Genomic DNA, 136,841 nt, shown 5'->3' with positions numbered 1-136,841 from the left:
CCCTTCAGCTCTGCCTCTCCCGGGCCAGGGCCCCAGGGAGGGGAGGCCCAGGGCTGCTCCCAGAGAGTGGCTACCTCTCCCCAGGAAGCCTGCCCAGAAACAAAGTAAGGCAGGGGAGAGGATGAAAGAGAGGCTGCAGGGGGCGCTGGGCAAAGTCCCAGAAGGAGGGATTTCCCTGGAGAGGGGAAGCCCCCAGCTGACCCTCGGCCCCCGTGATTCGGCTCCTGGCCGACGGAGGCTGCCCACCTGCGGGCCTGCTGAGTGCGGTGCCGGAGGGCTTTGCTGTTCTCCTCCACCTTCACCCCTCGTGCACCACACACGCAAACTCTCCCCGGTTTTTGTTTTAACTCGTGAGCTCGGCAGACAACCAGCGTGGGCAGCCTGACCCCCAGCAACAGCCGCCCCACAGCCAGGCCCGTGGGAGCGTCCACTCAGCCTGGCCTGAGTCCTCTGTCCCTCCTGGATCGGCTCATTCCAGCCCCTGTCCGCCCCCAGGTGCCGCGGGCAGAGGTGCTGCCGGTGGTCTGGGGAAGCTTCCTGGAAGAGGGGCTTGAGGTCCCAAACTCAGTATGTGCTGGCCTCCAGCTGCCAGGAGGAGGTGTCCCCGAGGGGCCCGGGGTCCCCTCCACCAGAGCCACGAGCGGGCCTCAGGGAGACGCGTCTGTACTGAGAGAGAGCTTCTAGTGGAAACACAGGCCGCTCCCCTGAATTCCACAGACAGCTGGGAGGGGTCGCTGAGCTCCCACAGACACTAAGGGGACCAGCAGGATGTGGGTGAAGCTGGCTCAGACCCCTCGGTCTCTACCACCCTAGGGCTCTGTGTGCACGTGTGGCTCGGGGGTAACTGGAGGTCCCCGAGGGCAGAATAGCCCACCCTCCATGGCGGGGATGTCCGTCAGCAAGAAGACGGCCCTAGCATGTAAGATGGGCCTACGGGACAGAAGCAAAGAAACAGGAGGAACCTTCTGGAAGGTGAAGGCTTCCGCAGCTAAGCAGGAAGAGGAAGGCAGGTCTCTGTGTAATCTCACCTCCCACCGCCCACTCCCCAGCCCAGGCAGAGTGGGCAGGCCGGAGGGGTGTGGACCACATGGGCCCTGGGGCACACCCCCCAGGCAAAGTCCCGGCCACTGACCTTGCAGCTCAAACAGGGCCGGAGGGGCCGGGCCCACCCCGGGTGGGCGGCGGGTCAGGGTCGGACGCACGAAGTCGGGGAAAGGGCAGTGTGTTGCACTGGGGGCGGGCAGGCAGCCCAAGGGTCACCTTGGATGGGGTTGGGGTCTCCTGCTGCCCGCACCCCCAGTGCCGGCCAGCTTCACAGTTTCATGGTGGTGCAGGTGTCTGGGGGGGACGGGGTTAGCCACCCCACCGGGTGCCCAGCCGGGAAGACCCTTTCTCTGAGGCCGCCCCAGCCCTGGGGGCGTCTCTGGGACCTACCGTTCTGCTCACACATGCCTCCCAGGGGCCCCCGGTTCCTTTTGGGCAGGGGCAGCCTTGCACCCATATTTCCAGCTCCCTGCACCCCAGGTGCCCCTGCTGAGCCTGGAGGGCAGGCGCAGACGGGGTGTCTCCACGTAGCACCAGGGGCCACAGAGACCCTGGCACCCCGGCTACCCCAGGCACCTTCCCCAGGGCATGCCGAGCACAGGAGCAGGCCTGGGGCGGGCACGTACCCCCAAAGCAGCTCCCGTTTCCTCCCGCCAGCCTGGCCATGGGGGGAGAAGCAGCTGTGTGGGGTGGGCAAGGCGAATGCAGCCCTGCTTCGAGACACTGCTGGGACCACGGCAGAGCTCCAAGCCCTCGGGCCGGCTGGGGCCTGGACGCACCCACAGGCTCACAGCCCAGGCCTTGCTCACGGCTGCCTGGGGGCCCACGGGTGCACCCGCCCTGTGGGCAGTGGTCAGCGTGCGGGAGGGAAAGAGCTTCCCTCAGACCCCCGTGTCGCCCCCAGAGGTCACGGGCGGGCCTAGGCTCAAATGACCTCTGGAAGGTTTGGGGCTGGCTTTTGTTCCGAGAGGAGAGAGTGCCAGTTGCCTTAGAGGGGCCGCGCTTAGCGGGGACTGTGGCATGGCGGGAAGCCCCCCAGGAAGCCCAGACGCTTCAGGTTCCGGGGCTTAGCGAGGGAGGGTCCCCTACCCCCTCCACTGCAAAGCTAAGAGCAGGCGTGGAAGTGGGTAGGGGCCTCGGCCCCCCAGAGCCCTGGGTGTGTAGGAGAAAGGCCGAGGGATCAGGCCGGGAATCCCCCCAGCCACCCCCAGCCTCCCCAGGCAGCCCCTGGGCCGTGAGACCAGCTGGGCCTGGCCCTGCCCTGGGAACAGGAAGGCCACCTCTTCCCCAGCGATTTCCCCAGCTCTGGGTGCCAACGGGGGTGCCCAGCCTCCAGAGACGTCTGGTCGGGGAAGACCCCACCCTAGTGGGTCTTCTCAGTGGCAAGGCCTGCTCCGGGAGGAGAGAGGCCGATCCGGCCGGAAGACCCCCGGCCACCTGGACCCGCAGACGCTGCCTGCCTGCAGCTCCCTGGGGACCCGGGGCAATCAGAGAAGCGTCAGCAGCGCTGTTTATTTTCAAATGACACTTTTTAAGAAAAACAGCCTCACCCAGATGCTTGGCCCCGAGTCTGGAATGTGGAGAGACAAACAGCTATGCCCCCTCCCCAGAGCCTGCACGGCCCTCTGGGGGGTGGGGCAGGAGCTGGGGGCCGTCCTAGGCGTGGAGCCCGGCTCTGGGCTCTGTCCTCGTTCTCTTGTGCCCTAACGGCCCTGACACCCCTGCAGACCCAGCAGGGCCGGCTTGTCTTGGCCAGCCTGCCGGCTCCATCACCCCAGGCCTGGAGTTCTCCGACATTCGCTACTGCTCCTGTGTGCTCACGCCACACCCTGGGGTAGTCCTGTGCTTCCAGGCCCACCGCGCTCCCGGCCTGTGTCCACCTCGGCCTGCAGCTTGCCCCAACCCTCTCTGCCCTCTGAGCCCCCACCTCCAGGAAGCCCTCCGGAAGAGCTCAGGAGGGCCTGCTCCTGGCAGGCAACTGGCAAGCCCCCCTCCCCACCACGCCTGCATCGAGGGTCTGGAATGGAGCCCTTGTGCCCACAGGCCCTCAGGCAGAGGGGGGTCAGCGGAACGCACCGGGGGGACGGCTGGCTCGGTGGCCCCTGCCCTAGAGGAGCTCCCAGACCCCAACCCCAGCCGCGCTGCTGGCCCTCGTGCCCCTGTGTGACACCCCACCCACAGCACAGAGGCTGGTCAGGAGGCCGACGGGGTGGCAGGGAGCCAGTGGGGTGGCCTGGGGCTGCTCCTGACCCGGGTGCGGACCCAGCCCTGGAGCCTGCTTTCGTCGGGGCACCACAGACCCTCCCGCCCTGGGTTGCCCAGCTCTTCCGGGAGGATGCCCGTGCTCGCCCATGGTCCGGCGAGGTGCCCGCGGTGCGGGAGGGATGCTTTCCCTCCCCCAGGAGGGGACTGGCCCCTGGATCCCTGACAACCCACTGCAGAGGGGAAGAGGCGCCCGGCTCTGCCCCCAAGCCCGTGGCTTCCTGTCTCGCCGCCCACAAAGCACTAAAGGCCGGCGGGTCCTGGGACATCAAAGGCCCCGGGAAGCTCATTGTATTGAATTAAGTGCAAATGAGCCCGAGGCAGGTGGCTTGCCTTTCCCACAATTCCCCCTGCCCTGGGGGGGCTCCTGGGCCAGGACAGGCGGGACAGGAGGGGCCCAGACAGACGGTGGCACCTCAGGCCCGCATCACCCCGCCAGGCCCCTTGCCCCTGAGGGAAGCCTAGGGCGGGGCATTAAGAAGCCCCGTGAGGTGGACCCCGCTTTGACCCACCCCCTGGGCCCCCTCGGCCTGCCAGGTGGGCAGCATGAAAGCTTCCCCACGCCCAGTGCCCTCGGGGCCCAGGCCGGCCTTTGGGATCCTCTTACACAGAGTTTCCCACCCCTGTCTGAGCGCAGCGGTCAGCACCCGTGCCCAGCGCTCAGGGGGTCACGGGGGCCAGCGCAGGAACCCCCGCTGCTCCCCTCACTGGCGGGCGGGCGCCACTTCCCAGGCTCCTCTGGAGGCCCCAGGAGGTGGTGAGGCCACAGCGTGGAGGGAGGGGCCGGGGGCCTGGGGTGGGCAGAGTGATGGAGCAGGTGAGGCCACAGGAGGGGCCCCAGAAGTCAGTGACCCAGGGGATTATCGCGCCGGGTCGCTGCGAAGTCGGCTGAGCAAACGCCAGCGCCAGGGGTCAGGGAGACGCGACTGGCAGGGCCCCCGAGGCCCCCTTTCCCTTTTCTGTTGTTTTCCAGGTCAAAATCCAACTCATGATCCGCCCCCTTAGGGACTATGTTCCAGAAGGCCCAGTGGTCCCAGCACCCCTGCCCAGGCCCCACTCCTTCTCCCCGCCCTGGGGACGGCCACCCCTGCGTGTCTCCGTGTCCTGGGGGCACCTCTGTCCCCTTGGAGCTGAGCCCTCCCCTGCGTGGGCAGCATGATTTTCTGCTTCTCTGGGGCTGCAGATCGACTTGGACCTGGTCGGGGGCAGCTGTAATCTCATCATGCCCAGTGATGCCTCCACTGGGCCAGGGATGACCTGGTTTATGTCAGGTCACCAAAGCCCTGGCCGCCATGCTTGGTCCGCCTCGGGGGGAGGAGGGGCGCCTCCCTCGAGACCCCAGAGAGAGCGAGGAGCTGGTCCGGCCAAGCCGGTGAAGCCAGCGCAGGCAGCAGGGTGGGAGAGAGGCGGTGTGGGGGGTGGAGGAGGCGCCCCCGAGCTCCCCTCGGCCCCTCCGAGCAGCTGTTGGGCTTAGCCGGGCTCACTCCCCCTGGTGTGAATATCCACCATCATCAGTCATGGACGGCTTAGCCCAGGGGGCTGGGCAAAGCTGTCAGCCGGCTCCAGGCAGCAGGGACAGCTGCTGTTCCGGAGGGTTCCCAGGGGCCAGACCCACCAGACAGCGGCCTCGGCCCCCCTTCCCCGAGGGGCGCCCACTGAGGGCCCAAACTGGAGGGCAAGAGGGAGGAGGAAGCCGGTGGCAGAGGCGGCCAGCGGGGCCCAGCCCTGGCTTCTGAGGCCCCCACGCCCTGAACCCCCATCGTCTGGCTCGGGCCAGACGGTGCAGGCTGTGGGTACAGCTAGGGCTGCGATCCCGTGCCCCACCAGCGTGGGGTCGCAGGTCTTCGATGAGATGCTGGAAGGAGGGGGCAGGCTGACGGATGGGAACAGCTGCTGCCCCCGGCTCTCCCGCACGGGCAGGGTTCCCTTCTCCTGACGGAGCCCCCGGCTGCCCCGTCCGTCGTGGCCACCCAGGACTGTGTGTCCACCCTCCCCTCCTGCTAATTCCCGCCGGCATCTTCCCAGTGCTCCGAGCAGTTGGATGCATTTTCCAAATTCTCGGGCCACTGCTGTTTCCTCCTCAAATTCCTCGCCCCCCTCACCCCATCCCCGCCATGGGAAAAGGCTGTGATGCCCGGACACTTGCTCTGTCTTGGGCCGGGCGGGGGGTGGGGGGGGGAGCAGCTGGCTGGGCCCGGCAGCTGTGAGGTGCAGGGGTGCCAAGGAGAAGAGCCCAGATTACAGGGGCGTCATGGGAAAGCTGTGAGCAAATGCTACCCAGACCCCTCCTGCCGGCAGCCCCGTTCCGCTCCCTCTCAGGATTTCTGGCCTCCGAGTGGCCCTGGAGGAAGGCAGATGGAGCTCCAACAGGGACCACTGTGTCCTGCTGGCCACAGGCTCTGCCAGGAATGTCCATCTGCCTGGGCCGAGTCACCTGGCTCAGAGTGCAGGGACCAGCCCTGACGCCCGCTCATGGGACATAGGACGGGCCAACTAACCCCCCAACACAGCCTGCAGGTGGGCTCCACGGACGGGACCCCGGATGACCATGGAGGAGGGCCTCCCACGGGGCAAGGCTCCCTCCTGGAAGGGGATAGAGTGTGGGCTGGGCCAGGAGAGAGGTGGGGGCAGCGCCGGCCAGGTGTGCACAGGGCAGGCGCTGCTGGGGGCTCTGACCCCCAAGCCCACCTCAAGGGGTCCAGGAGCCCCGAGGACAGAACCTCGTAGGCACAGCTGGAAGCCTGGCAGTGGTAGCTGGCACGGCCGCGGGGTGCCCGGCCCTGCAGCCAGAGGCAGGTTCTCTGCTGACGACGGGGGGCTTTTTCTCTGCCACTGGGGAGCGAGGTGGACCCGAACGTAGACCCCGGGCCTCGTCTTGCACGTTTCCCAGGCCACTCTGGTCTCAGTCAGTCCAAAGTTGCACAACGGTCTCGATCGGTCCAAAGTTGCAAGACCAGCACTTTTTCTCTGGATGGCGGCCCGGGGTGGGCTGCACCAGCGCTCAGGTCTCGGTCCGCAGCCAGCGGGCCCTCTGTGGGCCTTGACCCTGGGCCTCCCCCAGGCTGGCCGGCCTGCCCTCGCTCAGCTCCAGGCCCCTCCTCCTCGCAGCTCCGACTGGACCCCCTTCAGCAGCCGTTTTCCCCTCCTTCCCGTAATAAAAATTAGAATTCTGTCTCCTGCCCACTGGACGGGACCCCAAGACAGCGTGGCCTGGTGCCCACCGTGCCTGACTGCTGCCTGGGCCCGGCCACCTGAGAACACACATCCCGTCTGACCCCTCTCCCTGGGGCCCTGTGCGTGGGGGGCCCTCTCCTGCTGCCTTTCTGACCTTTTTTGCTCCCCCCGCCCCGCCTCCTTCTGCATACAGCCTGCAGGCCCGGCCGCTTTCCTGGAGGATGAATTCCCAGGGGAAGTGCTGACGGCGCCCGGAGCCCGTGTGCCTTCCCACACTCACGTCCCCACATCTCACTCACTAGCGGCCACGGGTGGCCTGGCCCGAGGCGAGGGTACCCTGCACAGGTCAGGGGGAGAGGAAACATTCTCCTGGTGGGGACGGGAGATGGGGGTGGGCAGCAGGTGTGTGGGCCCCAGGCCAGGCCAGCAGGACGCCATCTTGCTGCCCTGGGACGCTGCCCACGGGGAGAGGGCCTCCGACTTCAGACAGTCCTCAGCTCATCGGTTTTACAGCCCCTCGAGCGGTCTTTGCTTTATTGGGTAAATACATGTGACATAGAAACCGCCGTCGGGCCCATGTGTCGGGGAACAGAGCAGCAGCGTCAAGCACCTTCCCGTTGCTGTGCGGCATCACCACCTCTCTGGGCTCTTCATCTGCCCAAGCGGAAGCCCCTTGGCCCACCCAGCCTCCTTGGGCCTAACCCCTGGAGGCAGACGGACAGGGAGGCCGCTCTGTGTCACCTCCTCAGGGGCTGCCTGAGACACAGAAATGTCGACTGGTATCCCCAAGTCCCAGGGCTGGGTCGTGGCAGCAGGGCCCCGGGTGGACAGACGGGGACATGGCGGAGGGCCCTGCGTCGTCCCAGGGCAGCAGCCGCGCGACCCATCGCTGGACGAGTCTGGGGCCCTGCCGCCCACCTGCCTGCTGGAGGGTCAACCGCACAGCCCTGACAGCCAAGGGGGTGTCTCACCTTCCAGCCTCTGGCTGTCATTAGCTGCTCCCGGGCGGGAGGTGTGGGCCCTGCAGCCAACGAGGATCCAGGCTCGCGTGCGGCCACCTGGACCTCATTACTCTTAAGTGGTCGGGTCGGGGGGGGGGGGGGCGGGGGGCGGGGGGAGGACGGCCTGCGCCCGCCCCCCACCCCTCCAAGCCAGCACTCTGGGGGCTTCACCACAGAGTGGAACTGAACGAGGCCCACCCCAGAGCCTGGAAGGGACGTCTGTGGGAGGCCGGGCCCAGCAGGGAAGAGACCAGGATGGGGGTGGAGGGAGGGGATTTGGGAGGGGTGGGGGTCAGATTGTGGTCCATCCCCTGGGGTCCCTCCACCCTCCCCGAAAGGGACCTGGAGTATTTGCAGTTAAGACCACCATCCGTGCCCCATTTCTGACAGGTGGTAGGGGTCACGGTGCCTTTCCCACCAGGCTCACCCTGAGAAGGACCCTCCTTACTCTCACCCACCTCCCCACACCCCAGGAAGCCTCTAGCAGGTGACGGAGCCAGGAGTATGCCGAGGGGACCCTGGGGCAGCCAACCGGGCAGCCTGAGATCCCAGCTCTGCAGCCACAGGAGCTCCGGCGGCCCAGACCCCACCTCGAGGTGCATTTCAGCTGACAGGAGGCACCTGGGTCCTGGGTGGGAAGGGGTCGGGGTCTGGGGAGGGGCCCCCAGCACGGGCCCAGGGCGAGGCTTGCAGCTCCTGCCCCACGTGGAGCAGAGACTCCAGGGAGGACGCTCAGGGCTGGGGGCGGGGAACGGCGGCTGATCGGGGCCCTAGGGGCTGGCTCCGGCGCCCCCGCTGAGGGTCCCCCACGCATCCCCATCCCTTCATCCCGGAGCCCTCCTGGCTGACCGCAGGAGTGTGCAAGATGGCGCCGGGGAGGCCAGCAGGCGGGGCGGGGCGGGGCGGGGCGGGGGCGGGGGCGGGGCGGCCTCCGCACAGGCTGACCGAGAGATGGGAGCGCGTCCGGGTTCTTGGCATCCTCGCGTATGTGTTTTTACCCACTGAGCAATATACACTAAATGAGGCTCAAACGAGCACAGCCAAAGGAACGGCCGATTCTGTCCTTTCTTCTTAATCCCTTTGGCTTAGGGTTTCCCGGCCTGGACAGCCTGTCCGAGGGGAAAGCCGCCCGAGGGCACATGGGCATCCGTCCGGGGACATTCAGGCAGTGACCAATCCCTGGCCACCCTGGCGTGCGCCCTGCATCATGGGTCATTCCCCAGCCTGCCAGTGGGGGAGCAGCCGCTGTGGGTCCCCGAGTCTTGGTGAGATGGTCAAGGATGGACCCGTGATGGAGACCAGCATGCAGCCATGTCCGGGAGTGAAGGAGGCGCACAGGCCAGCACAGAGGACATCTTTGCCGTCCCCTGGGCCAAACCATGAAAAGCAGCCCTCTGCCCCCAGCCCCCAGCACCAACCTGGAGACCACCTGGGCCGGAGCCCAGCATGGCCACTGCCGCATCTCGGCCATCCAGCTTGGGACAGGTCAGTTCCCAGACATCCAGGCTGGAGCTAGTCCTTGAAGAGCCTTGGCGTCCAGCCCGGCACAGGAGGGCCAGGTGAGGGCCCTCTGTGGGCTCTAAGGATGCGACCAGGGGCTGGCTGGGGTGCCTGCCCTGGAGGGAGTGATGCCTCCCCTGGGCGACCCTTCACCGAAGGAGATTCCCTTTGGTGAATCTCCCTCTCTGAGGGCTGCAGGTTACCCAGAGTCCCACCTGGAGATGGCTGCCCCTTCCGCCAGCCCCCCAGCCGGGACCCTGGCACCCAAGTGTCCAGCCGCGGCCCCAGGGAGGAGCTCACCCCCACCCCGAATCAAGAAGTATCCCCAATCCCATATAATCTCAGCCTATTTCCTCCCGTCCTGGCTTCCCAGGAGGTAGGGAGCAGGTCCCTCCAGCGGCGCCCTAATCCCAGAGGGGTGCCCTCTGTTAGGCACGCTCACACCCGGCTCCCGCAAAGGCACCAGGAGTCTCGTCCTCACCCTCCACCTTCATCCTGCCCTCCCCAACTTGGGCCCTTAACTCCACAATGCCTTGCATTTGGGGGGGCTTTCTCCCGACTCCCTCCAGTCCCAGCGCCATGGAGATGGGGTGATGGGGCTGTTATCCCACCTGGCAAGAGAACAGAAGCCCAGAGAGGAGAAGGGACCCGTGGCCCATCGCACTGGGGTCCACAGTGAGCTGCAGGGGGACGGGCCCAGCTGGCCCTGAGGGGAGCGCTGGGCGCCATCCCGGTCCAGTGGAGGGTCCTAAGAAAGGAGCAGGGATGAGGAAACAGCTCTGGGTCTCTAGAAGTTTCCTCCAATCTCTTCTGATTGAGTTACTCAACTCCACTTGGCCCCGTGGGATGAGGGCCCCTTCGTCCGGGTGGGGTGGGGGGGCACCCACCTCTGGACCCCAGTCCCCAGCACCCTGCCCTCAACCTGGTGAGGGGCTGCTCTGGTGGCTCCGGAGACCACCGTCTCTCCAGAGCCCCTCCGCCCTCCCTGCTCCCCACGTCACCCAAAGGTGCCCCAGGCTCCTGTGGGGCTGCCGTGAGGGCAGAATGTGGCCCAGGACCCCCAGCCCCTCCGTACCCCCTCCCCACCGACAACCTCCGAGGTCAGACACATCTCTTCTAGTTTGTGCTTGCCGCTGGAGGGGACTCCTGCTGCCCACGGGGTGGACGAGGGCATCCAAGGGCAAAGCATGGCCACACAAAATGGCGCCCGTCTTCCTTCCTCAGCAAGAAGGGAAGCCGCCGCTCTTCGTGTGGGTGGACACTGCGCACTCCCTGTCCACCCGCTGCCCGCTTCCTCGGCTCTCTCCTCTGCCGCAAGAGTGGCCACCAGGACGCTCTTCCCTCCAGCCCCGGGCGCTCCATCCCCCACCCCGCCCCACCACCCTTTCCATCTTCCAAGCTCGTGTTTCGGCCCCGTCCCCAAGGCCCCAACCTGTCCATCCTCCTTGCCTTCTCCAAACCCTCTCTTTTTCTAAATGTCCACTTGTCCCCACTGAAGACCCTCCATCCTTCCCAAGTTCTCTGTCACATGCCGTGCAAGCTCTGACCCATCCTCCCAGCAAACCTCCTGGAAACTTCTACCTCTTTCCTGGTCCATCTCTGCCAGCAGCGAGAGTGTGACCCGGTGAGACCGGGTGCGGAGGGCCTTTGGGCCGTGGAGATGGTGGCCTGGGGATGGGTGTTGCTGACTGACTCCCAGGGAAGACGTGCAGGTGGGTGGGTGGGCCCGGGACGGGGGCCGGGGTGTCTCTGTGGGAATGGCTGGAGCCTCGCCTGGGCCTGAGGGAGGCCCCGCCTGGCAGGGCCGTGTCTGGCCTGGGCAGCAAGTGGTCACCTGTCGGGACCTGAGCGTCTTGGTCTGAGGTGGAGTGGCCAAGCGCTGGCGGCTGCGGGGACCGTGCGAGCTTGGCCTGGAGGCCACCACGTTACAGCGCGGGATGAATGCTCACTGCCGCTCGCCTTACCGTGTGACACTGGGGTCCCCACTGTGGCCCTCGGGCCACCCTGGAGCCTCACCAAGCCTCAGAGAACGCTGGTGGGGCTGGACGTGGGGCCCACGGAAATGCAGGGGGACAAGGGACCCAGAAACAACCCCGTCCCCAGGCCGAGCTGGCCGAGGCCTTACGCAAATGGGGCTTCCCATCCCGAGAGACGCACCGGCCGGTCGTCCGGATCCAGCTCCCTGGGGCCACGGTCGCCCGCCATGCTCCAGGCGGGTCTGGGATGCCCTCCGCCGGGGCCTCGCCCCCTTCTCTCTGCAGCAGGAAAAGGGAGCACGGCCAGCTGCGGGGCAGGGGGCGGCAGGGAAGAGGGTGCCCTGGCCACTTTGCTCCCCCGTGGGCACTGGAGAGGGTCTCGGGGTGGCCAGGAAAGGTGAGGAGAGACGAGAAAGCCCGAGAAGGAGGGAGACGTCATGGCGGGTAGTGTGGCGGGGAAGATGGCCGAACCCCTGGCTGGCAGCGGGGCCTGGCCGGCCGGCCCTCCAGAGGCGTGCCACTGACTGCCTGGCCAGGCTCTGTTTGCTGTGTGTGGGGTTTGCAGAAAGTGCTGATCTGCTGAGCCCACGGGCCAGGCTCAGAGGGGACAGGAAGGAGGTGGCTGCCCAGCCTCGGGCACTGCTGCCCCATCTCCCGTTTCCAGGGCACCGGAGCCACCAGATCTGCCGGCTCTGTGCCCAGGGACGGGCTTTGCCTGGTCACTCCAGGCCGGGCTATCGGCGTCACCAGGGAGAGGGTTAAACGCCCACCCTGCGTCCGATGCGCCCAGGCGGGTCCCTCACTCCTGCCCCCACCCCCGCCGTGCCTCCTCTGAGACCCTGGACGTGCACCTTTCCCCTGGGAGTAGAGGGGGGGGAGGAAGCGGATGGAGCCGCGGCCCTGCCGGCCCCCGAGGGCACCTTCCCACGATGTACCCCCGCCCCGTCTGCCTGTCTCCTGTCCCCAGTTCCCACGGGGCCCCTCCTGATGGAGGAGGCTTGACCTCAGGGCTGACTAGCTGCCGCCTGCTCCCGGAAGACAGGGGCTGCAGGGCAGTCCTTGGCCTGAGGCTGCAGGGAGGGGTCTCGGAGAGCAGCCCAGAGGCAAACCCCAAGGGTCTTCCGGAAGGAAGAGGCCTGGTGGGCACGTGGAGGACCCGGGTGTGCCCCGGTGGTTGCTCTCCGCAGGTCACAGAGGGTGTGAGTGGGCAGCGCTGGGGCCTGGGCTGAAGGAGAAGGACCCAGAGCCACAGGGCCGGGCCGCCAGGTGGGCACGGGGATCGGCTGGGGACCCCGAGGGAGAAAGAGGGGAACACCCTGGGGCCAGAGGCAGGCTGGAAGATTTCGAAATTTGGTGTGGGACTGAGAACTGGACCTCAGGGTGATTTCTTTTGTGTGCTGGCCTCATTCGGGGCCCCCGGGAGGTCTCAAGACGGAAGGGGGTCTCGCATTAAGCCTTGTAATTCCATTCCCCGAGGAAGATGAGATGGGAAGCAGGAAGGAGGGCCCAAGAGGGACCCCGGCTGCGGAGGAGGAGGACGGAGGACACAGGGCAGCTGGGCCAGGGCTGGGTGGGGTCAGGAGCCGCTCCATCGTGCCAGGTGGGGGGGCACGTGGGGCTCGGCGGGGCTGGAAGGTGGAGGGCGCCGGGGGGGAGGGTGGGACCTGGGGCCGCCCCTCACCGCCCCGGGCAGTGGGCAGTAAGGCGGGGAGAGGCCACACTGTGGGGGGGGGGACAGGAGCAACGGCCGTATCGGGCGTGGAACCAGGCCCGTGCGGGTGAGGGCGTGTGGGCCTGGCCGCAGTTTAGGAGCAGAGGCAGCTGCACGGGGAGCCCGGCGGGACTCAGGGTGTAGGGGCCCGGCTGGCCGGCCGGGGAGGCTGGGAAGGGGGTGGGGGGCAGTGCCGCCCAGGGTACGGGTGGGACCGGGTGAGCGGAGCCCCCCGCCCCCACCGCCGGCCCGCCGCCCTCCCGGGGCCTTCTGGACTCCATCAGGTGTCACAGCGATCTGGCTGTGAAATAATGAGGCAGCCGGGGTCAGTGGGGTGACCTCCTGTAGCCCCAACGTTTGGAAATCCCCAAATCAAAATGACCCAAAAGACGGGCTTGAGAGTAGACTCTGCAAGCGGGCCCTTCGATCACCCGAAAACACAAGTGGACAGGCCCTGTCGATGACCGCTTCCCGCAGACGATAACGCAGCTGGGACCCCAGGACCACCGCGGCTCGGTCGGCCCACCTCTCCCGGGGGCAGGGTCCAGGCCAGCTGGCCGCCCGTGCCCCCGCGGACGTGAGCAGGGCTGCCTGGGGCAGGCACAGAAAGAGAACAATGTGTGACGGACCGCTAAAAGCAGCGTGACCCCACGCCACCCTCGGCACCCGCCACGGGGCCAGGGCCCGGGCAGCTGGAAGCACCTGGGCGGCTGGAGGGGGTCTGGCTGGAGCCGAGCCGCAGCGGGGAGGCTTGCGTGACTGGGATGCATAACTCACGTCCGGGGAGGGGGTGGCGTTGGCCGCGGCGTGGGAGGGGGCTTGATGGATGGCGACTCCCTCCCACCCCCGGTTCAAAGTCTTGTGTAAGCAGCCCCAGCAACCTTCTTGTCCTCCCTTCCAGGTGTTGTTCGGGGAAAACTCCTTCTCAAGCTACATGCTGAAAACGTCAGCATGAGAATTTAATGTCAGAAACGCCATAATCTCTTTCCCAGAGATAAGACGCAGCCCTGTGCGGAGGGCTGAACCCGATCCTTAACCCAGAGAACAGGCGCCGGGCCGGAAGACGGGGGCATGCCGGGCCGGAAGACGGGGGCTGGGGCCCTGCCTGGGCTGGGGAGGGGGCTGAGAGCAGGCCCTCACAGGCCGGGTGTGCACGCGGTGGGCTCGCTTGAGTTTTCCCGGAAATGTTTGCTGCCGGCCGCCCTTCTGGGTGGATGGGCCTCTCCGGGGTTGGAACGGGACGTTTCTGCTGCAACGGTGGCTTGGACGTCCCCGTGATGCCACGGCCTATCCCGCAGACCCTAATTTAGGCCCCGAGCCTCCTGGCCAGCGTGGAGGGTTCAGGTTGCCGACAGCTGAGCCAGGAAGGACAGCTTGGCCGGCCGTCACCGCACACGACCTTTCCGAGCAGGGTCCCGCTCCCTCCTGGCTGACGGCGCCACCCTTGGGGGACACGACGCATGCACATTTGTGCTTCCAGGTCAGGTCCGTGGGGGACACTGTCTCCCACCCAAGGCCCTGGCGCTGGGTCCACCCCATCTCTCAGCTGCCAGGGGTGAGCCTGGGTGTGTGTGCTGGGAGCTCTGGACCGCCCTGGTCGGCCCAGGTGTCAGCCCGGTCGGGGAGGGCTGGAAGATGCACGAAGGCCCCCAGACCGTTAGCGCTTGCCCCGGTTTGCAGACAAAACTTCTTTAGGGGGTCCCCAGCGGACCCCACCTGGAACAAAGTTCCCCCTCAGCCTTTGGCTAATGCCTGTGCCGAGGCCTCTACTCCTGGGTCACTGCTCGGGCCGGGCAGGCACCCCAGAAAAATGGGTGGGTGCCCCTCGGGTGCACGGGTGCCAGACCCCGGTTCTGGGGTTGCATTCCTGGGGAAGGGGTTGTGGGAAGGTGCCTCTCTTGGGGGCAGGGTCCCCCGGGGCTGCAGGGTGCCACTGACCGCCCTCTCACCATGAGACACTACTGCCCCCGTCAGGCGGCCACCCTGGGGCTCTGTCCTGGTGACCCCCCCCCCGCCCCACCCCACCCTGCCCCACCCACCCTGCTCTGGATGGTCGGGGAGCCTGACAGCCTGAGGGGCAGGGGTAGCTGCGGTGGGGTCACTGTCCCCGTTTAACGGAGGGAGAGGCAGATGAGCTGGGAGGGGGTTTGTCTGTGAGCCAGCGCCCCGAGAGCCCCCCGAACGTGTATTTCAAGCAGTCCAAGTCCTTCTCTTGACAAACCCCAATGTTCTGGGGTACCCTGAACCCAGGGGCCTGGCCATCTCGCCCCAGCTCCCCACCCCCGCTGCACAGGCCCCCGCGTGGTGTCCTGGCTCCAGGCCGGGTGGGACAGGGATGGGACAGGGGCGCACACGTCCCAGGGAAGGGCTGGAGCGAGGCCAGCCTGCAAGCTTCTTCTCCCAAACTTGGCAGTGTCTCTCCGAGTGTCCCACCCCCTCGAGGGGACGACCAGGAGTCAGGGGGCCACTCTGTTTGGGGCTGTTTGTGGGCCCCTCCCAGCGTTGCCATGGCAATGACACGGGGCGAGGCCGGGGAGCCATGCCTCGGAGGTGACTAAGTGCGCCGTGTGCCGCCCGTTATAGCGCCCGGCGCCCCCCACCCTTGGGACGCACACACATCGGGCCCTGGCTCCGGCCCCCTGCAAGAATGTTCCATGAGCCCCTTGGGCAAGCATGTGGCCCAGCATGCCAGGCCAAGCGCGCCCGGCCGGCGCCTGCTCACCCTCCCACCCCGGGGTCACCGCCCGGCCCGGAGCCTTCCGGCCGCGTCCACCCTGCCCGTCTGGAGCCTCTTCCTCGTGGCTCTCAGGTCCCAGCTTCCTGCTGCAGGGAGCTTCCTGGTTCCCTGCCTTTCTGTCCCTGCAAACAGACCCTTGGTGACTCTTCCCGTCCCGCGTCCCGCACCGCACCCTCGCACTCCGAGGTTGCTCTGCGGGTCCCCCGTCGCCTCGGTCCCCCAGCCGCTCCCTCAGTCCGTCTCCCTGCTCTGCCCAGGACACGCACCCAGCACCCCAGGCGGCATAGGGTTCCTGGGTGGGGAGGAGAGTCCAGGAGGAGCTAGGCCGACGTTAGGAACCAAGGCCAAGGCCACAGCAAGGGCTTTGGAATGGCCAGTGTGGCCACTTTCCGTTCCTCTCCTAGGGGCCTCTCGGTGGGGGGGGGGGGGGGGGGGGGGCGGCTTGCAGTGCCCTGGCCCTGGGGTCCGGGGACCACAGGCCAGCAGCCCCTGGAAAAGCCTGAGCTCGTGCAAGCTCGGACCCGCCTTTCTGGCCGGGGTCATCTTGACTGATGTGGACAGCTGCGTCCACCTCCCGAAGCTATTTCAGTTGTAGCAGGAGTCGGGAGGGCTGGCACGCAGGGCCCCCGGCATCCAGGCGGGCAACACGATATTTTCAGATAAAGGGCCTCGCTCATCACTCTCCCCGGGCAGCTGCCGGCTCCCCTTACCCCCTAAGCCCCAAAGGAGGCTCAGAACACAGTTTTCCTGTTTTGTACCAGCCAAGGGGCCAAGGCGGATTTAGCCAGGGTGAGGCCAGGGGACAGGGAAGCAGGGGATGCTCTGGGAGGTGAGGACAGGCCAGGGGCGGGTGCAGCAGCTGGCCCTAATCTCACTGGCCTCCTTCGGGACCGGCCCCACAGGGCCTCGCGCCTGAGTTTTATTTTTAGGAGGCAGCTTCTGCAACTTGGGCTGCCTTTTCTCGAGGACACAGGACAAGCCCAGTGTGGTCACACGCCAGGTGGTCCCAGGATCCAGGAGGGGTTTCCCTGGTCGTGGGCTCTGGGCTCTGGGGACAGGAGACCAGAATCTCAGGGCTGGAGCTCTGGGTGCGTCACCCCCAACACACTCGGCCACTCCCGCCCCCCGGGAGGTGAGCGTCGGGGGCCTTTCCTGAAGCCCCTCATGGCCGCATGGGCCACCCGACAGAGCAGTGGGAGGCTGAAGTTCACGAGCCCAGATCTGAGGAACACACTCGGGGTCGAGGGACGCAGCAGGAAGGGACCCGGGGACGGAGGGCCTTCCTGTCTTAAATGGACAGAGAACCAGCAAGAGCACAAAGCCCGCACCTGGTCGAGCCCCTGAGACCAGGCAGGGGCCCCGGCGGCACCCCCAAGCCACAGAGGAAGCAGGCAAGGGGCCCGCGAGAGACAGCGCGTGGGGCTGGGGGCGCTCCCGGGGACAATCTTTAAGAGGGTGAGATGGCCCGGTGTCCGGAGGAGTAGAGGGACCCCGGACTTGCTCCGGAGGGGCAGGCGGCTGGGGGGCCGCGTGGGCTGGGGGTTTCCGTCCTAGACCAGCAGGCCTGATGGCAGTTCCAAGGACGTAGGGCTTGGGGCCGCCACGCTGGGCAGTGGTGAGGCGCCCGCTTCTAGCCCCCCCCGCCGCCTCTAGCCTGGACGCCGCACGAACCCTTCCACAGCACGGCCGCTTGGCTGGAGCTTCTGCCGAGCCTGCCCTGCCACATCGTGGCCTCGTGCGGGAGCTCACCCCCAACCTGGCCGCCACACCTGACAGGACACGGGACGTGGCAGGATGCACGGGTGGCCAGGTGTGGTGACGGGCAGCCACGGAGACAGAGACCTGGGCTGGGCAGGGGGCTCCAGGCTCTGCACGAAGCCAGCACACACACTTGGGTGGAGAAGGGGACCGGGCATCAGGGGCACAGGGTCCTGGGAGCAGCCCTTGGGCACCTTCCTCCAGCCTGGCCCTGTCTCCCCACTGGCCGACACGATCACGTCCACATTTTAGACAAGAAGGTCGAGGCTGCAGCCGAGGGCCTCCTGGAGGCAAGGCCAGCAGCTGGGAGGGAAGGGCGGGACGCCTGGCCCTCACGGCCCCGCCCAGGCCCCTGTCCTTGTGGCAGCCCTCGTCTGCTGGCCACTAGGATCCAGGAGGGGAATGCCTGTGTCCCCTGAAGTCCTCAGACGGGCCCCTCACATCTGAGGTCCCCACAGCCTCCTGTTCCTTGTGCTCTGGCCTCAGACACTGCAGAAGGGCCTTGGAGGGCCAGAGTGGCTGGGCTGAGTGTGTGCGGGTGGCCAGATGCGTCTCTCTCCAGGCAGCTGGCCTCCTGCTCTGCAGTCATGCCGGTTGGTCAGCACCGCCCGGTGCCCCAGCCTCCAGGTCCCTCCCCAAGGTGGTCCAGCAGGGAGCGGCTGCCACCTCTGCCAACCCCTCTGTCCTGTCCGGCCGAGGACGTCACCGTGGTGGCTCAGTGGAGCCCCGGAGCTGCAGGAGCCCAGGCCCCCCAGGGCCCCCCTCACTCGCTCACACACGTGTGCACACGCACCAGCGGGACCCAGGGCCTCTGCACCACCAGGCTCACCCCGCACCCCCCCGGCAGCAGGCATGGGCTTTTGTTAGGGCTACAAATCAGATATCACACAGTTTGGGGCTGACATGGGTTTTGTAAAAATTATTTAGGGCCCTGGCCCCCGGTGAAGTCCCAGGGAGAACCTGTCAGGAGCATCAGCTGTTCAGGGCCGTCGGAGTTCCAGCACGGCCTGAAGGGAAGGCCTGATGAGGTCAGCGCCCTGTGCCGTCCGCAGGGACGTGGCACCCCTACCTGGGGCCTGCACGAAGGCTTCTGGGGACACCTCCCTGAGCCGAGGGACACGAGGCCCCGCCCCCGCAGTGGTCTTCTGAGGTCCCTCCGGAGTGTTTCAGTCTTCCCCTCTGGGCAGTCAGCGGGCACGCTCCCGCAGGCAGGTGCCGTTCTGCTGCCCTGTGCCCACTGCCCAGATGCTTGTCGCCCGGCGTCTGTGGCTGGTGGATCCAACGGCCATACGGAATGTCACGGGGCTGGAGGAGGGACGGCAAGGTGGACGGCGGGAGGCGCAAAGCCCAGACGCCGCAGGTGCTGATGAGAGGACACTCGGGCACCGTCACATTCACCCAAACAGCAGCATCCCCGAACGGCAGAGCGTGTGCGGTCCTGCCTCCATCACCCGGGAGGGCCCGGTCTGGACCTGGCATCAGGACGGAGGGCCAGGGGAAGGGGAGCGGCCACCTGGGACTCTGGCTGGGAGGATTAAAGGGGCAGGTCACCCAGGGGAGCGGGTCAGAAGAAAGAGGGGCTGACCTCTGCCTGCATACTGGGCTGCTGGGTGCCCCAAACCAGGACTCTCCTCGGAGACACTCTCAGGGGTGCCCAGAGGGCTCCCGCATGGAGACGGGTGCGCCCACACGGGAAGGAGAGGACCGCCGGCAAGGTGAATTGCACGCCGTGTGTCTGCCGGGACCCCTACAGAGGCCACGGGAGCTGCAGGGAGAGGAGCATCCAGCCACGGGGGAGCCCCGGGACCCCAACTCTGCTAAGGCAGAACCAAGGATGCGCCCGGCGGAGCCAGGCCCAGGCCGGAGTGCAGCCGTGCAGGGACAGAACCGGGGTCCTCCAGGCCCGGCCGACCTCGCGCAGGGAGGAAAGCGGGCTGGGCTGCCTTCCCTCCGTCACAGCGTCAGGGGTCCGGGTCCACCCGAGGAGGTGGGGGCCAATCAAAGCCAGATGTGGGAGCAGCACAAAACATGGTGATTATTTTGACTAGGAAAAGCCCTATTTACAAAGAAATAACGAAGTGATCTGGGGGAATTGGTGCTGGGGATGATCTCAGTCAGGAAGGAGCGACACAGATGCTGAACAGGTCGGCCTGGCGGGCCGCGTGGGGAGCCGTCCTGGCCGCTGCTTCCCAGGCCGGTGGCCCGGGTGTCCCTGCGTCCATCTTGCGGCGTCTGGGCCAAGCCGTGTGGGGTGCAGCTCTCTCCGGGCAGGGCGGATGGGAACCTGGGAAGGAGACCCAGGTCTCCGGGGCACCTTTCCCTTTCTCCCAAGAAGCCAAGCGCCCGGGGGCCAGGCCGGGGAGGCAGGTGTGGGGCGCTGGCAGAAATAGAGGGGTTTCCCTGGGGTGGGGTGCCCCTGCGCACGGTGGGACATGCAGAGAGAGCCAGCTCAGCTCTGAGAGGAGGTGGAAACCTTTGTCCTGACGGGACTCAGTGTCAGTTACGAGGATGGGACAGGCACCCACACGCAGGGCGACTTGGGGACCAGTGCACGAGTGTGCCAGCCCCCGTGCCCGGGGAAAGGAGGGTCTCCGAGGGCCGGAGCCGAGTACCTTTTGGACCCGAGGTGCGGCATTTAGGGAAGGAGAGAGGCACAGGGATGGGGGTCCTGGGGCTGTCTGGAAACCCCCTCCCCGTGCCAGCCCCTGACCCCAACCCTGACCCCAGTGGAGCTCCCAGGGCCCCAAGGGGGCAGGCTGCTTGACATCCCCGTCCAGGCCCTATCCAGCAGCCGGAGAGTTTGCGGACGTGGCCCATCTCTCCACAGCCTTCGGGGACCTTCAGGGACTGATAAACACCCTTGTCGGTGGTGAGGCAGCCCCGGCCTCCCGTGAAACATTCCAGGCTAAGCACCCGACATCCCCGAGCCATGATAACACACGTGCCAAGCGCCATCCGCAGACAAACAGACACACAGACCGCGGCCCACACACGCCACGGAAGGAAACCCTGATGCGGGCTGCAGCGCGGGCCCGAGGGCGTGATGCCGAGCGACAGAAGACAGCACAGGCTCCACGTCCATGAAGTGTGCAGAACAGGCAGATCCGCAGAGACGCACGGAAGCAGAGGCTTGTGTCGGCGGGGCTGGGGTGGGGGGCGCGGGGCTGCCCTGTGGGTAGCACGAGAACGTGTTCAAACTGATCACAGCGATAGGTGCACACCTGCCTGAACGCTAAGACATCCCATGTCACACTTTCCATGGCGGATGTGAGCCATATCCCAATAAAGCTGTTTGAGAACAGAAGGAACAGCCCTTGAGCAGCTATAGCTCTTCTGCCCTTTGTGCTGTGAGCGGGCGGCAGGGGCGTCTTTACAGCCAGGAAGCAGGGCGGCAGCCGCAGCCTCCAGCTTCAGTGAGAATAGTGGCTGGGGGCCCACCTGGACCCCGCCCCAGGCCCTGCCCGACTCTCAAACCCGCGGACAAGGCGGGGCTCTCCCGAGTGGCCGAGCTGACGTGCTGAACGGGGGTGGGGGGGGGGTCCACCACACTCATGCATTTGTTCATTCACGAATGGAGTTCAGAATTACGTGGAAGTCGGGAGGTGGGAGGGGACCCCCTCCAGAGTCACCCTCAAGGGGACTGATTTCTTTAGTTTCCTTTGTGTTTTAATGCCTGGGCGGGGGGTGGGGAGGGGCAGCACAGATGACCGGCTGTGTCCCTGGGCCCGGGTCCCCTGCTGAGGCCGCCCAGAGGCCAGAGGATGGAGCCCCCGACTCAACTGGGGGTCCCAGCTGCAGAAGTGAGCGGGCCCCCCTACCCCCGGCCGAGGGGCCCAGCCAGGCGGTGGGTCACCTGCAGTCGGTTACTTAAACGATGCACGTGGAGCTGGGATGACAGCGTGATGCGGCCCCGGGGAGACTCTGGCCCTCGAAGAGGAAAACCAGACGCTGGCGGAGGGGCTGCGGCCAGATGGGCTTCCGCTCCATCCTGGCAGCCCTGGCGGCCGGGCCTCACCTGGAGCTGCTGGGGGGTCTGGGATGCGTCCCGTGGGCCACAGGCCGGGACTGCTGCGACTATAACTCACCAGCACAGGCCTGCTGGCTCCAAGCAGGGCCCGTGGCAGCCACAGGGGCCTGAGAAGGCGGCTGGCCCAGCCCCCAGCGCCTCCCCTCGCGGGCTCTGCCTGCTGTAACCGGGGTCTCACAGCCCCCGCAAGGCGAGGAATGGCCGTAAAGAAGTGGGGGGGGGGGCACAGGGGGCGGTGTTGTGGGCTCTAGTCCTCTTCCTTTGTCCCTTTACTTTCCCCCAGGCGCTGGCCCGGGGTGCTCCTGGCAGGGCTGTCCCCACGGGAAAGGAGCCCCCAAGTCCACTGGGTCGGGCCCTCCCTGTTTCCAGTCCCACGTGAGGCTGTCCAGCAAAGGCATGAGTGGGGAGGATGACACACAGCCTAGGGGGCCCCCAGCAGACCCTCCTCTGGTCCCCACGTGTGGAGGAGCAGAGGGGAAGAGGATGCTGGGACCGGAAGTCTTGACCACCATCTCCCAGCCGGCAAGGAAGGGGGAGACCGAGGCTGGGAGAAGACGATCTCGGGGCCCACCAACCTGCGGCAGAGAGACCTCCCGAGGAGGCACCGGCTGTCTCCCCGCCAAGCCTCCAGCCTCCAGCCAGGGAGGGGCAGGGGTGTCAAACAGCACCTTCTCAAGGCTCCGTGCCTGGGGGGGGGGCGATCAGCCCCCCAGCTGAAGGCCCGTTTCCTGTTGCTCAGCGCCCTGCAAGGCAACTCCACCCCTGCCCCACACACTCGGCTCTGTGCCGGACGCCGTGTCCCACCCCCACTCGGCGCTGCTGTGGCCACTCCATCCACCGGCCCCGGGGGTGCCGAGGACACAGGACGTCACGGCCCGCCTCCGTGGCCGTGACCGGCAGATGCCAGGCCCTGGGGGATGCGGAGGGCACAGCGAGGACAGCACAGGGCCGCCGTGTGGGAAGGGCCTGGGGGCTGCGTCCGGGGGCGTGCGGGCGGCCAGCTCTGGAAGTGCAGCGGATGAAGGATGGGATTCCTCCCCTGGCCTTGAGTCGGGGTCCTCAGGGCCCCATGAATTATTTCTCTCAGGAAAATACCATTGACTCCGTTCTCCAGCCTCCTTCCTGACCTTCCCCATCACTTTAAATCAACGCTGAAGGGTGGAGTTTGCCCGGACCTTCACCCTCCAGCCGGAGGGGAGCTTCAAAGGCCCACGTGACGCCCCCCGTGTCCCTCGGGGTGGAGGGGGCCGGCCAAGCCGGCTCCCCACTGTCCCCCCCGCCCCCCGCGGAGGGGAGAGCCAAGCTCCAGAGCGGGGAGCTGAGAGGCCGCGGAGGAGGGTGGTCCCTGAGCCCTCGTGGCATCTGGCATGTGTCCCACCCCCGGGGCAACGCGGCCCGACTCCCCGAGGCACCCACGGTGCTTTCTTGCTCGCTCCCCAGACCTCCAGGCCCGCGGACACACAGAGACGGGCCCAGCCAGCCCGGGGCGGCCTCACCGCCCCCCTGCCCAGGGGCGGCCGCGGGGCGCTGGCTCCCGGGGGCGCTCAGGGTTAGGCTTTTAGCTGCAGAGCGTGATTCAGAGAGAAATCAAGCTGTAGGTGCATCTCAGGAACCGGAGATGCAGGGAACCGGGCTCCCAGACCCCCCGGGACCAGCGCCACCTCTACCCCACCCCACGGGTCCCCGGGTGCTGGTCGTCCCTGACGGCGCTCCGTTTCCCACACGCAAGCCTTTGGCTGGCAATCTTTCCAGACGCGGCCTTGCTCTGGACTAGTCCCCTAAACCCCACCCTCTCTGGATCCCCCACCCTCCCTGCTCAAGACCACACTGGACTGGGCCACCCTGGACCCCCAGCCCGGACGGGCTCTCGCCCAGCGGCCACCCCGACTCCTGCCCTCAGCACTCACTCTGATCTCCCCCACACACCGCCCAAAGCAAGCTCTTAGCCAGAGCAGCTCAGGATGACTACCTGGGTGCTCTGGAAGTGGGTCTCCCCCCAACTGGACAGGGTTCCAGGCCTGCCTGGCTCGCCTTGGGCCCATGGGACCAGGACGAGACACGCAGGCACACCCGAGGCCGGGCCCCTGCTCTCAGCCTAGGGGCACGGCCCAGAGCACAGAGCACAGGGTGGGGGGCCTGGGCCGGTCTCCACAAGCAGCACTTTTATTTGAGCTGAGCTGTCAGCCGCCCGTCACAGGCCGAACCAGCCAGGGACGCCCCCGAGCCGGGGGTCGCAGCTCTGCCTCCGCCGCTGGTCTTCCAGGACCTGGTCCTGCAGGTCCTCAGTCACAGAACTGCCTTCAGCCCTCTTTTTCTCAGGAAACAGATCTGGGAACGTGAAGGTCTGTCCGTGCGCCTGGGGAGAAGAGACACGGGCTCAGCCTGCAGCGCGGGCGGGACAGGCCAGGAGCCCCGTGGGAAGGTCCGTGGCCAGATGGAACCCGCCCGCCCGTCGCCTGCAGGACAGACGCAGGCTGGGCCCCAGCCCTCCACGGTGGAAACCATTGCTGCGACAAGGCCCCTCATCGAGGCCAGCTCTTCAGGCAGCGTGTCCCCATCCGGGGGAGCCCAGCAGAGCACCCACTCCCGGCAGGAGTCGCCCGGCCATACTGTGGGCAGGGGCGAGGAAACAAGGCACAGATAGTGTCTGCTGCCTCCCTGGAACGTCTTCCACCCAAAATACCTACAGGCCTTTACCCACATTAAAGACGAACCCTCCTCCCGGCTCAGAGCTTGGCAAATAAAACGCATGTAACGTACAAAGAAACGTACATGCGAGCACGCTATGAATCAAGGCCGGCTTCGCAAATTAACTGGTCTTACGTCTTTCACTAGAAGTTCAGAACGCGTGAGCGCCGGCCAAGTCCCAGCCCGGACCCCCAGCACGTGGCCGGGGTACCAGCCTGGCCCGTCAGTGGGCTGGAGGGAGGAGGGGACCCCAAGCAACGTGAGGTGCGGGGCCACCTCCACGCGTTACACATCGCAAAGCAGCTCCAAGGATGGGGGGCGGGGGGGCGGCCCGGGCCAACACTCCCAGGGCTGCGCCGTCCACCTCCAGACGGGCAGAGAAGGACCGGATCTGGAAAATTTTAATAAGTAAAATCAGTGAAGTGCGCTTGGTTCTTGGAGACCCTTGTTTTGTAAAGAAATCTGGATTCGGGCAGGCGGCCAAGCGTGATCTGAAACAGCCCACATCCTCGGCCCTGAGAACGGGAGGTTCACATGGCGCGGAGCGCAGCCCGAGTGATGAAAGGCAGCAACCGAGTGCTCGGTAGCCAGCCTGCAGGAGGATTCGCTTACACACTGCAAAACTTTCTTTCTTCTTCTTTAAAATACCAAAGGGCAATAGTTTACATGCAGGGCTGATTGCCCAGAATGGGGGATTTATGTTTAATATACCGAGGTGATTCTGCTAGTTTTCTGAGGTGGGGGAAACCCAAAATGACATTTTAAGATATAAATACAAAGATGGCAATCCGCAATAGCTTGGGAAAAAACAGAGGGCGCCGCCGGGAGAAATTCCTCGTTTCTCACCGAGACAAGCGCCGGGTGTGGGGGCCGACTGCGGCTCCCGGGGGTTCCCTTCCTGGAGAAATTCACCTTGTACTTTCAGAAATAAAACCCTCCATCCTTCCAAAGCTGATCAGCGGAAAAGAGCAGGAGGGGAGGAAAGTGTCGCAGTGAAAAGCGAAGACGCCGGCCTGGGATGGTGAGGGGCAGGCGGGGTCGGGGGAGCAGGCGCTCCGTCACCAGCCGGCGTCAGCGTCAGCCTGGGGGCCGAGGCTCCTCGCTGTGGGGTGACCCAGGTTCGCTAGCTCCCCGACTCTGGGCCAAAGAGACGGTTATCAGCTCGTGGGAGGAAACCCGGGACCCCCACTACGGGGGACCGGCTTTGCCGAAGCAGCCAACTCTGAACAAATCCGGAAATTTCACTTGTCTTTCTGATGGACCTCTGTGCGCTCTGCGATCAGCTCGGTGATGAGAAGCCCAGAAACGAGGCCCCAAGGGACACACGGGGAGGACGTCTCCGTAGACGGAGGACAGAGAGGGGACCCCTTCAGGGGGCGAGTGTCCAACCCCCCGGCCTGTTTCCAGGCACAGATCTGCCGGAGCCGGGCGGGGTGGAGGTGGGGGGGATCCGTTACAAATTTAATTTTGCAACGGAGGGAAGCGTGCCCGGCGGGGACGCCCTGTGCTCCCACTTGTGCTGCCCTGATTTCACAGGGGAAGAAAGGAGGCCGGGTGGCAGCTGCAGATACCAGATCCCAGGCCGCGCAGCTCAGCTTCCAGAGCGAGGTGGGGCCCGGGAAACGCAAGGGCTCGGATGACTCAAAAGCCACTTGTAACTATAGCTCTCGCTGAAGGGCCTCGTGGCGAATGCCGACATATGGGGTGTCGACCGGCGTGCCGTGACAAAGACAGATGGCCCGACTGAACACAGAGGACACAGGCGCCTTTATGAGGCCAACGGCCACTCTCCCTGCCTGGACTGGCTGATTTTATGCACAGCAAATATTAGGCCAAATAATTATGGGGGCCCCTGTTTAGAGCAACTGTGACCGTTTTTCAGCAAAGCTGCCATGCTAACGTGGTCTTTCAACAAACTACCTCCTAAGGCCCGAAACAGGCCCTGGGGCCAGAGGGTGTTTTCATAATAGCGCTGCTGCCATCTAGCGGCCCCGGGGCCCGCGGGCTCCCCGCTCCGAGCCAGGCTGTTTACGAGGAAACTAAAGAAACTGGAAGACCCCCGCCCCCTCCCCCGCCGCCCAGGGTTTCAAACGCAGGGCAGTTAACAGACTCTGTGGGCAGGTCCAAGGTCACCTGCCCCGGCAGAGGAATCCTGCCTGCAGCCCACGGGGCCTTGGTGCTGGGTGGCCAAGGCTGTCCATTCTGAGTCAAGAGCATATCTGGGAAAGTACGTCTTGGGGCAGCTCAGGCTGGAAAGGAAGAGCCCGGAAAGGGGCTTGGAAAACGCGTCTTCCTCCAGCCAGCTCTGGGTTTCGGTCAGCAAAGGCTCAGATGGGGTGCTGAACCCTCTTTCCGGAGCCCCTCGCTAGGCAGGGGACACAGCGAAGAGAACCTGGGGGAGTGTGCCACACCCCGCAGTCCAGTCCAGAGGAGAGGGGGTCAGCCAGGACCCCAGCACACCCCAAGTGGTCTGGCTTGACACTGAGGCCCCAGCAGGAACCTCCACCCCCATGGCATTAGCTACTTCCTTGCTTTGATGCTTGCCAGCCCTGGTTTCTGTCTGAACCCACCCTCAAGCCCAGCGGGCCCACAGCCGCCCACTGCACGCCCAGGGCTGGCCCCCGAGAAGTTCCCCGACACCCATCCCCTCCCACCTCTGAGCTGTGCTTTGAACCCCAGCTCCTCCCGGGGCTCCATGTGGATTAGAACTGGGTGCCAGCCTGGGGCCCCACGATCACGCCCACCCCCCGCTCCAGGCCGCGGTCGGGGCGAGCGCTCACCAGCTGCACGTGCGCCACCTTGTAATCTGGTTTCTTTATCCTGACGTTCCTGTAATCCCTCCTCCTGTTGGAACCTGTCGGAAGCGGGGGAAGACAAAAACCTTCACTCCCAGCATGAAGCTTTCAGTCCCACTAATCCAGGAACCCACTCTAGAAACAGGCAAACACGCAGGCACCTTGGGCTACAGGCCGCGGGCGGCGCGCCCTGGGCCACTAGGCCGGGCCCGCACAGGCAGGCGCCACCACCGCCAACCTCCGCTCGGCGAGAACCCAAACGTGCCTGAAATAACTCAAGCAACGCTTTCTGCCCTGTCAGCACAGAGGCTCTCGCTGTCTGGCCTCCCCTCGACGGAGGGCCGCCATATTTACAACTGGGCAACCGGGGGCTGGGGGGCAGGGGTCAACAGGAAGGAACGAGAAAGCCCAGGGGAGTAAAACAGTGCTTTGCTGACCGACCCAGGGGCAGGCGGGGGAGCGGGTGGGTGGGTTGAGTGTGGGGCCCTGCTCTGAGCAGCCGGCAGGGCCGGGCCACCCAAGTTCTAGCGCTGGGAGGCCACCTCCCCGCTGCGGTCCCCCCTCAGTTTCCTCATGTGCAAAGGACCACGTGGCAGAGTGGCCGCGAGGGGGGACCAGGCCAGCGACGCGGGCAGGAGCCCACACCAGAGGGGGCAGCCCCCGCCCTGGGCACCCACCGTGCTGCACCCTTGTCCGCACAGCAGCCACGGGCACATGGTAAATGCGCTCGAGGTAATTCCTGAGGTCCACTCTGGTCATCCTGGGGCAAAGGAGAAAGAAGGGAAGTCTGAACAGGGCCGAGGTACAAGGCAGCCCGCCCGACGGGCTGAGCTGCCGACCGCAGGCCCCGGGTGGGAGCGGGCTCGGGGGAGGCCAGGGCTGAGGCCGGGCCCCGCTGACTCCGGAGACGCAGCCCCTGGTCCCCACCCAGCACACTTGCATCCGGACGCAGCAGTGAGGGGGTGACGGGGGACCAGCCCCCAGGACCCAGTTCTCTTCTCCCTCCCACTGGCCACACTCCCTGGGGGCCCAGCTTCAAGGGGAGGGACGGGACGGTCTGCGAGTGCCCCCTGGCTGCCAGGAGCTGCCCGCAGCGCCCGGCCGCCCGCTCTGCAGCTGCTGCCCCGCCCGCAGCACCCTCCCAGCAGGCGCTTCCCAGAAATGACGGTCAAGGGGATGGTGGGCTAGGTCCCATTGCCTCTTCACCCTGCATGGGCCTCACACGGAAGCTCAAGCCAACCCCGGAACCGCTCAGACTTCAGCATGGGACACGGGGAGGCTGTGTCCCTTCGGCAACTGGGGCCTCCGTGAAGGCCCCATTTGAGGACGAAGGCTTTGGAAGCCATGGTGAGCGGGTGCAGGAGTCACAGCCCAGCCTCCTGGAAAGCGCAGCTAGGACCAAGGCAAGAAGAGAAGTCAGGTCTCAGGCCAGGCTTCCCAGGGGGCGGCGGGGAGCACAACACCCCCGGGCCCTGCACACACCAGACCTCGGGCAGTGTGGAGCCGCCTGCATGATTTTCACGGCAGGAAGAACCTTGCTTGTGAGTGGGGTTCGGCGGCACCTCTAGGGCTGTGGGCCCCTCGGGGCGCTCCCCAGCCTGAATTCCTCTGGGGTCGGGGGGGGGGGCTTACTCCATGGGGATCCGGAACTGCACGGTGTCCTCGGGCTGGGCCATGCCGGGCCGCACCAACTGGATGAAGAAGTTGGTGCGGAAGACCCGGAGCTGGGGGTTGCCCAGCTGGTACAGAGGGTACCTGCAAGGGGGAGAGGGGTCGTGTCAAACGCTCAGAACACGAGGCTCCCGGGACACCCCAGCAGGGTCCACAGGTCATCACGCCCATGGGGCCGGGGAGCCAAGGGGGCAGTCACCCACAGGCCACCCCCTTTGCTCACCCGGCGTGGGCAGCCAGTCCCCAGGCCCCGGGGCGGTGTGGCCTGTTGACCCCCAAGGTCAGCCTTTGGAAAGGACCGGTGAATGATTCATGAACAGAGGCCAGAGGACATGCCCACCCCACCCCGTAAACAGGCTCAGAGTCATGTGTTTGTTCAAAGTGCCGGTCCCAAAGGCACGCGGCCCCCGCATGGCTGTCACCCTCCAGGAGTGGGCCCCACACAGGGCACGCCCTCTAGCTCCCTTCAGCTCAGGTGAGGTGGGATCGGTCAGAACCAGCTTATTCTGCACTGGCCCCACCCCCGCGGCGGGGAAAGGGATGGGGCCACCTCCACACCCCCTGTGCTGGGAACGCCAGCTCATCCTTGACAAGCGTGAAGATCAGAAGATAAGTGGCTGGGAGAGATGGTGTGTGCAGATCACCAGCTACAAGCTGACCGCCTGCCTGCCCCACCCCCAAAACCCCCCAACTGAGCAGAGGCATCTAGAAGGTGCAGGAAGCTACCACCTGCGGCTCCCACCCAACTGCCCCTGCCAGCTGGACCCAGGCCCCCGGTGGGGTCTGGTGGGCCAGAAGGGCCACACTGCCAACTGGGCCTCGGGGCTGGGGTGAGGAGGGGGCCCAAGGTACACAGGGGCTGCAAGGCGGGGCCAGGGGTCTACTGGGAGCCCAGGGGACGGGTCTTGGTGGAGGGTGGGAGCAGGGGCTGAGGATGCCATCTAGGGTCCCTGGTGACCACTCTGCAGCACAGCACGTGGCCCCTGATCTTGGGGAGCACCCAGCACCAGGGAAGGGGGCTCAGTGAAGCCAAATCTCAGGCTGCCTCTGGGCCTCACAAATCCGGGGAGCGCGAGGGGGTCAGGAGCCGAGGTCCAGGGTGTGGCACTCTGAGGGGGCAGGGCTCGGGCACCCTGGCACGGGCCGGGGCACCCGCATTAGAACGACTGCTGGGCTGAGCGCTAGGTAACGTCTCCCGGGGTCTCCTGGCGACCCAGTCCCACGTGGCAGCTGCCCCATTAGAACCCTGTGGCACAGCCTCCTCCGCTGTGCCGGCGAGGCGGGAGGGGCAGGTTCTGGAAGCGCAGGAGCGAGCCTCGCTCTGCCCTCGTGGGGGTCCAGGCCGGCGGGCGGCTACCCAGGCTCACACCTTCCCCCTGGTGACCAGCGGCGAGCACTGCAAGGGGCGCAGTCTGGGTCCCCTGGGGAGCTGCGGGGGGTGGGGGAGCAGTCGGCCGGGGGGGCGGGGGGGACCGAAGCCCGAGGTCGGCGGAGCCCAGACCAGCCAACCTTCTCTCCCACCCGCCCGCGCCAAGCGTCAGGCCCGACCCCCAAGGGGCGGCCCGGGCCCCTCCGGCTCCGGAACGACCACCCCCGCCCCAAGCCCGCCCCGCCCCGCCCCGCCCCGCCCCCACGAGCGCCTCGACGCCGCGCGTTCCGCGCGGGTCTCTGAGTCACGTCCCCGCGGCCCGGCCCGGCCCCCGCAGCAAAGTCCCGGGCGCGGCCACGCCCCCGACCCCGCACCCCGGGACCCCCACTCACAGCACATTCCGCGCCATCGCCGGCTTCCGGGGCCGCGGGCGGAAGGAGGGGCGCGCCCGGCCCGGACCCACGCCGCCGCAGCGCCTCCTGGCGCCCGGGAGGACGCGCGCAGCCCACGCACCTGGGGCGCACCTGGCGGCCCCCCCACCAGCCCCACCGACCCGCTCACCTGAGCCTCACCTGACTCCCGAAGCTCCGCACACCCAGTATCCACTCCCCACCCCTCACGCCCCGCTCATGCCCGGCAGCACACCCCAGTCCCACATATCCCCCCTCCACCCTGGGCCCAGCACACCAGTGGACCACCACGCATGGCCCCCACGCACCCGCCCGTGCCCAGGATAACTGCAGGTCATGCCGCCCAGAGCCTTCCACCCTTCCAGCTGCTGGCCAAGGTGGGAGGCTGGGGGAGTTGGGGAGGGGTGGGTGTGTCGGAGGGCCCTCTCTCCACCTGGCGGAGGTGGTCTCCTCCCTCCCTCCCTGGCCCCCATCCCAGTCCTTCTGGCCGGCCCAGCTGGGCCCTGCCCTGGGCCCCTCTCCCCGTCCCCTGAGACCCCCCCAACCAGGTGCCCCAGCCACGCCTCCTCCGTGAGGCTGCTGGCTGCTTCAGGCCTCTGCTGGGCACCCCACTTCCAGCCTCCCCACAGCACAGCCCTCACGGGGGACCCCTCCATAGGGCCAAACCCGGGGCCCACTGCCCCCCCCACCCCCGCAGACACACACACAGCAGGCAGACCTGTGGGGAGGCGAGGGCCGCAGCCCCCCTCCTGCCGGTGCCGGTCCCCAGGCCCTGCTCTTCCCCGGTCCCCTCTGCTCCCTGCTTCTAGCCTCCCCCAACCAGACTGTCTGGTTCCCCTGTGCACCCCACAGCACCCCACCCTAAGTGCTCTTCAGGGCAGGGAGGGCATTCCACAGCCTGCAGGGAGAGAAGGAACCCCAGGAAGCAGGGGAAGGTCTAGGCCTCCAGGGTGGGGATGGAGCGGCAAGGAGGCATGAGCAGAAAGACCCTGAGGAGGGCCAGGCATCACGCTCCTGTGAGGCGCTGGGTGCTGGGCAGGGGGCTGGAGCGCCCTCCTTACTGGAGTGTTTGGTGGTGGAGACCTTAAGTGGATTCGTCTAGGATGAAGAAACTGACATTGGGGAGCGGGAGCTGGGGCGGGGTCAGCTGTGACTGGGGGGGGACGACGGCCTGCTGGGGAGGACCAGGGGAGGGCAGAGAAATGTCCGGCCCTTGTGGGATGGAGGGGGTCCAGGCTCGTTTGCAGGGGGACACACCATGCTGGAGGGGGCCTGAGCTGCAGGGCCTGCTGTGCCAGGGCCCCGTGAGGCTGACAGGTGACCTTGGCAGGGCCCAAGGAGGTGGGGAGATGGCTGGAGCTGGCAAATGGGGGTCCCCGGACTTGGAGGCCAGGAGGCTTTCTTCTTCTTTCTGTAAAGCTTTAATGCAGCAGCCATATTCCAGCCCAAAGGTCATGGTGCTGCTCAGAGGTGTGGCCGGGACCGGAGCTCAGAGCCGTGCGGGCCTGATGGGAGGGGCCCGCGTGAGGCGCAGCGCTGGATTTCAGTGGGCGTTGCTCTGATCAGTGGGACTGAGAGAGCTGAGGTCCTCGAGGAGGATGGGGCAGGGATGGGGTCTCAATGGTGCCGGCCCCCAGCACTCAGCCCGTGCTTTTCTGATTACCTGCCAACTGGGTTCCTCCCCTCAAGGCCTGGGACCTGTGAGTGTAAGGTGGGTCTCACCCCCCCAGCCTGGGGAGCCACGTGTGGCCCTTCTCTCCTCCTCTTCCCCTGTGTCATCACCTCTCTCCCCTCACTGCTTTTCATGGCTTCACGTGGCTAAGTTTGTCAAGTAAAGGAGAGGAGGCCCAGTTAAATCTGAAGCTCAGATAGACAACATTTTTTGTTATTTGTTTTTTAATAGACTCTTTTAAGAATGATTTTCGGCGTACAGAAAAATTGCTGAGAAGGTACGAAGGATTCCCTATGCTCTGTCTCTCCTGCCCCCCATTCTCCCGTATCATTAACCCTTGCACTCATGTGATACAGTTGTTACAACTGATGGACCGATGCCTATACATTAATATTAGCTGAAGGCCTTAGCTCACATTAAGGTTCGCTCTTGGTGTTGCACGTTCTGCAGGTTGTGACGGATGTGTAATGACCTGTGCCCACCATGACAGTATGTCCTGCAGGGTGGCTGCACTGCCTGAAACCCGCCTGTGCTCCTTCTCGCCCCTCCTCCCAGCCCCTGGCAACCATAGGCCATTTGACTGTCTCCACGGTTTTGCCTTTTCCAGAATGTCCTGTGGTTAGGATCATGCAGTATGTGGCCTTTCAGACTGGCTTCTTTCTCTTGGTCATCTGCACTTATGTTTTCCTCTGTGTCTTTTCATGGCATGATAGCTCCTTTCTCTTTAGCACTGAATAATATTCCACTGTCTGAGGTACCGCAGAAACGTATCCGCTCACCCACCGACGGGCATCTTGGTTGCTTCCACATTTTGGCAATTATGAATCAGCTGCTGTAAACCTCCAGGTGCAGGTTTTTACGTGGACGTAAGGTTCCAGCTCCTTTGGGTAAGTACCAAGGAGCGTGATGCCTGGATCTTACGGTCAGAGTGTGTGTAGTTTTGTAAGAATCCACCAAGCTTGTCTTGCAGAGTGGCTGAGCCGTTTTGCGTCCCCACCAGCAGCAGTGTGGATTCTGTTGCTCCACATTCTCGCCAGCATTTGTTGGTGTCAGTGTTTTGGATGTGGGCCTAACAGGCATGTAGGGATATAATTCGTTTATTTTATTTTTTTTTAATTTTTATTATTTTTTATTTTTGCGGTACGCGGGCCTCTCACTGCCGTGGTCTCTCCCGTTGCGGAGCACAGGCTCCGGAAGCGCAGGCCCAGCGGCCATGGCTCACGGGCCCAGCCGCTCCGCGGCATGTGGGATCTTCCCGGACCAGGGCACGAACCCGTGTCCCCTGCATCGGCAGGCGGACTCTCAACCACTGAGCCACCAGGGAAGCCCCTAATTCTTTTATTTTTTTAACATACATTTTCATTTGCTAGATCTGACATCCCTACCTGGGGCCCCACCACGCGTTGGTGCTGGAGAGGCCCAGAAGTGGCCCAGGGGAGGAGGACCCCCCATGGGCAGGTGAGGGGGGCGGTGGTGGTGAGCAGGAACCTTCCTGGGAGGACAGCTTCCCCGCTGCGCTTTGCAAGTGAGACTGGGGAGCTGGGGCTTCTTTCAGAGAGCAGTCGGCATCCCTGTAGTGCTCCAAGGGAGGGACAAGATGAGCTTGGAAGGGCCTTGGGGCTGCAGCTGAGGATGGGGGCACCTGAATAAAATAAAAGCGTGAGATGCACTGGACTCCCTTGTAAACGTGGGGTGGGGAAGGGTAACAGAGGTTGGAGGGGGCTTAAACGAGGCTGTCAGAGAGGCCCCACAGAGGAGACAGCATTTCCAGGGCACGCAGACAGCTTGTGCAAAGGCCCCCAGCCAGATGGGAGGGATGCAGAGGGCGAGGTGTGGGGAGGGGGCTGGGATCTCCCCCAGATCTCCCCGGGTTCACAGGCCCAGGAGCGGCCCAAACCCCATCTTCCTGGGTCTGCGGAGGCTTCACTATAGAAAACAATTGATTAAATCATTGGCCGCTGATTGTGGATTCCACCTCCAGCCCGTCTCTACTCCCCTGCTCAGGGTTGGCTCTCCTGACATCAGCCCCCTTCCTCGGGTCTTTTCCCAAAACTTCCTCATGAACAGAAACCCAGTAGCGCTGCAAAGGGACTTGCTGTGAGTATGAATAACGAGACACCCATTTCACCTTCATGGCTCTCAGCGGTTTAAGGAACCGAGGACAAAACTCCAAATATTATAATAAATGATGCTCAGGAAATTCCAAGGGTCTTGGGAGGAAGCTGGCAGCCAGGGAGCGGGGGCAAAGACCAGACATATATTACTTATAAATCTCGGCATTACAGCCTGTTTTTGTAACCGGGGAGACTCCAAGCGTTTCAGAAAGCTCCGAGGACAATTCCAAAGAGGGAAGGGGGCAGACCAGCAAATACGTGATCCTGATAACGGGGTACGTGCAGTCGAGCACACGTCTTGTGGAAGATGTTTTTAACGGTTTTAGTGCTTTTCTAAGAATGGGAAGATGCAGGAAACTGGGTTCATAACATTTTCTCCTGAAAAACGATCTGAGGGCCACAGTTGTGCCAGTTTTCCCAGAGTGCCTCATCCTGCCCTTTGTCCTGGACTTCTTTTAGGGTGTGTTGTAGGTCAGCGACTGTGGTGGCTGATGACTTCATTCTTGTAGAACTGGATGGTGGGCAACATTCTTTACTTTACAATCCCTCCCTTTCCGTCTTCATTTCAACCAAGCTTCGGGAGGCATTGCGTGACCAGTTTGTTCCATGGCGCTAGGAGTGCTCATTCCCGAGTCAGACGAGGATTTCCGTGACGGGTCACGCAAGGTGCTGTTACTGGACTAGGCCCTATTAGCAGTCACCCAAAGCCTCTGGACCCCTGTCCTACTAGTCTGTTATGGTCCCAGGAAACGGGTCCCTGTCTGTACTTCTTCCTACATCTAGAGTTACACTATTACAATCACTGATCTTATAGAACTGTATATTAGATCAATCATTTCACGTCTCCTAATCATCATTAATGTTATCTGAGGGTCGATCACACATGTGGGAGTGCAAGAAACAATCGTCTTGTAAAATAGGCGGGATGCACGTCATATAGCTAAGGACGTTAGTAAGGTCACGAGCAAGCATTTAAGCTAAGAACTTCTGTTAGGTGTGGCCCGGTATCTCCCCCGGTCATCTGGCCAGTCTGTTCTGTACCAGTTGCTATCTTTAAGGGAAATGATATATTGCTGTGTCTCATAAAGTCCACCAAAGATGTCTGCACGCACGAGGCCAGTGGTGGGTCATCGTGACCTCTTGCAGGGCTGAGAAAGGAATGTTATCTTCTAAAGAGTTACATGGCTGACGTCAAAAGAAGAAAAATAGGTTTTTACCGTTGAGCAGGTATTTCTTTCCTTGGGGAGGTCTGGTTAATGCCTAATGCAGATGCATCATGCCCACCAGAGGGGAGGGGAGAGGCCAAAGGGCAGAGAGAAAACTTCATGTTGACATTTCTCTTGTCCTGCCTTAGAACTTGAATTCCTTTCCGTCAGGTGTTTGCCGTCCATGTTCAGAACGAGCTCTGTGGGGTGCCCCCCACCACCGTGGCCTGTCTGGAGGACGTCCCCTGAGCCCTGCGGGTCTTTCCCCAGGGGTTCTCGGCATCTTCATGAGACCCACCTCTAGCTGGGGTCTGGCACACAATAACCAAGGGTCCTCAGCACTGGGGGGGACCTTTGCAAACTGGAGCAGGGAGAAGTGGGGAGGGGGGAGACGGCGTCTCATTTGTTTTCATTGATACTTTAGTTTCACGCCGTTTTGATGTATTTGTCAGTCATTTGCATTTCTGATTCTGTAACTTTTCTATGCCTTTTGCTCATTTTTTTTCTGTAAGGCTGTGTTATGGGCTGCCTTGTGTCCCTCCGAACGTTCATATGTGGAAGTCTTAACCCCCAACACCTCAGAATGTGGCTGTGTCTGGAGCTGAGCCTTTAAAGAGGTGATTAAGGTAAAATGAGGTCACTAGGGTGGGTCCTAATCCCACAGGACTGGTGTCCTTATGAGAAGAGGAGATCAGGACACAGACACACATGGGGGGACGACCCCGTGAGGACACAAGGAGAAGACGGCCATCTACGCGCCGAGGAGAGAGGCCTCAGGAGGACGCAGCCCTCCCCACACCTGGATCTGGGATTCCAGCCTCCAGGACAGGGGACAGTGAATGTCTGCTGCTTAAGCTGCCCCGGCTGTGGGCCTTTGTTATGGTCGCCTAGCAAACTAATTGGGGTGTTCATGTTTTCCTTATGCATTAAGTATGTTACCCCCTTGTCTGTCATATTTGACTCAAAATATTTTCCCACTTTTGTCATTTGCCTTTTAATTTTTTAAAAACAGCTCTATTGATGGATTCTTGACACACAAGACACTAAGCACACAATATGACAAGTTCTGACCTGTGGAGACACCCATGAAACTATCACCACCATCAAGATGGCGAGCACATCCATCATCCCTAAAAGCGTCCTCTGGCCCCTGCGATCCCTCCTCCCATCCTTCATGCCATACCCACCCCCCACCCCCCACCCCCCCAGTTCTCAAGCAACCAATGAATTGGTTAGTTTGCATTTTCTACAGTTTTCTATGAATGGAAGCATATAACATGTACTCTTTTTTGTCTGACTCTTTCTCTCAACATAACTATTTTGAGATTCATCCATGCCTTTCTGTGTATCAGTGGAACATTCCTTCTGATTGCCGTAGTATGGATACACAAAAATTTGTTTATCCATTCATCTGTGGATGGACATTTGGGTTGTTTCCAGTTTTTGTCAATTAAAAATAAAGCTGCTTTTTACATTCATGTGAAAGTCTTTGTGAGGACAAACATTTCCTTTTCTCGTGGGGAAATGCCTAGAAGTAGGATTATGAGGTCACATCTATGCTTAAATTTTAAAGAAAAAAGATACTGCCAAACTGTATCACTTTACATTTCCAACAGAGATGTGGGGCTTCTCCACATTATGGCCATTTGGGATGGTTAGTCTTTTTCATTTGAGCTATTCTTATAGAGTGCTGTCCTGCAATTTTATTTTGCGTTTCCCCAATAGCTAATGGTGTCGTGCATCTTTTCACGTGCTGATTTGCCATCCATTTATCTTGTTTAGTGAAGTGTCTGTTTAGCAAAGTGAAGAATCTTTTACCCATTTTCAAAAACTGGGTTTATTGTTGAGTTTTAGAGTTCTTTATATATTCTGGATCAGCCCTTTATGAAATATATGCTTTGCTAAACTTTTCTCCCTCTCAGTGGCTTATCTTTTCCTTCTCTGTACACTGTCTTTGGAAGAGCAATTTTTTAAATATTCTGATGAATTTCAACTCACCAGTTTGTTTTTTTAAGGACCATGCTTTCCATGTTGAATGTAGGAAATCTTTGCTTTGTCTGAATTCACAGAGATTTTCCCTTATGTTTTTAATAGTGCTAGTTTTACATTTAGTTCTATGATCCACTTTGAGTTAATTTTTGGATGTAGTAGGAGATATAAATCCAAGTTCCTCCTCTCCTTCTCTCTCTCTCTCTTTTCTGCTTGTGGATATCCGATTTGTTCCAGCGTGATTTATTGGAAATGCTATCACCTATGCACTGAATTGCCCCTGCACCTCTGGATGACCAGGTTGTCTATGAACAAAGGAGTTTTCCTTCCTTCTCTTCAATCTGTATGACATTTTCCTGCCAGATTGCAAGAACCTCCAGTGCAATGTTGGATGGAAGTGGTCAGAGCAGACATTCTTGTCTTGTTCCTGATTTAAGTGAGAAAACATTCAGTCTTAGATGCCCCTTGTTGGCTGGCGAAGTTTCCCTCTACTGCTAAGTTTGCTGAGAGTTTGGGCTTTGTTTTTTAATCAGGAATGAGTGTTGAATTTTGTCAAATGCTTTTTCTGCACCATGGAGGTGATTATATAGCTCTTCCTTTTGGGTTTGTTGATGTGGTGAATTACTCTGATTAATTTTTAAATGTGGTACCAACCCTACCTTCCCAGGATAAAACACACTTGGTCGTGATGTGTTATCCATATTACACATTGTTGAGTTCTATCTGCAAAATTTTGTGTAGGATTTTTGTGCCTATGTTTATGAGGAATAGTGGTCTGTGGTTTTCTTTTCTTATATTATCTTTGGTTTGGGTATCAAGGTAATGCTGACCTCATAGAACAAGTCAATTTTTTAATAGAATTTGTGTATAATCGTTATTATTTTTTCTTTAACTGTTTGGTGAAATCCACCAGTGAAGCCGTCTGGGCCTGGAGTTTTCTTTGTGAGAAGGTTTTCAACTACACTTTCAGTTCTTTAATAGATAAAGGGTTATCTATTTTTCTTTGAGTGGGCTTTGGTATTTTGCGTTTTTAAAGACACCTTCGTCTAACCTGTCAAATTTATTGTCATAGAGTTGTTCATAATATTCCTTTATTACTCCTTTAATAGCTGTACAATCTGTAGTGATGTCACCTCCCTCATTCCTGACATTGGTCATTTCAGTTCTATCTCTTTATCTGTCTCCTTTCCTGGTCAGATTTGTTCATGGGTTATCCGTTTTTATCGACATTCTCAAAGAACAAAGTTTTGGTTTGATTTTCCTGTTTTTTTCTATTGTTCTTCTGTTTTCTATTTCATCAACTTCTACTTGATCTTTATTGTTTCCTCTCTCATGCTTACTTCAGGTTTAATTTGCATTTCTTTTTCTGTTTTTCTTAGGATGGGAGCTGAGGTCATTGATTTGAGAGCTTTCTTGTTGTCCAATACAGGCATTTCATGGTAGAAATTTCGCCCTGAGTCCTGCTGTAGCAGTTTTGCATAAGTTCCCATGTGTTGTGTTTTTATTTTCATTCTGTTGAGAATGCTTCCTAATTTCCTTTTTGATTTTTCCTTGACTCAAGGGTTATTTGGAAGTGTGTTATTTAAATTCCAAATATTTGAGAATTTCCCAAGGACTTTTGTGTTATTGATTTAAAAGTTAATTCCATTATGGTCAAAGAATATAATTTATGTAACTTGAATCCTTCTCAACTTATTAAGTCTTGTTTTATGGCCCAGAACATGGTCTGTATTGGTAAATGTTCCATGTGCACTTGGAAAGAACGTGTATTTGAGTGGCTTGTTCTACAAATGTCAGTCAAGTTGGTTGGCAGTAATGCCCAAGTTGCCCACCTTCTTGCTGATTTTCTGCCTACTTGTCTGATGGTTGAGAGAGGGATACTGAAATCTCTGACTGTAATTGTGGGTTTGTCTATTTCTCCTTTCAGTTATATCATGTTTGGCTTTATGTATATTTCAAAGGTCTGTAATTCCTTTTAACCTGTGTGTGTCTTTATACTTAAAGTGTGTTTCTTGTAGGCAGTACCTGGGAGGGCTCTGCCCTTTTAACCCAGTCTGACCATATCTGCCTCTTATCGGGGTGTTTAGACCACTTACACTTAACGTGCTCACCCACAGGTGTGAGTGCATCATCTCTCACGCACGTTCTATCTGTCCCGTCTTTTCTTTCTCCATCTTTCCTCTTCTCCTGTCTTCTTCTGCACAGTCAAGAGTTTCATGTTTTCCACTTTATCTTCTTTGTGGCTCTTTAGCTATAACTCTGGGCTGTTACTTTGTGGTGGGTTCCTTAGGGGTTTTAGTTTACAGTGTTAACTTTGCAGGGTTGGCTTTGATTGATTGATTTTTCTCCTCCTTATGGCTCACTGTTTCCTGCTTCTTTGCCTGTTTGATAATTTTTGATCAGACGCCAGACATTGTGAGGAGCTTTTCCCTTCGTTGGTACAGAGGCTATTTTTGTATTTCTACAAATATTCTGGAGCTTTGTTCTGGGGTGCAGTGAAGTTACCTGGTCATGGTTTGATCCTTTCTGGTCTTGTTTTTCTGATTTGTAACAGGGCGTCTGGCACCGTGCCCCATTCAGGGTGAACTGTTCCCAGGACTGAGGCAGGACCTTTCTGAGTACCCGAGACCCTGGGACGTGTCCATTTTCCTAGTCTGCTTGGTGGGAACAGACCCTATTCCTAGCCCTGCATGAGCAGTGCGCATTGGTCCCTCCAGTCCTCCCAGGGCTTCTTTTCTGAGCCTTGAATAATTTCCTCCCAGGCATGTGCTTATCTTTACTTGACTGAATACGTGAGTGGTCCCCTCTGCAGGGCTCCAGGGCTCCCTCCCTGTGCATGCTTTGCTTTCTGATAATCTGTCCTATGAACTTTTGTTGCCTTGCTCTCCCTAGACCCTCAGCTCTTTCTCATCAGCTCAGGGATTCTGTCTGGCTCCCCCTCAATTCCTCCTTCCTCTCTCGAGAAAGCAAGCTGAGCAATTATAAGCCTCAAGCTGATGTTTCTCGTCTCCTAGGGACCGCTGCTGTTCACGGCCTGATGTCTACTGTCTCGAAAAATATGTTGTTTCATGTACTTTTATGGTGGTGGTTGTTGTTTTGTTTTGGGGGTTGTTTCAGGCAGGAGGATAAATCTGGTCCCTGTTTCTGCATCTTGGCCAGAGCAAATGTCTGCCTTTTAATTTTGATGAACATTTTCTGGTACATAGAAACTTAAACATTTTAAGTAATGAAGTTTACTGAGCCTTTCCTTTTCTTCCATGACACTTTAATTGTTTGTAAGCTTAGAAAACTGTTCCCTAGCATGAAGGCAGGTAAATGCACACGTACATTTCTCTCTAGTTTTATTGTAAACATTTTTTTTTTTTTTTTTTTTTTTTGCATACTGACCTCTCTAACTCTCCTGGCATGTAGTTTGGTATTTGCTTTGAGTGAAAATCTCATTGCCTTTTTCTCCTCCCCTATACATGTCTGATTTTCTCAACCTCCTGATTAAATACCCCGCCACCTTTGACGGAGTTAATCCCAGATCCTTACGTTTTCATGGTATCAGGATGATAAACATTGTAGAATTGAAATAATTTGTACAACCTATAAAAGTGGACGATGTGGGGTTATGATTTATTGTCTATATGTGGGTCCACTTCTTAGTAGCTGTGTGACCTTGGGACTCTGCTTAACCCTCTCTGAACTTCAGTTTGCTCTTCTGGAAAATGCAAGGGATGAGAGTGTTTACCTCCTGGGGCCACTGTGAAGATTTCAGGAGACAAAGGCAAAGCAGCTCTGCCTGACTGCTAGTCTGCAGGGAGCTCTCCACATGCGTCAGATATGTTGCCTTCACTTTTGAAATCTGCTCTTAATTTTCAAAATTTTCTTGGCTATTCCTGCCTATTTTTTCTTGTATATGAATTTTAGATTCATCTTGCCAACTACCTCCCCACCCCTGACTCACCCCTCACCCCCAAATAAATCCTATCAGAATTTTGGTTGAAAACCTGGTGAACCCTTACATGAATTTGGGAAGACCTGATGTGTGTAAACTTCCTACCCAAGAACATGATGTGTTTTTTCTTTCTTTCTTTTTCAAATTTCATGTTTATATTTCTCATTAAAGTTTGTCATTTTCTTCCTACAGACCCTGAACATTTCTGAAGAGGGTTTTTGCTAAGTATTTTTATGTTCTTTGTGTTTTTTTTCCCCTTTCGTTTGAGAATGAAATCTTTAAAAATTCTACTTTATTTTCTAACTGGTGGTTTTGCTCGAAAATAATAAAAATATTGATTTAAAATATGTATCTTGCGTCTGGCTACTTTCCTGAATTCTCTCATTCATTCTGAAAGTGCTTCCGCTGACTCTCTTGGGGCTCCTAGGAATGTGGTATTTTGGTCTCCTCCTTTCCAGAAGTTGTACATCTTATTTCCGTTTAACATCTTTTGTATTGTCTTCAGTTTATAGACCAGGGCTGAACAGTAATGGTAAAAGCAGGCATCCTTCTTTGGTTCCTGTCTTGGGCTGCAAACGCCTCTGTGTTCCACCATCCAGGGTAGATAAAGGAAGTGCTTAGTTATAATTTTCTATAGTTTATTGAGCTTTTGTTTTGTTCTCAGAAATAAGGATTGACTTTCAGCAAAGCTCCTTCCCCCCACGTTTAACAATCATGAGCTATTTAAGACACACCAGAAACATAAATAAAAATAGGAAGAACCTGCATCGACCCACCCACCACTTGGCTTAAGAAACACAGCATGAGGACGGGTCCCAGGGCTCTGGGGGACCCCTCACAATAGAACCCCTCCCCCGCTGGAGGGGACCATTCCTCTGCGATGTGTGCTCCTCGCATCCAGGCGTGTGTAACTTATTTCCATCTATTGAACCTTGCTGTGGAAGTCCCATCAACCTGTGCTTTTCCTTTGGCGACTTTCTCACCACTCCCAGCGCTGTGTCTGGGAAACTTTGCCAGGGGATGCATGTAGCTGTAGGTCATTGTTTTAACCGTGTCGATTCCACACACAAATATACCTCAACATGCCTCTTCTCGGTGGAGGTTCAGAGCTGCTCTAATTTTCAGTAATTACCGACAGGGATCTGCACTCAGCAGAAACTGATGGGCCTCTCCAAGCTGCCCAGATGTGGCCCAATCGCTCTCCCAGCCCTCGACCCCGTGTGCCTTCTCCTGAGAAAAAGAGCACGCTTCAGAGCCACCCTCGCAGACAGATTCCTCCCTCTCAGAGCTTTGCGAAGAAGACGCGCACAGGAGGCCTCTGAGAACAAGTGTCCGTCCTGGACCACGCTGCAGGATCACACCACGGCTACAGGGCCTCTGAGTGTCCGGTACACAATCCAAGCAACACATCCTACTTAGGTGTCCTGCCCCTTTATCTCTCTTCATCTGGTACAGGCACCACTTGTTTTCTTTTTTTTGGCTTTCAGGGTCAGCAACGGCTTTGAAGAGTCTAGGCTAGGAACTTCCCTGGCGGTCCAGTGGTTAAGACTTCACCTTCCATTGCAGTGGGTATGGGTTCAATCCCTGGTCAAGGAGCTAAGATCTCACATGCCTTGTGGCCAAAAAACCAAAACATACAACAGAAGCGATATTGTAACAAATTCAATAAAGACTTAAAAAAAAAAAAAAAGGATTCTAGGCCAGTTGTCTGGAAGAAGTTCCCACAATCAGATTTGTTGGACAGTTTCTTGACGATTAGACCCAGGTTGAACTTTTGGGTCAGAATATGGCTTCAGTGGTGCTGGGTCCTCAGTGCTACTCACTGCCAGGTGCCTAGTGCCTATTTGTCTCTCTGTTGGCGATACTAGGATTGATCACCAGGTTAAGGTGGGACCCACCAGTTTTCTCTGTTTTCATGGTACCCTTTTAGCTTGGGAAATAACGGAAGAAACGTGGGGAACTCATTCTGATTTAACTGGAATTTTATGCTAAATAAAACAGACTGTTTGTGACCTATCAGACATACATTATCATCTGTTTTAATCATTAGAGAAAAGGGTGCACATGTTAAAATAAAAGATGAAAAATGCCTCTCTTCCTGGGAGGTCAGTGCTGGTGCCCCTTAGATAAGACTCCCTTCCCAGGGGCCAAGACTGTGCTGACCCGCTGTGTATGTGCCGATCTCTTGTTTTTTGTTTTTTCCTGAAACCTTGAAGGAATGTCTCCCTGACTTGCTTGACGGTCTTTGTTCTGACAAGATATAAACCTGTGCTGAAAACCCTGCTTCTCTGGAGCAGTTTCTCAGAGACATCTGGGACACGGGCTTCCAGGCTATAGTCCTCGGTTTGGCTCAAGTAAAACGCTTCTCTATCCCTATTATATAGATTGTTTACTGATTATTTCTGTCCTCATTGCTTGGTGTAGTTGGCAGGATATTAGAAGAACCCACCGGAGGTCACCTGGAATCTACTTTGGACCGGTGCTCGGGACCAAGCCCAGGCTCCTCGAACGCCGCCCCCCAGCCCCCTCCCCAGCTTCCCAGCACCCCCAGATGCTCCGGTGAGCTCTTCCTCACATCCGGATCTCCTTGTACTAGTTGATTGTCCACGACTTTTATTTTAGCTGTTATCTTAAGACGTGGAGTCTTAAGGGGGTACCAGTACACTTCCTAGGTCAAAGGAACCTAGGGGGGGCATTTCTAGTCAGGAAAGGCCTAGGAGGGACTCTGAAGTGAACGGGGCTGGCTGACCATTTTTAAAATGTGGCTTAAAATGAGAAAGATTTGTACTTTATAGTAAAATGAAACTTTTAAAAAGTGGGAGGAACTTCCCCGGTGGCGTAGCGGTTAAAAATCCACCTGCCAATGCAGGGGACACTGGTTCAAGCCCTGGTCTGGGAAGATCCCACATGCCACGGAGCAACTAAGCCCGTGTGCCACAACTACTGAGCCTGCACGCCACAACTACTGAAGCCTGCGCTCTAGAACCCGTGCCCCGTAACAAGAGAAACCACCGTGATGAGAAGCCCGCGCACCGCCAGGAAGAGTAGCCCCCACTCGCCGCAACTAGAGAAATCCCACACGCAGCGACGGAGACCCAACGCAGCCAAAAATAAGTAAATAAATATTTTTAAAAGTGAGAAATTGTGCTTCTAAAGCCTATCGGCTCCCAGATGGGCAGCGACCCACTGGAGCCCCGGCTGGCTCCTATAACTGGCATGGATCCAGTACTTGCAAGTATGTCTCTGGCCCTAAAATGGCCTGGGCGGGACTCTTTTGACATTCCAAAGCTGATTCTTTGCACATTCAGGTAAAGAAAGCTAGCTTGGTAAAACATCTTTTCAAAATTCAGACCCTGAGAGAACAAAAGTACTCCTAGGAGAACGCTTGATGTCATGACACTTATCACGTCCTTGAAACGCAAGCACAACACGCGTTGCCTGAGACAACAGCCTGGGCTCAATTAGTAGAAACGAAAACTGAAAAAAATGAAGGGGAAACTTTTAAAACTCAAGCAGGAAAACTATGAGATCTCTGTCTGTGTCTATCTGGATGTAGGTACATCTTTGTGTATTTATAAATATGATCTGTCTCTCCCTGTGGATAATATTATCAAAATTAATTTGTAAAAGAGCTCTATTTAGTTGACTTACATGTAAGTGCTTACAAATCAACTATTTTTAAATACAGCAAAAAGCTAACCTAATTTTTAAAAAAGGAATCGTGATCTAGGATTAAGCTTTAATAAATAAAAATAAGTTTAAATCGTTGGTTTGATTAACACAGACATGTCTTTAGAGCCATCAACATTAAGTATAATACTTTTATTGTATCCAGGCTTACTACAAGCCAATGGTACACATCTTTTTTATCTCAGTTACAGAATTTGTCAACAAGAAATCTAACTCGGTATGATGATATTTTCATAAGTAATGAAATAGAGACAATGGGATAAATGTTTTTAGGTAAACTCTTCAAGAATAATTATGTTTTTATATACAATGGAATACTACTCAGCCATAAAAAAGAGTGAAATAATACCACTTGCAGCAACATGGATGGACCTAGAGATGATCATACTAAGCGAAGTAAGTCAGAGAGAGAAAGACGAATACCCTACGATATCACTTATATGTGGAATCTAAAATATGACACAAATGAACTTATCTATAAAACAGAAACACTCACAGACATAGAGGACAGACTTGTGGTTGCCAAGGGGGAGGGGGTGAGGGAGGGAGGGATTGGGAATTTGGGACTAGCAGATTATATACTATATACAGGATGGATAAACAACAAGGTCCGACTGCAGAGCACAGGGAACTATATTCAGTACCCTGTCATTAGCCATAATAGAAAAGAATATTTTAAAAAGACTGTCTACATGCGTATAACTGAGTCGCTCTGTTGTACAGCAGAGAACGGCACAACACTGCAAATCAACTCTACGTCAATTTTTTAATTGAACAAAAAAGAATAGTTATGCTTTATGGTATGTCTACTTAAAAACAGCTTCTCCACATTTTGGTATCTTGAAACTTTACGTTTGCTAAATTAAGTTAAGTGATGGGAACTCATTGAATATCTAGATCATTTCCAATTAAGGTAAAAATACTAAGACCTTAATTGCTAAGCAAGTCTAAGTTTACCTACTTTGTCTTCTTATTAGAGAAAAACTAAAGATGTTTGGGTTTACTGGTGACATGTCTTGTACCACAATGAGGGTGGAAATAATGCTGTGAGAAAATGTATGTTTCTAGAGGTTATAGAATATGTTCATGAGTTTGCCAATCAGGAAATGCTGGTATGACAGACAGTTCAGAGCTGCCTCTCTGTTTGTGCTAGAGATTCAGGTTTTTTTAAGGGTTAAAAATTATAGTATATATGTAATTAAAGAGACTTTAAAAAGGGAAACATTTCAGCAGACAATGAAAGTAAGAAGGAAAAAAATAAGATGTATGTTTTCAGTAAAAAAAGAAAGTATGAAAAATGGAAATACATTTTGTTACAGGAAAAGGAAGTGAAGCATTTGAGAGAGATATTAAACTAATTAGGCTTATCTGGTACATTAAGTTACATGGGAAGTGTTATCAAATAAAAGATAACATTAAGCCTTCTTTATGTTATGTCTATATAAATATATATTATGTGTTCCAGAAATTCTATGAAATTCCTGGAAGTCTTATATGTCCTGACATAAAGTGTTAGCTGACATCAAAACTGAGCCTCACACTAGAGGCTGAGCCCGAGTATTAGGGAAATGCCCTTTCCTGCAAAGGGAACAACAGAATCTGTAAAGTTTATGGCACATGTAGATAAAGTCCATTGTGCTTCTACAAAATTAATCCCTCGGCGTCAGATTTTCCCATCCTGATGTCCTAGTAACATGGCAACAGTCTGCTTCTGAATCAGAGAAATTAAGATGGGTAAACAATGGCTGTAAATTAAATGAACAGCCAGGGCTGTGGGAAAAATTAAGATGGGTAAACAATGGCTGTAAATTAAATGAACAGTCAGGGCTGTGGGAAACCCGAGAAGGCCACTTGGTTCTTCCCATCTCCCTGGCAAACCACATTTTTTATGGGATGGATCAAAGCCTTCCCTTGCTGCAAGGCTTATGCCCTCATGGTGACAAAGAAATGGTTAAAAAGTGTGTTTTCCACTTGAGATTTACCTTCCACAATCTCCAATAATCAAGGCACCCACTTCACTGGGCAAATCACATGAGTCTTAACAAAAACATCTCACAAACTTCTTGGAATTATCACTGTCACTAACGTCCTCAATCATCAGGCAAGGTCACCCAAACTAATGGAAAACCTGGACTTAAACAGAACAAAAATAAACAATATGGCTTTGAATGAACTGATAAGTATGATTTTAATTTTTATGACTTTTTGTCTGACATATTACCAGCTTTTAATCTTTGTTTTTCAGATGTAAGGGAACCTTTCCCCTTAGGCTTATTATGACTTATAAAAATGTAGTAAATTACACCTTTGTAAACAGAATCGAAGCATTTATCTTTTCTCTCTACCTGATCCCTCCAGAATTTGGAAACTCTTACGTTCCCAGCAGCCTTTCCAGGTGAATAAGGAAGGCCACTTCCTGGCAGGTGCAGGAACCTCAAGATGTTTGGACCTTGCGAAGGGAGGAATCCACCTAAGTCTCTAGGCGTTGCTGGCAGAATCTGATGGCAAGTCCTTGGCATAGCTTTCCTGGCCATGAGAGGACTTTTCAAAGTCCAGTTTGAGATTCTTTATGAATAGTTACAGCACAGCCAAATTTAAAAGAGCCTGTAACTCCAAAGAAGACATACTGATGCCCAGCAGGCACATGAAAAGATGCTCAACGTCGTTAATCAACAGAGAGATGCAAGTCAAACCCACAGTGAGATGTCACCTCACTCCCGCCACAATGGTTGTCATCAAAAAGGCCATAACAAATGTGGGCATAACATTTGCCCATAACAAATGTGGGCATAACATTTGCCCATAACAAATGTGGGCAAGGATGTGGAGAAAAGGGAACCTTCCTACACCGTTGGTGGGAATGTAAATTGGTGCAGCCACTATGGAGAACAGTATGGAGCTTCCTCAAAAAATAAAAATAGAACTACCATAGGATCCAGCAATTCCACTTCTGGGTATATATCCAAAGAAAACAAAAACACTAATTTGAAAAGATACATGCACCCCAACGTTCATAGCAGCATTATTTACAAAAGCCACAACATGGGAACAACCCAAGTGCTCGCCAATGGATGAGTGGATAAAGAAGATGTGGTGCATATATATACAATGGACTATTACTCCATTATATTACAGCCCTAAAAAAATGAAATTCTGCCATTTGCAACATGTGAATGAACCTAGAGAACATTACGGTTAGTGAAATAAGTCAGGCAGAGAAAGACAAGTATTCTATGTTATCATTTATAATGTGGAAGGTAAACAATAAAACAAATGACTGTATATAACAAAACAAAAACAGACTTAGAGAGCTAGAGAACAAACTAGTGGTTACAGGTGGGGAGAAAGGAGGGGGAGGGGCAAGATAGGGGCATGGGATTAAGAAGTACGAAATACTATGTATAAAGTAGATGAGCGGCGAGGGTAAATTGCACAGCACAGGGAAATACAGTTTGTAATAACTGTAAATGGAGTATAATCTATAAAAATGATGAATCACTATGTTATATACCTGAAACTAATATAATATTGTAAATCAACTATACCTCAATAAAAAATAAATAAAAGAGCCTATATTTTCAATTACACTTATGTAACTAATCAGGCCAAATTTATTGAAACTAGACTTATTTTTGCAAACAAGACTTTGCAAGTTGGCTATATTTGAGGCAAAGAAGGATAATTGTAGAGAGAAAAATTATGTTTCAGACAATATACCTTTGTGGATATTAAGTTCTAGTGCTATTGTCTTTGAGGTTTGGTATTTTCTGCCTAAAACTCACTTCCTAGATGACTCCTTGTTACTGTGTTACAGTATTGTAGAGTTCAATTGAATTATTAAGAGGATATTCTAAGCTTGTTTCTGAAGCTGATCATAGTAAATTATCTTTGGGTGAAGATCAGATGCTGCATGACCTGCACCCAGGAGACTGTGCAGACTGGAAAAGACATCATTTAAAGGACTATCCCAACCTAGATGGAAGGACCCTTATCAGGTGCTCTTAACTAGCTCATGCACAGTGAAACTGAAGGGAATTGGCTCTGGAATTCGTATTTCCACTCAAAAAAGGCCTCTGCATCAGACTCGTCTATAGAGAGGACTGCTGACCTCAAAGTCACCTTAAAACAACCATCAAGACAGAACAGGAAGACGATTACAACAGCGGAGACACAGCCGACCCAAGAATCCAGGCCAGGCCTGTAAGACCCATCCTACTAGTTCAATTGAACTGTTATTCAAATGTTTGTCTCCCTATCAAAATAGAAAGTTACTGTTTTGACTATACTTTTTCCCCATTGTTTAGGATGGAAAAAAAATTCTTTGGTCAAGTTGTCACAAAAGGTATAGCTACCGGCAGCGATCTAACCCATTGTTAGATCTGTCATCAAATTCCTCGGTCAATACAAGACTGATACAGGCTCCTCAGAATACCTGTCACCGACTTCTCAGACGTTCCTAATGTAACCACTTACCTACACCAAACCTAACCTTTCAGGTTCAAATTCTTCAACATACGAATGTGTCCGTCTCTTGTCTGGTACTACCCTCTGTCCTTAGAGACCAAGCACAACTTATGCTAGGACACCCCCACCCCCACTCTGTCCCTTACTTAATTAACAAATGTCGTAAAGAGGAAAGCACAAGTGAATTATGCCAGCAACTCCCTTATGTCAAATACCGTACAGATGGCTTTTGGAAAGAGTGCAAGAGAAATGACCCATGGTTTAACACCATGTTAACAAAACTTCCAATTAATGAGGCTATCAGTGAGAGCTCTCTGGGAGGATCACTTTCACTCCCCCAGGTTTTGTCTTCATGTGTGATATTGGAACTGATCCACCTTCCCAAGGATGGGCACATAAATGACTTAACAGCTGGCAAATAGATTTATGTTTATTGTGTCATTAGGTTACCCCATTGTCAATACACAAGGAAATAAATGAACCTCCTTTCTCTCCCCATTACAGAGTCAACAGATCCATGTTAGCAGGATACCAAGAAACCTGGTGGCAATTCTCTCAGAAAACCTAATTCCTAATGCAGGAACGTATGTAAACAGAGAGGTGATCGGAAATCTATCAGCCACCCTTGGTCAAATAGCTGAGGAGACTGCAGAACTCACTGAAGCACAGCACACATCCCCAAACTCCTTAGCCCAAGTCGTATTAGATAACAGGGCTGCCTTAGATGTCCCGCTGGCTAAACAGGGGGGGATTTGCGCTATTGCTCACACTATTTGTTGTGTTTACCTCCGGAGAAGCTGAGACTCGTCTAGAAAGACTTTCCCAAAAGGCAAGTGGGTTACAAGATGTAAGAAGAACTGACGCTTTAAATGAGCTGTTTAGTTGCTCTCTTCAGGCATTAGTAATTTTTTCACTCTGCTTTACAGATGATTATTATTTTCACAACATGTATTCATCGCTCTTTTCCTAACTATCAACCTACTTGTGACATGTACCACTGCCTGCTTTAAGTCTACTGCTAAAAGCACATGTACGGTGTTTGTGTGACCATTCAGCATAACTGATCAAATGCATAGCCTATAAATTGTTTCCCCATTAGCGTACTTCTGTGCTTGTTTACCGTGTCTGATTAGTTTCCCCCCAACGTGGATAACTAAATCTCTGCACACGTGTAAACAAACAGAGGAGGCCTAACACCAAAGGGCATGATGGACCCAGGGCGGATAGCAACCACCCTGGCATCAAGGGACAAATATGTTGATCGTCAATGCTTTCTATTGAGACTTTATGATCAAAGGGGAGAAATAATGAAAGAAATTTTCGCATATTCAGGTTTGGGGACATCATTCTGGCTTATACATGATTTAACTTGAATTTTATGCTAAGAAAAACAGCCTAGCACACATGCATTGTGCGTTTGCTTTAATCATTAAAGGAAAGAGCATATTGACCAGAAGTAAAGAATGTCCACGTTAAAAATAAAGATAAATGCCTCCCTTCCTGGGATGCCAATGCTAGCCCTCCTTTGATGATAAGACTCCCTTCCCAGGCGCCCAGGCCATGCTGACTCACTGTGTACGTGCTGATCTGTTTTTTCTCGAAAACTTGAAGGAATGTACCCCTGACTTGTTTGATGTTCTTTGTTCCAAAAATACATAAAACTGTGCTGAAACCCGTGCTTCTTGGGAGCAGTCCCTCAGCGTTATCTGAGAGGCTATCTTCTGGGCTATAGTCCTCAGTTTGGCTCACATAAAATTCTTTTCTATTCCTATTGTAGACTGTTTGAGTATTTCTGTCAACATAAGTCATCAGAGGGGTGTTACTGAATAATTCTGTACTCCACTAATTTTTCATCTGGTCATGTCAGTGATGACCCTTGCCTGAGTCAAGCATTACATTAATGAAGATTTTCTCGTTCTCTCCCTCCTTCTGCATTTATTAGCTGCATTCTTTCCTTCCCCTCACTGACATCTGTGTTCTGTTCACCTAGTTGGTCTGAACTGGCAACAGCGGTAGTTTACATTTGATTTCCCATTTGCTATGATCACTCAGGTTCTCTTTTCTGTGAGCTGATTACTCCCAACTTGACCCATTTTTCTACACAACTGCTTGCCTTTCTAATGGTATCCTAAAGTTCCTCATACATCCATCCTCTGTGTCTGAGGGGGATTGGTCCCAGGACCCCACAGATACCAAAATCCAGGGATGGTTACGTCCCTTACATAAAACAGTGATGTGTTGGCAACCTAAGCACATCCTCCTGTGTACTTCAAACCATCTCTACATTATCTATAATATCTAATACAATATAAACGCTGTGTAACTAGTTGTAAATACTACATAAATAGTTGCTGGCATGCGGCCGATGCTAGTTCTGCTTTTGAGAACTTCCTGGAATTTTCCTTTCTGAGCACTTTCAGTCCGAGGTTGGTTGACTCGATGATGCATAGGGCCTACAGTATACACTGAATACTAACTCTTCATCACTGATGCGTGTTACAAATATCTCCTCCCGAGAGATGCCTTGCATTCTCACTCATGGTGTCTTCCGATGCAGAGGAGTTTATTTTTGAAACTTTATTCTTGTTGAATTTATCAGTCTTATGTTTTATGATTTGGGGGGGGTTATGCCTTATTTAAGAAATTTTCCCTGGTAGGAGAGCTTTCTGATTACTCTCCTATAGTTTTTTCTTAAAATTTTGAAGGTTTTCATTTTCAGACTTAGGTCTTTCGATGACCAGGAGTGGATTTTTGGTGGATGGTATGAAGGAGGACAGCACTTATTTTATTTTGTTCTCAGTGGATATGCAGCTGTTTCAGCTGTAAAAGAATGTTGCCCACCACCCAGTTCCACCTACAACACACCCTGAAAGGAATTCAAGGCAAAGATCAGGAATGAGACACTCCGTGCTCTGGGAAAACAGGCAGAACAGGCCCTCAGGTAGTTTGATATTTTCAGGGGAAAATTTATGAACCCAGATTCTTGCATCTTCTCATACTTAGAAAAACACTAAAATCATTAACTGAGATACCTGTTCCTTGTGACCAGCAGCAACCTTCTACCAAGATGTGCTCTTGATGGTACGTACCCCTTTACCAAAATCACGTATATACTGATTGCCCTCTCCTACATCTTTGGAACAGTTCCTCAGAGCTACTGCGATGCTGTTTCCCAGGCTATAGTCTTTAGTAAGACCCCAAATGAAACTGAAACGCACAGCTCTCCCATTGTACGTTTTTATTTCAGTCAACATATCCCATCGTTTCCCCGGTTATTCCTGGCACCATGTCTGCCCGCCCCCCCTCCCCCCCATCAAGTTCCCCTGTGTGGGAGGCTTCACTCTCTTTTCTGTGTCCATCTGGGAGCAGACATTCCAGCGGCTTAGGGAACCCAGCTTCACATGAGAGGGTGGCTGGTAGGTCAGATTCCCCAACCTCAGTCTTCTGATATTCAGACCCCATTTCCTTCCACAGGAATTTTAGAATCAGTGTCAATTTACATGGGAATCCATATTGGAATGTGGGTGAGTTGCCCTGAATTCACAGATTAGTTTAGGGAGAAAAAACATTTTAAAGATCTTGTGGAACATGGTGACATCTCCAGTGACGTAGCTCTTCTGTAATACTTTTCAATAAAGGGATTTTATTATCACTCTAACTATCTTTCACATCTTTTGTTTGATTTGTTCTTATCCTGTTTTTTACATTTCTCTTGTAAATGGCATCTTTGAACATTGCCTCCTACCTTTCAATTTTTCTCTCTTGTGCTCACATGCACACATCCTCACTCTTCTTAATTCTAAAAACTTAGAATTGCAGATTTTCCTGGGTTTCCTTATAGACAGTTATTTGATTGTGAATAATGGTAGTTTCTTTTAAGGGACTAGTAGGCAAGAAAACCTTCTAACCTTTTACTATTAAGATGATTTGCTGCAGGATTTTGGAAGATGTCTTCCTCAGGTCGCGGAAATTGCCTTTTATTCCTAATTGACTAAGAATTCGTAAACTGTGTTCTGTGTCATCCAATTTTTTTCGCCAGCCTTTAAACTCTATATGTGTCATAAATCGTCATATTACTCAGTTTTCTAATATAAAACTCTTTTTGCACTAGAGAGGACCCCCTTGGTCATGATGTAATTTTCAAAATCTTCGTATTTTTTGGTGGGGAGTTGTTCAATTGTTGGTTCAACATCTTTAAGATGAAGTCAGTGTATTCGAGTTTCATGCTTCAATGCGGTAAAGTCTGTTTCCCCTGGAAACTGGCCACTTTATCTAGGTTTCTTATATACGGTCATAGAGTTGTCTATGCTCTGCTCTTACTGCTAATTCAGTCTCTGCCACCTTTGTCACATGCTCTCTCTTCATTTCAACGTGCTTTATGTCTTCTCCCCTTCCTACCTGATTTTCATGTCAGATGTTGGACTGTTTTATCAGTCCTTTTGAAGAGCCAATTTTTTTCTCTGTTGACCTTCCCTGCCAATTTTGTTTCTTTATTTTACTGTCTTCTTCTCTTTTCCTTACTCATTTCCATGCTTCTCTTACTGTTTTAGTTTTTTGTTCCTTTTCTAACTTCTTGAATGTGATGTGTAACTTATTAAAAATATGGGTCTCCCCCAACCCCAACCTTCAGGCCCTGACATTTCCCTGCAGGTCTGGAGTCAGCAGCACCGAGTTCTGCTCTGGTCCCCTATTATCGCTCAGCTCCAAGGTGCTTCCCAAGTCCCATCCCAATTTCCTCTGTGACTCCTCATCTATTCAGTGTGTTTGTGCATTTCTAAACGTCCGCTAATAAGCTACGTGCCCTTGGTTCTGACTGGGCCGCAGATCGTTGGCTGGGACATTCCCATTAGAGCCTGAGACTTGCTCTGAATCCTCCTCTATAATCTGCTTCTGAAATGTTTCACACGCCGCTCTAGATTGGAGGAACCGTGGTCCATCAACCTCCATCGGTCGAGTCTAACTGTTTTCTTTGAACCTCACATGCCTGCCCCCTCAACTTAGATCCTCCTGACCTCTCTGTGACTATGAGACGTGCTTGAAAATCTCCCACTCAGATCCCGGACTTGTTCATTCCCTGGGCTTCCGCCATGTGTGACTCAGCGCACGTTGCTCTGAATCTGTACCATCTCGGTGAGCTGAATCTGCTTCTCGCATGTGCTGACCACCTCTCCCCAGGGCAGCTCTAGTCCCGTTAGTTCTGTGCGAGTGGAGGGACAGTGCTAGGGGGTCAATGGACCCCACCACTTACTACATGAAGGTGTTCATCTTCGAATCCCTGCAGGAAAGCACAGTGGCTGTGCTCAGGGTATTTACACCGACTGCAAACAGCCCTGCCATGGGGGTGGGGAGGGGCGCAGTCCACGCATATCTATGAATGTATATGCGGGGGAGGGCACGTGAGGGGGCACGGATGTGTGCGTTGGGTTGTGTGCCGTGTGCCATCTGGGCGGGCGACCTCGTTGTCGGGGTCCCGGCCCCCATGGCGGGCTGATGGGAGATGCTCCCTACTTTCCACCGCTCTGCAGAGCCTTCCCAGGGGGCGGGTCCAGACTCCGGCAGCTTCCTCTGTGGATACTTGGCTGTGCGAGCTCCTACGTCTTGATCCAATTTTTGTGATTTATATTTTCCGTAATTCTATTTGGTCAGGACTTTCAGACTTATTACACAGTGAGCACTGTATTCTCAGATAATATAGAAAGAACGGTCTGTGTTTGCTGTGTCTGCTCCCTGAAATGTGCTTTTCCACTCCTTTCCTGGGGCTGTGTGCACCTCTCGTGCTCTGGACTCTCCTTCCGCCCCATCTCTGGGGGACGTTTGTGAAGTGTCCCACTGTGCCCTGGGCCTGCCTCCCAGACCCCCTGCAAAAGCCAAGCTCCACTGTCCCAAACCAGCTTCAGAGCTGACCTGGGGGGCTGGGCGCTGGGGCGGAGAACCGAGCAGTGTGTGGGCTCTCGGAGTGGAGACAGAAGGTTCTAGGGGTGAAAACCCATTGACAGAAGTGGAAGCACAGTAGAGCCATGGCCCCACGGTCTCCTGAGCTGACCCCTGAGATGACTGCCCAGGGTCCTGCGGGCCCCCTAGCTGCACAATGGTCACCGCCCCCCCAGGGCCCCATCCATGAGCCAGGGCACACCTGTCCGAGGGGAGTCTGCTAGCTTTATTTACAGACCCCAGAGGTTGGGGGCAGCGAGGACAGAGACACAGGAGGTGCCCGGGAGCTGGATGCCTCCACGTGGGCCCCACAGGCTGAGGGTCTCTGCCTCTGGGAACTTCTTCGGCTGCTTTACTTCCAGCGCCCTCCGACTTTGCCCTTGGCCGTGGTCCCGGCCTTCTTGCTGCTACAAATAGGAAGCAAGGTGGTCTTGAGCATGAGGGGATCCGGGACCCTGGCCAACCCCTCCCCTGGCCCCTGGCAGACCCCAGACCCTGGCAGCTCTGCCCGGCCCGGCTCTGGAATCCCCAGAGCGTCCCCCAGCTCCAATCCAGCAGCAGTGACTCACCTGCACCTGCCTAGCCAGGCTCGGGCGGCTTTGCGCAGAGGGAGTCAGTGAGGCTAAGTGGGGGCTGGCGAGAGCCTGGTCCCCCTCCCCCTCCCTCCCTCCCCCACCCGAGGGGCTCGAGACACAGGCGGCAGGGAGACTCTGGGGCCCTACGTCAAGCAGACCGCGTGGGAAGCTGCCACCTTCCCAGCTACTTTGTCCTGAAAAGAGTCTCTGCGCCCTGAGTCACAGCCTCCTGGGGCAGTGGGCTATTCTGGTCCTGCACTCCAGGCCAGCAGTCCCAGCCTGGTGGACTCGGCAGCAGGGAGGGTCTTATTCCAGAATCAGCCACTGGCTAGAACTGGACCCTCGGGTCGGGAGGTCCCACCCCAAGGGACGGTGGTCCTCAGGAACCCGCTGCATCTGGCTGAGCCCTCTGCACGCCAGTGAGCCGGGAGCGAGCTGGGGGCCGAGTTAGGATGGGCTGGTGATCAGAGCTCTTTTTTGGACAACTTCGGGCTGGAATGGGCCCTGCAGCTCCCAAGGCTTCAGGAGAAGGCCCGGCGCTGGGGCTGTGCCCACAGCCTGAGAACCCTCCCAGCCATGCACACGCACGCACACACACGTGCTCATGCACATACCTGGCCAAACGGCCCCCTCTCGAAGGGACCTGCAAAAACCCCTGCCCTGCACGGAGGCAGGGAGGAGGGCGCGTCTCCTTCACCCGCCCCACTGCCCACCTTGGGGCGTGCCCCATCTCGGCCACCAGGCTCCGGGACAAAATCCCTCTCTGGGCCTTACCCAGCAGTTATTGTAAAGGGTCCCATGGACCCCGAGGGTTCACCGTCCTGAGGAACCAGTGATTTCACCCAGGGCCACGGAGGAGCTGGTGACAAAGCCCAGGCCCCCTGATTCCTGGTCCCAGGTCACCTTTGAAGTGACACGCTGCTGGCACGTCCAGGAGCCCAGTCTGGCTTCACCAGGCCACTCTGAAGGCTGCCCAGGGGGCTCCTGCCAGCCCTCCCCCAAGCTGCCATCCTTCTGGGCTCTGGGGTTAGGGCTGAGAGGAGGCTGTGGGTCCAGGAGTGCAGGGTCCCGACATGCTGGCCCAAGTGGCCGTCTGGCTAGTCCTGTTACTACCCTGCTGAAGGCCAGCTGCCACCGACACAGGCTGAAATCGCCAGGGCCCTGGCGCGCCCGTGGCAGCTGACCCGTGGGGCCGTGTGTCCCGTGCAGAGCAAGGGACGGGCAGAGCTACTCACTGCTTCTGGGCCTGGTCGATGCGGCTCCTGAGGTTGGTAATCTGCAAACAACACAGGCGACTTACCTGCCGCGTCCAAGCAGGGCCAGGCCGGGGAGTGGCCTCCTGCCCTGTGGGCCCCTCGGCGGCCCTGGCAGGTCTCGGCGCTCTTACTGCGTCCCGGCTCCTTTGGTTGGAGGACCCTTGGGCTTGTGCCTCCGACCTACTCTTGATGGCCCGAGCTGGAGACCTGGGCTATGACACACAGCAGCCCAGGAGCTGCCACTTACCTTCCAGACTCTGCGGGATGTGGGGCAGGGGGCACGGGGCGGAGGCGAGGCTTGCAAGCAGAGCCCCTACCTGGTGGGCCCGAGCTCAGAGCCCTGCGGCCTCTCAGTCCTCCGCCCAGCTGCTCTCTCCTGCCGACTGCCCGGGGGGAGGCTGGGGGAAGGCAAGGCCCGGCCCCCGCTGCCAGCCGAGACAGCAGATCAGCCTCAGCAGCCCCCAGGTGGCAGGCAGGGGGGAGGAGGAAGGCGGGAGGAGAAGAGGAAGGCCTCCGGGGTCTCCGTGCCCCCTGCCGCCGACACCTGCAACGACCCAGGTTTTCGCCATGCGAGAGGCCCACCGTGCATGAACACTCAGAGCCCGGTCCAGGGTGGACCCCGGCTACTTACAACTTGGCCAGCATCTCCACTCTGGCCCGGACGTTCATGATCTAGAAAGACCGAGACGGTTAGGGGGCTGGGTGGGCAGTTGAGGCTCCGGCACCCACCGTGCGCTGGGCTATTCTGGGCCAGGGCTCGTGTGTTTCTTTTAGCGCCCGGGGACCCATCGTGGGCCATGCACAGTCTATCAGGCAGCAGTTCGGCCCTGGCTCAGCCTCCTGGACAGGAGTAGGGCCGCTCTGGGCTCTCTCTGAAGCCCATTTCCGAGGCCGGCCCTCCCAGGGGAGTATCAGCAGAGAGCCGTGATGCCCCCGCGCCTGGTCCTGCCTGCAGGCCGGCAGCGATACACAGGCCCCTGGGGGTGGCCTGGGAGGGGCGTGGTCCTGCTCCAGTTAGAGGTGGGGAAATCGAGGCGCAGGAAGACCAGGCAACTCGCCCAAGGGCACCGGGATCCTGAGAAGGAGGCAGGACTTGCCTGTCTGTCAGTACTGGTCTCCCACACCCTCCATCTCAGGGGCCAGTAGAGGAAGCTGGGAGAGGTGCCCTGAGAGTGGAAGGTCCTTTCCCCGGGACCCTGGAGGCCAGAAGGGTCTGTGCTTCACGCAGCGGGTCCTTCCCCCGGACTGGTGCCCCCAGCCCCACCCCCAGGCCCAGACTCCGAGGGACGGTGTCCACCCAGGGCTGCCGTCCTGAGTCGTGAGCCGGCGCCCAACCCCCGGGGGAGGGGCACTGTCCCAGCCCCCTCCCCAGCTCTGAGCTTGGGGGCCTGGGAGGGGACTGGGGAGGACCCCCACCACAGAGGAGCTTGGTGCCAACCTGGTGGGCTTGGGACACTGCTGGCTTTCCACGGTCTCCCCCCAGCCCCCCGAGGGCACTCTGCCCCAATGCTCCCTCCCGCCAGCCCTGGGAGCCAGAACGATGTGGGGAGACTGGCCTGGAGGACACCCAGGCAGGGCCCCCGCAGGACAGGGGCCTCGGCGGGGTCCGGGGGGACTCGGGGTGCCCAGGGGTGCCCGCCGGCAGACGAGGGCACAGGAGCTTAGCTCACTTCGTATTTCTGCCGCTTCAGCTTCTCCGCGTACTCAAACTTGTTGGTCTCCAGCTGGTACAGGGTTTCCCAGAGCTCCTTGGCCTTGTCCCTGGGGAGGGAGCGGCAGAGAGGGAGGTTGGCAGGTCAGCCCCGGGAGGCTGGGGCCGGGCCCCCCCACACCCCGAGGGGCGTCCTCACGTGAGCTTCTCCTCGCTGAGGTGGTCGATGTTGAGGGGCTTCCGCCGCTCGGCCAGGACTTTCTTCTTCATCTCCCGGGCCGTCTGCTTCTTGCCTCTCTTCTGGTCAGCCTGAGGGGACACGACAGTGGGGACGTGGCGCGGCCGGCCTGAGGGCGTGGCGGGGACCCCCGGGCCACGGGCCCCGTGCTCACCTTGGCCAGGTAGCTGCTGTAGTTGACGCCCATGGAGGACAGGGCCTTCTTCTTCTTCAGGTCGTCCTCGGCCTTCCTCTTGGCGTCCTCTTCCTCCCGCCGGGCTTTCTCCTCCTGCGGAGACCCCACCCCAAGACCTCAGGGAAGGCATCGAGGACTGCCTGGGCTTGGAACCTTCTGGAAGGTCCAGGTCCTGGTCGGGTCAGCCCTCTCGCGGGGGTCCTGCAGGGCGTGGGGACCTTAGCCACCGGCCCGGGTCCTTGGCCGGTGTCAAGGGGAACGTCGGAAGAAAGGGGGTCTGGGAGCCCGGCGTTTCTGGGGCCGGGGGCTGGGGGGTGCCTCACCGCCAGCCTGTTCTGACGCTCCCTCTCCTTCTCGGCCCGGATCCTCTGCTGTTCGGCTCTCTCCGCACGGCGCTTCTCCTGCAGCCGGACGAGGGCCGGGTCACTGCGGCCTGGCCACCCCGGGCCCGCGCCCGCCCCCGGCTGCCGGCACTCACGATCCTCTCCTTGAGCGCGACGAGCTCCTCTTCCTCCTTCTTCCGGGCCTCGAAGTGGCTGTCAATGAGAGCCTGCAACTCCATGAGGTCTTTGTTCTGCCGCTTCTTCTGGATGTCCTGTGTGGAACAGGCCCGTCACCCCCAGCCCTCCTCCGGAACTCCGGGCTCCCTGGCCCTCCTGGGGGCCGGCGGCTGCCTGCTCCCTTAGCCACAGGGTAGGAGCGGTGCCCTCCCCGTGGTGAGTCCAGGCCGGGCGCAGCCCTGAGGTCGGTCAGCACCCCCGGGACGGACTGGCCCTGACGTGGCCCCGTTGTCGTGCCCAGTGGTGCCCTGCGTGGATCGGGAAGAGAGGAAATTGGGGAGTGAGGTAGCCTGTTGGATACACAGATGGATGGGTGGGTGAGTGGATGGGTGAGTGGATGGGTGGGTGGGTGGGTGCGTGGATGAGTGGGTAGATGAGGGGATGGACGATGGGTAGATAAACGGATGGACGGAGAGATGAATGGATGGATGAAGGCTATAGATGGTTGGAGGAAAGGACAGATGGGTGGATGCACAGACGGATGGATGGATGGATAGATGGTTGGGTGGGCGGAGGATGGATGGATAGGTGGGTGGGTGGGTGGGTGGAGGAAAGCATGGATGTGTAGATCGGTGGGTGAGTATCTGGTTGAGTGGATGGATGGATGGATGGGTGGATAGATGGTTGGGTGGGCGGAGAATGGATGGATAGGTGGGTGGGTGGGTGGGTGGAGGAAAGCATGGATGTGTAGATCGGTGGGTGAGTATCTGGTTGAGTGGATGGACGATGGGTGGATAGATGGATGGGTGAGTGACGGATGGACGGACTGATGAATGGAGGGATGAAGGATACAGACGGATGGAGAAAAGGACAGATGGATGGACGCACAGATGGATGGATGGGTGGGGGAGGAGGGAAGAAAAGTATCTATTACTGGAGGAGTTTCTTCCGGTCCAGGAATGAATCAAAGCAGAATTGCGTGGAACCAGGGAGCCTGAGCTCTGGCTGCTCTAGAGGAGGTGACCTCCTCAGGCTTAGCCTGCAGCCTGGAAGCTGGGGGCTGCGGGGAGGGTGTGTTGATCTGGGTCCCCGAAACTTACATCGAAGTCTACTTTCTCCCCTTCCGGGATCTTAGGAGCCGTGAGTCTGAAGAAGAGAGAGAGGCTCATGAGTGGAGACGAGTGGGGACCCCACCAGGACAGCTGGCCTGACCCAACCCGGCCTGGCCCTCCCGCCTTTCAGTCTGGCACCTGGCCGGGGACGCACTGCCTGACCTTTGCTCTTATCACACATATAACCTACTGTCCCCAGAATGGCTTGACCCTTCGAGGAGGTTTCAAGCATCCCTCTGTTTTGCCAACTTCTGGACCTCGCAAGAGCTGTCTCACCCCCCTCTGTCCAGGAAGGGTAGCCTAGCCTTCTTTCTCAAACAAATAAACAAATGTGGCGAGGTCAGACCAGAGGGCAGGGTGGTCACCGCACACCCTCCCAGGGCCTTTGGCCTCTGCGGTCAGGAACGGCTGTCTCGGATGACCCTTTGCGTTTCTCTGGCCTCTCTTTGATCTTTCTTTCTGGGGACCCAGAGGAAGGGGGGCTGGGCAGAAAGCAGTGCGAAGAAGAAATGAGACCTCTCCCTGAATCCGGCCGGCTGTAACAGCCATGCTCTCCACTCTCCCCTGAATACATTTCAGATGGAGCAAAGAGTTAAATCAACAAGAACAACAACAATTTCTTCAAAAAAGAAGAAAGTGGAACTGAATATGGACCGGGATGCTGGCGCAGGAAAGGATTTTCTAAGCTCGGAAGGTCCTGCTCGGGAACTCCATGCAAATGAAAAACTTATGGACATGGAAAAAGACACAGCGCAAAAGGGGGGGAAGAAAAACCAGACTAGAAAAATCTTTTCAGCAAATACAGAGAAGACTTATATCCTTATGCAAACTGATGATTAAGAAAACACAGAGACACCCCCGCCGTTAGATAAATGGGCAGAGAGCGTAAGCTAGCAGCTCCCCAAGAAGAAAGACCACCAGTCAACACACGAGGGAAAGGCCATCAAAGGAATGCGAAGGAAAACAACCCAGAGAGGCCGTTTCTCATCCACCCGTCAGAGGCTCCGTGTGCAGGCACGTCGCGGTCCCCGGGCATGCGGCGTGGAGACCGCGCTGGCGGCCCTCGTGGAAGCCGTTTGGCAGACGATATCAAAAGCCTTAAGAACGTTCCTACTCTTTGACCCAGTAATTCCATTCTGGGAATGAGGCCTAGGGAAATAACCCGAAAGACAGAAAATGCTTTCCACCCAGCGTTATTTATGATAGTAAAATATTGGGGAAAGCCTTAATATCCTGCAATAGAGGAATGGTTAGGAAAATTATGGTTTGTCCAATTGATGGAATATTATGTGGCCATTCAAAATATTTAAGAAGACTATGTAAAAACATGGAAAAATACTTAGAAACAGCGCTGCATTTTAAAAAAAGCAGAATTCAAGGCTGTATAGACAGGACGATGTTTGAAAAACAGCTCAGTTTCAGTCTTTTTTTCCGAGCCCGATGCATGGAAAAAGAGTAGGAAGAAATAAGGCCTTTTTATTCCTTTCTACTCTTTTCCGCAGTCTGGCAGGCGGGGTGGGAGAGTTATAGATGATTTTTTTTCATTGGACTTTTACGTATTTTCCAAATTTTCTTTAATGAGGTGTTTTATTTTCATAATGAAAACACAAACATTTTTTTAAAACTAGAAAATATCTTGTGACCCGGCAGCTTTCTTTAAAACTGCTGAAAAATAAAGTGTAACGGACGGAAATGTGCTGGCTATACGCTCGCATATTTCCAGTCTTCTTTGGAGAGTCCGTAAGGCTCCCCTAAGTGGGAGCGAACACTTGGCGTGCGCTCATACGCGCTGACATTCCATCCCGTGCAGAGCAAAGGCAGGCATGAATCCTCTGAAGGATAAGGAGGTGAAGCATGTGCAAAGTGCCGTGGCTTCGTACGTACTTATCAGAAACAGAAAAGTCAGGAAAGTCGGACTAAAACAAAACATCTCTGAACCACTCACTGACATGTGGGCAAAACGAGGGAAAGAAAGTCCCTTCGAGCAAGGAAGATGGTTCCCCAGAGAGGGTCGAGGCCCCCGTGAAGGGAGGGATCGTGGCTGCGGTCAAGGTTTTGTTCCCAAGTGGATTTCAGGGGTGAGACCCTCCTTCCCACCGCCCCACTTTCACGCCTATTTCACATCTAGGGCCCTGGGAGATGGAGGGCAGCAGGCCGGTACAGGGGGGCCGGAGAGGGCACAGGGAGCTGCGTGGGGCCTCCCTCTCTCTGCCCTGTCTTCCCCAACTTCCTACACCCCTTCCTCCCTCCGTCCATTGTCTCCTCCTGCAGGAAGCCCTCCTTGCCAACACTGGATGATCCGGGGCAGAACCACGCCCGACTGGACTGCCAGAGTCTGTCTCTGCCCGTCTCTGGGAGGTCTGACCCCCACCTGTGTGTGTGGGGGGGGCTGTCCCCAGTGACCCCATTCCCATGATGCCTCAGCAGAAATCTGGAACCTTCAACACCAAACCAAGGAGCAAAGAAGCAGCTGCTGCTCTCAGGGGTGGGGTCTCCAGAGCCTGATGCACTTTGCTGCTTCCTCGGGGGCCCGGAGCCCAGCCCTGGGGCACCTGGTTCCCCAGGTGGCCTCGGGCCCCGTCCAGCCTGCCCGCCCGGGCTTCTCCTCCAAGCCTGGGCTCCAGGCCTCACCCTGCCCGCCCCGCCCGCCCGACGTCCATCCCTGCCCACCCCACACTCACTTGAGTCTTGGCTTCTCCTCTGGTCAGCAGGGCACCGGCGTGGGGAGAGGGGAGAGGGGAGAGAGACCAAGTGAGATGGACAGCACACTCCGGCCACCGGGTCCCTGGGGGCCTCAGGCTGGGGGCAAAGACCCCACCAGGAGCAAAGGGGGTCTTGCCCCCACTCTGGGCCCACGGAGGTCCCTGTGGGGTCTGAGGAGGGGAGCTCGGGTGCGGGGCCCAGGACACTGGCGGGAGAAGCGAAAACGGAGCCCAGACATAGAGCATCCTCAGGGGGCAGAGGCAGGAGAGAAAGACCAGAGATGGCGGTGGGGGTGAGGGGCGGAGGGGGGGCAAAGACCGGGGGTGGGGGGAGCATTCCCCTGCCCAGGCTCCGGTCTGCTGGCCGTTCCCCACTGACCGCCCCATCGTGGTGTCAGGCAGTGCTAAGTCCCGAGGCAGACGCAGAGCGAAGCGGCAAGGCCTGGCCTTTGGAGGCCCCGGTGCTGGGAGAAGAGGACACACAGGCGGGCAGGCGCGTCTGCGGGTCTGTGCGGACGAGCTGCGTGCGGCCAGGGGCCTTACCTGCCTCACCCTCCCACCCTTCCTCGGCATCGTCAGGAAAGTGCACACGCAAGAGGAAGCGGCAGGGCAGCAGGGGTGAGTCGGGGTGCGAGCAGGGGCACGGGTGAGGGCCCAGGGCAGACGCCAGCCAGGGGGCACACCCCGACCCCTCTTCCCCTGGGTGTGCGTTGGCCTGGACCCTGTCTGTGACCCCAGCTGAAGGCCAGAGAACTTGCGTCTGGGTAGGGGCTGGAGGAGCTGTGCGGCCAGGATGCCCCAGGAGAGACCCGGCCCCGCCCCAGGAGGCCGTGGCTGGAGAGGCCGCTGACAGCCTGTGGGTGCTGGGTGCTGGCTTCTTTGAGTCTTTCCACCAGGGGTGAGCGGTTCTGGGGACCGAACGCCTGGGTTTGGTTGGGCTGAAGCCCGAGGGGGTCTGGAACAACTCGGTTAATAAAGCTTCTTGGGGCCTCAGACCTGGTCAGTCCCAGCCCAAGGAGACGAGGGTGCTCACGCAGAGCCCCGAAGGGCCCTGCGTCCGCTCGGCCCCAAGGTGGGGGCTCCTGACTCCCAAGGGAGCCTGTCCCAGCCCCTTAAGAGGCTTCTCTTCCAGAGCCTGGCTGGGCCATCTCACAGGACTGGGCTTACGACGGGTGGCCTGTCCGGGCTGCAGCCCTCGGACCTGAGACCCCACCTGGCTGGGCTAACCCAGCCACCCTCACGTGGGGGGCTGCTTCATTTGACCCTCCCTGCCTCCCCGGGCCCTGGGGAGGTCCTGGCCGGCCTGGATGCAGCCCGGGATCTGCAGGGGGCCTGGCAGCACCCTAGCCCCATCCTTCAGTCCCGGCCCTGGGCCCTTTGGTGGCAATGACGCCTGGCCGTCAGCCTGTCTGAACCGCCAACGCCCCCTGCACTTGGTCTGGCCCCAGGCCTGTTGGGGGTGGGAGGGCCTTGGGCAGGGTCTCCCCTCACATCCCCCTCGGCTCACAGATCGCACGGTTCCTTAGCACCCAACCCCACTCCCACAAAGAGCGCCCCCAGCCCCCTGGCACGACTCAGTTTTCAGGCGGGCCTGACGTCACTTCCCCCCGCACCTGGTGGGGGGCTATGAGCTTGGGGAGACTGAGGGAGACGGCGCTTTGGGAGCAGACGCCAGGGGAGGGTGTGGGGGGAGGCCAGGTACCACGCAGCAAAGCTCCCCAGGCAGCAGGCAGGCGGGCAGCGGCCCGGCAGCGCCAGCCCTGTCTGTCTGTCTGTCTGTTGGCCTCAGGGCCGGTTCCAGGGTGACCTGGTGACCTTGTGACCACCACAGCCCTTGCTTGCACCCCGGTTCCTGCAAGGCTCAGCATTCGCTGCCCGACCCTCGGGGCCGGCACATCCCTTTCTCTTACAGGTGGCCTCGCTTCGGGGGCTGTGCTCCAGGTTCTGGCCCAGCCGGGAGGCCCCCTGTGGCCCCCTGAGACATTGTGTGAAGGCAGGGGCTGCCCGCCTAGGGCGCTGACTTGAGCCTCACCGCCGTCACCTCCACCCCGGGTAGGGCAGGCCCACCCAGGGGGCCTCCTCGCGCCTGGGTGTGTCTGGCTCCAGCCCAGGCGATGGGTGGGATGCTGGGACCTGACTGTTGCTCGCTTGCACGCAAGGCCCCCAGCTGTTCCGGGTCCCCGACATCCCCACCTCAGCCTCAGCCTGACTTTCTGCTTCACCCCACTTGCCTCTCCACCCTTCCTTTAGCCCCCGCCTTACTTCCCCTCTCTGCCCTGCTATCTGGGGCAGGGCGGAGGCCACCTGCCCTGCCTCTCCTCCTCTGCTCTTCCCCACCCAGCCCTGGTGGATCCCGAGGGTCCCAGTGGACCCCAGCACAACCCTCTCGAGGCCCACACCCGTCTCAGGCCCTACACTCGGCTCTGCTCTTGACCTCGGGCTGACCGCCTCCATCTGCCTGCCGGTGACCCGGGAACGGCCTCGTGCCCCCAGCCCTGAAGGCCCTCTGCCTGCTTCCCGGCAGCCAGTCCCGCCTGAGCCAGCGCCCCAGGCCTGACTGTCCCCACCCTGTCCCCAGCAGGAATGGCAGCGAGAGTCATGCAGGGAAGGAGGAAGAAGTGGTGGGGGCTCAGGCCCCGGTACGGGGACTGGGGTCGGGGGTGAACCTACCTTCCTGGACTTCCTCTGCAAAAGCGGCACCGTGGGGGGAAAGGGGGGGAAGAGAGAGAACCAGCTGTGAACCTTGGGGCAGAGGCTGAGGGGAGGGGAGCCGCGGGCGAGCGGAACACACGGTGAGTAGGTTACGCGGCCCCTCTCGTTCTTCGCGGCCGGGAGGCAGCTCACACACGTGTGCACATGCGCCCACACGAGACTGAAGTCATGGCACCTACCTGGTTCATGAACTTCATGGACTAAGGAGGCCATGCGTGGGTCAGGGGTCAAAGGAGAAAGGATCCAAGGTTAATGGAGACAGCCGGTGGCCATGGGAGGGTCAGTGGCCGAGGCCGAGGGGTGGGGAGGGTGCGGGGAGTGAGCGAGACAAGGGCAGTGCTGGCCCGGGGCAGCGTCCCCCCAGGTCCCGTCCCTGCCTCTCCTCGGAGTTTCCCGCCCCGCTCTCTGCTCCTGTCAGGACTTCGCTGCTGGGCACGGGGCTGTCGGGGCCCTGCCTGCCTCTGCCGCCTCCCCTCTTCCCGCCATCTTCAGGCCCCCAGAAGACTTCCGTGCAGGGGCAGGGCTGTGACCCGGCGGGGTGGGACCAGGGGCTGGGGGCCTATAGCCCAGGAAGTTTCCTACCAGCCCGAGAGTGGGGGACACGCCTGCCAGGGCGCTCGGGCAGCAGGCGCCAGCCCTCAGCTGCTCTGACCAAGGACCCAAGCACGGCTGGGGAGTGACAAGGGCTCCGGCGGGGGGCTGACGGGCCCGGCTCAGGGCGCTGACCGCGGGGCCTGCCCCGCCATCGCCCTGTGCTCACCGAGATCCAGCCCGCCTGCCCTGCCTCTCCTCCTCTGCTCTTCCCCACCCAGCCCTGGTGGATCCCGAGGGTCCCAGTGGACCCCAGCACAACCCTCTCGAGGCCCACACCCGTCTCAGGCCCTACACTCGGCTCTGCTCTTGACCTCGAGGCTGACCGCCTCCATCTGCCTGCCGGCGACCCGGGAACGGCCTCGTGCCCCCAGCCCTGAAGGCCCTCTGCCTGCTTCCCGGCAGCCAGTCCCGCCTGAGCCAGCGCCCCAGGCCTGACTGTCCCCACCCTGTCCCCAGCAGGAATGGCAGCGAGAGTCATGCAGGGAAGGAGGAAGAAGTGGTGGGGGCTCAGGCCCCGGTACGGGGACTGGGGTCGGGGGCGAACCTACCTTCCTGGACTTCCTCTGCAAAAGCGGCACCGTGGGGGGAAAGGGGGGGAAGAGAGAGAACCAGCTGTGAACCTTGGGGCAGAGGCTGAGGGGAGGGGAGCCGCGGGCGAGCGGAACACACGGTGAGTAGGTTACGCGGCCCCTCTCGTTCTTCGCGGCCGGGAGGCAGCTCACACACGTGTGCACATGCGCCCACACGAGACTGAAGTCATGGCACCTACCTGGTTCATGAACTTCATGGACTAAGGAGGCCATGCGTGGGTCAGGGGTCAAAGGAGAAAGGATCCAAGGTTAATGGAGACAGCCGGTGGCCATGGGAGGGTCAGTGGCCGAGGCCGAGGGGTGGGGAGGGTGCGAGGAGTGAGCGAGACAAGGGCAGTGCTGGCCCGGGGCAGCGTCCCCCCAGGTCCCGTCCCTGCCTCTCCTCGGAGTTTCCCGCCCCGCTCTCTGCTCCTGTCAGGACTTCGCTGCTGGGCACGGGGCTGTCGGGACCCTGCCTGCCTCTGCCGCCTCCCCTCTTCCCGCCTTCTTCAGGCCCCCAGAAGACTTCCGTGCAGGGGCAGGGCTGTGACCCGGCGGGGTGGGACCAGGGGCTGGGGGCCTGTAGCCCAGGAAGCTTCCTACCAGCCCGAGAGTGGGGGACACGCCTGCCAGGGCGCTCGGGCAGCAGGCGCCAGCCCTCAGCTGCTCTGACCAAAGACCCAAGCACGGCTGGGGAGTGACAAGGGCTCCGGCGGGGGGCTGACGGGCCCGGCTCAGGGCGCTGACCGCGGGGCCTGCCCCGCCATCGCCCTGTGCTCACCGAGATCCAGCCCGGGTCCCCGGCCCTGCCGAGGGGTCGGGCGCTGTGGGGCTCTGAGGTACCCACCCTGGGGTGGAAGGCTGGCTTCAGGGCTGTCTCCGGGGCAGCTAGGTCTACATCTGGTCCAGCAGTCCCCCCACTGACCAGCCCTCCCTGGGCCAGGGGGTGGAGGACCCCGTCTGCCACCCTGCCCATGTTTGGGGGTGCGGGCCCTCGGGGCCCCCTATCTGGTCAAGCACTGGCCGTGGTTAATGGGTTACGCTGGGGCCACATGTGGGGGCCCCTTGGCTGGCTGGCGCCTGACTGTTCCCCCCGCCCCCCGCTGCGTGTCCCAGCCAGCCCCGGGCGCCCCATGTGGCCAGAAGCCCTGTGTCCTCGTACCTTCCTCGTGGACCTCATGGGCTTCTGCAGGCGAGGGGGGCGCTGGGTGTGCGGTGGCAGGAGGAGAGAGGAGAGGTTAGGCCAGGAGCACACTGCACGTCCTTAGGCGGGGGAGGCACGCAGGGTCACTGAGGTCGGGGGGCAGAGGGCTGGCGGGTGGGCGAGGGGCTGGGGTCCTGGACCCCACTTACCTTCCTCCTGGGCCTCTTCTGAGGAGGGAGCCAGAGGGTGCAGGAGGGAGAGAGGGAACAGGACAGCTGTTAGGGGCCACGTGGTGGGGGCGAGGACGGGAGGCAGCCCCAGGGGCAGGGGGGGGCGGTGGGCAGCAGGCGCTCCAGGGACCGGGGGAGGCTGGCCCTGCTTCAAGGGCCTGCAGGGCCTCAGAGAGCTCAGGCCTCGGCCTCGCCTCTGCAGTGTGACCTCCTCCTGGCCCTGGGGGTCTCCGAGCCCCTTCCGCATCCGCGGGGAGCCTGCTCTGGACTGCGGTGCCTGTGCACCGGAGGGTCTCGCTAAGTCTGACTCTGAAGGTGTCATGGGACAAGCCCAGGAGACGTGGGCCTGAACGCGGGCGGCCAAGGCAGGTCTTAGAGGACCCAGCTCGGGGGACCTGTGCCTCCGGCCCCGTCGCCTTCCCTGGCGAAGGGCGGCTCCCGGGGCCACGGCTCCCTCTCAGAAGGAGTCTTTCTACCTTTTCAGCCGAAAAAGAAATGTTTTGCTCACGTTGTTAGGGCAGCCAAGTGTTTTCAAAATATTTTCAAAACCTAGCGCCCAGAACGCCCCACAGGAGAAGCCTGCCTGGTGGAGTTCGGGAAAGCCTTCCCGCGGTTGAGCGGGTGCCAGCGGCCGCGCACGAGCGCCCGTCGGGCCTGAGAACCACCCGTGCGCGCCCTTCCCAGGGGCCGTGGCTCCACTCCCACGCCTGCCTGGGCACGGCCCACCAGGAGGCTCCCACAGACTTGGGCTAGGGAGGGGTCTCCAGATCCGCCTGGAGGTTCCTGCTCCCAGAGGGAGGGGGGAGGGGAGGATGCTGGGAGAAACAGAGAGAGACACAGAGACAGAGACACAGGCAGAGACAGAGAGAGGCAGAGCTGTGGAGAGGCAGGCAGGGCCCACACACCCAGACTTGCTATTAACGGGGTGAGTGTCTTCACAACCAAATCCCAGGTAGCTTCACACACCATGGACACCGTGGAGGAGGTTATTATGTATAAGTAACACATAACAATGCAAAAAGCGTTAATGAGGGACCAGTGCGTGCTTCCTGTTAATCGAGTAACGAGGGGGGCAGTTAGGGGTGATGGCGAGTGGGGATTAAGGATGAGGAAGGTGGACAGTTACTTGGTGAGTCTGTGGGGGGGGACTGGAGGCCCCCTGGGGACGAGAGTGGACATGTGGGGCGGGGGGACTTCCGGGGCTACCTCGGTTACCGTCCCTCTCTACTCCTCTGCCAGGGGTAGAGCAAAGGAGAGGGGCCAGCTAGAGGGCGCGCCAGGGACCAGCCTGGGAGGCGAGGAGGGTGGCGCCTGCCTGCCCCGTCGCCCACTGCCACGCCACTCCGGCCGGCCAGAGAGGGGCCCGGGAGGAGGAAGAGGCTCTGGCGGTGACTGTGGCTCCCGGGGAGGGGTCTGGGCTGCGGAGGCCCAGGTCCTATCCTGGGAGGGCGGCCCCGCTGCCCAGACGAGCCTGCAGTGCAGGGACTGGGCCTCGGGCCCTGGCCTTTGAGAAGAGGTGCAGGGGCAGGAGTGGGAGCCCATTCACAGAGGGGGCGATCGGACGCGGCTTCCAACGGGGGCTCCCTGGGAGAGGCTCCAGCAGCGGCTGGCCCTCCCCACCTGGACTTTCTGTCTAGAGGCTGATGCAGAGACAGTCTGGCTTCCACACTTACCCTCGACGTGTTCACTGTGGGGGAGAGAGGGGGAGGGGGGTGAGGGGGGTGGGAGCTCTCGGCGGGGGGTCCTCTGACCTCTGAGCACAGCCGAGGTCCAGGGGTCCCGAGGCAGGGCGGGTACTCACACTTCCTCGTCAGACATGGTGGGTGGGTGGTTTCTGCAGGGGTGGAGGGAGACCGGGGTGAGGATTACGAATTGCCTTGACCTAGAGGGGCTGGAATGGGTGGGGGATGGGCCCTTGGAGTGGGGCTGCAAGGGGACGCCCGTCAACAGGGGTCTTGGGCCAACTCTCCGGCCTTGGGCGGGCGGCTCCTGCGCTCGGGGCCTCCCCAGCAGGCCGCCTGGCTTCCTCCAGGGCTCCAGGCCCCCCAGCCCTCTTCGCCCCTGATCTGATCCCATTCCGCCCCCCTTCCTGCCCTGGCTCCAGCCTGGAGCTTGGACTCCCGGAGCTGGACGGGATGCTGGAAGGTCGTGGCAGGGCAGACATCCTCTCTATAGCATTCCCCGAGGAGGGTCATCCAGGATGCACGCAGCTCGTCCAGGCCGGCGGGGGGCGGGGGCGGGGGCCCGCGGGCTGCTCTGCACCGCGGAGCCGTGCTGCTGCTGCGGCCTCAAAACCTCCCTCTTGGTGGTCTCTGCTCTCGGGCCTAGATGGGGGGGCTCCCAGGGAGCCCCCAAATTACAGAGCTTGGCACCTCCGAGTGGGAACCTTGGACCTTCCCTGGCCTTTCCGCCCGCCATCCCCACAAGGCCCCCTCCTCAGGTGTGAGCCCAGGCTCCCTTCTCTGACTGACGCTTTCCCGTTAGGACCCCGTGTCCTCTTATGGGGGTGCCCAGGGATCCCCTGGGGTCTCCCGTGGCCCTCTGCAGAGCCCTCTTCCAGAATCACAAGCGTGCACGAGACATTCTGTTCCCCCACACGCACCCCCGTCTCCCCCTTGCCCCAGCAGACAGCAGACTGAGCCCCGGCTCGTGAGGACGGGGTCTGGGCTGTTTCTCTGTGGGGGCCCCTCAGCCTGGTGCCCGTGCCAGGCGCACATGGCCTCCAAGAACTGAGTGGACGGCCCCGTCCCTCCCTCAGCCTGCTTTCCCAGGCCCTGTGGATGCCCTTGAACGTGTCAACGTCTGCGGGGAAGCCTGTACCCGGGCCTGGCTGCATGTGTCCAGGTGTGGGCGGCGCCGGGCCAGCGCTCTCGGGGACCGTCTATCCGTGAGCTGGCCACCACACAGACCTGAGGCAGCCGGGCCTGGGAACGCTCGGAGCAGCTGCATCAGAATGTTGGCCCCGGGTTTCGAAAAACAGAGTTCATGACAACTTGCTACAGCTTGAAGACAATAGTTATGGCCCCCCGCCCCGGGAGATTTGTATAAGAAAAACACAAGTTCATCATCTAAAAATGCGTTTACATCGCATTGCTAAGGTGGGAACAGTTTTCCGAAGCCTCTGTCAAGAATGTTAATTTTCCCAGAGCAATTTAAGCTCCATGCAAAATTAACCAACGGATGGGTCTCTGCTAAGCCCTCCAGGAAGCCGAGCCGTTTTCTCGCATCCTGAGGTCCCTTCCCGGGGCTCTGCTGCCCCCTCAGGTTACAGCCTCTCGCTCGGTCTACAGCTGGGGTCTCACGGTCCCTCGGCCCAAACCCTCCTGGTGGGCCCTGCCCCTGGGTGTCGGGCCCCCGCCCCGCCCAGGCCACTGTCCTTGCCCTACTGCGCCCACCTCTCCCCCTGGCAGGGCCCGACACCTGTCAGCCGCCTTGACAAGGGGTGGTCGTGGCCTGAGTCCAGGGGTGGGTTATTTTTAAGGAGCCAGTGGCAGCTGAGACGTCCAGAAATAGGCACCCGAATTAGCCAAGACACCTCTGCCCAGAAACCCAAGACGATGGGAGGGGGGACTGGGAAGGCAGCCCCCGCTCAGGTCTCGGCCTGCGTCCCCGCCCCCGCCAACCCCCCGCCTGTCCCCGGGGCTGGGCCTCTTGTCTTCTGGGCCAGAGTCCCAGGGGCCGTGCAGGCGGGCTCCCGCATACCCAGGCAGGGTGTCCTACCCTCTAAAGAGGGAAACTGAGGCCGCTCTGGGCTCCTTTTCTTCCCAGCAAAGCCCTGGGGCTGACACCACGGGCTGCTCTGTCCCACCCGCCCTCCCTCTGAGAGGGGCCCAGGGTGCGGTGTGCTTGGGGGCAGGGTGGCATTTCGACAGCTGAGAAGGAAACCAGTTGTCCATTTAATGTCCTGCCCCCAGAGGGGCCATTGTGAAAACAGCCTCTGAGGTCACCGCTCCTTGGGGACACCCTCTCCTTCCTTCCTTCCCAAGTGACAAGATGGGGGCGGGGAGGCAGGAGGCCCTGCCGCTCGCTTGCTGTGGGCCCTGACCCTGTTCCCTGACCCTCGCCCCCCCCCCCGACATCCCATCTCCTCTCAGAATGATTGAGGGCACCAGAGAGGCTGCTGCCCGGTGAAGGCGCCCCATCCCATGACGTCAGGAGGGTCAGCTGAGCCCTGGTTCGAGGGGGCACAGGAAGGACAGGAGGGGCCTCCTGGGAGTTCGTGCTCCTCGCGTCCAGGCTGAGGTGGGACACGTCTTCCTTGGGCAGACAGGATAGACGCCCAGCTCCCCACCCCTCCCTCTGTCCCCCCCCAGCCCAGGCCCCATCCACTCCAGGCCTTGGCCTCTGGGCTGCTGGGGTCCCCGCCACCCCTCCCCCAGACCCACTCCTGCGGTGAACACCACCAGCCACCGTCGTAGCTGTCGTCTTTACAGACGGCGGCGTTAGAGGCGGTGGCCGCTGGGCCGAGGGCTCCAGCCTCCTGGGAGAAGCTGGCCGAGGCGCCCCTCAGCTTAGCAGAGCCCCGTGGAAACGCCAGGGCGGGGAGGGCGGCCGCACCGCAGCAGGTGGCCTCGAAGCCCTGGGCAGCGCCCCTTCCCGGCTTCTTCACCTCGAATCGTCACCGTTGTCTAGCCATCTGCCTTGGGACCACCCGCTCACCCCCGGGCCTTCCGGGGAGCCCCCTCCGTCCTCCTTCTTGGGCCTCCCCTGCCCCTGTACTCTGGTCTGGAAGGGCTTCCTCTGCCTCTGATGTTCAGAGAACGTCACCCCGCGATGCCAGCACGCCAGGCCGTTGGGACCCTGCGGTGGCGTCCTGGGTCTCCAGGACGCCATGCTTAAAGTGGCAAAAGGCTAGGGCGGCACGGCGTCCTGCACCCGGGGCCCCAGGACGCACCCAGGCCCACCGGCACACAGCAGGCCGGCCCGGTCCCGGGGCTGCTCTCAGACGTACTGACCTGCGGCTGGGTCTGGAGAGATGGGCAGGAGCTCCCTGCGGACAGGACCGGCTCAGGCACTGCCCGCTCGCCGCATGCTCTCATGTTATAGTGACACTCGATCTTTCCCGGCAGCCCATTGGCCAGGGGCTGTGTGGCCCGGGTGCGTGGGACGGGCGGGAAGGGGCTGTGCCTTGAGGCCCCTTACCAAGTATAGCAAGAACAGAGGAGGGGGCGCAAGGAGGCGAGGATGGGGGGGAAGGAGACGAGGGCCGCCCCCCTCCCCCAGGAAGTGTCAGCTTCTATTTTTACTCTCTGACAGTGGGCACATTCTTCACGGGCGGAGGAGGGTGAAGGAGGGCATTGGGTGGCCCTAGGGAGGAAGCTGAGGGCTCTCCTTGGGCCAGGCTGGTGTGGGGTCCCCAGAGCTGGGGCCCCATCTTCCCCGGGGGAGCTGCCCCTCCCTCCGAGGTGTCTGCCCAGGAAAGGCATCTGCCCGGCCAGGCTGCATTACGCAGGCCCCAGGCCCCTCCGCCTCCCCATCAGAGGCAGCGGCAGGAGGTCCCCGAGACCCCCAAGGATAGAAGACCCTGTGAGCCTTCGGCCAGGCCCTCGGCAGGTCCGAGCCCCACCGAGTGGTTCTCTGCGTGATGGCGTTAGGACATACAGCATAAATGGGCAACAGAAATACTAACTCAAGTCTGACTGGAGGGTCTGGCATCTCCCCAGTGGCTGGTGCCTCCCAACGCTAGGGGCCACACCTCTGAGGTCTGCCCGGGAGCTCACCGTGTGGGGGTCCTGACCCTGCAGGCCTTTCTCTCGCCACGGGCCAGGCTCAGGGTGCTGCCCACAGCGGGCTCCACCGTTCGCCCGTGGAGCCCAGTCTTTCTTTGCTCGGGACTCCAGGTGGCACCATCCAACCGGCAGACACCTCACCCAGGGCTTTCCATGGTCCCCACGCTGGCCAGTGAGGCCACGAGCTCCTACGCACCCCCCCCCCCGAATCAGGGAAACTGAGACACAGAGTAGGAAAGAGCAGCCCCAAGCCTCCTTCCGGACGTGGAAGGCTCCAGGCGAGGGGCTGGTCGGTCACGGATGACGGGGGCCACGGATGCTGGCCTGATCCGGAGCAATGGCTGGTGGGCTGGAGCGCGGGACAGGGCTTGGCCCCAAGGAGACTCAGATGAAGCACCTGCCTTCTGGAGGCTTGGGGGCGTCTGGACGACCGGCTCTCACAGCCCAGCCCGGGCTTCCCCTGGCTCTGCACCCCACTCTGGGTCCCCAGAGCCTTCTGGAAGGTTTCTCTCAGGACCTCATCCAATTTCTACGCATTGGAGACAAGGCTACGGGGACCCGAGATAGGCAGGGTGGGCCCACCGGCCACAGCAAGGGGAGCCAGAGCCCTGGGCCCCCAGTGGGCAGGACAGAGCCCCTCCCCAGAGCTCCTGGGGGCGGGAAGCCCCCCAAGGCCAGAGCTGCTGGGGCCGCTCCCGCCTCCCCTGTCGGAACTCTGAATTCCTCCTCCTGTCCAGGTCCTCGGATGGGAGAGCGTTTGACGGGCCACACGCGTGCCCGGCCCTCGGCTGACTCTGACCAACTTTCTGTCCAGTGGGGTCAGCAGTAGAGCCACTTCTGCAAAAGGCCCCCGAGCGGCTGCTGGGGCCGCCCCGGCCCAGCTCGTCCTCACGGTGGGAGCTGACAGCCCTTCTCAGGCTGGGGCCCCTCACTCTGCTAGAGTCACACACCACCCCCGCCCCCCGAGGGGCAGGTGCGCGCGTGGGGAAGGCACAGCAGGCAGCGCTGAGTCTGGGGAGCCCCGTGTGCACCCGGCCCCGCCGACGGTGGGTGTCTCGCTCCTGGGAGCTGCCGGCCACACCTCCCACGGGCCTGGGGTGCTCTTGGGGGCTGCACCCACAGGTGGGCGCTCCATGGCCCTGCAGTGGCCCCACTCGGCCAGCAGAGGAAGGTGGCTGTCTGCTCAGTGGCCTCGGGCTCTGGCCGGCGCTGTCCCATGAGCGAGCTGAGCCAGAGCGAGGGCGCTGAGGTCAGAGGGATGGGGCAGATCTTATTTCGGGTATCGGCAACCTACCCCTCGGGGTGCCAGGCCCGTGGTGCCGCAGGACAGCCTTGAGCGGGCACTGCTGGACGGGCTGCCGGCCGCCGAGGGCCTGCGACAGGTAATCCACACCCCGGTCCACCTGGCCAGGCCGGGCTAGGGTGGGAGGAGAGGGGGCAGGGCAGGGCAGGGCCGCCCCGAGGGGCTGGAGGGGCTGGAGACCTGGGGTGGAGGCACGGGACTGGTCTCAAGCCCAGGAAGGATTTGAGGGCTCCTGGGGCAGAGCCTCCGCCCGGGGACGGTAGGAGTGGGGTGGGCTTCTCAATTCTGCAAAGCCGAGCTGAGCCAGGGAGCAGTGGGGAGGCCGTGGGGGCCCGGCCCCCCCAAAGATTTGCCTCTAGGTTTCTGCAGGGGTCACCTCAACCACCCTCAGGGTGGTGGGGAAGGGCAGGGGTCCCTCAGTCTTGGTCCTGGCCCGCAGTGTGCACGGTTGAGGGTGGCGAGGCCCAGGGACCCTGAACCTCGAACCTCGCCTGGTAGCCCTGAGCTGACCTGGGTGCCCGCGCCAGTGCCAGCCAAGCTCCCGGTAAGCCCGGCCCACGGGCTCGGGCGCTGCCAGGCCCCAGATAGAAGCCGCTGACACACCACTTCGGGGATGAGCCTTTCCCAGCCTGCGCTGCTGCCGCCCACACGCCCTGGGGGCTTCTGCGGGAGCTGTAATAGCTTTGTTCTGCGCGGGGCTGGCACCCAGTGCCTGCAGCAGGGGAGCAGAAGGGTGCCTGGCGGGGCCTCTCAGGCAGTCAGAACGGAGGGCAGAGGGCCAGCACCCGGGCAATGGCTCCCCTGAGCCTCTCCGCCTCTGTGGTGGGCAGGCCCTGACCCCCAGGTTCTGCAAGGCAGGGGCTGGTCGTCACCACCGCAGAGGAGACAGACCCTGGGTCCTTGTCCCCGAGGCGGGGCCGAGTGCCAAGGAGCCCGAGTGGGGCTGAGTGGCTGGCTGCTCTCCTGGCACTGCCCACCCTACCCGCCACTAGCCCCTCAGTGCCGTCCACTCTGGTCCCCTCTGGCCGTCCAGTGGGCCACGTGGCTGCCTCTGCCTGCTGCCCTCGGCTAACGTCCCACCCAGCCAGGTGGACAGGAGGGGCGCGTCCCCTGGGAGAAGCTCCCCAGCTGGCAGAGCACAGCCCTGAGGCACCCTCAGAAGTGGGCCACAGGCAGCAAAGGTGTGACGTAGCTGATTTCTAACACCTCCGGGCTGCCCATGTTCACGCTCCCCTTGGGAGGCAGCAGGAGTTTGACCACGAAGACTTTGGAGAACAGGTTCTGAGCAGACCCAGGCCTCGAATGCCAAAGGTCTAGAGGGCAGCTCTTCGAAGGGGCTCCCCTGACTCCGAGGGCAGCAGGGCCTCATGTTAGCCCTGTGCACAGGCCGGGCGTGGGGGTGGGCTCGGGAAGAGAGCCCCACCCTGTCCCCGCCTTCACACGCGTGTCCATCCACCCACTGCACCTCCATTTTCACAGGTACATCCTCGCCGTCACTGTCTGTTTCCCTCCCTCCCTCCTTCCCTCCTGCCTTCCCCCCGTCCATCGCCCATCCATCCACCCCCACCAAGTGTCCACCCGCCCACCAGCCATCCACCCACCGTTCCGTGAAGCAGGCGTTGATCTGACTGCCTCTCCATCTCTTCTCCTGTCTACTCTCTGCACAACTACTTTTCTGCCCATTGACCTCTCATCCCTTCTGCAGACCCACCCATCCACCTGTTCTTTAACTATCCACCCATCACCCAAGGATTCAACACCTCTCTTTCTATTTATACACCAATCCATCCTTCCACCCATCCCACCATCCACCCACCCATCCATCCATCCATCCATGCCTCCATCCCGTCATCCATCCATCTTTCCATCCATCTATCCAACCACCTGACCATCCACCCATCCAGCCAGCCAGCCAATCACCTCCCCATCCATCCTTTCCTCCATCCCTGCATCCAGCCATCCTCCATCATCCACTCATCCGTCCATCCACCAGGTCTTCACTGAGCACCTCCTGGGTGCTGGGAAGGGATGAGCCCAAGGTGGGGCTTGTACTCAAAGGGTGCACAGTCTAGGGGCACAGACCAGAAGTGCACGGTGTTTCAGGGGCTGTAGAGTTTATAAGGGGCCAGTCAAGGGGCAAGTACCACAGTGGAAGAGGACGACTGAGCCCCCACCCATCACATTCGCCCTGACTACCCTCAGAGACCCCAGAGCCTAGCACGCAGAAGGCCACTGGACAGGACAGTGTCCAAATCTGAAGGCCAGAGGCCTGGGCCCTACCACTGTGCAGGGCGGATGGCCTTTCCAATGGGCCCTGCTCCCGGCCCCTCCCCCGTCAGTGAGCCCCAGAGAGCCAGCACGTGGAGACACCAAAGGGAGTTTACTGCACAAAGTGGAGGGCTGCAAGCGGGGCGGGGCGGGGGGGGCCCAGTGCTGTGGTGGGTGTTGGTGGCTTTGGACACGGAGGCCCCAGCACGTGGCCTCTCTCTGCACCGGCTGCGCCTTCCCTGGGAGCTCGCAGCTTCTCTGGAGGTGGTCCTTTTGCCAACCAACAGCCAGAGTTCCTTTCCTCCCGGAACTGTGAGGGGCAGAGCTGGGGGTCAGAGGGAAAGGTTGGAGGGTCCAGGAGCAAGAGGTGACGGATGTCGGGGGTGCTCGCGGGCCAGGCAGACCATGAGAAGCAGCTTCTTCGGCGGGGCCAGTGGGGGGCGGGGGGGCGTTCATCTGGCCGGCCTCTCCCCTGGGCACGTGGGTCGGGAGCCAGGAGGTGCCGCCGGCGGTGCTGCAGTCTTGGGAAAGCTGAAACACAGGTCGGGGGAGCATCAGGCTGCAGTCCGAGGAGGGGCCGTGGCTCTGCCTGTCCGGGCCTGCAGCCTCTCTCTGGGGGTCCCTGGCCTGCCCATCCCACCCCGCTCCCCCCAGCCCTGGAGGAGCAGCCTCCCTGCGACAGCCCCCGAGACCCTGTGTCCACCTCCGGCCTGGAAGCCTGCTTCCTGATACCACGCTCTGGTGCCCTGGGCCCTGCCGGGATTCAGGGTGGAGGGACGCTGCCTACTGCCTGTTTGCCAGCTGGCCTGACAGCCCCCAGGCTAACCCTGGGGTCCCGGCCCCCCCTCACTGAGGTGGGCAGCAGCCCAGAGCGAGCCCCAGCAGACCCCTCGGGCCCCTCCCTGAGCAGACGACGCACTCCTGCCTGACAGAGCCGGCCTCATGGCAGCAGCCCCCAGGCCTCCCTCCTCCCCCAGGCCGGCGGCCCTGGCTCGGCCCAGCCGCCATTTGTCAACGTCCTCGGGAGCACGTGGCGCCCAGAAACCAGGGCGGGCGGCTTGGCCAGGACCACCCCGCCGGGACGTCTGCGGGAACATCCCGTTTAGCGTAGCTCAGCGAAAACCGCTCCCACCTCCCACCCCGTCTACCTCTGATGATGCAGCCGCAGCCCTCCCGAGCCTCTGGCCGCCACCTCTCCGCTGGCTCGCAGCGGACGCGCCTGTGGTCAGGCCGGCGACAGCAAGGCGGCCCTCACGCTTGCGGGCGGGCACTCTTCCTGCCCTCGCAGGCGGCTGGCCCAGCACGTGCCTCCCGCTTGGCGCCCGCCTGTGCGTCTCCCGGCCCCCACTGTGCACACGGGCGGCACCCGGAGCCAGGTCCCAGCCCTCCTCCGTCACCCACAGAGCACCTCGGGCCTCCGTGGGCTCGTTTCTAAAGCGGAATGATGGTGGGGCCGCCCCATGGGCGTGCAAACGCTCATGCCTGGAGCGCGCGTGGCAGGGGCCACGTGCTGAGGCAGCAGAGCTTCTGACGGTCAGGCTGCAGGCCCTCTGGGCCTGGGTCCTCTGCGTGACTAGGGGCTGTGTGCCCTCCCGCAGGGAGGCGGCCTGTGGGGAGGAGGGTTGGGCCCACGGCTGTCCCTCCCGCCCGCCCTAGGGTGCAGCGATGCTCACCTCGGCTGCCTCCGTGGCCCCTGAGATGGCTGGCCGGCGCCCCCCGGGGCCCCCGGGACCCCCCCCACCGCTGCTGCCCAAGCCCGGGAAGGACAACCTGCGTCTGCAGAAGCTCCTGAGGAAGGCAGCCCGGAAGAGGACGAGCAGGGCCGGGCCGCCTGCCCCGCCCGGGCCTTTCCGCACGTCCTTATCCCCCGTGAGCGAGGCCGGCCATGACCAGGAGACCCCGGCCCCGCGGCCCACGGAGGCGCCGCGGGCGGTGGCCACCCTGCCCTGCTCCCCCCACACCCGCGTCATCCACCACGTGGCGTCCCCCCTGCAGAGGTCCACGTTCTCCATCAGCCTCACCCAGCTCAGGAGCCTGGCTTCACGCTCCAAGCCCACGGGGCCCCGGCTCGCAGCCCCGGTGCCAGAACCTGCCCAGTCCCCCTGCGGCTTTGCCCAGGTCTCAGGCCCCACCGTGAGGGGCACCCACAACAGCCAGGTGCACTTCCGCCGGGCACCGTCCCCACAGGCCGGGACCCCTGCGCCCTCCCCAATGGCCCCGGATGGTGGGCCTGGCGACCGGGCCCAGGGCACAGCCATCCGCCCTCCCAGGGCTCAGCCCCTGCTGCCTGTGGTCCGCATCCACTCACCGCCCGCCAGGGCCCAGGCTGCCAGCCCTCGGCACGGCGAGCCCTCTGTGCCCAGGCCGGCCCCCGGCTTCCAGGCCTCAGGGCCCAGAGAGGCCAGCAGCCGGGTGGTGGTGTCCATTGCCCCCACCTACCGCTCACCAGGACCCTCGCCTTACAGGCCGGCCTCTGTGGCCCCCGAAGCCGGGCACCGGGAGGACCCCGCCCCGGCCGGCCCTGCCGCTGAGGCTGAGCAGGTCTCCAGCCCCCGAGAGGCCTCATCCCCTGCCCCACCGTCAGGCACCCACCCGTGCCCTGTCCCCAAAGTCGCGCCCAAGCCCCAGCTCAGCGGCTGGACACGCCTCAAGAAGCAGCTGCTGGAAGAGGCCCCCTTCCCGGGGCCAGAGCCGAGCCCGGGGCACGCGGGGCTGGGAGGGGCAGCCCCCACTGACTCGGCGCCCCGGCCGGCCCCCGCCTCACGGTCCTCCAGGATGTGGGACGCAGTGCTGTGCCGCATGTCAGTGGCAGAGTCCCGTGGCGGCCAGGTGGGGCCCCGGGATGGGGTGCGCGCCCCGCCTGGCCTCAGCCGCCTGCCCTTCCTTTACTGGCCTCGCTTCAACGCCCGGAAACTGCAGGAGGTGGCCGCCCAGCCCCCTCCCATGCGCTACCCCATCCCGGCCCTGAGCCCCCAGCCCCAGAACTTCAATCGTTCGGCAGCTGGCTGGAGGCCCCAGTGAATGGCCGGGGGGGACCCCAGGACCGTGGGGGGACAGAAGAGGGGCTGAGGGTCCAGCTGGAAAGCCACAGCCACAGAGGACCGTGGTGGGAGGTGGAAGCGGCCGGGAGCAGCTGGGATTAGGGAGGCGGCGGGTTTGGACGGTGTGGAGGGGCAGGGAGGGCTCTGCACTGGGGTGGGGGGTGGGGACTTCTGGGGTGAACTTCTGGGGAGACAGACCGTACACAAGTCTGCTCTGAGGCTGGGGCTGCATGCGTGACCCTGCGGGGCAGGGCCGGCCTGAGTGTGCGCACAGGGCTTGGGGCAGGAGTGCAGGAGGTGGTCACCAGCGAGACCCTGCCTGGGTCCAGGGAAGCTGCAGGCGGGGATCAGGGCCCAGCGGAGCCCCACATGCTCTGGGTGACGAGCCCTGATGATTGACAGGATGAGCAGGATTCTGGGGCCCCGGCCCTTCTGCCGAGAAAGGTTGGGGGGACGAGCTATGCTGTCGTGCAGAGTGGGAGTGGTCGGGGTGACTCAGTCGCAGGCACCGTGGGCTCCGTTAGCTGCATCGGCGGCTTGGCAGCCGCGCCTCCCAAGGACGGAGGCCCGACGGGTGCGGGGAGCCAGGTCCAGGCCCGGGGGGGAGCTGGCCCCACACCCCTGCCCCTTCACTGCCACCTCTGCTCCCCCCGCCTGGGTGCAGAGCTTGAGGGGGACTCGCTGATGGGAGACAGAGGGCTGGGGTCTCAGCCTAGATGCTGAATGAGGAGGGAGGTCCGAAGTCAGCCTGGCCAAGTGACGGGGGGGGGGGGGTGGCCCGGAGGGGGCAGCGATGGGGACCCCCAGTCTGCACTCAGCTGGGGTCTGACTCGGGACAAGCACTGGGGCCCAGACGGGGCAGCCGTGCTACGAGGCGGACACGGAGGTGCTGGGGGGAAGTCCAGCCGCAGCCCCCGGAGCAGGACTCAGAAGGGAGGAAGCCGTCAGGAGGGGACATGATGGATGTTGTAAACGGATCCCGGGACCCAGGCCGCTAATAAAAGTGTGCGTAACCGTAACCATGGCAGCGGGTCACCTTTCTGACTCCTCACCAGGTGCCGGGGTGGGAGCGGCTCCTCACTGGGGCAGGAGGGCGAGGACAAGGTTCTGGCTCCTTTGAAACCCTCACAGCCCACTGCCCGGTGGGAACCTGAGCTCCCGGGGATCCGTGTCAACCCCCTCCTGCCACGCTCACCCTGTGGTGGCCGGGCCCGGCTCACCTGCCCGAGGAGCCCGGCTGGGAGATGGGGGGGGCCTCCTCCCAGCAGGGAGCCTGCGCTTCCCTGTGGGCTACAGGAGCAGGGCAGGAACCAGGGGATGGTGGGGTGGGAGGGGGCACGGGTCTGTGGACTGGAGGACCAGCAGAGACGGGCTGTGGCCAGCTCTGAGGCCGGGCATTCAGCCCTCACATGTCACCTCGCAGTCCCTGCCACCGCGCACCCAGAGCGGCGAATTCTGCCCACGACACGTTGTGCTCTGGCCGCCGCCCCCGACTCACCGAGAAGGACGGCCTAGGGCGCCGAGCCCTCGTCCACGAGCACTTTCTCGTACTTCCCGTGTCCAGTGGCCACAAACTTGTACCTCTTGGCAGACGGGGTGCTCTGTCGGGGAAGGAGGTGGAGAGCGAAGGTGAGAGGCGCAGGGGGAGGTGGCGCTGCCTCTTGGAAGCCTCCCCAGGTGCGCTGAGGGCAGCTCCCCTTCCCCTCGCCCGCTGGACCCGCCCTCCCGCATCAGTCACATTCCGACTCTACCTTGAGCTTCGGCGAAGCCTTGGGGCCTCCTTTCTGCTCCCAGAGGTTCCTCTTGCTCAGGTCTCCAGCGACAATATCCTGCGGGCAGAAGGCAGCCACGTCACAGGGGCAGAGCCCTGACTTGGGGGCTTGGAGCCCTGGTCACTTCTCCTGCCTGGCCTCGCAGGGCCAAGGCCCCGGGGCCCGCACGCCTGCCTCCTTGGGTGACAGCCCAGGGGAAGAGGCCGCGAAGGGAAGGTGACATGGTCCATCTTCACCTGGCCCAGCAGCCTTCCCACCCAGCCCTCCACAGGAGCCAGCCTGGCGGAGACCCCGTCCCCCATGCACCACAGTGCCCTCTGCCCACACTTCAGCCTGGACAGTCTCACGCTAGCCTTCCAGAGGGAGCCCAGCTGTGCCCCAGGACGGGAGCCTACCTTACAGGTGGGGGACTTGGCGGAGGACTGAGCCTGCACCTCTCCCGTCTCCCAGCGACTCTTGGTGCTCGCCACGGCCATGCTGGGCAGCTCGATGGACGGCTGGCGGGCTAGCTTTGGGGTCCGGCCAGAGGTCTGCAGAGGAGACAGAGCCCAGGACCACTTTACTGGACAGCCACATGGGACACATCAGAGAGGCCTGTGTGAGCCGCTCCGGCACACAGATGACGTCCTCTGTGTGGCTGCATTCCCCCAGGACTGCTTATCCAACGCAGGGCTGGAAGAAGGCGCTCTGGAAAAAAAGTACCCCTCGGTGTACTCGTGAAACACCGCCCTTGCTCTGCAGAGCACAGGTGATGGGTGAGATACGAGACAAATGTGGGGCTGTCCTCGAGCTGCCCCTGGCACAGGGTCGGAGGAGCAGGGGTTGAACGGAAGGGTGTTGGTTGGATGGAATGATGGCTGGATGGAGGGGAGCTAATTGGATGAAAGTGGATGGAGGGGTGTTGGTTGGAGGGAGTGGTGTTGGTTGTGTAGAGGAACATTGGTCAAACAAAAAATAGTGGTTGGATGAGAGGACATTGACTGAATGGAAAAACATTGCTAGGATGGAGGGGTGTTGGTTGGATGGAGTAGTGTTGACTGGATGGAGGGGTGTAGATTGGATGGAAGAGTGTTAGTTGAATAAAAGGGTGTTAGTTGTTGGATGTGGGGGCGTGTAGGATCAATGGAGGGACCCTGGTTGGATGGAGTGGGTTGGTTGGATAAAGGGGTGTTGGCTGGATGGAAGAGTGCAGGTGAAAGGACAGGAGTTGGTTGGATGGAGAGACACTGGTTGGCTGGAGAAATGGGTGCATGAATGGAGGAGGCCCTGCAGAAGCGGAGGGGCCTGTGCGCACCTCGATGGCCTGCGTGTACTGCTCCAGCCTCTCTTCAATCGTGGAGATGGGCAGGGCTGGCTGGGCCTTCTTCATGCTGTTACTGGAGGAGAGGAGAAGGGTCATGGCCCAGGCCCCCTCACTCAGCTTCTATGCCCACCCTGAGCTCCTACCAGAGCTTTCTCGGGCCCCCAGATCTCCACCTACTGGGTCCCCTCTTCAACCCTCCCTTGGAGATCCCCGAGTCCTGCCTGGGAAGCAACCAGACGTACCTCTTCTGAATGGAGCGGTGCAGGGACTCAGTTCTGTCGCTGAGCTGTGGAGGGCGGGAGGAGACTGAGCCTCCGAAGCCAGAGCAAGGCCCCCAGCCCACCCCTCCCAGCTGCTCCCACCCGCCAGTCCCATTGCCCAGTTTATGCGTTTCACAAGGCTCTGCTGAGAGCCAGCCTGGCAGAGAAGGAGGCCGTGCTCCTGTCCTGGAGCTGCCCTGTGGCTGCCTCTCTGGGACTGTCATTGGTCATGAGTCCGGGACAGAGGACTAGGCTTTGGGGCTTAACCTACTTTGGTGCTGGGGCTCAGGGGAGGCGAGCCCGGGTCCGTCCCCTCCAAGACCAAGGGGCTGGGCGTCCTGCGCTGCTGGCATCTCTGGTGCTGGGAACAGAACGTCTGTGGTTACGGGGTCTGAATGATCGCCCCCTTTGCACCCCTCCTGCCCCACCCAGGACTGGTTGAAGGAAACACCTTCCCCTCCCTGGGCCTCAGGTCCTTTCCCGCCCTGCCATTCTCTGGTTCTGGAGTTCTCGGCAGCAGGAGCTGGCGTTCCATCAGGCAGGGTTACCAACCCCACCGCCCTCTGAGACTGCGGGGGTGCTGGCTCCCTCCGGGCCCATCCCACGAAGCCCGCAGAGCATGCAGGTAGCAGAGACAGATGCAGCCCGGGGGCCGGGGTGTGCCCAGACCCTTTGGGAAGCCACCGGCACCTGCTCATCCTCTGCCTCCTCGGTCTCTGCCAGCCCTGGGCTTCCCTGGACGGCTCCCTCGGGGCCGTTGGGCTCTGTGTCCTCTGTTCCCGGCCCCTCCTGGGGCTCTGAGTCGGGGCTCAGACGCAGCTCCTCCAGACAGACCCCGGCTGGGGTCAGCTCGTCGCCACCCTGGCTCCCAAAGGCATGCTGGCGGGGCCTGTGGCGGGGAGGGGGAGGCAATCCAACAGGTCGAAGGTCACTTGATCACTTCGAGTCCCTTCCCGTTTCCAAGCCTCAGTTTCCCCAACTGTAAGATGGGCAGTCAGACCAGTTAAGCGCCCAGGAATCTCAAGACCCCGGCCTCTTTGGGGAGGTGAGCCCAAGGCCTCAGAGCCTGCCCTCTGTCGCCAGGGCCATGCGACCAGTGCCCACTGAGGCTAGGCCCGGGCTCCAGGCCCTCAGGACCAGCCCTGGCCTGTGTCTCGCCTGTTGGTGTCCCTGCTGGCTGGCCTCCTGGCGCCGGGGCCGCCTGGGCCCCCTGCTCCCGGCCTGCTCCGGGTTGGGGCGAGCGGGCCTGGGCGGCAGGTGGGAGCTAGGTGGGGTCTGAGGTTTGTCTGGGGGCTGGTCAACTGAGGGACAAGGCAAGGGCTGGGGTCACAGAGAGGGCCGCAGCCGCGAGGAGCAGGGCAGACCAGGCTGGCCGTGCGGGGCGGGGGAGGCCAGCCGCTGGCAGCCTGCGCGACTCTGCATTGGAGCGGGACTGACCCTGGAGAAGAAGATGGGAAATTCTCGCATTTTCCATGATTTCAGGCCCCTCGGTGTTCGTGCCAGCCAAGACGCAGACCACCGCCCAAGGTGGGCCGGGGTCCGAGCCAGCGGCAGGCTCACAGAGGGCCCGTTCAGCTGGGCTACAGGAGGCCAGGCAGGTGCGGGGGGCAGGGAGGCCTGGCGAGAGCAGGAGGGTCCACAGAAGAGCTAGAGTGCCCCCTGCTGTTGGGCGGCCAGTTGGGGACAAAGGGAACAGGACCGGCAGGGCTGCAGCCACCCCAGCGCCAGTGGACGGGCCACCCTGCTGCCCCCGCCCCCCGCCCCCAGCTCAGAAACGCAGAGTGTGCTCTGACCCCCAGAGACAAATGGGGGAAACTGAGGCCTGGAGGGCGGCCGTGGGCAGAGGGCCACGCCAGGAGCAGGGCCCCGGCCAGGCAGCTGGCTCTGAGCGCGGATGGGAAGGGGTGGTGGAGTGACGGGAGGGGTCTTAGCGAGAGCTCGGGGCTGCTTCAGGGGCCTTGGAGGGGACGGGAGGTGGCCAAGAGGGGCTCCGGCGACCCTCGAGGCCACAGGGCCCCGAGCCTGGAGCTCCCGAGCGGAGCTGGGCCCCTGACCCCGGCCTGTGGGGTGCTGAGAGCGGCTCAGACCCCCGGGGTGGGGGCGGGTGAGGCCCCAGAGCAGACCCCAGCCCAGGGCCCCTCCCCCTGCCTGCCCTGGTTCAGAGCGCCTGCACATCTGGAAAGCTTGTCCCCCCAGGCCGACTGGCGGCCGCACATCTGGAAATACCTGCTCCCCTCCGTGGGAATGGAGCTCGCTGCCCCGGGGGAGGAAGGGGCGGCGGCGGGGGCGCAGGGCCTCCCTGACGTCAGTGGGCTGCAGATGTGCTGATGGAGTAACCGCCCCGGCGGCCGCAGCTGGTCTGGACGGGCCGGGGCCCTGGGGAGCCCAGCAACGAGATTCCTCCCGTCCCACCCGCGGCACCAGCACCCCCGCCGCCGCCCTCCTGTCTCGTTCTCTTCCTCCTTCCCCCCCTACGGCCACGGGGGCATTTTGGGGGGCCACTGGGGTGGCGGGAGCGGAGGGAGTCGCTCGGACACACGTTGGGGGCTTGGACAGAGCACCCCTCCTCCACGCTCTGACCCCCACTTGCCTGTCCTCCTCCTGCCCCCCCTCCGGACTCTCGCCCTGAGGGGGGGCCCCACCGTCCACGGTCTCCCCAGCCCCGCGGTGCTGCCGCCGCTCCTCCGGCTTCTGGGACCAGTCGCCGAAACCCTCGTCCTCGTCCAGTTCAGGGCCCTCCGAGGGCTTCGGGCTGAGGCTGGAAGAGCAGGCATGTTCTCAGGGCTGGGCCAGATGCGGGGCAGGGGGCCGACCCCCCGCCCCCACCCCGTCCACAGCGCCTCCCTCTCTCACACCCTGGGCTCCAAGTGCGGGAGACCCCATCTGCCGCAGGGGCAGCACCCCACGGCCGGGCCTCGCCCTATTAAGCCAGGGCTCCCCAAGAGCAGGGCCGCGTCTCCCCGCTCAGCCTGGGGCTCCCCGAATGCTGGGCTGTGTCTCCCCCGCTACCTACGGCCCCCGCGGGTGGGTGCCGAGTTTCCCTCTGCTGTCCCGCCTGAGCCCTGCACCCTGTCCCCCACGGCGGGCCTGTGCTCCGGTGGTCCCTGCCTGCCCCCAGTCCCTGCCTGCTAGGCTGGGGACCTGGCCCGAGGGGCCTTGACCGCTACAGCACCCCACTCCACCCAGAGCTGCTGACTCGGAGAAAATGGAACAAAACAGGGCCTGGGGGAGGGGGAGCGTTATTGGAAAAACAGCCCAGCCCAGCTACAGAGGCCTCCCGGGCCCCGCGAGGGAACAAGCCGGCCCTCGGCCCGCCAAGTTGGATGTGGCCTCAGTGAGTCACAGACGGCAAGGACTAGGGCAAGGGGCTCGGGGGCCAGGGCCCCACAGCTGCGCTCGGAGTCGGTCCAAGCAAGGGGGACCACGCAGGGTGACCAGGGCCGGAGTCGGGACCCCGGGAGGCTGGCCGGTAGGGGGCGGCTCCACACGTCTCCGGCCAGGTGTCCGGCAGACTCCGCTGGCACCTGGGGCTGTGACGACCGACACCCTAAGGGCACCCCCACCCCCGGCCCGGGTTCCAGGGCTGGGCCCCTCCCTCCTTGTCTCAGCTGCTCTGGGGCCTCCAGCCCAGGGCCTGACCCCGCGGCAGCCCTCTGCCCAGGGGCGCAGGACAAGTGAGCTGGCAGTGTCGGCTTACAGCTTCTCCTGCTCTAGCTGCTCCAGGGACTGGCCTCCTTCGCCCTCATCCTGGGCCCGAAGCTGCCAGGCCCTCTCCTGCTCGCGCTGCCCCCGGGCGGCACCCTCCTCTCCTTCCACGCTCCACTGAGTGGCGAGCCTGAGGGACACGGAGAAAGAGTCAACACCGGGGCCCGTACCCCACTTCCCCCGTCCGAGCAGGCCCCAGCAAGGCCTCTCTAGGCCTCAGTTTCCCCATCTTTAGAACAGAGATCTTGAAGGGTGGTCGGGAAGGGGTGCTCGGGTTGGGGGAGGTCCCAGGGTGCTGTTGGTCTCTGGGCGCCCACGTGCCTCCCGGTGATGTGGGGGCCCCTGGGTCAGACAGGCCTGGGGAAACCCCAAGGATGGGACCAGACCCTCCATCCCCTTCCAGCAGGCTGGATCCCTGGACCTCATGGGAGCCAGGACACTGGCTAGTGTAGCTTTGGCCCCAGGCAGGGCCCGGAGGCTACAGGAAGAGCCGGCGGAGGTGCGGAGAGCTGGCTGTGGCCGCTGGACAGCTGGGGTCACTCGTTTGTTCTACCTGAGTCAAGCGGCTGTAGCCTCGGCCACTTGGGCGCTGGTGGCCTGGGCTGAGGTCAGGCCCAGGCGGCCCAGCTAGGCAGCCATGCCCCTAACGCGACCATCCCAGCAGGGGCGATCCTTCCTGCCCCACAGGAGCACCGTGCTGTGGGAGACGGCGGCCCTGCTGGAGGACCCGAAAAGGGCTCTCAGCTCACCCAACACCGCCCCCGCCCCCGGCCCCCGTGCAGCGTCTCTCCGGGCTGTGCTGTCAATGGGGAAACAGGCCCACGCAGAGGCAGGCGCAGGGGACCTCACTCCCACACTTCCTGGGGTTCCTCCCTCGGGTCCACACAAGGTCGGCCTGAGACCGGGGGTCCGGGGCCAGACGACCCTAGCCCCGGCCCAGCAGATCTCAGGCTGTTGGCACCTGGTGGGCACCGCAGGCCTCGGCCAGCTGGCACGGCCTGCCACCCCAGCTCCCCCAGAGCCCCGGGAGCGGGGTCCTGGGTCTCCGTTCCACAGCGCTCACTGCCCCGAGCTGGGGTCTCAGCCCCTTCCTGCCGTGTCCCCCGCCTGACCCCGCAGCCCGCTCCTTCAGGGCCCCCGTCCCCTGGCCAGGGTGGGCCGGCTCTGTGGTCTCGGCAGCCGTGCCAGCACATGATCTAATCTCTCCTAGGTCTCCTCGGAGCCTCCCAGACAAAAGCCAGGCCCCTCCATAGCCCCAGCTCGAGGCCCACTCCCCCCGCGGCAGCCACACGGGACCCCAGCCACGCAAACCGAACCGCCTGCTCAGCCCTCGGCACCCCCAGTCCGCCCCCCGCCCCGTGCCGCTCCTCAGAAGCGACTTTGACTCCCACCCCCTCCCCACCCGGGCCCCAGGGAGCCACTTAATCCCCCACACCTGGCTCCCATCAGCGTCCTGCTCCAGGCCCTCGGCTGGGGGCTGGGGGCCACGTCCTGTCTGGGGAGGAAGAGGCTGGGGTGATCTCGGGGATGTTGGGGACCTAGGGTCCAGGGCTCCTCCCCACATGAGCACCAACAGCCCCTCCAGACGGAGGGCAGAAGCCTAGCAGGGCAGTGGGGGGACAGAAGGTGCCCACAGCCTCTCCTGGGGGCGCCCGGGGGGATTCCTCCAAGGGGTGAGACCAGCACTGCACCCCTTTCACTGCCATGTCCAAGCTGCACACGCCGATGGCTGTGCTGGGCATTTGGGATTTTTTTAGCCAACATGTGGGGGTGTGTACACGGGCCCCAGTGGGATGTGTGGTGGGCCAGGTGGGGCCTCTCTCAGGACGATAGCTCCTGCCCCCCAGGCCCCTCCCCCAAGCCCCGGGGACCCTTCCCTGGCACAGCTGAGTGCAGAGGCCACACGGCCTGGTCAGCCCACCGGTAGGGCGATGTGTCCCGGCCAGCAAAGCCCCACGCAGGCCTGCACTCAACCGCGCAATGCACAGTGGGCCTGGCACACACACCAACACACACACACACCAACACACACACACACGCACACGTGGCAGGAATGCACACGTGTACGTACGCACTTTCTCCTGAGCCCCACTCAGGCCCACGTGGGCGCACACACCCACACTCCACGCACGGGTCCCAATGCCCCCCACCAGGCACACTTGTGCACACACGTGTGCACACGGACGTCCATGTGCTGACAGAGTCGGGCAGGGGAGCAAGGTGAGGGCAAGGTGGCAGCCCAGGCCCCGGGCCGTCCAGGGGGCCCCAGCACTGTTTAGTGTTTTCCTGCCGTCGTCCTGACAACGCGCCTGGCCAGAGGCCAAGGCATGTTTTCTGAGAACATTGCTCCTGAGGAGCTGGCCCCTCCGAGGGCCACCCCTGCTCCCCGCCGTCTGCATGTGACCCCCGAGCCCTCGGGGCAGGGAGCTCAGGGGGGCCGGAGCAGGGTAGCAGGGTAGGGGTCTCACCACAGCCCCACACTGGGAGAGGCTGCGCTGGCCCCCAGCCCCTGACCCAGCGGCCCAAGGACGGAGCCGGCTCAGCCCCTTTCCTCTGGGCCTCCTCCCTTCCCGCCCGCCTGCCCCAGGATGTGAGTAATGCGGCCCCTCCTGGCCCCTCCCATGACCTCACCCCCTCACTGTTCCACAGCTGGGTTTCGTTCTGGGAACTGAGAGGGGGGCGGCTCTCCTGGGGTGGGGTGGGGGCCTCTGGCCTGGGAAAGGCGCCCCCGGCCGGCGGCCCAGACCCCTTGGCACGCTCGGCGGAGCTGTCAGGATGCTGGCGTCGGCTGGCCGGCCCGCCCGTGGCCCTGGCTCAGCCCGTGCGCAGCTGCGAGGGATTTGGTGTTCCTGCACAAATGCAATTATCTCTTTCCTGCGTCTGCTCTGGCTCCGGGCGCGCCCAGGGTTCAGCCCCAGGGGCTGCTGAATGGGCTCTGCAGCCCCCCCCGTCACGCTCCAGCGTGGCGCCTCGCCCCACCAGGTACACGAGTGCGCACAGACCCCAACGGGCCGGCTATGGCCCCCCGTCCTCAGTTGGGCTCCCCAAGCTCAGGGGCTAGCCCTGCTGAACGCGTCTACCGCCTACTGGGCCCCTCCTCTCCTTCCTCCGCAGCCCCCCAGTCTCCACCAAGGCTTCGATGGTGCCAGTCCTGGGCCCGGTCTGGCCCTCCCCGCGGTCCCAACCTCCTTCCTCCCCTGCCCTGTGGCGGTTCCAGAGGGGGCATCAGGCCTCGGTCCCGTCTCGACTCTGCCCCCTGCAGGCAGCTCACGGCCACCCCACCTGCTTCTCGACGCTGAAAGCTTTTCAGCCTTCTGGAAAGAGCTTCGGGGCTCAGCTGGGGGGCCGGAGCCCAAGGGAGGACCGGCCTGCGGGCCAGGCCAGAAGTGGGGAACTTCCCCTTGAGACCTGCAGGGCACCCTCCTGGCCATTGTCCCCTGGATACCACGGGCAGGAGCTGGCTGGGAGGCCTGGGGAGCTGGGCTGGTCACCCAGCCGGAGCAGGGGGCCCCTGTCTCCTTGTGACCATCAAGGTGTCCAGTCCCCTCCCGTGCCCCCGCCCTGGGGTCTTGTACGCCAAGGTGGACATCTGCAGAGCAACCGGCGCCTCAAGTGACCACAGAGCCCACGCGTGAAGGGACGGGGTGTGGGGGGACCCGAGCCCCAGAGAGGCCACCCAGCCTGGCTGCCGGGGCTGGGGGACAGCACGCACCCCCCACCACCTCAGCTTAGAGCAGCCCCCGAGCGCAGAGACTGGGCCCCGCCGGGAGCTCAGGAGAGGGCAGTGGTGCCTGGGCAGCACCCGCACCCCACAACTCAAGGGGTGCCCCTCAATGGTGGGCAGCGTGGGTCCCGCCCAGGCAGCCCGGGGGAGGGTCCACGGCGGGCACCGGGATGCTGGCTGTCACTCATCTGTGCAGTGAGGCAGCTGTGAGGGGTGAGCCAGGCACAGAGATGGCCCCGAGCGAGCAGGTGGGCAGCGGGCGGGGTGGCAGAGGGTGTGGGCACGGGAGCCGCGGCTGCTGGGAACCTGGCCACCGCCCCCCTGCCCTCCCGACTGCCCTGGCACTGGTCCAGCCCCCCTCCCGGCCCACCCCCCTTCAGCAGTGCCTTCCTGGGCGTGTCTGTACCCCACTGGGTGTCTTATGCCAGGGAGACACCCCACAGGGCAAGCCCCACCCCACTGTCCAGGGAAGCTCAGGAATCGAACTTGAACTTGAGTCTGAAAGATGAGCCTCAGAGGCTGAGGGCAAGAGCAGAGGCAGGGCCAGCGGGCGGGAGAGCTCCCAGTGGTGCCCCGCCTCCCCCGTGGGGTGTCCCCGGGCGAGCCCATGCCAGCACAGGTGCCGTCAGATCAGCATTTGGGAGGGAGGCCCAGCTGGGACGTGGAGAAGGGGGAGATGCCGGCTGGGGGCGGGGGGCAGTTAGGGGGGGAAGCTGCAGCCTGGGTGCTGCAGGGGCAAAGGGACAGGAGGGGAGAGGTGGGCACCTGGGAGGGGTCCGCCTTGTGGGGGGGCGGTCACTGAGTTGAGCTTGGACGTGCGGGGTGCGTGGAGACCTCGGGGAGATAGTCAGTAGGAAGGAACGGCAGGTGGGGAGGGGCCCAGCTCACCTGGGGATGAATAACCTCTAAGGGAGCCATGGGGACCCCGAGAGGGAAAGGCTGGGGGGCACCAAGCCCCTAGGGGCTCTAGGCCAGAGGTTCCCTCTGGTTTCCCTTGCTCCGGCCCCTCCCTGCCCTGCAGGGCACCCCCAGGGCCTGCTGTCCAGGGGGGCGGTCACAGGGTCAGCCTCCACTGGGGGCCTCGGGGTCCCCCTCTGCTGGGGGTGTGGGAGTGCCAGCTCTTCCAGAGTCCTGTGGGGCAGGACTCAGGGGCAGAGAAGGACCCGGGAAGATGGGGTGCAGAGGCTAAGCTGTGGGTCTGGGGGAGACCAAAGTTTCCAAGCAGGGGAGAGGGTGATTGGAGGGGACCTGAGGTGGGGAGCCCGTTGCCATCCTCGGGGTGACCCGATGAGGCCCGCAGGGACGGGGCGTGGAGGGGCAGGAGGGATGGCTGTCAGTCACCCCGGCAGGAGGGAGGGCCCAGGCTGCCCGGGGAGGGGCCGCTGCTGGGCCTGGGAAGCAGTCCAGGCGCTCCAGGGAGGAGAGGGCGGGCGAGCCAGGCTGTGGCTCTGTACTGTCTCCCTGACCCTCCTCTGCAGGGGGAGACCTCAGGCCCAGCCTCAAGCTCCCCAGCCGTTAAAAGGGGTGCTGACCCACTGGGCAGGGAGTAAAACTGAGACCACCCCCCGAGGCGGGCCCAGCTCCCGCTTCCCCACGGCTGGCACTGCCGGCAGACCTGTGTCCCCAAGAAGGAGGCTGCAGTCCCAGCAGGGGAGGCCCGGCCCGCACCCCGCCCCATGTTCCTCTTGGCCACGTGAGCAGGTCACGTGCAGGAAGCCTCCCTGGATGAGGGGACATCTACCTGCAAAGCTGGCTTTCCCCACAACCGCAGAGAGGATGGCACCCCGAAGGGCGTGGGCCAGGGCGGCTGTGTCTCCAGGGCACCGGGCGGAGCTCGGGGGAGGTGGCACCGCCACGGCCTCTGGGAGCCGGAAGCTAGCAGGAGAGAGGCCAACCCTGCAGGGGCTCACGCGCCCCGAGGCTACAGCACCCTAGGGCGGCCCAGAGATGAAGGGCAGAGCGTCCTGCCCCCCCAGGACCGCAGCTGCTCCCCAGCCCCGAGGGAGGGGAGGGCTCTGGGACCTGGGCCGGTGGCCCTGGGGCAGCGGCCAGAGCAGCCTGTGGGTGGGGCCTGTTCATCAGCAGTGCGTCAGCCCAGACCCCACCCCGCCGCCGGCACTGCCTCCCGCCCCTAGGGGGCACCGCCCCGTCTCACAGCAGACGGGCCGAATCTGCGCATCACAGTGTGGCCTCCGTGCCCAACACCCCTTCGTCTTCTCCCAGTGGGGCAATTCTTGGGGGGCGTCTCATTCGGGGGAACCCCAACTGCCCTGCCCAGAGCCCCCAAAGGCGACGACCCCCTCCTGCACGACTTTCCAGCCAGCCCCGGGGCAAACTGGGGAGGCTGCCTCTGCCTCGGCCCTCCAGCCACCAGGGACCCTCGGGCCAAGCCCCCGTCCCCGTCTCCTCTGGGCCTTCACCCCACTGGCCCCTGGGGGCCACGTCTGCCGGCTCCAGACCCCGCTCAGCTGGGGCAGTTCCACCGCCCGGTTCTCGGCCGGCTGGCACCCCACCTTAGAGCTGACAAGAAAGCGGGAGATGATGCTGCAGGGCCTGAGGTCTCCCCTGGTAAGGGGAGACGGGGGACCACAGCCCCCCACCGTCACCGCCCCAGCCTCCCTCCCTGGGCCGGGCTACCCCGGACGACACCCCGACACCCGACACCTGCTCCACAGCCTCCCAGCCAGCGCAGACAGCTCCCCTCAGCCTGCCTGGGATGACCTGTGTTCTCGCGTTCCTCCATCCCCAGGGCCTCTGTCTCCCCATGCCCTTCCCTCTCCCCACCCCCGTTCCCTCCCCCTCCCTTTCTTTGCCAGCACTTTGCTTTGCCAGGTGCTAGGGACCCAGAGATGGGTGCCATTTCCTCTGCCCTTACAGATCTTAGAGGCCGCCAGGAAAACCAGTGCTGACCCCACACTGTGGCTCAAGGGCCCCAGAAGAGGACCCCTATAGCAAGTTTTATTTGGGGGGCAGTCACTGGCAAGAGGCCCTCTCAGGTGAGGGGGCCCCTGTGCCTGCACCCAGCCTGGAGGGACAAGGGGCCACAGTGGGAGGAGGCCCTGGGAGAGAGGAAGGTGGCCGCTAGAAGACACGACGAGGGGCATCGCGGCCAAGGGAGGCGGGCATGGACGGGGCACAGCACACAGAGCCGGGACCCCCACCACAGCCCCGCCTCTCTCTTCCCATCCTCCCCCGGGGTCCAGAGGTGAAGCCCACCCTCTACCGTGTGACCCACAGTCCCGGTACCTCCCAGACCGGTGTGCCCGTCTCCTGCCTCCCCACCTGCAGGACAGGGTGGTGTGGGAGGGGCCTCTGTTCCCATGGACACCGGCTCTACATCCTGCCGCAGACCTGCCCGGTCCCAGACCTGTGCCAGCCCCGTTCCCCGGTGCGGCCCACTCGCTGCACGCCCCATGCAAGACCCCACCCTGCCCTCTGGCTGGGCCCCCATCCCTGCTTCAGTCGCTGCTGCCCACCGTGCAGTGCCGGACGCCTGGGTTCTTGCTGCCTCCTCCCCAGACCTGGGACGCAGCGGCCGCCTCGGGACCCACGCGGCCCCCGGGGGACCAGGCTCTGATGCTGGTGGGGGCGACAGCAGGGCAGGCCTGCCCGTCACACCACTGACCCCAAAGTCTTCCAGGCTGGTCGGGTGGACCCCCCAGCACCCCACCCCACCCCCGCAAACAGCCAGATGGGAAAGGTGCCCAGCCGGAGTTCACTGCCACCCAGGCGCCCACGCACTGGCAAACGGCCCTGCCTAAGGAGTCTGTGACCCTCCTCGTGGGGCTTTACCCCCTCTCACAGCTCAGCCCTACAGAGCCCCACGCCTTGGGCCCCGAAGACCCCGCCGAGCCTGGAAAGTGGGCACGCGGCCCCTGAGCCCCTCTACCTCAGGCTTCCCCCGGGTCGTCAAGGCTCGGTCCCCAGCGTGGGGTCCACAGCAGAGCTGAACGTCCCGCTGCCCAGCCTGTCGCCTCCCTCTGGCTGGATGGCCTACCTCTTGTGATGGGCTCCATGGTCGGCCTCCTGGCATTGGCTCTTCTACACCTCTGCCCCCATTTGCTCAGAGCAGCCTGCCCATCTGGGCTGGGGGTGGCTGGCGTGCCTGCGGCCGGCGCTGGCCCTGCGCTCGCCGCTCCCCCCTCTGCCCTGTGCCCCACGCACACGGGTCTTTCCTTTCCCCTCCGAGTCACTGACCACAGCGCCGCGGGGGCCTGGGCCAAATGCCGCGGCAGCCCAGGAGACCTCCCTAGGCACCCCCGCCCCATCCTCACACCAGTGAGTCGCCCTGCCCACCCCTACGCCTACACACTGCATCACCCGGGCCGACCTCCGGGGGATGGGACCCGGGGGCTGACCGCACAGCACCAGCTCCAGCCGCATCCCCGGGCCCGGCCCAGTCTCCTCCTGGCGCCGGACGGCCCTCCAGGAGAGCCGGACGCTGCCGAGCCCAGCTGGGACTGCCTGGCACAGCCCTCAGAGCGCTCACGGGGCCAGGCCCTGGCACGCTCCAGGACACGCGACCGGTGGCTGGCACTGGCTGGAGCCTCTGCCACCCCCTCCCCCTCCTCCTGTGCGGAGCCCCGGGTCCACCTCCCACTCCCCAAGGCCCCACACGTGGCTCTCCCCGCGGTCGGCACCAAAGGGGTTCTCTTCCTCCGCCGAGTCCCGGGGTCTGCACGTCGTCCAAACCTGTCTGCCCACCTGGGCAGGAGGTGCAGCCTGGCATCTGACCACCTGTCCGTCTGCTCCTGGCTCCGCCCTCCCCGAGATCCCTGGGTCCCCACGTGCACGGAGCAGCGGGACCCTCTCCCTGATGCCTCCACACCATTTGTGCCACCGGAGCCCCCAACACGCAGCCCCCAGCCCTTCCTTCAAGGTGCTCCTTCATCCCTGACCCCTTGGGAGCGATCATTCTGGGGGTGCAGGGGCTTTGCCATTGGACCGGCCCTAATTCACTCTGTCATGCCACCCTGGCTGTGTGTCTTGTGATTCTGCAGACCCTGTTGCCTGTCCCCCAGGGCGGGGCCAACACCCCGGCCTCCCCGCCCGCACAGGTAGGGGTGTGGGCTCAGCCTCAGCGGCTCTGTGGGGCGCCACGCTTCTGGATGTCCCACCAGACCCCGGTCCTCTGTCCCCAAAGTCTTGGCCAAGAGCTAGGGGCTCGGCCGGAACGACCCCATTAAAGGGACAAAGTGACCCTCCACGGGCAAGGAAACTGAGGCTCAGAGATGCAGCGTCTCACTGGGGGCCCCCCACCCCAAGGAGGCACAGGCAGGGTACCAACCCCGCAGCCCCTGGGTCACCATCCAGGAGGGCCCAGCCCAGGAATGGGGTGCCGCCTCCGGGCCCCCTTGCCTCCTCCCCTCTCCTCACTGGGTTTTCCTCTCCTTCTCTTCCCTTTTCTCCCCGCCTTCCCTTCTCTCACCTGCCTGCCCTCACGCACCTTCCCGGGAGGGTCACCGCAGGCGGTGGTCACTGCTGCCCTCCCCATCCCCCCGTACTGGGTGCCCACTCCACCCGGCCCCCGGGGGCCCCTTCCTTCATCCCAGGACCCCTCGAGCATCCCCATCTCCTGCCTCGTCCAGCCCCTCCTTTGCTGCCTCTCCCTCCTTTTGACCACTGTCCTGTCCCCTGCCCTCATCCCGTCCTGTCCCCACACGTCCCCTTTCTGTCTTCACAGGGGCCCCGCTGCCCCTTGCCCTCTCCACTCTGTCTTCCCCCCACTTCTTCCACCCACCACCGGGAAGGACACATCCCGGCGGGAGAGCCTCAGGGTCCACAGGGCACACCCCAGCCGCAGCCTCACCTCCACAAGCCTCAGGACCTCCCCGCCCGTCATGGGCAGCAGCCGTCCCTCATGTGCCCGGCACCCTCGCCTCCTGGGGTGGGCCGGGGTCTGGTGCCACCCAGCGCCCACCTGCAGTGGGTCAGCCCCTGGCCACCCACCTGTGCTGAGCCGCTCCTGGGGCCCACACCCTGTCCAGCTGTCCCTCAGGGCCCAGGAGCCGTGGGGCGCCGTCTCGAGGCTCTGGCAGGGACAGGGGCGCCAGCCCCCAGGTGCCCGGTGCGCGCTGGCCGCCACTCACTTGCCGCTCTCTCCCACTCTGGTTTGCGGGTCGGGGCTGGAGCCCGGCCTGAACCTCAGCGCTCTGGGCTCCGGCCCTGACACCCTGCCCAAGGGGCTGGGCCACTTGGTCCCTGTACCCCCGGCTGCTGGCTCGCCCGGGCTCCCAGGGCAGTACCCGCTCTGAACGACAGACCACCCGGACCCGTGGCAGCACCGCCCACCGGGCGCCCGGCGCCCACCCCACCCCCGGATGCGGGCCCTTGGGTGGGCCCAAAGCAGCCACGCCCCTCTGACACCGTAGTTTCTGGCCTGGCTTCCCCCAGTCCCCGTGGGCCAGCCCAGCACGCAGCCGGCCCCATCCCTCGCCCTCTTGCCACTTGGGCTCCCTAGAGGCCTCCTGGGACAGGCTGGCCAGGGTGGGAGAGCCAGGCATGGAGATCACCAACGTGTCCGAGGTGGATGTGTGCTGGGAGCCGGGGGCTGGGGGCTCCTCTGGCGCCCAGAGCTTCCCCTGGGGGACCAGGAGCCCCTTGCACTGTGCCAGCTCAGCCCCTACCTTAAAAAGCCAGGCCCTTGAGGACCGTGTGACCCGGCAGGTGGCCCCGCGTCAGCGTCCTCTGGGAGTGAATGGACCCAGGGTCCTCTCGCTGCCCTCCGACGGCCCCTAACACTGGGGGGGGGGCCTGGGGAGAGGCTTGGATCCCCCAGGGTGGCTGGAGGAGTCCGGGAGTGACTCCCAGCCAGAGCTGGGCTTGGGGGCACAGGGGCTGGGGAGGGGGTCAGCCCTGGGCTCCGACCCTGCCCGCCTACCGGCTCCGCTCAGCACCCGGTGGCCACACGCCGCAGCCCAGCGTGAGCCGCTTGGGTGAGGGGTGCGGGCGGGGCGGGGAGGCGATTTCCCTACGGGCCCATAGGGTCGCTTTTAATCCACTTAAACTGGATTCAGTCTACACCCCAGCCACTGCTGGTGTCAGCAAACCCTCGCGGCGCTTGTCACGGAGGGGACGGCGCCCCCTCTGCTGGCCCCCTTCCCCTGCGCCCAGGCGTTCGAGGTGAGGGACTGGGGTGAGGCAGGGGGCGAGGGGGACGGCTTCCCCACTCCCAAGGGGACCCGGGGCGACTCATAGCCTCTCCGAGTCTTGTTTTCTGTTCCCATCGGGGACAAGGGGCCTGTCGGCCGGCAGGCCCATTGGATTCGGGAGAGAGGGCGGCAGGAAGTCACATCTGTGTGTGGTGTGCGATGTGTAGCCCCGCCGGCCGCTGGGTCAGGGGCCTGGAGCGTGCGCGGGTCTGTGCACGTCGTCGGGAGCATGACCACGTGCAGGGGGCTTGCTCAGCGTGGCCGGACGGACAGACGCACTCCACGACTCTTCACGAGGGACCCTTGCGTGCTCCCCCCCCGCCCCACCCTCCACAGCGGGAGTCCCCGGGGAGCTCAGAGGGAGGTTTCCTCCCGTCCCTGCCCTGGCTGGCCACATGCCTGGGTCCTCGGGGCTCGTGCCCACCTGCCCCCACCCTCAGTCCAGCTGCACCCCCTGAGCCCCGCTGGCGCCTCCAGCTCGCCCCCCGCTCACCCAGGTCAGCAACCTGGCACCAGGTCTGGGAGCTGAGCCAAAGTCATACCTGGACGGATGCTTGTGACAACAGATGCTTGTGCACACAGCCAGGCCCTGGGGCTCCCCCTGCACCACCCCCCACAGCGGGCTGGGCAACGCGCTCCCATGGCTTCGGTATCCCCATTTGTTACATGGCGCTGGGGAGCCCCGGGGACTGACCCAGCAGGCACTCCTCTGTTCCTGGACCACAGACTGGGGACGGGGGACAGCAGTGACTCCTGGGAGGACACATCCCAACTGACAGGAACGGGAGGTCCCGCCTGAGACACGTGGATTGGGCAGGTGTGAAGCCCAGGAGACCCAGGGGGGCCTGCCTTCTCCACGGGCAGAGCGGGGCCCCAAGGGAGCACGCCCAGCAGGGCCCCCTCCAACCCTCTCTCTGGGCCCCACCCTGGGGTCGCAGCCCTAAGGCCAGGCCAGGGTGGGGCAGGGAGAGAGCCATCCCTCCGTGACTGCAGAGACCCTGCTGACGGGGCCCGGGGCTGTTCTCAACTCCCCTCAGAGGCTGCTAAGCCCACCTGCACACCTTGACCCCCTCATCCCAGAGTCAGAGCTGGGGTGGACTGGGAATGCTGAGGGATGCCGGTGCCCTCCAGGAGCTGGCAGCCTGCCCAGCCTGTGCCATGCCGTCCAAGGGGGCAGGGAGCAGGCCCGCAGGCCTGGCAGAAGAGGGCAGTCCTCCAAGCTCAGGAGAAGCCGAGGCGGGCTGCACGCAGGAGGCAGCATTTCCGCTGGGCCTTAGATGCCTGGAAGGGTGGAGGAGGAGGAAGGGCATTGCAGGCGGCTCAGAGGGAGGCAGGGAGCCGCCCACAGTGCGCAGCGGCTCTGAGCCCACCTGCGGCACTTTGCTTCTGCTCTCTTTCCAGGACTCTGCGAGGCAGGGCCACCACACCCCGACCTTACAGAGGAGGAAACTGAGGCCCAGAGAGGACTGGGCACTGGCCCATGGCCCGAGGATGCAGGAGCCAGGATTCCAGCTCGGGAAGATCCGGCTCTGAGGCCCAAGAACTCACGTGGCCCGCGGCCCCTTCCGCGCTGGGCTGGTGCCCGAAGGGCCGGGGTGGTGAATGTGGTACTAAGTCCAGTTTCATCATCTGTAAAGTAAGGGGTGACTGGACAGTCCCCGAGGGCCTGCAGGACCAGAGGAGGCCTCGGAGGCCACGCTGGGGCCACGCTCTTCAGCCGGGGAGTGCAGCCTGCGCAGAGACCCAGGGCCCGGGGAAGGGTCTTCGAGCAGAGAGTGGCCACTGCCTGAGGCCCGGCGGTGCAGTTGGGAGAAGAGGACGCGATGTTGGGGGCGCAGAGGAAGGGACGGGCCCGCGCGCACGCACCCACACGCACGTGCGCACGCCAGGCCCACAGCCTGGTGCACCCCACACCCTGCCCGCGGCACAGGGGCCGCAGAGCTGCCGGGCTGGGGCCAGGCTCCTGGGGGAGGCTGGGGAGCCCCACGCCCAGGCGGCCCAGGCTCCGCGGTGCCAGTCCTCCGTGGGTGGCACCAGCGCGGGCACCCTGCCCTGCCCTCCGCGCCCCAGCCTGGGCGGAGGGACCTACCTCAGGAGGCTCTCCAGGCCCTGTTTGCTAGAATTCCTTCTCAGGAGCGCAGAGCTGCTCATGATGCGGCCGCCCGCCTGGCCGGCGACCTGGCCTGACCCCAGCCCTGGGGACGGGACGCTGCGGCTGCTTCTTCAAAGGCTCCTGCCTGCGGCCCTCTGCGGCTGCCCTGCCCCCTCCACTCCCCCTGCCACTGGGACCCTCTCCCCCCTCTCTCTCTCCTTCCCCCTTTCCCTCCTTCTTGCTCTGTCTCTCCCTCTGGCTGGCTGGCTGGTCTCTGGCTCTGACACCCCCTCCCCTGCCTCCTCTCTGTGTCTGTTGGTCTGTGACCCTCCGCCTGTCTGTCCTGGCCCCTCTGGCCCCTGGGGGTCCCCTGGGCCAGCTCCCCACTGGCTGCCCCCGGGCTGTCCGAGTGCCCCTCTGTCCCTGCCTCTGCGGCCTCGCGGACTCTGGGTCTCGCGGCCCCTCTCCCGCTCCAGGACGCCTAGCAGCTGCTTCCCGTTGGTTCCCCCCAGCCCCCTCCCCCGCCCCCCTCGGTCTTCTCCACCTCCACCTCCCCCTCCTTCTGAGACTAGTAAAAATGTCAGAGAGAAAACCCTCGCAGCCCAGCAGCCTGGGGGCTTAGCAGGACCTCAGAGGCCTGTGATGGGCAGGCGGCAGCCTCCCTCCCTCCTCCTCTCCCGCCTCCCCCCTCCCCTGCCCTGGCCACCTTGGCGGCCGCTCCCTGCCTTGCAGGCTCCTCCCTCCTGCATCCCATCTCCATCGCTCACTGGTGCCTGGTCCCCCACATCTGCTTCCCCATCCCTGCCCGCCTCTCCCCTTGCCCAGCCCTGGCCTAGCTGCCCTCTGGCCCTCTCCACGGCCCTGCCCAGCCCGGCCCGGGGCCCGTGCTCCTTCCTCCGTTGCCCCCCGGCCTCCCTGGTCCCACACTCAGCCCCTCTCTCCTTTCTTTTCCCTCTGGTGTCTCTCTGTCTCTATCTCTGTCTCCCTCCTTCCCTCCCCCTCCCTTCCTCTCCCCTCCCTTCCTCTTCTCCCTCCTCCCCCTCCCTCCTCTCCCCTCCCTCCCGTTCTCCATTTTCCCTTTGTTTCTTTCCAGCCCTCTGCTCCTGTTATCACCTCACGGGGGAGGCCGGGGCACCCCAGGAATCCTGTCTGCTCCCCAGTGGGGAGGCTGCTGCCCTCCCCCGTCCCCTGCCAGACGGCACTGGAAGGTCGGAGCAGCGACACCCCACAAGGCAGAGGCCAACACAGCCTCTCCCGTCGGGATGGGAGAGCCATGCTCCCCAGAAGTGGCCAGTGGCACGAGGTCGGTGTGGTGGCCTGGCCAGCGGCCCCCCTTGCCCCCGGGCTCTGGCCAAGGCCCCAGGAGGAGCAGCCCAGCCCACTGTTTCTCCGGTTGGGCTGAGTCGCCGTGACTCACTGGAGCACACGCGAGGCGAGTGGCCGGACCAGGGAGGGACCAGACTCGGGCTCGCTCGCTGGGACTCGCCGGGACTCGCCAAGGGCCAGCTCCGGGCCGAGCCATCTCACATCCAGGACCTCACCAGGCTCGCCAATGCCCACGACCACCCTGACAGGCAGACGCCACCGTACCTGTGTCCCAGATGGGGAAACCGAGGCTCAGACTAGTACCCGAGGTCGGAGAGCAGGGGCCCGGCACAGCCGGAACCAAGCCCGTCTACCGACAGCTGGCCACCACAGCACTGGCCCGGCCACCTCCCTCCACCCCACGGCCGCACGCAGAGCAATGGCCCTCTTGCTTCCCCAGCTAGTCTGCCCTCTGGCTGTGCCAGGCGGTCAGGGCCAGTGAGCACCTGCATATGTGTGAGTGGACAAAGGGTCAGGTTAGGCTCGGACCGGCAAGCAGGTGGACACGTGGGTGAATCCCTGGGTGTTGGAGGGGGCAGCGGCGTCAGAAGAATTCCACGTGGCCCATAGGTCCCAGTGGCTCAGGTGGTGGCTGTCTGGTGAAGACTTTGTGGGGGTCGGGACGTCCGGCTCAGACGCCCCCCCACGTAACAGGCCGTGGCCCGTGGCCCACAGCCTGCCCCTCCCCCCGCACAACCCAGAGGAGCCAGAGAATGTGGGGTGTGCCGCAGAGAACAGCTGTGCCCATTGCCCATCCCCAGCCTCCAGCCGGAGCTGCGGAGACCTCAGGATTCTGGTGGGAGGAGGGAGGGCGACGGGGCCAGGCCTCGAGCGGAGCCAGATCACCCAGGGAAAGTAAGCGTGTGTTTCCCTTCCATCTCAACCTGCCCGTCTCCCCCTGCCTCCTGCTCTTACTGCTGGAATCCCAGTCACAGACAGCCAGGCATGAAATGTGCCAAAGTATATTTTGGTTCAAAAGAAGGAAAAATATTTCCACAGGGTAGAGGGCTGCCTTGGGGTGGCAGGAGTTTCCTGTCACTAGAACTTAAATAGTGTTGCACGATTATTCATCAGACTGATGGGTGGGAGGTAGCAAGAAAAGATCTTTAAATGCGGTGGTCAGGACTCAGTTTCCCAATTAGGGCATGTCCCAACGCGAACAATAGGGCAGAGTATTTGATGTCAACTGTACCATTATTTGTCCATCCATCCATCCATCCATCCATTTATCCACCATCCACCCATCCTCCATCCATCCTCCATCCATCCATCCTCCACCCATCATCTATTGATCCATCCTCTATCCATCGTCCATCCATCCATACTCCGTAAGTCCATCCATCCATCCATCCACCCATCCATCCATCCTCCATCCATCATCAGTCCATCCTCCATCTGTCCATCCATCCTCCATCCATCCATCCATCCATGCTCTCCATCTGTCCTCTCTATACAGCTATCTGTTTTTCCTTGTATCGTCTATGAATCCATCAATTTCTCAATATATCTATCCATTCAATTGTCCATGTAAGCAATATATTCTTCCATCAATTCATTCAATCCATTCAATGTGTATATACTCACGTCCATCCCTATTTCTTTACATTTCTTCATTGAGCAAGTGTCCACCCACCCACCCACTCATCTATCCCTCCATTCATCCATCCATGTACATACCCATCCATCCATCCATTTATTTAAATGCCTTAATACATGTAAAACATGTAACACACTTAAAAGAAGCATTTAGCTAGTCATCCACCTATCCTGAACATAATATCTACTCAATATGTTAATTACTATTATCTATGTATTCATCAATTTGTATATCTATCTGCCCATATATGCAACTGGTGAACTATTTGTTCATTCTTTAATACATTCTTCTATCTCTCCAAATATTCTACTGTCCTCCCATTTATCTAAATATTTTACTATTTATCCTTCCCTTTCATAGATCCATTCGTATATCTGCCTATTCATCCATCCATATGTCTAACCGTCTTGCCACCTAGCAAGTCAGACATCCAATTGTGCATGAATACGTATATGTTTGTCCTGCCGTATACATAGTTGTCCATTATTTTGCCCATAAGGCCATCCAGATGAGTTAATACTTAAAACAGTAGTTGGAACATAGTAAATTGCCAATAAATGTTAGTTACGGTTATTTTCATTCATCTATTCATTCATCCACATCTCATCCAAACAACCACCTAGTCATTCATCTCTAAATTTATCTTTATATATTTTTCCACTTATCCATATATTTTTCCACAAACTTATTGAATGCTGACTGTATTCACTTTTTAGGTGCTGGAGTTGTTTAGAATTAGCAAAGTTCCTGTTCTCACAAAATGACATTTAGTGGGAATAAAAAATAAATAAACAAGGAAATATATATTGCAATGTATCAGATGGCGGTAAATGCTATAGAAGATGGAATTCAGGGTAAGAGGATATGGAGTTATGGAGGGGGGGTGACATTTTATATATGAGAGTCAAAGAAAGCCTCATGGGGAGGAATAAGCCTTTCCTTACTTGTAAAGACACTTGAGTGGAGTAGCTCCACACATCGATGGAAGAAAGTGTTCTAGGAAAAGAGAACAGTGAGTGAAAAATCCCTGATTTAGGTCTGACTCTTCACCAATTTATCTCTTCAATAGTTCATCCAGCACCAAGCCATACATCTATTTACTCAGTATCTGTCTTCCTATTCTTCTGTCTCTTTCTATATTTGCCTATCTGTTCATCTAAAACTCTACCCATTATCCAATTACATCTATATTCATCTGTCCAGTCGTTTATCTGTAACATTACATTTATCTACCCATCCACCAATTCATAATTCCACTCCGTGTGTCCATACACCAATTCATCCATCCATCTATCCATCTACCCGTTCATTCATTCACGCATCCATCCACCCATTCATCCACCCATCATTCATCTATCCATCCATCTATCCATCTATTCACTCATCTACCCATATATCCACCCATTTATCCACCCATCATCCATCTGTTCATTCACTCAACCTCCATCTATCCAACTATTCATTCATCCATCCATCCACCCATCCAACCATCCACCCACTACATATCCATCCATCCATCCATCCACCCACCCACCCATCCAACCACCCATCCCCCCCATCTATCCACTCATTATCCATCCATCCATCCATCCATCCATCCATCCATTCACTCATCCATCCGTCCATCCAACCACCAATCCATCCATCCATCCATCCATCCATCCATCCACCCATCCACCAATCAATTCACACATTATCCATCCAAACATCTCTCCATTCATACATTTATCAATCCATTCATTCACCCATCCATACATACATACACACATACATCACCCACCCATCTGCCCATTACACATCCATCCATCCATTCACCTATCCATCAACCCATCCATTTACCCAAAATTCATCTATCCAATCACCCGTCCATCCACCCAACCATCCATCCACCCATCCATCCATCCACCCATCCAGCCATCCACTCATCCACTCATCCATCATCCATGCATCCATTCATTCCTTTATTCACTCATTCATGCATCCACCCACCCATACAGTCATCCATCCACTCATCGATCCACCCATTCAGCCACCCATCATTCATCAGTCCATCTATTCACTCATCCCTCCATCTATCCATCCATCCACCCATCCAACCGTTCAGTCGTCCATCCATCTATCCACTCATCTACCCATCCATCCACCCATAATTCTCCATCTACCCATCCCTTCATTCATCCACCCATCCATCCATCAATCCATCCATCCACCCATTACACATCCATCCATCCATCTACCCATCCATCCACCCATCCACCCTTCTATCTACCCATTATCCATCCATCCACCCATCCATCCACTCATCCATTCACTCATCCATCCAACCACCAATCCATCCATCCGTCCATCAACCCATCCACCAATCAATTCACACATTATCCATCCAAACATCCCTCCATTCATACATTTATCAATCCATTCATTCACACATCCATGCATACATCACCCATCCGTCTATCCATCCATCTGCCCGTTATACATCCATCCATCCACTCACCTATCCATCCACCCATCCATTTACCCAAAATTCATCTATCCAATCACCCGTCCATCCACCCATCCATCCATCCAACCATTCACTCATCCATTCATCCACCCATTCAGCCATCCACTAATCCACCCCTCATCCATCCATCCATCCATCATCCATATATTCACCCGTCCATCCACACATTCATTCATCCATAATCCATCCATCCATCCATTCATTCATCCATCCATTCACCTGTCTTCTCATCCATCCACCCATCATCTATCCATCCAACCATCCCTTCATTCTGTACCCATTATTCTACCCAACATTCATCTATACACTCATCTATCCACTCATCCACCCACCCATCCATTCACCCGTTCATTCACTCATCCATCCATCCATCCATCTGTCCGTCCATCCTTCCATCCATCCATTCATTCATCCAACCATCTACCCATCATCCATCTATTCATCCACCCTTCATCCTTCCATCCATTAATTCACTCATCCATCTACCTATCCATCCGTCCATCATCCATCCATCCATCCACCAACCTATATCCATTCATCCACCCATCCATCTACCCACCACTCATCTGTCCCATCACCCATCCATCCATCCATCCATCCATCCATCCATCCATTCACTCATCCACCCACCTATTCATCCACCCACTCATCTATCCACCCACCTATTCATCCATTTGCCCACCATGCATCCATCCATCCTTCCCTCCATCTACTCATCCATCCACCTATCCATCCATCCACCCATCTGTTCAACCATCCACCCTCCCACCCATGCATCCATCTTCCCACCATTCATTCATCCATCCATCTACCCATCCATTCGCTCACCCATCCGTCCCTCCATCCATTCACTCATTCACCCATTTACTCATCCATCAATCCCTCCATCCATCCATCTACCTATCCATCCATGCTTCATCCTTCCATCCATCCACTCATCCATTCATCCACCCATCCACCTCTCCATCCATCCACCTATCCCTCTACCCTTCATCCTTCCATGCATCTATTCCCTCTTCCATCTATCCATCCAGTCACTCATCCATCCACCCACTCATCCATCCACCCATCCATCTACTAACAATTTATCTATGCAATCACTCATCAATTCAGCCATTATTAGTCTGTCCAACCATCCATTCATCCATCCACCCATCCATTCACCCATCTATCCAACCATCCATCCGTCCACCCATTCATCCACCCATCTGTCCCTCTACCCATCATCCATCCATCTACTCACTCATCAATCCACCCATCCATCCATCCCTCCATCCACCTATTATCCATCCATTCATCCATCCATCATCCAGTTGTTCCTGCTTCCTACCTTTCTTCATCTACCTTTTCTTTCATTCACACTTTTCTCTCTTGTCGAGCCTTTTTTCTTTCTTCTGTGACTAAGACATGGCTCATAAGCTTGTGGCTGAAGAACATAAGAGAGCATACCCTCTCCCCAGTAGGCTGAGTACCACAATAGAACTTAAATAGAGGCTGGAGAGGGAGGGATCTGCCCTCTTGTTCAGATGTTCTCAACACACACACACACACACACACACACACACACACACACACACACACGAGTCCACGCTTATAGAGCTGTATCCCAAAGAAAGGTGCATTAAGCAGTGAGAGCCCATGGGGAGTGGGGTGCAGAAGAGGGGTCAGGGCTGGTGGTTTCAGTGGCTCCTGGGAGACTCCAAGTAGAGTGGTGTTTCTGAGTACTCATCTGTCTTATATGTGCCTAGGTCCAGCAAAGGGAGAGGAGCCAGGGTGGTGTAGTGGTGGGTATAGAGATGAAGCTGGGATTTGGGGAAGGACTGAAGGCTTCTTTCCAGATTCCTCTAGAATCAACTAGCTAGGTGCATCTGTCCCATGTCCCATTTATCTTTCGAAGGGAGGCAACTGAGAGAGGAGGAGAGGGTGAGCTGGCAGCCTTGGGACCTCAGAAGGGAAACCATCAACAAAGCAGTTTCCTCTCCCTAGGGAGGAGGGGGTACAGACACCTTCAGAGTGAGGGGTTTGTGCTTTTCCCTGGGAGCAGGAAGGAACAGCATCTGTGATGCCACCTGCCAGGCATAGAGCAGGGCAGTGAGCCTCTTGTCCTCACCAACAGCTCCTGGGGTAGTGGGGAAGCCGAGGCTGTACCCACCACTACTACCCCCCAGTTACTGTCACCCCCACCCTCTGCCGGCTGTCCTTGCTGACCTCTGCAAATGCCCACCCCCAGAGCTGGCCCTGCTCCAGGCTCTGAGGCCAGAGCCCCGAGGTCCTCCCACTCCTACGGGGTGAGGTGGACTCAGTTCCTAGGTTCCCAGACAGCCCCTCCCTGCCAGCCAGTGAGACCAGACAGTGCTCCCCCTGCTAACCCACCAACTCCCACCTTCCCGGCTTGGAGACAGTTAGCTGATGGAGTTTGGACAGACTGGCCTGACCCCGGGAAAGGGCCGGGGCTTTCCTCTCCCGCCACCACCGCCACCGCCCACCCCCACCCCCCCTTATCTGCCTGTGTCTGGCACTGCAGGGCTGTGCTGGCTGGGCAGTGTTAGGAGGCCTGATTTTCTCAATCCTCTTATCTCCAATAAACTCCACACCCGCACAGGCCCCAGCCCCCTCCCTTCAGGCTCATGGGTATGGGGGAAGGGGCAGGGGCTGGGCTGGCTTCCCAACCACGGGCCTGGATTCCCGTTTGGCTGAACATCCCCTGGCCCTGCACCCCCAGTCTGTGCTTTCCCCTCTAAGTCTCAACTCATCATCGGCAGAGAGGGTCTGACTCTGTCTGCCTCGGTTGCACTCGGGGTTTGGGGAGTTTTGGGGACTCCCCTCACTGGTTGTCTTATGGCCCAGGGCCCCCCTAGAAAGAGGATCCCCAGATGCAAAGGGCTCAGGGCTGGGGCCTGAGAGAGAAGCTGAGGGCTCCTTTGCAGGTGGCTCTGGAGAGGACCAGCTCATTATGGCCAAGCTAAGTCCCCTTTCTGCTTTGGAGGAGGTCCCTAGGGGTGTCTGCTGAGCTGTGCCCTATTCGGGGTGGCCCTCGTCTTCATGGGAACCTCAGGGACCAGCAGTGGTGGGGTTATTGAGCACCTACGAGGGGCAGCCCAGACACCCCTGGGTCACCCTGAGTCCTAGCCGGGTCGCAGGGGGCCTGGGCTCCCCAAGGAGCCGCTGCAGGGAAGCCGCGTTAGGAAACACATGCTAGCAGCAGGCTCAACCCTTAAGCCTCAGCTTCTGCCCCTGGAAAGGGAGGCCCTAGCACCTGCCTCACTGGCTGTACAGTGAGGACCTTGGCTTGCAGAGCTTGGCAAGGCTGGCGTGGCTGAGTGACTGCTGAGTACTGTGACTCTGACCGTGTACATGGGGAAACTGAGGCCTAAGGGCCAAGGCGCAGTCGCCCCAGAAAGTACTAGGCCAGGTGCAGCAGCCGGTGCCGTGTGCCCTGGGGCTCTGTGCCCACCCGCCTCCTACCGCCTGCACCTGGAACTCAGAGCCCAGGAGAGCAAAGGCAACACTCACGGCCCCACGCCTGCCAGCTCCGGGGGCCTCTTGCTGCTGTCAGGACCCTCATCTTCCCCACTGAGGGCTGGCCCATTGCTCTGGCACCCTCTGAGGGATACTGAGGCAGAGGCAGGCGGGGGAGGGGGGGTCGCGGAGGGAGGGCAGCAATGCCCAAACCCACAGTGCCACCCTGGGGGGCCCGCCCGTTCTGGACCGGAGACCCTCCTGGCTCTGCCCCGGTGGCTCCGGGGTTGTTTATGAGGAGAGAACTGGGGACCAGGAAGGGGGCGGGCATGCAGGGAAGGGTTTCCGGCTTCCCAGATCAGCAGGGTGGGCCGTGCAGCCACTTCCCCAAATGTGTGTCAAGGTCCTCTCCCTCTTCCCCACCCAAGGAGGGAATGGGAAGTGTCCAGATGGAGGCAGGAGGTGGGCGCAGGAGGAAGGCATCCATCATCTGGGCTGACCTAGGCCTCCCCCCGTCCTGGGAAATTTCCAGGCGCCCGAGACCCCTGACGTGGGGCGGAGGAGACCAGGTCCACCCAGGGGTCCCAAGGCCTGACCAAGCTCTGACTGCTGCCTCTGGGTCTGGGCCCTGGGCAGGGCTGGGGAAGGAGCCCCAGCGTGCGGCCCCCAATCCCTCCACCCCATCCGCCCGCTGCCGGGGCCGGGGCCTCATGCCGCCCGGCTCCACCATCCTCCTGAGTGGCTTTTGGCACTGCCCGCTCCTCCAGGGCCGTGTGCCCGGCTGTACCAGGTGGTGCCGGTCCTGCGGAGAGGGCAAGAGGGAGGGAGGGCCACCAGGTACCTGGCTGAGTGGGGGGGTTCCCACCCGTGGGTTTCTGCCCCTCACATGCCACAGGCTCCTCCCACCGCCAGCTCCCTCAGGGGCACCGAGGCAAGCAAGGCCTCCCGGCTGGCTCAGCCCCTCCCTCCAGCTGCCAGCTGCCCGCAGCCCCGTGGGGACCTGTGGCCTCTCTCCTGAAGACCCTGCAGCCCAGAGGGCAAGGCCGAGAGGGTCTGCAGGGACAGATGGCCGGGAAAGGGACCCTGCCCAGGGTGGCCCTGCAAGTTGTCCCCACCCTGCCTGCCCCCTTAGTTCAGCACGCAGAGGAGTGACTGAGGCAGCGACAGGCAGCGACTGGGGCGTGGAGACACCTGCTCCCCCATCCCGCCCCACTCAGGGTCATCCAGGGCCAGAGCAGCCCAGCCTACCCGGGGCGGGTGCTGGAGAGGACAGACCACGCTCCACGCCGGCCCCCACCACGAGCAGTGGCAGATGCGAAGGGAGCCTGGGGTAGCGACCACCCGGGGGAGGGGAGGGAAGTCTGCAGAGGGGGTGGGGCGGCCAGGTAGGTTGAGGAAGGGCCTGTGCAAAGTCTGCGATGATGCCGGCGCCTTCCAGAGCTGGGAAGGCCAGGTGGCGGGGGAGGGGAGGCCAGGTGGCTGCAGTGGCCGCCCTGGGGCATGGATTTCCAGCGCTCCACGGTGAGTGGTTCCACGCATGGGAAAACGTGGCCTGATGGCGTTCCAGAGAAAGAGCACGTGGCAGGGGCAGGGGCCTGGAGACCACCCTGTCATCCGGGCCAACCAGGGAGGGGCTGGGCTGCGGCAGGGGGCGGCCCAGGGGGCGTACAAGCCTATCTCCCGGCGGCAGCAGGAGTCCTGCCTGGGTGCAGACAGGGGAAGGGCCCAGCGTGGTTCCGTCCGGCCTTGGGGAGGGCTGGGGTGCACATGGGGCCCCCGAGGGGTCTGGGGCAGTCTGAGGGGATGGTCCAAGTTGGCCAGTTGGAGGGGCACGGCCTGCCCTGGATCCACAGACCTGAAAGCCCCCATGGGCAGCACATGGGGGGCAGGGGGGCAGGGGGGCAGGTCTCACCTGCTCGGCTCTGACCCCAGCAGACCCTGGCTGTCCTGGGGGCCCCTGGGCGGGGCTTCCCAGCCTCAGTCCCCTGCCTAGGCGTCGGGGACTTTCTCCCTCACCTCGGACAGGAAAATCCCTGCTTCCCTTAGTCACCTTGTGAAACGAGAACCCCACCCACCCTGGGTCTCAGTTTCACTCTGAAATGTCAGCGGCACACCCACCCCCGTGGGGGTGATGTCGCTGGGGCGCCCAGGCTCCAAGGGCCTGGGGGTGCGTCCAGCCGGTTCTCCAACGGAGCCCCCGATGGACCCCGCACAGGTGCAGCCCGAGGCCCGGGGACAGGCACCAGCGCGCCGCCGCGACCTGGGCTGGCGGCCGTGCCCTCCACCGCCGCCTCCCTCTCCTCGGCATGCACGACAGCTGGGAAGGGGGTCAAGGAGGGGGCCAAGGAGGGCCAGGCCCTGCCAGGCCGCTCAAGCCGTGCCCTTCTATGGGCATGAGGTGGCTGGAGGCGCCCAGGGCCGGACAGCGCTGACGTACGGAGCCGTTTCTGAGCGGGGACACAGCTGTTCCCCAGTCACCTGCTGTGTGTGGAGCGACCTGCCTCCCTAGAAGGATGGGGCTGTCTTCAGGGCACAGAGCCTGGGCCGTGCCCCCCTCCCCTCCTTGGCGGCAAGCGAGCAATGGGTCCCGTCTAGCATGCCCTTCCCCCACAACAACAGCCCCCCGCCGGATCCCAGCTGCCCAGCCTCTCCACTCCCCCAGGGCTCGGCCCCCTGAAGCCCCCGCACCGGGTCCCCGTGGTATTCAGCATGGAGAAGACAATCTTCCTCCACACACACGCACGCACGCACACACACACACACACACACACGCACGCACGCCCTGCACACATTTCTGTCCTCTCGTTATCGATAGAGGCAGCATCACAGAATCACGCAGAAGAGCTGGGCTTGGATCCACTTTGCAAGTCAACCCTGAGGCTGTGGGGAGCCCTGCCTTCGGGGGCTCAGCGGGGGTCCTAGTGGGACCCCCTCCGCCAGCAGCAGCTCTGGGGCAAGCGGGGGCCGGCCCTGGGCTGTGGCTGCACGTGTCCCCCAGCCTGGAGCCCCTGCTCCTGCCCTTCGGCTCGCGGGGGCAGAAGCCGCAGCCCCTGCCCCCTTCCTCCTGGGCTGGTGGTCTCTCTCCACACAGCTCCCACCCCTGACTGTCAGAACACGTGTCCCTCCCGAAGCCCTGACCACTCCCAGCTCTCTGGCACCTGCCCCCTGGGGCAGTCGGACCCCCACGGTGTGGCTCAGCGTGGATGCCTGCCCTCGGCAGCCCTCCCCCAGCCAGGGACCCTCCTCCTCTGCCCCTGCACAGGCCCGGGTGGGGGTGGGGGGCCGCGGGGAGTGCGCCTCCTGAGGGAGCCTGGGTCCCATAGCTCCTCTGCCCAGCTCTGGCTGCGGCCACACGTCTGGGCCTTCTCGCTGGCAAGCCGCACAGCCTCGGCTCGTGTCCCCTCACATCCCACCCCGACCAACGGCGCTTGCCTGGCGCTCAGAACCTGCGGCAACCTCGGCCTCCAGCAGCACCGGGAGGGGGCAGCCTGGGGGAGGGGGCCCGGCCAGGCCTCCGGCACAGGCTTTGAGGATCCCGAGGCCAGGCTTCCTGGCCTGGGGCCTCCCCACCTCCTGCCCACACGGCTTCGGCACTGCCCGCTCACGGCCTGGTTTCTTCCCCGGGTGTCCAGGCCACATCCTGGACCTGTACCAGGCGTCCAGGCTTCCTGGTCCTGGGTCAGCATCCCACTAGCTGGTGGGGAACCCGGACTCTCCCAGTGAGACCCAGCTGCAGAGGCAGACAGAAGAGGCGTCTTCCTGCCCTGGGTGAGACGGGGTCCCCTGCAGCCTGTGTGCCTCCCCTGAGCCCCAAGGGTGCCATTGGGCTCCGAGTTAAGCATCCCCCCCCTCCACCGGCAACGTGTACAGGCCAAGGTTTCTTGGGCCCACAGCGCTCACGCGGCCCGGCCCGGGCCTTACCCTGTGCCTTCCTCCACCAGCAGCTCCTCGGAGCCAGGGTGGCTGGGAGCTTCCGCCATGGCCATGGGCTGGGGCTGGCTTCTGGCTGGTCCCTGCTGGTCCCTGCTGTGCGTGTGTGCTGCAGCTCTCAGCGCTTCCTGGGGCGGCTGCCCCGGAGCCTCCCCTCACCCCCAGCCGGGTTTCACTTCCCCCTTCTGGCGGCAGGTTGAGGTTTGGAGCATATCGGAGCTTGGGTTGGGGTGTTGTTTTTTAATCTGTTGCTGTAAGAGGAGAGGAGAAAAAAAAACAGCCATCAGGAAACGTTAAGCAAGTTGCAGGGGCCTGGAGGGCACAGAGGGACGGGTGGAGGCAGACGTGGGTGCAGGGGTGCAGGGGCTGTGACTCCCTGGGCCCCCTGCAGCCTTGGCCCCGAAGCCCACCTGTGCGTGGCTGGTGGCCCCAAGCACAGGGCGCCGTCCTGGTCCCCGAGCCTCCACGTTAGGCATGGTGACCTCTCTGGAGGGAGATGCTCTGGGTGTATGCCCAGAGCTCGGACACTCTTACCCCAGAGCCTCGGGCCATCGCCTGGCTCACCCCTCACTGGTCTGTGTTCTCCAGGCGATTTCTGGGGCCCAGCATGAGCTGCCCCGTCTGCAGGCCCCACGTCTTCTCTTGCCGTTTTCTTTACTTTCCTGAACTATTGGGGTCCCCAGTCTCTCTGCTGCCCCTGGACTCTGCCACCTCCTGCACTCAGGGCCTCGGAACTGGCCCTCGCCTGCCAAGCATTCACCAGACCCCGGGGTCCTCCAAAGCCTGCCCTCTCCCCCCTCTGCCCATCCCCACCCTCGAAGGCCCAGAAACGACTCATCCCTCCTGTTAAGGGCTGAACTGTGTCCACCAAATTCATAGGTTGGAGTCCTCATGGCCAGCACCTCAGAATGGGACTTTATTTGGAAATAGGGTCATTGCAGATATAATCAGTTAGGATGTCATTAGGGTGGGTCCTCATCCAAGGTGACTGGCGTCCTTATAAAAAGGGGAAATTTGCAGGCAGGCTTGCCCGCCGGGAGACGCCATGTGAAGACGAAAGCGAGATGGGGGTGGCGCGTCTACAAACCAAAGGTCCCCAGGAAACCACCAGAGGCTGGGGGAGGGGCCCAGAGCAGGTTCTCCCTCAGAGCCCAGGAGGAGCTCCCGTGGCACCTCCAAGACTGGGAGACGTTGGAGCCGCCCCATCTGACACTTCCTGGGGCCTAAGAGCGGGAGCCCCCCCGTTCTCCATGCGTGGGAGGTGGGAGCGCATGGCGGCCATGCCCGAGGATGCCCCGGATCCTCCCCTCACCCCCAGCCGGGTTGCAGTGCCCTCCATGGTCATCCAGGCCTCCCCCCCTTGCCCTCATCTCCCGTCTTGCCATCCGGGCCCCGTCCCCTCCCCTCTCAAGCTCCAGCTCCTGCTCTGAGACTCTGCTCTCCCCAGCACTCAGCTCCTCTCCAGATCCCAGGGCCTCTTCCCATCCCTCCAGCCTCTGCGCCCCCACTGATCCCATTTGTGTGTGTGAATCTAGAAGCTCTCACACCTTCAAACAAAAGCGCCCTGGACCTGCCCTTCTCACTCCTCCCTCCAAGGTCAGCAAGAGGCATCCCTGGGGACCCAGTGTCCAGGTTTGGGGGCCTTTGTGCCCTGCTGGCAGGTTAAGCAGAGCCGGACTTCCTCAGAAGAACTAAGAGTCCACCCAAGAAGCAGACATGCCATCATCTGTTCCATTGGCATCGTTCACTCAAACTAGAGGGGCTGTTGGGAGGGCAGAGACCCCTTGTAGTCCCCCCTCTCTCTCCCAAGCCCGGTGCAGTGTCCAGTGACACAGTGAATGACCGAGGCAAACAGCGAGCTAGTCCGAAGCCCGGACGCAACAGGCTCTGCAGGAGGGTGGGGTGGACGCCAGGCAGGCTTCTGGCCCCGGAGACGCTGAGCCCAGACCCCGAGGAGGTCTGGGCGAGGCAGACGGGGACAGAGAGACACGGGACGCACTGACTCTGCCTTGCCTGTGGGACATCAAGGAGGAACGTCCAGGGGCGGCTGGGTCCATGGACCAGGTGGCCTCCAAGGCCCAGGTGGGACGGGTCCCCAGGGAGACCAGTGTCAGGACCACACGCTCAAGTGACAAAGTGACACTGGGTGACTAGATGCTGGGGAGGGGATGGGAGAAGTGGTCAGTCTGGTCTATCTGGAGCGCTGAGGGCACAAGTCGGCCAGCACGGGTCTGAGGCCGGCTGCCAGTGGGAGGAGGGCATGTCGCCAAGGGTCGGAAAGTGGCCTTCCAGGGCCGAGGGGTGGCAGAGGCCACAGGAGCACCGTTTAGGAGCCCACTGGGGGCTCCGTGGGTTGGAGGGGGGACAGTGGGAGAAGCAGGATGGATGAGGAGAAGGGCGTCTTGATCCAGGAGAGAAATGTTGAGGCTCTGAAAACACCAGGGTGGGGGGTGCGACTGGAGAGAGAGGGGGCCTGGGAGGTCTGTGAGCTGAATTGTGGCCCCTAAAATTTCACATGTTCCGGTCCTGACCCCCAGGCCCCGTGAGCTTATTACAAAATAAGGTCTTTGCAGATGATCAGGTTACATGAGGTCACCAGGGTGGGGCCCTAGTCCCACAGGACTGGGGTCCTTATAGGAAGACGAGGTCAGGACACAGACACAGGACGCAGGGAGGAGACGGCCGTCTACACGCCGAGGAGAGAGGCCTCAGGAGGACCAGCCCTGCCCACACCTGGGTCTGGAATTCCAGCCTCAGGACGGGGGCCAGTGAGCGCTGCTGTTAGAGCGCCCCGGCTGCGGTGCTGTTTTGTGGGTGCCCCGGACACTGACACAGGGACGTGCTGGTCAGGGAAGGAAGAAGCTGCTGTAACAAGCAATCCGACACCTCGGGGGCTCAGCACCAGCCCAGTCCCGGCCACGGCGGGCGGGAAGGGTCCACATTCGTGCTGTGACCCCAGGCTCCGCCCCCCGAGGACCTCAGAGTCCCAGCTGGCAGGGGAGGGGCGGGGAGACCATGAGGGAGGCTGCGGGGGGGTCTATGCCTCATCTGTCCTCAAAGTGTGTGCCCAGTAGGAAAAGGTGGGCAGTGTGGTGGGCAGCCAGCCAGCTCCTGCCACCACGAGGTACAGAGGCCAGGGAGCGAGAAGATGGGGTGCCCGGATGTGCTAGGGGTCCAGCGGGGGCGCCATCACTAAGCACAGGTGCGAAGCAGAAGGTCGGGGGCACGAGAGGATGTGGACACGGACGCCCGGGGCTGAGGTGCTGTGGAAACCCAGCAGAGGTGGCCAGGGCCGTTCGTGTGGGTGTGGGCAGAGAGCAGAGACGCGGGGAGGGAGACGGCCAGCGGGTCCGCAGGCTGCAGGGAGGCCCAGGGTCTCCCGCTGGGGCTTGGCCCTCATTCCTGCGCTCAGGCTTCCCAGGCCGGTCAGCCAGTGCGCGTGTGCACACGTGCTGCGTGTGTGCCCTGGGGGGGAGCTGCAGGGTTTGCTGGTGCAGCTCCCTCCACGCTCCCCATCAGGCAAGCTGGGTCCTGGAGCCGGAGGTGCCTGGGGACAGACAGGGACAGGGCAGGGAGTCTGCGGGGTGGGCGGGGGACAGACAGGTCGGAGGGAGGCCCGGGAGGACGAGGACAGGCAGCCAGGAGTGGCTGTGCTGAGCAGATTCACTGAGACGAGGTAAGGTGAGAGTCCGGGGCGGCAGGTGGGTTACAGGAGCCACCGGGGACAGGGACAGCGGAAGAGACAGGGGAGCAGATAAAGGTGTCTGTGCACACTCGTGTCACCTGATGGGGTCTGGGGGTCAGGCAGAGGGGCGCAGCTGAGACCCCCCGCACGGGCCGGGTCTCCCTGGAAGCGGGCAGCTGCGGTGAGCCTGGAATTGCCAGAAATTCCCCAGGGAGTCAGGGAGTAGGCTCCGGAAGCAGGAGAAACCATGAGGAGGGGGCCCAGGTGGAGGGTCCACGATGACCCCCGTGGGCACAGCAGGGAGAAGCTGTCCAAAGGGTCTTCCTACGGGCACCACCCCCCCCACCAAGGACGACAGAAGATGAAAGCTGGGAGTCCAGCAAGGACTTTGGTGATGGGGGTGGTCAGGAGGTAGGGCCAGATGTGAGAGGAGCCCTGGGACCCAATGTGGACAGTGGGCACGCAAACTCCTGCCCCGCCTGAGGGCTACCTGCCCTCTACACAGGGTTACCATGGCCTGGACCATGTGCCAGGCTCTCGGGGCTGAGGGCTCACAGAAGGCTTCTTTGAGGAGGTGGGGAGGGGGCAGCCGAGGGAGAGCCCAGGAGACGCTTCCAGACCTGGCGCTGAGGCGGGTGTGGCATGGCAGAGAGGTTGGGGGCAGCTGGAGGACTCCCAGAAGGGGCCAGAGCTCCCTCCTCACCTGTCCATCCTGTGAGCCGGGTATACTCACATGCACACCCATTTTGTTGTCAGGTAAACCGAGGTCCAGCTGCTCTGAGGAGGAGGGTGACAGGGAGGCCTGTGGCTTGCTGGTTAAGGGGCAGGGGGAGCAGATCTGGGCCTGGATGGAGCTGGTGCTTGGGGACCAAAGCGGACAGGTGTGGACAGGTGGTCACGGGCGAAGCTGGAGAGAGGGTGGGGCGCCATGAAGCCCTGCAGGTGGATGCCCACGGAGAAGCTCTGTGTCCTCCAGGCCACGCTGGCTTCCCCCTGGCCAGGTGGGGGTACAGGTGAGGGGGGAGGGGAGGCCTGTCCCACAGGTGCAGGAAACCCAGGGGGACCGCAACCCATACTAGTCCTTACGGCTCCACCCACTTCCAAGTGGACCCTCGGCTCCGCCCAACCCCCCCCCAGGCTGGCACCGCCCACCCTGCCCCGTCTCTCTGGCCCACTGCACTCACCCAACCTGCTGAAGAAGGGCGTGTGCAGAGCCCTCCCAAGACCCCTGTCTGGGTCTCCCACGTCCATCAAGCCCGCTGCCCTGTCATCAGCCCACGGGCCCCGCCCGGTCTCCCAAGCTCTCTGGGCTCGTCCGCCCACATCTCCATCTTCAGAAGTCTGGGCGATTCATCTTTGTTGATTTTGCTTCATCTATTTTGCGGTTGTTTAAGAGTGTTCTTGTTTAGGGGCTTCCCTGGTGGCGCAGTGGTTAAGAATCCGCCTGCCAATGCAGGGACACAGGTTCGAGCCCTGGTCCAGGAAGATCCCACATGCCGTGGAGCAACTAAGCCCGTGCGCCACAACTACTGAGCCTGCGCTCTAGAGCCCGCGAGCCACAACTACTGAAGCCCGTGCGCCTAGAGCCCGTGCTCTACAACACGAGAAGCCACCGCAATGAGAAGCCCGCGCACCGCATCGAAGAGTAGCCCCCGCTCAAAACAACTAGAGAAAGCCCGCGTGCAGCAACAAAGACCCAACGCAGCCAAAATTTAATTAATTTTTTTAAAAAAGTGTTCTTGTTTTGATGTTTAAAGAAAAGTTTAATGTGGGGAAATGATTTCAAACTGATAGAAAAGTTTCAAGATTAATGCAAAGAGCATCTTTAACTCCGTCACCTGCTGTCGCTGCCCCTCACTCTCTCCCCTCCTCTACTCCTAAGGCCCTCGTGACCTGTTTTCTGAAACTGGAGGCGCCCTCTCCCCTGACCACAGTGCAGACACCAACCTCAGTCTAGCAGATGTGAAACACCACGGTCGTCTCATCGGCCAGTCTGTGTCCTTGTGACCGGCTCCCCTCGGTGACTTTGTTTTTTGTTTGTTCTGCCCACGTCCTTTCTGGCTCACCGAGAGGGTGCAGGCTCTCTGTGCACCGGCTGTCCCTGTGGTCAGCCATTCCTCCCGGAGACCTGGTCCCTTCCTGGAGGACAGTGTAGGGACCAAGGCCCGGGGGCCCGGGCGCACTCGCAGGGGCAGGCCGGGGAGAGAGCTGAGGGCACAGTCCCGCATATGCCCCGCACCACGGAGGAGCAGGCCTGCCAGCGTCGCCTGCCACCGCTGCCCGGCCGAGCCACGTGCCCCGGGGCTTCCTGTGCCTGTGTTCCCTCCCTGACCTCCAGCATCACCCGCGGAGCGGGCCATGTCCCCTGCACCTTTGCTGCCCTCCTTCTGCTGCCCTGCGTCCAGCTCGCGCCCTCCAGGGGTTGCTGTCTCGTTCCGTCCATTGTCAGGGACGTCGCCCAGTACTCACGTCTGAGGACGCCCAGACCCCATCTCCAGCCCGGACCCCTGCACCCAGCTGTTTGTGCCTGGGAACTGCCACGTTCCCCAGCCCCCCAAAATCTCAGCCCAAAGCCAGCCCCTCACCTGCCCCAGGCTCCTGCCCTGGAGAACAGCCCTCCGCCCTCTCCCCTTCAGCACAGGCCTGGGTGCCTCTTCTCCCTCGTCCACCAAGTCCTGGGGGCTCTGCCTCTCGAATCTCTCTCCATCCACCACCACCTTCCACCCACCCCAGGAGGTGACAGTGGCCCCCCTCCCCTCTCCCACCTCCAGCCTCCACCGTTCTCCACCCTGCAGAGATCTTTCTAGAAGGTGCTGGACCATGCACTTGCCCAGAATTGCCCCATTCAGCCCCACGTCCACACGGCTGCAGGGACACCGAGGTCACCCAGCAAGGGCAGTGGCAGAGGGGCGCAGAGGGGCGTGGAGCCAGGCCGAGCGGCGCTGGCCAGGTGCTTACTGCCTTGGTTTGCTCTGCACGGCCCTCTTTCACTTCACTCATTCACTCATTCTTCACGGCCCTCTTTCACTTCACTCATTCATTGGAAAATGGAACAAGCACCCATGAATCCACTGTTCTGCCCAAGAATTACAACATCATCCCCCAAACCTACTTCTGCTTCCGTGTTTCCACCCCACCTGTCCCCGGCTTGGCCCCCACCCTGGGGGATCACTGTCTGGACTTCTGTGTTTGACATTCCCTTGCCTTTTGAAAAGAAGACCATTTTCCACATCTGACCGAGTTGGGTCCTGCCTGTGGGAACCGCATCCCTGGGATCTCTGCACCCGCCGTGGCCCTGGGCATAGATTCGCGCTCCCTTTCCCGGCGGGCGCGGCCCCTGCGCAGCTGCCCGGTTCACTTTGCCGGGTCCGAGGCAGGTACTGCCTCTATCACCGGCAGCTCTCGCTGCCAAAACCCACTCGCTCCTTGAATTCACTGGCTGCCCTGCCTGCTCTGGACTCCGCACGGGCTGAGCCTCAGCCTGGAACGTCGAGGGGTCCCCTCTACCCCGCATCCACGAGCGGGAAAGGCAGCCAAGGCACCAGGCCTGGGCCCGAGGGCCTGACGAGCCCAGCCAGGGCCTGTGGGGAGCTGCTCGCAGGACGGAGCTGAGCCCTGGGCTGCCGTGGGGCCAGGGAACAGTACACTGGCCAAGGCCGGCGGGGCAGGCTGACGTCTGTCCCTTGAGGCTCAAGGCTCCGGCCCCGGCACATCAATCGCTGGGGCCTCTGAGGGCAAGGGCAGGGTGGACGGCCGCTCCATCAGTGGCGGCAGCCTGGCCTCCCCGGGCTCCCCACCAAGGATCTGAGCGCAGGACCTTGGCGGGCCACGGCACCATCCCTCACAGAGGAGGCTGACGGCGGCCTTGCTGTGACATTTGTGTCTGGGCCTGTCGGCCACATCGTCCCTTGATGTGTGGCGTGGGCCAGGGCCGGGGGCTGTGCAGAAGGGAGAAGCTAGCCCTCTCACTGGGTCCGGTGTCAGGCCAGCTGGGCCTGTCATCAGTCTCCAGTGGGAGCACGGACCCTACCCGGCGTACCCCTGCCCCATGAGCTCAAGACTCCCCGGAGGGCCAGCTGATCCAGGACTGCCCCGCGTGCCCCCTGGTGGCGGGGGCGGGGGTCTGGGGAGGAGCAGCCTGGGAGGAAGGGGCTGCCCACAGGGCACGGGACACAGGCCCACGAGGCCCCTGCCTGGACTTGTGCCACAGGGACCGGGTCTCTGGGCCCTGTGGGGACCTTCATGGTGACAGTGACAATGGACCAATGGTCATCTAGGGAACTGGCTCTGCCATGGCCCCGGGCACCTGTGTCCAAGCTTACAGGGTCTGACACCAATATCACCAAGCAGCCGCAGGCGGCAGGCGGGCGGGTGGGGTCCCTGCCCCGGCAGTGGCCCTCCCGGCCCAGCCGAAGTCCCCCGAAGCCCGTGTGCGGCTCCTCCACCCCCAGCCCAGGGTCCCCGGTCTCAGAGGCCTTCGCACGGCGGCCCGTGGGCAGAGAGGCTGGGGCAGGGCCGGACCCGAGCACAGCAGAGCAGTCGGGGGATTGGAATCCTTTATTGACAGGAGCTGAGCCCGGCTCGGAGGGCCTCGGGCGGGAGCGGGCGGCGGCGGCCTAGGACTCGGACTCGAACATCTTCTTGCGGCCCTCCATGCCCGACTTTTCCTCGATGTTCTTCCTCCAGTCTCCCACGTCACGCAGGTCCCGCTCCTGCAGGGGCACCGGGAGAGGGCTCAGGCCCACCGCCTCCAGCCTCACTTCCCCTCCCAGTCCCCTCCTGGCAGACCCGTCCGGGGTCCGAGCCGGCCCGGCAGGCGGGGCGCGCGGTGGGGACCCTCCTACCTTCTCGGTTTCCTCCTTCTTGACCTGCTTGAGGTTGGCCCTGAGGTCCATGCACACCTTGTGCTTGGAGCCCAGCAGCGCCTTGAGCATGGCGTCGGCCGACATGCGCACCCTTCTCAGCGGGGGCCGCTTGAACTTGCCTCGCAGGTCGAACAGCTTCTGGTTCATGTCCTCCAGCTGCGGGGCGGGCAGCAAGGCTGGGCGGGAGGCGGCGGGGGCCGAGACCTCGCGGTCGGGGCGCCCCCCGCACCGTGCCCGCCTCCCCGGCCTCTCACCTCCTTGGTGCTCTTCTGCACCTTCACCTCCATGTCGTACTTCTCCTCCTCGGCCACGTTGATCTTGGCGTGCAGCTGTTGGCAGAGCTCCTGGGGGGGGGGGGCGCCGTGGGTGGGTGGGTGGCCTCCGCCCGCCCTGACCGCCCTGCTTGCCCTCTGGACCGAGGGGGAGACGGGGCGGTGGGCAGGGGCTGCCGGGTGGCCGGGTGGGCGGGGTGGGGGCTGGGTACCTGCACCTCGGCCATGGAGCCGGGAATGTGCAGCGGCGGGCAGTGCTCGGTCAGGTAGCTCTGCTTCTCCGTCTCCCGGCGGCTCTCCTCCTTCTCCAGCTCCGTGGCCGCGATCTGGAGCATGACGCTCTGGGGGGTTTGGAGGGGCGGGGGGTAGGCGGTGGTGAGGGCCTGGGGCACGCCAGCCTGCAGACGCCCGGGCGGCCCTCCCCAGGCCCGCACCTACCTTCAGGTGCTGTCTGCGGGCCGTGATGGCTCTGTTGCGCTTCTGCAGGGCAGGGAGAAGATGCAGGAGGGAGAGTCAGGGTCGGCGGGGCTCAGCCGTCCAGCCAGGGGGTCCTGCCCGAGGGGCGGCTGGGCCTGGGCCTGGTGGGGAGGCTGGGCCCAGGACACGGCGCTGCACGGTGACCCTTTGCCCCGGTGGCCCTTCGGGTTGGGAGGACTGGGGTCGGGAGAAGGGGCTGTGCTTCTGAGGCAGGGGGATGCTGGCGGGGCCCAGGAGGCGGGGGAGGGGATGCAGCCATCAGAAAGAAGAAACGAGTCCCCGGTGAGCAGGCCACAGCCGCACTTCCCCTGCTCCGGGAGCATTGGGGCACCAGGCAGCCACTTCCTCTATTTGTCAGTGTCTCCGTTGGGGGAGGTGGGGGTGCGGTGAGGCATTTTCACAGAAGGGGGAGGGCTGGGCGGCCTCCCTGGGCCTTGGAACTCCGACCTCTGCCCTCTCCTGAGTTGGGGGGTCCCACCCCCTCCGTGTTTCACCCCCAAGCAGGTACTCACCTCTTCACTGTCCCAGGGGGGCAGGTGGGGGGAGGGAGAGAGAAGAGAGGTTAGGGCCCTGCCATGGGGCTGTGTGATGGGGGCGGGCGGGAGGCGGCCTGGCGGAGAGATGCAGAGACCCTCGCCCAGTGGGGAGTGGGGGGGGGCAGCAGGGGTACCGGGCTTGGGGGGCTACACTTACTCGCCCATCTTGAGGTCCTGGGCTTAGAGCCTGTGGGAGGGAAAGGGGAGGGGTGTTAGGGCCCCGGCCCAGGACCCCAGCTCTGGGGGTGCAGCGCCTCGCCCCACACACTAACCCCGCCCAACCCCCACCTCCTTGGGGGACGCTTCTTGGAATTCCCCGGGGGAGGGAAGGAGTAAGAGGAAAGTGTTCCCAAAATGTCCCAGGCGGGCCTGGAGTCGCTGCAGCTGTCCCCGAGGGAGGGGCGGTCCGGCCATCGCAGGTGCCGCGGGAGCGACCAGTTATTTTTAGCTCTGCTCTTTCAGCTTCTGCCCCAAGTGCATATAAGAAACGACCCGCCAGTTGGGCCTGGGGTCCCTCAATCCGTAAAACCCCTTCCCGTGTCCCAGCAGTGAGGCCTGGCCGTCGGGGTGCTGCCCGGGGCCCCTTCGCCACCCCAGCCTGCCTCCGGAGGCATCTCCCTCTCGCCCCCTGCTCCGTGCAAGACCCCCAGAGAGGCTGCTGGCGGCGGCCCTGGCCCCCAGGCCCCCGCCCCGGGAAGTCTTCCTGCAAGCGAGCTCCAGCAGTGCCTGTCCCGGCCTCCGGGCCGGCCTCACCTCGCGTCCGGACAGCAGCGCTGGGAGTGGGGTCAGGCCGGCAGCGGCGAGTTGGGCTGGTGGGCCCAGGGGGAGGGGTATAAATGGCCTCCCCCAGGCTGGGCCCCTGCTCAGAAAGGGCATGGAGCCCTCCTCAGACCAATGGGGGCACAGGGACCTCCCCACCTGCCCAGGCTGCCTGGCCCGGCCCAGCCTCGTGCTACCATCCAGGCCAAGAAGTCTTGGTTGTTGGGGGGGGGCGGTGCTGAGGTTGGATTGGTCTATTTAGGGCTCAGTGATGACTTCGAGATGCCTCCCTTGTATCTTACAAGGAGCCTGAGGACAGGACGACGGCCTCGCCAGCCGTGGCGCACAGCTCAGGGGTCAGCCAAGGCGTCACTCCGGCCCAGCCCCACCTGTTCTGAGTCCGGATCCACACTGCTTTCCTCGGCTTCCCCAGGGCTCCGGGCCCCCCGGGGAACAGCAGCAGCCTCGCACTCTGCTCCTTATTGCCCCCCCCAACCCAGCAGGCGTCTCGGGCATGAGCTGGCCATGTCCTCCTGTCCCCAAGCTGGCCCGGGGCAAGGCCGGACCCCCAAACACGGCCTCTGGGGCCTGCGGCAGTGGCCAGGGTCTCTGGGGCAGGGCTTCCCTCCATGGGCGTGATCCCAGCTTCCCACCCAGGAGCAGGATGGGGGGGTGCCTGGACGGACGTGCAGCCTTGCCTGGGCCGCCCTGCCCGCGGGCCAGCTCCCTGCACAGCTCGGAACACATCCTTCAAACCCAGGATTTCGGCGCCACCCACCTGGGAACCTCTCCCTGACCCGAGGGGGCCTGGGGCCCGCCTGGCTGCCCCAGGCAGGCCCGGCACTGCCCTTCTCACCCCAGTCCAGGCCTGCGCCCCCTGCCCGGGCCCCCACCCAGCAGAGGCATCCGGATAACCATGACTTGGCACCCTCTGAGCTGGGGGTGCATGGCCCCAGCCCTGCCGGCTTCTCGGGCCATGGGGAGGGTCACGGAGAGCTAAAGCCGTCCAGATGTGCAGGGATTAGAGCTGCTTTCCGGGCCAGGCTGAGCCCCCAAAGGCCTGGGGCGGCTTCTGAAGGCATCTACTGCCCCCTGCTGCTCGCGAAGGGGACGCCCTGCAGTCACCATCTGGAGGGTTTGGGGCCCCTCGGGTGCTGGGGCGGTCCCTGGGATTGGGTTCCCCTCTGTCCACTGTCACCGTCCCCCAGATATCTCCCACTTGCCCACTGTGTCCCCAGGGGCCCATCCCTCACTCTCCAGCTGCTACCGATGGGGAGGGCTTCGCATCTCCCAGTATCGTCCCCCTTGGGCCAGGAAGGGCCCCTTCACCCTCACTCAGGGGTCAGGCATGGGTCAGAGCCCTCAGGGCCTGGCTGAGCCTGGAGAGGAGACCCTCTCCTTGTCCTTGGCGATGTCGGTGGAGCCCCTGACCCTGCTGTGTCCACGGGGCTCGGGAAGGACGCACAGCCATGGGGGAGAAGGCGTTTATTATGGTGGGTCCCCAGGGCAGCCTGCACGGGGCCCGTGGCCCAGCCCAGGGAGACCGAGGGCCGGGGCTGCTTTCAGGAGCCAGGCAAGGGCAGGCGCAGGTGGGGCTGCAAGGCCAGGGCCTGGTCCACCTCCCTGGCCGGCTGCAGGCGGTGCTGGGCCGACGGGCATGGGCCAGCATGTCTGCCCAGTGCTGTGGGGGTTGACCAGAGGCCCGGGCGCCCAGCAGAACCTTGCTCACGGGCTTGGCCTGGAACTGAGGGCCCCAGGTCCAGACGGCCAGCACCAGAGCCACGCTCTGGGTAGAGGCAGGCAGAGGTGCAGTGGGAGGGGGAGAAAGATAGACGTCAGTTTGGCCCTGAGCGAGGTTCCACCCGCCCCCTCCTCCAGGCAGCCCACCTGGATCTGGCTGAAAGGCACAAGGAAGGTGAAGGTCTTGTTGAAGTAAGGGGTGGCCATGCCCTTCCTGGCAGATGTCTTTCTCTTCTTCCACTTCCTCTGGCTCAGCACAAGCTGGACCTTCACGTAGGGCTCTGGGCAAGTGAAAGGAGTCATAGGGCGTCCCAGGTCTGAGGGCTGAGCACAGGGTTCCCTCCATCCATGTGGAGGGGCAGGTCCGGCTCTTGCCTGCCAGAACCGGGCTCAGGCCTCGGGCCTCCAGCACGACCACGGTCAGCCGGCCCGAGCCGGGCACGTACTGGAGCGAGAAGCACACCTCCCCCAACTGCTCGGGCTGCGGGCAGCAAGAAGGGCCTCAGCTTCCCCGCCGGGCACACCGGGCAGGGCGGGACTGGAGCCCGGGGGTCAGCAGGCTCACCTCGGCAGTGCTGGGCGGGCCCAGAGGGTGCCAGAGCTCCAGGACGGGCTGCGGATCCACGGTGCCCAGCGGCAGGCTGAGCGCGCCCAGCAGCCCGTGCTGGGAGAAGAGCTTGTAGTCTAGAACCTGCACCCGCAGGGCGGTCCGGGGCAGCTCCACGGGGGCGACCTGCGGGGAGGGGTGTGAGCGGCCCCCACTGCCCGGCCCAGGCCCCTGGCCACCCAGCCCCGACTCACGTGGAAGGAGCAGGTCTCTTCGAACGTGGGGCAGAGGGTACCACGGTGCACCTTCGTCTCGTGCCTGCACCCGGCCTCAGGGGACAGGCTGACGCAGGCGTAGGGGTCCGCCGTGCCGCCTGGGCCCCGGGGCCTCAGGTCCGCTGCCTGCCTGAGGCCCACCTTGATCTAGGAGCCAGGGGGTGTTTCAGCCAGGGCCCCCTTCCTGGTCAGCCCCGCACCACCCAGCACCCAGTGCCAACCCTTCCCCCATCGCCCCTCCAAAATCCCGCACGTCCTCGGGGCCCCTCACCTCCTGGCTTCCAAAGTCGTACTCCACGGACAGCTGCAGGCACTCCCACTGCTGGGGCCCCCCAGGGCCAGGCTCCCCCTTATCCACATCTGGCTGCACCCGGGTGGTATCACAGGGGCTGGCGACAGGTGCTCTGGGACCGTGCCCCCATCAGAGCCCCGGCGTCCCAGGCAGCGGGTCCATCATGGGTCAAACTTCCAGGCCAGGGCACCAGAAGGGCTCACATCCCAGCTCAGCTCCGCGGGACCGGCCGAAACCGCCCCGAGTCCACCTCTCTGCCGCTGCCCTCCTCCAGAACTGCTGTGGCTCTCGCAGCCCACGCCCTCCCTCACCTTGTTCATCGCCTCGCCAGCCAGGCGCCCCCCCCCCCACCCCGCCTCCGCTCTGGGCAGACCAGAGCACGCTGGGGGCTGAGCTCGCCCCCGAGCCTGGACCTTGGGCTGCCTGCCGGCACTGGCCCAGCTGGGTGCCCGCTTCTCGCCGGCTGCGTGTTGATGGTGCTGCGGGCACTGCCCAGGCCCACGGCCGCCTCGTCTCTGGGCTCCTTCCTGTGGCGGCCGCGGCAGCAGCAGCAGATGGCACAGAGCAGGCAGGAAACAACGAGGACGCCAGCCACGACCGCAGCGGCTATGAGCGCCCAGCGGAGCCCTGGGGGCGGGGGGGAGCACAGAGATGGGCCTGAGGGGCATCCATGGCCAGCGGCTGCCCCCCGCCCAGCCAGGCCATCCCCACTCCCCTTCCAGAGGTCCCAAAACTCGCAGGGGATCCGGGCGACCAGGTCCGGAATGCGCCCGGGGAGAGCCGTGGAGCCCGCCGGGGCCCGGGCGCTGTGGGGGCCTGGGGGGCGACTCATCTCCTCTCACTGCTGGCCTGGAGCAAACGGCCGGGGCAGCCAGGTCACTTGTGAGGGTGGCCCCTTGGGCCCCTGCCTACCGTCCCATCTGCCCAGCAGAGGCCAGCTCAGTCTGCCTGGGCAAGGAGGCAGCCCGGGGCGGCCGGGGCGAGGGCTCCGAACGGCACCGACGGTAGGGGGGCGCTGGGCCTTGGCCAAGGTGCGGGCTGAGCTGCTGCAGGCCTGGCCTCCTACCACGTCCCCTAGCGCCCAGCCAGGCGGGCCAGGCCTCGCGGAGGAGACCTCCGACTCCTTCCCGCAGGGCCTCTCCCTCCAGGAAGCCCCCTCCCTCCTGACCTCTCTCCCTGGGCCCCGGGCCCTCCTGGGGGTCGCCGCTGGGGTCCCATCCCGGCACCCCCACCCCGACCTCGGGCCCCCCATGGTTTGCCACTGACATAGGTGGAGAGTGTTTACATGTGGGGTCCCGGCCCTGGAGCAACTGGGAGCCTGGGGATGGAGGCCCTGAGGGGTAGGGGCTCTGCTAGGGTCATGGGGGACGGGAGGGTTGGGGAGTGGGGGTCAGCTGCCTGCGGGAACTCCGTGCAAGCCAGTCCGGGCTGAAGGTGCATTCCTGGCGCCAGGGGAGGACGGTGAGGTGGGGGCAGGCAGGGCCGGGTGTAGCTGGGAGCGGCCAGAACATTCCTGCCTACTACCTGCCCTGCTGCCCTTCAGAGCTCCGCCTGCCTGCTCGGGGTGGGAAGGAGGGTGGGCCGGCTCCGCTGCACCCCAGGGCCCCCGGAGGAGCGCGCCTGGCAAGGACCCGCTCGGCCTGCATGCTGGGACCCCGGGCCCACGGCTAGTCTCCGTGACTCAGCCTCCCCCAGCCGCCCTTCCTCCCAGGAGCGCGGGCAGCCAGGTCACAAGGACCAAGCCCGGGCCCCAGTCCAGGAATAACCAGGCACCGGAGCCCGATTCCTGCCCCTCTGCGCTCCCTGCCCACCCGCATGCCAGCGTGGGGAGGGACCGTGATCTCAGAGACCCCACCCCAGCCCCCACGCGCACAGCATCGATGCCCCACTGCCAGCACCAAGCCAACCTGTCTGCAGGAGGGACCACAGCTCAAAGTGGGGGCCCAGGCCCCAGCTTGGCCTCCCCTTCCCTCGCAAACGCGCGTGTCTTGTCCCCGTGAGGTCTTTGGAGGAAAAGCCATCTGAGGCTCGCAGCAGGGCAGAGGCCAGGCCGGGGGCGTCCACACACGCAGTGAAGGGACGGCAGGCGGCCTGTGCACCGGCCCTGGCTCAGAAGGAGGGCCCGGCCTGCTCTACTGCCTGCTGCAGCCGACTTACAGTTCTAACCATTTGGAACTAGAGGCTGTACGTTTCCTGCCGGGGCCCCACAAGTTATGGAGCGGGTTCTGGCTGGGGGGCCACCGGGCGAGGCCCCTGTGGTGCGGTGGGGTGCACTCAGGGGACTCACAGGTGTCTCAGCCGCCCCTCTGGCCACTGCCCACCCTCCTCCCAAGGACACTCCCAGGTCAGCGGGTAGAGCGCCCCTGGTGGCGGCTGGTGGCATGGGCTGGCCTGAGAACCGACGGTGCGCAGGGGTCCCTGGAGCAGCCCAGTGGTCAGGGCAGAGAGGCCCGGCTGCCCTTGTGGGATTGGAAGCCCATCTTCATTTGTTGAAATGTCAGTCTAGGTGTGCTCTGGAATGAAAACAGCTTCAGTCGAGGTTCTTACGGTTGAGAGTGTGGGGTCAGTTGTCCTTTGTCTTCACAGAACGTCCATCTGTGTGTGCCCGCACGTGTGCACACCTGCACCTGCGTGCGGCTGCGTGCGCACGCCTCTGTGGGCATGTGTGTGCCTCTCCCCGCACCCCTGCTCGGTTAGTGTCCTGTTCTTGGCCTTGGCCGGGGTGCGGTGGGCATCGGGTCACAGGAATTTGGTGCTGCTGGCTTGGCGGGATTCCCAGGCCAGCCTGGTGAAGGTTGAGCCCCAGAAACACGGGGTGCCTGGGAGCTGACCCGAGAGGACCCTGGATCCCTAGGCACACCAGCCACAAGCAGTGGGGGGCCCTGAAGCCTGGGGAGGTGCGGGGTCCCTCAGGACTGCCCTGTCCCCGTGGTGGTGAGGGTTCCGGCAGGCACACAGCCACCAGGTGGCGCCGTCTGCTCCACTGGCCCCAGCTACGCCACCGTCCAGCCTCCAGGCTCCGGCTCCTGGGGGAAACTTGCAGGAGCCCCCCACCCTGCCCCCGCCCCCGGCAGGCAGGTGCCCCAGGGGCAGCCCTCCAGGTCCTGTGAGGGCTGACCGGTTCTCCCTGTCCCCGTGCCATGCCTCTGGAAGCTCTCCTGGCCTGGGCCACCCCTCAGAAGGCAGGAGGTCCCTCCTGGGGTCTACTTTCTGTGGGCCAGCTGGGGAAAAACCTCCAGGTGCTAAGGCTGCTTTTCCCAGGAAAGGGGGACAGGCATCCTTCCTAAATGGAGCCCCAGTTCCCAGCCACCTCCTCCGGGGCTCCCTCCCAGCTGCTCCACTCTCTGCTTTGGGCAGGACGGCCTCCTTCTCACCCCCTCCCACCCCCTGCCCATCCTACTTGGCCTTGGAGACCTGAGTGAGCTCCACCTCTCCAGGAAGCCCTCCCTGCTCACTCCGGGCCCTGGCCCTCCGACCGACCTGCCGGGGTTATGCTGGATTCCACCCTGCACCCTCCCCGAGTCAGGAATGCCAGCTCTCCCAGGGGGAGGGCCTTCCCTGTCAGCTGGGCACCTATCAAAGCTGTGCTGACTGACCCCTTCCCCCTCTGGTCTAACTGGAATTTTTTATGCTTTGATAGGACCAAGTTTCTTGGGGCCTCCCTCTGAAAGAGCAAGATGCCCCCAAGTGTTGGGGGTGGCAGCCCCCCGCAGGTGTCACACACTCTCACCTGATGCCTGCACTTCCTGTGCCCCCACCCTGGCCTCCAGGCCTTCCTCTCGGACACTGGGCACTGGATCCCGTGCTCGGAGCCTGTGGCTTTGCTTGGCCTCTAGTGACCCGAGAAACTCTCCTTGGTGGGGGGAGGGGGGGCAGGGCTTCGGGCCATCAGGAGTCGGGGAACTCCCTTGGGAGGAGGGCCCCTCCCGAGACCGAAGCCCCCGGCGTCTCGGCCCGGGGCCCCCTGCAGGGGTCCCCTGGGACTGGGGCGTCTGGAGCCCTCCTAGAGGCCTTAGCAGAGGAGGTACCGGCCCATCTGAGCTGACCTTTGGGTGAAGCAGAGGGAGGGAGGTGGGGCTGGACTCAGTTCGTGAAGGTTCTACACCCCAAGGCGGGGTGTTCCGAGCCACAGGGACATCTGGGTTTGGAGGGGCCCAGCTCTGAGTGGCCCACCCAGGTCAGGGTGTCTCTCCAAACCCACTATCAACGGACGGCCCGCCGAGGAGAGGGTTAACGCTTACCCAGCCCGCAGGGCTCGTCGGGCAGGACTCAGGGAGACTCAGCCCAGGTTGAGGCTGCTTTGGGGACGTGACAGGTGGGACGTGCGTGCATGCTGGTCACGCGTGGCTCTGGGGACACGTGTTCCCCTAAAAAGGGCCTGGGTCCCTCTGCTCATCCCACCCAGAGGTGGGGGTTTAGAAGAGGCAGCTAAACAGTTCTGGGGCGCAGAGGAGGCCTGTGGCAGGGCAGCGGGCATGCAGGCTCCCGTGCTGCGGGAGCGAGGTGCGTGGGTGGGCGTGATGGGGGCGCACGGGCGGCGGGATCCAGCCCGCAGCGCGTTTGCCCTGCATGCGACTCTCCCCAGCCTGACTGTGTAGGGCCTTTGTGCCTTTCCCCAGATCCGGGCGCCTCCGTGGCGAGACGGGCGTCTGAGGTTCCAGGGCAGGAAGGGGAAAACCAAACAGAGCTGGCAGCCCCAGGCCAGCCCTGCGGCCCCCGAGACGGCGGCTTGGCAGCCAAGAGCCACATGGAGACCCTGGCGGGGCTCCTGGACAGGGATGCTTCCTTTGAGGTTGCTTGGGGAATGTTTGAGGTTGGAACTCATGGCAGTCGCCGGCTTGGGGGAGCCGGGAGCTGCTGGCAAGGAACCGTGAGACGTGCTGGGACGGCACGCGTGCACCCTGCCCGCGCTGACCCGGCTGCCGCATCCCGCTCAGCTGGGGCGCCCCGTGCAGCGGGGCCCGGGCCAAGGACGGGAGCGGGCGCTCGGCTTGCCAGTCTCCGAGGACTGGGGCACCCCATGCCCGCTCACCGGGTCCCAGCCTGTGCGTGCCCCAGTCATCCTTGGTTCAGGCTCACCGTACCCTCTTCATCCGAGCACCTGTGCCCCATCGTTGGCGTGCTGGGGGACCTGTACGCATCATGTGAACCTCTGAGGAGCCTGCGCCCTGTCACCCGCGTGAGCACCCTCCTCCGAGTGTCGGCATCGCAGTGCTGGTTCCCTGAGCTTCTCTCCATCTTCCGAAGGTCTGCCTGGCGGCTGTGAGTCTGGATCTCCATGGGATGCAATTCCCTCTTCTCGGAGTATCTGCGTGAATTATACCCCATTCGCCTGGAGACCGGGGGACACATTCCCCGTCGCCTGGCTGCGCGTGTAGCGTGTGTGTAATCCATTCACCAGCGCTCACGCCAGAGACCTGGGGTTCTCCGTGGCCCAGGCCTCAGGGTCCCTCCTGGGGCCGCCTGCACCCTCCCCGCTTTGACTGCCTCTCCCAAGGGCCTCTGGGACCCTGCTGGCCGGGACCTGGTTCCTCTGCACCTTTGGGGCCCCATTCACCTTCTCTTGGGGTATCTATTCATCGGGGCACCCCTGCTGTCAGAGCATCTCTTCCCCGCTCCTGCGGATACCTGGAGACACACCTGACCATCTGAACTTCCGGCAGCCTCTCGCCTCGTACCCCAGGTGCCGGGGGCATGCTCCCCGCTAGTCTGGACACCAGGACTCTGTTCTGTGGTCACCTGGTTCCTGGAAAGTCTGTACCCATTTGTGGGGCTCCTGGGTGCTGAAAGCCCCCGACACGTCTCACATAGGCCTGAGTGCCAGGTCAGGGCCCGCGGCCTCGCTGCTGTGGTTTTGGAGGTCCTGTGCCCCATCCACCCCTCCCGGCGCCCCCCCACCCCCGTGTGTGTCCCGTTCATCCTTGTCTCTGGCTCTATGTGCTATTCATTCCCAAGCTGGGCGCCTGCAGCCCTACGGCCAGGTGTCTGGGGCTGTACCTATGCTTCCCAAGAGCTGGACCCCCACCCAACACATGTCTGGGTCCTACCCGATGAGTCTGGGTGTGTGGGTCCTGTACCCCACTAGTGGAGTATCTGGGTCCTGTACCCCAATAGTTGGAGTGTCTGGGTCCAGCACCCCAATTGTTGGAGTATCTGGGTCCTGTACCCGTTAGTGTGAGTGTCTGGGTCCTGTACCCCAGTAGTTTGAGTGTCTGGGTCCTGTACCCCAATAGTTGGAGTGTCTGAGTCCTGTACCCCATTAATTGGAGTGTCTGGGTCCTGTACCCATTAGTGTGTCTAGGTCCTATACCTTCTATTAGTCTAAGTGTCTGGGTCCTATACCCCAATAATTGGACTGTGTCCTGTACCCCCATTAGTCTAAGTGCCTGGGTCCAGTACCCCAATAGTTGGAGTGTCTGGGTTCTGTACCCATTAGTGTGAATGTCTGGATCCTGGACCCCAATATTTGGAGTGTCGGGGTCCTCTGACCCACTAGTGGAGTGTCTGAGGCCCCGTACCCCACTCTGCTCGGGGGTTGAATTGCCCAGTCCACAACCCCTTAAGATGCCTAGGGGCACCTCAGTGACCGAGTCCTTGCAGGCTCTGCTTGTGGGGCCCTGGGGCGTGTACCCCATTCCCTGGAGAATGAGGGTGGCTTCCTCGTCATCCAGTCTTTGCCTTCTGTCACCCTGATGATCTATGCCCATCTGACTGAGAAACTGGGGGCCTGGCTCCCCACTTTTCTGGGCGTCAGGGCAACGTGGACACAGCATCTGAGTTTCTGGGGGCCAGGGGTCCCAGGCACTGGAACCCTGGCCGAGACAGCCCAGCCCCATGAGACGAGCTGAGTCCCACTCCTCCACGTGAGGGTCTGGGGGCCCAGTCTCGGAATCTCAGCTGGTGCCGCTGGTACCCCACCCCCCGAATTCTGTGTATGCAGATCCTCAGGGGGGCTGGTAACTCCCTGTCTCTGCACCCAGCTCCCCTGAGGCCGACGACTCTAACCTCATTCCTGAATAGACGGGGCCAGGCACCCACCACCCTCAGCTCTGGAGTCCCCGCTTTCGTCTGTTTTGAGTCCAGACCGCTCGCCCCCCACCCTCTGGGTCCAGCTGCAGTCTGTACCCTTTCCCCGTAAAGCCTCAGGCCCCAGGAACCCGTGGCTCCGTTGTAAGGTCCTGGCCCACGGTTTTCTGAGTATCTGGGCAGCCTGTACCCCACTCCTCTGGTCACCACGGTAACAAGGACTCCAGCTGTCAACCTGATGGGTACCCTGCCCCTGTTTCCAGGGCCTCTGTGCGGTCCACGCCCATCCTCCAGGCATCGGCGTACCCCACGCTTCAGAGTGTCGGGCTACGGGTACCCTCCGGTTCCCACGTTCTCTTCTCTAGTTGCCTGAATCCCATTCATCACGGTCTTGAGCTGCCTGAACCCCACCGCCTGACTCTCACGTAGGCCCACATCGCAGGTCTCGGGCCCCTGGTGGCCGGTTCCCAGTTCCACTGCATCTTTGGATGCGCGGTGCCCGTTCATGGGTGTCTGGGCCTCTGTGAGTCTCTCCGTCCTCGCCCCGGCGTCTCCACTGGGCTCACGTGGGGCTCCAGGCAGGCAAGCGTCCAAGGGTCCTAGACCCCTTCCTTGGGCGTCTGAAGTCTCCCCGATCCCTGGAGCCTCTGAAGGATGTGAACCCTGTTCGTGGAAGGCTCTGGGTCCTTGCACACCTGTGACGATGGATAGTCGATGCCTCGTACCCCCGCTTCCGAGTCCCCGGGATGCCCTTTGGCTGTGAATGTCAGCGCTCACCTGGTTTTCTGGGCCTTGCAGCCTGCACCCCACTCCTGAGTGCCTGAGTCATGTGTGCCCTTGAGTCTGAGTTTTGGGGTGCTCTGTTCTCCATTCATTGGGGATCTTAGCAGTAGAAACCCTTGGTGGTTTACATCCCACACCTCACGTAGGCCCGCGTCCCAGGTCTCAGGCCCCCCGTGGCCAGTTCCAAGTTCCACTGCGTCTTTGGACTCCCGGTGCCCATTCACGGGTGTCTGGGCCTCTGCGACCCCATCCATCCTCGCCCCGGCATCTCTGTGCCCTATTCATGCGTGGCTCTGGGCAGGCTGAACCCTGTCCGCCCACGTCTCCAAGACAGTCTGCGCTTTGTCACCCCAGTTCCAGGAACAGCTGCCGTGCAGCCAGGAGGCACATTCCGGGGTTTGGCCGAAAGCCAACGCAAACCCCGGGGTTGCTGGCACTAGCGGCAAGTGGGGGCAGGGCTGGGGAGCGACCCGGGGCGGGGTCGCACATGTAGAGGGGAGACTGGGGACCCTCGGTTTGGGAGCCGGCGATCAAAGCCTTCCCTACGCGGTGCGTGTCCCGGACAGGCTGCCAACGGCGGAGTGCACATTCCAGACCCCTCCACCGCGCCTGGCGGATCCTGCCCAGGCGGCCCTGCAGCCCACCCGCCGGCTGCCCAGCCAGGAAGGGTGGGGGCATCCTGGCTGCGAGACAGTCCACATCAGCTTGGGGCAGGGTCCCAGTGTCCCAGGCCAGAGTGGGGAGCAGAGGCGGGCAGAGGGGAATGCCACCTCTGGTGGCTGCAGACCCCTGTCCCCCTGCCGTGACCCCCGCCGGGGGCTGGCTGACTACCTCGCCACCTCGGTTCTATGAAAGCCCCGGGGGAAGGGCCCCTGGCTCCAGCGCCCCTTCCCTGTCAGACTCTGGCTGGGGCTGGCTCCACTGTCCCCCACCTCGTATCAGGATGTGAGGTTGTGCGAATGTGACCACTTCCTGCCCAGGGGGTTCCTGGGGGTCAGGGAGCACCGCAGCTTCCCAGAAGTCCCTGTGGGTGCCAGGACCTGAGCCCTGCCCTCTAGGGCCCTGTGCGAGGGGCCCAGTCCAGGCTCTCGAGGGTGGGATGGAAGGCTATGCAGGCTCTCCGCCTGTGAGGGGGGCTGTCCAGGCTCTCCTGGTGGGGGGCTGGTGTATTCTCTGGGAGGGCCTTCCGGGCAGGGTCCCCTCTCTCAGGATCCAGAGGTCCGGGCATCCCCCCGGGTTGAAGGGCCCCTGGCTCCCCCGATCCCTGCCGTCCAGGCCAGTTCTGCTCTCCGTGGGGCCGCTCACTTGGAGCTCAGGGACCGGCTGCCAGCCCTCCAACCCCGCCCCTCCGCAGGCTCCCCAGGGCTGCCCTGGGCCCACCGGGCTTTCTGGCAAGATGCACGGGAGCCCCTTTCAAGCAGGCCTGGGGGGTTGGTGGGGGCACCCGAGGCTTCCCTGCATGTTGGCTGGCGGGTGGGCCACACTGAACCCGGCCTGGTGGGCACCACAGGCCCGGACACCAGGGCCTGGGCCACGGTCTGTGAGCGCAGATGGGGCCCAGGAGGGTGTGCGGATGCGTCACTGCCAGGGACAGCTCTGTAGCCAGTGGCCCTCTTCTTGGTCACGTCTCGGGTCCCTGGGCCGCTGGGAGGAACCTGCCACATGGGCACAGCGGCTAGGGGACCCCGAGCCTGAGGTGACTGGACATCTCTCTGTGGGGACCCCACCATGTCATGATGACTCACAACAGAGAATTAGGGCACAGCTGGGCCGCCCAGCGGTCCCCTGCTCCC

General features: G+C 61.7%; 6 protein-coding genes across 9 annotated transcripts; 1 reads left to right on the top strand and 5 right to left on the bottom strand.

The window, feature by feature from the left end:
• Positions 1 to 23,054: 23,054 nt before the first annotated feature.
• MRPL23 (mitochondrial ribosomal protein L23) lies at positions 23,055 to 30,147 on the bottom strand. The gene is made up of 5 exons (XM_079930200.1): positions 30,106 to 30,147; positions 28,306 to 28,428; positions 27,351 to 27,433; positions 26,659 to 26,732; positions 23,055 to 23,546 (listed from the first exon to the last, which is right to left on the bottom strand). Exons 1-5 carry the CDS (start codon positions 30,120 to 30,122, stop codon positions 23,382 to 23,384), a joined length of 462 nt encoding a protein of 153 aa, XP_079786326.1. The 5' UTR covers positions 30,123 to 30,147; the 3' UTR covers positions 23,055 to 23,381.
• Positions 30,148 to 55,422: 25,275 nt separating this feature from the next.
• On the bottom strand, positions 55,423 to 63,331 carry TNNT3 (troponin T3, fast skeletal type). Its single transcript, XM_079929851.1, has 9 exons — positions 63,317 to 63,331; positions 60,624 to 60,669; positions 59,502 to 59,618; positions 59,347 to 59,424; positions 59,003 to 59,116; positions 58,810 to 58,919; positions 58,630 to 58,720; positions 56,939 to 56,979; positions 55,423 to 55,535 (listed from the first exon to the last, which is right to left on the bottom strand). The coding sequence occupies exons 3-9, from the start codon at positions 59,583 to 59,585 to the stop codon at positions 55,481 to 55,483; spliced, it is 573 nt and encodes a 190-aa protein (XP_079785977.1). The 5' UTR covers positions 59,586 to 59,618; positions 60,624 to 60,669; positions 63,317 to 63,331; the 3' UTR covers positions 55,423 to 55,480.
• Positions 63,332 to 77,727: 14,396 nt separating this feature from the next.
• Positions 77,728 to 113,883, bottom strand: LSP1 (lymphocyte specific protein 1). Of its 4 annotated transcripts, none has more exons than XM_079929230.1 (11): positions 113,783 to 113,883; positions 87,960 to 88,097; positions 86,853 to 87,020; positions 84,953 to 85,151; positions 84,534 to 84,623; positions 84,245 to 84,288; positions 83,994 to 84,075; positions 83,095 to 83,229; positions 82,679 to 82,756; positions 82,426 to 82,528; positions 77,728 to 78,417 (listed from the first exon to the last, which is right to left on the bottom strand). In XM_079929230.1, the coding sequence occupies exons 1-10, from the start codon at positions 113,845 to 113,847 to the stop codon at positions 82,439 to 82,441; spliced, it is 1,089 nt and encodes a 362-aa protein (XP_079785356.1). In that variant the 5' UTR covers positions 113,848 to 113,883; the 3' UTR covers positions 77,728 to 78,417; positions 82,426 to 82,438. The 4 variants fall into 4 exon arrangements, with proteins under 4 accessions (XP_079785356.1, XP_079785357.1, XP_079785355.1 ...); XM_079929231.1 differs by lacking the exon at positions 113,783 to 113,883 and adding an exon at positions 100,932 to 101,087; XM_079929229.1 differs by lacking the exon at positions 113,783 to 113,883 and adding an exon at positions 97,641 to 98,242.
• Positions 79,552 to 80,907, top strand: PRR33 (proline rich 33; the record flags this gene model as incomplete). The annotated part of the gene is made up of 1 exon (XM_079928332.1): positions 79,552 to 80,907. One exon carries the CDS (start codon positions 79,552 to 79,554, stop codon positions 80,905 to 80,907), a length of 1,356 nt encoding a protein of 451 aa, XP_079784458.1.
• An 8,132-nt stretch (positions 113,884 to 122,015) lies between the features above and the next one.
• TNNI2 (troponin I2, fast skeletal type) lies at positions 122,016 to 123,089 on the bottom strand. Its single transcript, XM_079929498.1, has 5 exons — positions 123,052 to 123,089; positions 122,826 to 122,954; positions 122,596 to 122,685; positions 122,321 to 122,497; positions 122,016 to 122,188 (listed from the first exon to the last, which is right to left on the bottom strand). The coding sequence occupies exons 2-5, from the start codon at positions 122,946 to 122,948 to the stop codon at positions 122,093 to 122,095; spliced, it is 486 nt and encodes a 161-aa protein (XP_079785624.1). The 5' UTR covers positions 122,949 to 122,954; positions 123,052 to 123,089; the 3' UTR covers positions 122,016 to 122,092.
• A 2,858-nt stretch (positions 123,090 to 125,947) lies between these two features.
• Positions 125,948 to 128,071, bottom strand: SYT8 (synaptotagmin 8; the record flags this gene model as incomplete). The annotated part of the gene is given in 8 exon segments (XM_079928331.1): positions 125,948 to 126,030; positions 126,033 to 126,171; positions 126,273 to 126,406; positions 126,501 to 126,606; positions 126,691 to 126,858; positions 126,927 to 127,094; positions 127,219 to 127,311; positions 127,568 to 128,071. Coding segments are annotated over 8 exon segments (1,395 nt in total).
• Positions 128,072 to 136,841: the final 8,770 nt, after the last annotated feature.

This window comes from Stenella coeruleoalba (assembly GCF_951394435.1).
Source record: "Stenella coeruleoalba genome assembly, chromosome: 8".
NCBI classification, from domain to species: Eukaryota; Metazoa; Chordata; class Mammalia; order Artiodactyla; family Delphinidae; genus Stenella; species Stenella coeruleoalba.
Note: the sequence above shows the minus strand (reverse complement) of the source record. Positions and strands in the feature narration are given on the sequence as shown.

Bases quoted from the DNA above. Each gene is read 5' to 3' on its own strand.
- MRPL23 (XM_079930200.1), bottom strand. The intron at 26,733-27,350 runs GTGGGTGCCCAG...CGCTTCCGACAG, and splicing joins GCGGACAAGGGTGCAGCACG to GTTCCAACAGGAGGAGGGAT. The intron at 23,547-26,658 runs GTGAGCGCTCGC...TCTTCTCCCCAG, and splicing joins AGGTGGCGCACGTGCAGCTG to GCGCACGGACAGACCTTCAC.
- TNNT3 (XM_079929851.1), bottom strand. From the start codon at position 59,585: ATGGAGTTGCAGGCTCTCATTGACAGCCACTTCGAGGCCCGGAAGAAG. The intron at 58,721-58,809 runs GTGAGGACGCCC...CTCCCTCCCCAG, and splicing joins CTCAGCGAGGAGAAGCTCAC to GGACAAGGCCAAGGAGCTCT. The intron at 55,536-56,938 runs GTGAGTAGCTCT...TCCTATTTGTAG, and splicing joins ATCGACCAGGCCCAGAAGCA to CAGCAAGAAGGCCGGGACCA.
- LSP1 (XM_079929229.1), bottom strand. From the start codon at position 98,194: ATGCCTGGCTCTCCCACCCTGGCCAGCCTGTCCCAGGAGGCCTCTAGG. The intron at 87,021-87,959 runs GTAAGCCGACAC...CTGCTCTTCCAG, and splicing joins CAGCTAGAGCAGGAGAAGCT to CCTCAGCCCGAAGCCCTCGG. The intron at 84,076-84,244 runs GTACGTCTGGTT...CCTCTCCTCCAG, and splicing joins CACCGCTCCATTCAGAAGAG to TAACAGCATGAAGAAGGCCC.
- TNNI2 (XM_079929498.1), bottom strand. From the start codon at position 122,948: ATGCTCCAGATCGCGGCCACGGAGCTGGAGAAGGAGGAGAGCCGCCGG. The intron at 122,686-122,825 runs GTACCCAGCCCC...CCCCCCCCCCAG, and splicing joins GCTCCATGGCCGAGGTGCAG to GAGCTCTGCCAACAGCTGCA. The intron at 122,498-122,595 runs GTGAGAGGCCGG...CCCGCCCCGCAG, and splicing joins TGCAGAAGAGCACCAAGGAG to CTGGAGGACATGAACCAGAA.